At 41.4% G+C, this 117,416-nt stretch overlaps 4 protein-coding genes across 15 annotated transcripts; 3 read left to right on the top strand and 1 right to left on the bottom strand.

The window, feature by feature from the left end:
• The first annotated feature begins 2,004 nt into the window (after window positions 1–2,004).
• On the top strand, window positions 2,005–18,006 carry atf7a (activating transcription factor 7a). The gene is made up of 12 exons (XM_010748374.3): window positions 2,005–2,110; window positions 7,418–7,489; window positions 10,212–10,308; window positions 10,495–10,607; window positions 10,953–11,117; window positions 11,362–11,510; window positions 12,009–12,102; window positions 12,209–12,328; window positions 13,526–13,675; window positions 13,930–14,118; window positions 14,563–14,668; window positions 14,853–18,006. The coding sequence occupies exons 1-12, from the start codon at window positions 2,033–2,035 to the stop codon at window positions 15,083–15,085; spliced, it is 1,566 nt and encodes a 521-aa protein (XP_010746676.2). The 5' UTR covers window positions 2,005–2,032; the 3' UTR covers window positions 15,086–18,006.
• Window positions 18,007–21,260: 3,254 nt separating this feature from the next.
• On the top strand, window positions 21,261–61,894 carry dip2ba (disco-interacting protein 2 homolog Ba). Of its 2 annotated transcripts, XM_010748355.3 has the most exons (39): window positions 21,261–21,530; window positions 41,268–41,339; window positions 42,570–42,725; window positions 42,833–42,958; window positions 43,099–43,329; window positions 43,428–43,556; window positions 43,916–43,927; window positions 44,311–44,430; window positions 44,658–44,855; window positions 45,145–45,236; window positions 46,918–47,028; window positions 47,355–47,478; window positions 47,720–47,829; window positions 48,224–48,326; window positions 48,596–48,660; window positions 48,767–48,860; window positions 48,950–49,069; window positions 49,190–49,304; window positions 49,613–49,752; window positions 49,883–50,019; window positions 50,496–50,576; window positions 50,664–50,791; window positions 50,931–51,045; window positions 51,274–51,475; window positions 51,584–51,696; window positions 53,423–53,503; window positions 53,655–53,778; window positions 53,919–54,040; window positions 54,707–54,818; window positions 55,178–55,287; window positions 56,045–56,175; window positions 56,338–56,506; window positions 57,140–57,310; window positions 57,470–57,531; window positions 57,629–57,686; window positions 57,808–57,882; window positions 57,982–58,156; window positions 58,548–58,671; window positions 58,786–61,894. In XM_010748355.3, exons 1-39 carry the CDS (start codon window positions 21,446–21,448, stop codon window positions 59,036–59,038), a joined length of 4,746 nt encoding a protein of 1,581 aa, XP_010746657.2. In that variant the 5' UTR covers window positions 21,261–21,445; the 3' UTR covers window positions 59,039–61,894. The 2 variants fall into 2 exon arrangements, with proteins under 2 accessions (XP_010746657.2, XP_010746665.2); XM_010748363.3 differs by lacking the exon at window positions 43,916–43,927 and having other exon boundaries at window positions 58,786–59,038.
• A 2,176-nt stretch (window positions 61,895–64,070) lies between these two features.
• On the bottom strand, window positions 64,071–70,307 carry LOC104932980 (transmembrane protease serine 12). 2 transcript variants are annotated; one of them, XM_010748345.3, is made up of 6 exons: window positions 70,215–70,307; window positions 69,409–69,499; window positions 67,341–67,524; window positions 65,882–66,156; window positions 64,434–64,576; window positions 64,071–64,352 (listed from the first exon to the last, which is right to left on the bottom strand). In XM_010748345.3, exons 2-6 carry the CDS (start codon window positions 69,470–69,472, stop codon window positions 64,116–64,118), a joined length of 903 nt encoding a protein of 300 aa, XP_010746647.1. In that variant the 5' UTR covers window positions 69,473–69,499; window positions 70,215–70,307; the 3' UTR covers window positions 64,071–64,115. The 2 variants fall into 2 exon arrangements, with proteins under 2 accessions (XP_010746647.1, XP_010746631.1); XM_010748329.3 differs by having other exon boundaries at window positions 65,882–66,159; window positions 70,215–70,305.
• A 513-nt stretch (window positions 70,308–70,820) lies between these two features.
• On the top strand, window positions 70,821–114,602 carry scn8aa (sodium channel, voltage gated, type VIII, alpha subunit a). Of its 10 annotated transcripts, none has more exons than XM_019259268.2 (28): window positions 70,821–71,187; window positions 71,636–71,675; window positions 74,268–74,601; window positions 79,252–79,370; window positions 81,239–81,328; window positions 82,122–82,250; window positions 83,150–83,241; window positions 86,000–86,221; window positions 86,482–86,545; window positions 86,721–86,862; window positions 88,897–89,103; window positions 89,194–89,475; window positions 90,637–90,951; window positions 92,515–92,650; window positions 92,887–93,125; window positions 94,241–94,414; window positions 94,618–94,974; window positions 95,086–95,559; window positions 96,207–96,324; window positions 97,077–97,231; window positions 97,744–97,917; window positions 102,288–102,410; window positions 107,255–107,539; window positions 107,914–107,967; window positions 108,347–108,484; window positions 108,586–108,690; window positions 108,802–109,072; window positions 109,182–114,602. In XM_019259268.2, exons 3-28 carry the CDS (start codon window positions 74,323–74,325, stop codon window positions 110,339–110,341), a joined length of 5,904 nt encoding a protein of 1,967 aa, XP_019114813.1. In that variant the 5' UTR covers window positions 70,821–71,187; window positions 71,636–71,675; window positions 74,268–74,322; the 3' UTR covers window positions 110,342–114,602. The 10 variants fall into 10 exon arrangements, with proteins under 10 accessions (XP_019114813.1, XP_027144216.1, XP_010746620.1 ...); XM_027288415.1 differs by having other exon boundaries at window positions 71,636–71,732; XM_019259267.2 differs by lacking the exon at window positions 70,821–71,187 and adding an exon at window positions 71,239–71,539.
• Window positions 114,603–117,416: the final 2,814 nt, after the last annotated feature.

The following is a 117,416-nucleotide window of genomic DNA, read 5'->3' as shown; positions in this document are numbered from 1 at the left end:
TCTATTTTGACTGAGAAATGCGTATAGTTTGTAAAAACAGTCATGAACTAAATCTTCCATGGCAAACTCTGGCAAAACATTTAGATGTTCAAGAAATAGTGGATTGTATTTAATAATACAAGGTTAATGTTAGCATGTTCAGTTCTCAAATAAACCACTGGAGGTCTCTCTAGGCTCTGAATTCACATCCATTGGCTCATAAAGGAGCCTCTGAATGAAATGTTTATTTGTATATTACAGGAACATTGTGATGTTACGAAACAGTTGCTGTGGATTACATCAGCTGTCTCATTTATAATACTTTATGCAATCTCAAGTTCAGTGGTTGTAGCCTTTTTCTAATATTTTGGCCTGTTGTTTTAGGCTCGTACACCCTGCAGCCTTGTACAGCTACAGCCAGGACGTTCAGGAGAGAGAATAGGGGGATAATCTCAGGAAGGAAACTGAAGCAAGAGGGGAAAAGACCCCCCTCATTTTCAATGTTTGTATGCTCATACAGTAGTTTCAACAATTCTTTTTTTATCATGTAATGGAGTGATACAGTCACACAACAGTGATTTGAAGGGGGATTTTATACAAAAGGGATATAAGTATAATTTTAAAGTATAAAGAACCATCCTTGCACGTGTGTGACTTGGAAATAACTTAAATCAAGTGAACTGTAGGCACTCGATTTGGATAATTTTTTGAAATGGGGGAAAAAATGGAAGGGAAAGCAAATGAGGACACACAATTATAGAAGAAGAAGCAATACTTTTATTAATCCCTTGAGGGGAAATTCTTTTTTTCACATGAATTCTAACCCCCGAAATACCACACACACAAAGGGCTCATAGACATGCAAATGTGGAGAGAGATGGTGGAGTGATGAGCAGCCACCCAGAGCGGCACCCTGTGAGCAGTCTGGAGGGGCTCGGTGCCTTGCTCAAGGACACCTCGGCAGTGTCCAGGAGGTGAACTGCCACCCCTCCAGCAACCAGTCCACCTTCCATACTTTGGTCCATACTGGACTTGAACGGGCCACCCTCAAGCCAGGTCTCTATGGACTGAGCTACTGAATTATAGAAACAGATGGAGATAAAGACCTAAAGGATGAAAGGCTGTATATAACATCTTTAATGGCTTAAAATACTGTAATATAACAACAATATGTGTCAAGTGTGAAATCACTTCAGATATGGCCCTATGATAATTTTAGTGTTTAAAGTTTTAAATGACAACTTAAACTTCTAATAAGTGGGTGGGTGATGTTGTTGTACAGCAGTGCATTATATTGAGAGGTGTTTCTAATATTATGGCCCTCTTATGTATGTAAATAGGGTTGCCAAAATATTAGAAACACCTCTCTATATAATGCAGTACAGTTTAAAACTACTGCAAACTAAAACCCTTAATAATAAACATAATAGTTAAATTAATACCTCTCGGACATTATAAGCTTCATAAAAGCAGAGTTGTTGTATTGGGTCACATTGGATTGTACAAGTGTACTTGATGAAGGTGTATATAGAATGTAGGATTTGCTGTTTTGTACTTTATGGTCCTAAGTCACTTTAGTTTCACCTTAAACACTAAATTTTACTTATTTATGTATTTGGGTGCATTGATGCTTTTATTTCTTGGTACTTTCGTTCATGCATTTTTCACATGTTAACGTTTCAGATGAGGAGCTGGCTGTTTGTAAACTGATGCTACACTAGATTATTTAAGCGTGATCTGATTATGAATTTGTGTCATACTAGATGACATACTACAACTACTACTACAGTTTGATGGCTGTTACCAAATATAGTGCCACCGTAATATTTAGATAGAGTTACAGATTTTCATGGCGAAAGAGCAAGAGGTCATGAAAGAGGACACAGCTGGTGTATTTTAAGCCTAAGTTTAGTTTAATATAAGTAGCATCTGCTGTGTTTGGGTGAGTTAAACACGTTTAAAAACAAAGCAAACTAAAATCAGGAGTCTCCTCTCTACGGTCGGATTCACCTCAACGTCTGCACGCCACGAGAACTGACCGCGAAGTCTCGCGATGGTTCGACGTCAAGGGGAGTGTCAAATTCCAAGAGAGAGGAGAGGAGAGGGGAGCCAGAGAGAGAGGGGCGCAAGGGTGAGTTTGTAAACACTTTATTACCCTTTAAATTCACCATAGATATGTCGACTACGCTTAAACTATGACAAAGTAGCGCTCGCTGCGCCAGCTCCCAGTGTTCGTCGTTGTTAAAACCACGCGTCTGTTTAACTGTCCAAACTGTTGTGGCAGCTACAACGCTTCATTCGGACCCACTGTCTCGCTTTGCACTCAAGTGTCAGTCCGCTAACCCAACTAGCTTTTTTTTGTAGCTTTTTTTTGTGATTTTAACTGTCCGCAGTGGCTTTAAAACACACACGTTCACCCTGGATATAATTAAAACAGTGTTAACGCGTGTTTGTCGTCACCGTTGAAACTGTTAGTAGCGCTGTTATTACTAATTTGGAGCGTGCGTTCGGCCTGTTGTTAACGCTAGCCCACACCAGCTAGCCATTAGTTTTTTTCGTGGATACAAAAAGTTGATTTCGGGGGGTTTTAACCAATGAGATTGAGCTTCACGGTGTTATTGACAGGGTCCAAAGCGTTGCATGTATCAGATGCTGCTGATTGACGTGCTTAGAGCCAATTGCTGAGAAGAAAAGGCGGTCTTGTTACGGGAAAAGGCAGGGCTAAGTGTGTCTGAACGTCGCCAGACGGTAATGAAGGCTAAAAAAGACTAACTTTTTCAAGCCAGTCAGCGTTGTCTAGAAGAAGGAACTAAAGTTTGCACTACTGTGGGATTTTACTTTGACATTGACCTCTCTTTTACATGCCCGAAACTCCTCACGTAAAAACACTTGCTTTTTTGGCGGCAGAGTGAGCTGTAATGGTAATCTGGGTCTTGCATGAAGCGCCTCTAAAGACACCCAAAGTCTCAAGTAATAACGATATCCATAGTATTGCAATTTGAGCCGTTGAACGCCCCAGGATCCGCATCCCCATGCATGTCAACACCTTCATTAGGAATGTAGGTCATGTTTTTGGCAGGGTTGTACCTCATTCCATCACATAGAGTTACACCAGAGAAAAACTGCAGCCTGTTTTTGTCCAGTCAAACATCTTGACCCACTCTGAGTAATGATAGAAATGACAGGAAAAATATTTGTCGAGCATGTATGCATTTGTATATAAATTGCTGAGTGGTTCAAAGCCTGTCTGTTTTATTATTGGTTTGTTAAATCAGTGTTTGAACCATATTACAAAGTTATTGTCTGCGCCAGAGGCTGTGCAGACTTTTACTTTGATGAGACCAAAAACATCAAGCGACATGCTCTTTTTTTTTTTTTTCCTTCTTCTTTTGAAACCTCTTGGCAAGTGATTCTAAAAGTTGCCCACCGCGAATGAAATGGGCACAGTGTTTCTGATTTAATTTTAGAAAACCGCCCTGGGTCCATCCTGTATTGTCCTGCATTGTCTGCTAGCTCGGCATGGATTTAGCTTTTAGGCCTTGTTAGTTATGCAGACATGGATATAGGATTTCATTTGTTCCATTTACCAAATCTCGGGTTCACTTTGGTTACATAAATACATATTGGCTGTTGCACACGCCCAGCTGCAGCTCACATTAACAGGATCACTCACCTGTGATCCGGCAAATATCCTTGACCAATCACTGACCGTGTTTTTATTTTTATTTTTCTTCTTCCTTTCTTTTGCTAATTTCACCATTTCACCCCCTCTCTTCCTCCCCTCTCCGTCACCTTTTTTCTTTTTGTGGGGTCTCCCCTACCCTCTGGCAATTCAAGCCTCAGATTCCAGAGTCATGGCTGCAGCGCGAGCTATTAATACAGTTTGTTTAGTCAGTTTCCTAGCAGGCTGCATCAAACACTGGATGGCTGTGGCTGATTATAGCTGGGACTCGTTCCCCTACACCTGCTGAGTCGGAGAAATCCAAGTTAACGGTGGGACTTTGGCAGCAGCTCAATGAGAGCGACAGGAATTAGGGCACTTTGAGTGCTTCCATGTCACCTTGGATGAAAGGAGGCCAAAATAGGTGGACTTGATATCCGTGCCTGTAATGAATATCAATGATTTGTATCACGACTAATGTAGCTAACAGACTCATTTATTGTCTCTTACAGAGCTGAGAGTTACATTTTACAGCAGTAAAACGTTACACGTTACACTTACTATAATCTCAGAGAGACACATCTGACAATCATTTTTGAATCTAGTAGATGGTGCTGCAGTTTATGAAGACGTCCTTCAGTATGGATTGTCTTGCCATGAAGCCAAGCGATAGATGCTGAAGAAAAAGGCTGTAAAACATCTGTTTTAATCAGGTTAAGATATTGGTTGGGGCAGCTATGAAAACAAATGGTATTTTCCACCCCTGTCATCTGAAATTTATGGTGGAAATCCCACATTTCATGTTGGTGCCAGCCAGCCAAGTTAATGTCTAACATAGGATGTCTTTAGTAAGATGTAAACTCTGAAATCTGTTCCCACTCCTCACGCCAGATGTGTCCATTTCCCTACATAGTCCACACCCTCTGTATAACGAGTTAGACGGAGTATCTCGTTTGCAGACACATCTCTGCCCAAATAGACTCAGTGGATTGGAAGTACTCTGCGAGGGCCCTGGCACCAACCTGTTGCCTTTCTCCAAAGCATGGGAGGTCTGTCTCTTCAGCCCTTTGATCTGCACAGAGAGGGACATTGCTTTTTGCTCGCAAACCCGATGCAGACCACTTTTCTTCATAAAGACACAGAGCTGAAAGACACAACGGTTAGGCCTGTTACAGGCCCGGCGTCATGGGAGAGCGTTGTATTCCAGCGCAAGGCTTCAGTAATCATTTGTTGGCTCAGGGGCAGCTGTCCTCGGCAGAGGGAGAGATGGAGGGAGGAGGGAGGAAAATATACTGACTTCAACTTTGGGAAAACTTTCAGACATTTATGCCTCGCCAACATAATGAATAATCTGTCCCACTCGATAATGTTAGACTACATGCTCAATCCATGTAGCAGGTACGACAGAGGTTAGTGTGGTCAGTAAGTCAGTAATACTACAACACTAAAAATAATAAACTGATTGTTGTTGTGAATCGTTGTGGAATACCTGTTACATATTAAGCTGGATAGTGCATCAGATTTTTTTTAAATGAACATGATTAAACAAGTTAAAACAACACAGAAGTTCAGAGGCTGCCGTGCAGTCATCATAATCAAAGTAAAATCTCAGGAGGTTTATTAATTTCGAGGTTGGACGCCATCCCTGCGCATGACTGCGTTTTAGCAAAACCTTATTCAGTGTTACAGAAGTCACTGGCTTTTGTTTATTAAAATGTTTCTTCTTGTATACACAGCAGGATACTTGATGCATGCTGGTAGTTGCTGTCCTGTCAGTAGGACGGCGTTGCGTAATAGCTGCCAGACGTCACTTTGAGCCAGTTGAAAGTGATGAAACTTTAATGTCCCTCTTCCATCACCACCCCCTCCAATTCCCTGATTCAAATTCAATGGCCAAGTTATTTTTTTTTAAACTTCTCAGTTTGTCTTCACATGGAGCGTCGTTCAGCTGTGCGGAGCAGCGCAGGGTGTGGTGGTTTGGTGGAGTTGGGGATGGGGTTGAGGGGGGGGGTTGTACATGGTGAGTTATTCTCCTCTGTGTAGACAGCTGATAGAAGCAGTAAGCCCTGCGCGGTGTTAGTTTATGTCACTTCAGCTTCAGACAACAACAGGAGGAGAAACCAAACATAAGCATGTGCTTGTCTAACTCTTGACAGTGGCATTACTTATGAAGAAAGGGATGTCGTATTTGGTTTGTAGTCCTGTGGAAAGCTTTTTCAAATGCTCAGCAATGCTGTCCTTATGTGGCTCTATTTTTACAGCATTACCAAATATTTATAAAGTTAATCGCTCCCCAATAATACCCTTCATAATATGCTATTACAGCGTAAATCTGGGAAATGAAATTAACTTGAATTACAGACATTATGGATATCTTGTCTACCTAAATGTTCTCTTATTTAAGTTTTTATCTCACCAGAACTTCAGCAAACGTCCGGTCCACATGGTCATACTGGTCATGAAATATAAACAGTTACATACTGATGAATTTGAAAATAATTATCAGTATATTGTAGGGATGCAGCAATTATACATTATGATGATACAACAATAGTCTGATTTCACGATTGTACAGTTTTAGTTCAAATGAAAGGAGGAACTTAAGAACATCTCTTATGGTGTAATACTCCACTTTTCTTTCTTTGTTGCTGTTTGGTTGAGTTACACTGAAAGACTAACTCTTAACTTATCGCTACTTCGTTCATTGTGAGTGACAGACACACCAGATGTAGCTGAGGCTTGACCTTTACCAAACAAGTGTGACAGCGGCTACTCGTGAAATCTGTTTAACGCTTCCTCCATAATACGTTGATTAGTTTTGTTAAATATGACTATAGATTAGATCAGATTATACTGTTACTATACTGTAACAACTATAAAATATCACATTTTCATTGCAATCTTGGCAGTCAACTAGATCAGATAGATGTGTGAGATATATGAATATAATGTTTATATAACATTATAACTAAAGTGTAGTTATAATAGCTTAAAGGTTGTCTTCAGCGGCAGCAAAGTGGCACAGATGTACTAAAAGCCTCTACGTATTTATTATTTTCTCCTCAGAGACTTCATAACATTATCAGCATTCATGCACTGAGTAAAAAGGTTGTATTAGATTTCAACCAGTCAGTATTATCTGTAACTATATAATCTAGTGACTGTCTTCCATCAGTCCCTCGTAAAACAAGTAAGTTGTAGTTAATGAGGGCGACAAAATGAGGTACAGTGAAGGGACGGCGTGAACGCGCCCATTCCAAGGTATTTGTGTTGTGTGTTCATATGAGACTCAGAAAGCGTATGGTGATGACCAAAACAGAGATGGTGCTCCGAGAGAAACAGCTGAGACGAGGGAGAGGCTGGATGAGGGGTACAGGAAGGTAAAAGGTTGGGAGGTGCTTCAGAGGTGAGGAGAGGGAGTGGTAATGAGAGAAGGAGGGATTGAGAAGTGAGAGGAAAAATGAGACAGAAGGAGAGGGAGACGTCTTTGTGTATATGGTAGCCGTCGTTCTCTCTTGTAAGCGGCTCCTTATTGGCCGACCAGAATCCCCCCTGTGTGAAGGAAGTATCACCAGGGAAACTTCGTCTTGCTGCCTCTGTGCATGTTTTCCTCCTTGCCAGGGTTATTTTTAAATAGCATTCGGCTTCCTGCTCAGACTAAAGACTACAAGCCACAGCATCCCTGTTTTGTTGTTTTCAGGATTTGCCAGATTCACAAATCAAGAAGAAAAAAAAAGAAAAGCCGCAGCAATGTTCTCTTCTTCTCCTCTCCCGCAGTTACATTGCAAGCTCTTTGCAAAAATGGGGGACGACCGACCTTTTGTGTGCAATGCTCCTGGTTGTGGACAGGTAAGTCTTCTCCCGCTTTATTCTGGGTTTCAGGTGTTGGGTTGTGGGGGATTTTTGTCCTTGTGTACTTGTGTAAGCACTCTCTTGCAGTTGACTGTACCTACTTATAATTTAATGTACTTACTTCTCAAAGATAATGAACTAAAAGCAAAAGGAAGTAAAATGAAGTGAAGTAAAGTAGATTAGAAGCTTAATCTGTAGCATGAGAGAACTTAATAAACATGAAAAGACTTCTAATCTGCCGTCACGTTATTGCCACAATAAGATGACAGACTGTGATTTATGCAACACTCTTAATGATCAACACACAGATAGTGTTAAAGCTAGCATGCAGTCTTGTGAGACAATGCTGTCTCCTTTAGCAATGACTCACTGGAAGCTCCAGTGAGTAATCAGAGCACAGTTATTGTTTCAACCTGTCACTGTTGACTTGTAGTGCCTGCAGACACAGGTTCGAGCCACGGCTGTGACTCAGCTGAGTGCCAATAGTGCAGTAACATGCCAGTAACGTGGTGTATCGTCGGGGCTTGGCCTGATATCACAGCAAATTAAAATAAGTGTGTTCTAGGACTCATGACTATTCAGCGCAGGAAATGTCACGTCTGATGTTGTGCTCAATTAGCTGTCTGATACTGCGCTCAGCTGGGTGTGATACAGCCAGTGATGGATTTTCTCTCATGGGGTCTGCAGGAAGAAAGTGTTTATGTGGTTAAGAAACATTTGTGATCAATAAACCTTCCTGCTTTCTCTGATCCGAAGCGATCTGTCGTACATGGGAGTTTGTGGTTTGAACGACAGCCATGTGAATTAGTTAAACATGCGTGTGTTGTTTTCTTCTCAGAACATTATGGACACCTAGGGACTCCATCCTGGAACGTTTTCACTTCCTTTGACATGTTTCTGTGATGTAAATACTTAACTGCATGTGTCATCTGCGGACATCATTATTAATTTAGTTGGCAGTTCAAGCAACAGAATCACATGGAAGCTTTTGAAGACAAATTGACGTACATGAGCTAATGTTACTTGCTAATTTTGTGTGGATGCAGTTTGGCAGTGGGCATGTAACTCACAGTAGGTTTATTAGATTTTTAATTTTTATTTCAATGAAAAAAGCAGCTGGAATCGGGGTTGATGAGCACAGTGAGACCAAACCAAAACAGTGAAGTCGTGGGCCAGAAAACCAAAACAATGAAAGACATGAAAACTCTGTAATGCTGCAAAGTCGGGTGATAGTTCTCTGTAGATTTGTCGACACTGACACCTTTCACTATTTCCTTTTTTTAATCTTTCACACCCTACTAGTCTATTAGTAATGTAAAAATATTTTTAAGTGTAGCTTTGAACGCTAAACACAAGTAGTACAAATACATTCTTAAATAGGCAATTTAGGAGCTATATCTGATTAAATTAAAAAACAAATTACTCTATGAATCTGACTCGACATTTAATTTAAAAAACTTTTGTCAGTACTCTGCGTGTGCACAAACAAATATTGACGCAGTCTTACATATTCGCTCAGACATGCTGTGTTTGTTTGTGTATCTTTTAGACAGCGAACATCTTTATGATCTTTATGTTACAAGTGCCTTGCGTCCAAATGACGTTTTACTGCTGCCCTTTACAAGCAACAGTTGTCAACCCGGAAAGTCTGAATCATGCCCATAATAGAACGAGGATGATTGACTCCTGGCTTTGCTCAGGGTTTTCCTTTTACCATGTTAACAACAACAACAAGACCATCAACAACAATTATATGATGCCCAGTATTTACTGTGTGGGGAAGGGTAATCCTAGCTGCCAGTATCTCATACAGGGAGATTAGTTGGAGATAGTTTCCCCTGCCGTCTTGTTCGGAGGAAAGAGACAAATCCGACGTGCAGTTGTATTGGTGATGCTGCCCGGTAGAGCTAAAAATAAGCCCCCTGACACTTGACTGTGTTTCCACTTCACTCTCACGACTGAACTCGCAACTGCAACGCAGCGCCCCAAAATAGGCCGCAGCGAACGGTGAATAGGCTGGTGCCAGAGCCAAGATTATTCCTCCTCCGTCTCTGACTGATTCACCTCACCACTTCTCCAAAGAAGAAGTGCTGTGTCTGAGACAACGGCTGTCGGTGTTCACTTCTAATGGCCGGATTAACCTCCTGTAGCTTCCACTGTAGATACCTGACTGGAAATAACAGAACGTAGGCTAACGTAGAGCTTTACTGTGTCCTCATGTCGTACACAGACTGGTTCGACAACAATGTGTTTTCTTCTTTGAGAACATCTGTTTTGGTGTGTCAGCTCAGTTGTTTTTGATATTTATTTGTTACAATGTTTTTTATACTTCATCATTTTTGTATTTTCAGCTTTTGCTCATTTCCTACATTTCTGTGCTGTCAACAATCATTTCATCTCTTGTCCATAAATAACCTTTTTTCTTGTTCTAGATTATTCTGTTTGTGTTAAGACATTTGAGCCTGTGTCCTGCAGCTATAATGGGCCCATACAGGGCTTTTAAGACATTGGGAATTGTACACCACAGATATAGTATTCTTTATGGTTTGTCACATAATGTGTACAGTATAGACTGCATGTGTTGGGCCTAATCTTCAAGAGATAATCTGTCTGTGATTGTTGCAATATGATATCTGGGTTATGGTAGTATAGGTCGGCAGGACAAGTAGACATTTATCCATATATGTACTTATCTTTCCTTCTATTTCACTTGATCCAGAGGTTTACCAATGAAGACCATTTGGCTGTCCACAAACACAAGCATGAAATGACACTGAAATTTGGACCAGCCAGGACAGACTCTGTCATTATTGCAGGTACTGTACTTCACATGGAGACTGTAAAGCATACACATGCGTCATTGTGTTCCAACACTATTAGTACATCCTCAGGAAAAAATGCATCAAATACCCATTAATGACATGGGTTTCTATATTCAGTGCTAAGTGTGAACCAAGTGTGAAAGTGTTGAATACTTATCTCTGTTCATTCCCTTTTGCCAGACCAGACACCTACTCCCACCCGCTTCCTAAAGAACTGCGAGGAGGTTGGTCTGTTCAACGAGCTGGCCAGCTCCTTCGAACAAGATGATGACGACAAGAGAGCAAAGAACTCTGTAAGAGAGGCTTGGGTTTGATGATTTTGTGTGTGTAAATAACTGTATGCTTTTATGTGTTCTTACAAAACTAGAGTTTTGAGTCACAGAGTGGGAAATTACTTATTACTTCATTATTTCTTCCCTGAAGTGGTGATGCAGTCAAAAATGATTCCTTGCAGAAATTCCTGCCTTGTGCACTTTGTCAGTTGTGTATTGCGCATTAAACTAATGTTGTGGTTGTTTGGTTTGTGTGATAAATACCATGAATTACCACTTCCTTTTTTTTCCTCTTTTTTGCTTACTGTAATCTATGTTCTCTTATCTTGTGAACTCTCTCTCTCTCTCCACCGCCGTCCTTCTCAGCTTCCTGCACCCAACTCTGTAGCTTTGGACATGAGCCTGCAGACGACATCAGACGTGAAGGTGAAAAAAGAGGCACCCGTAGAGGTCGACTCTTCGCCACCAGACAGCCCTGAATCAATCTCTGGAAGGTCAGACAGCAGCAGAGAGGCTCTGGTTAAAGGGAAGGTAAGACTGACATGGGAGGAGGGGAGAGAGCATGCAAAGGATGTAGAAAAGACTATGACTCATAACGTGTCTCATTATGACTTTTACATTTTTACAAGAATGCATCTTGAGGAAGTGAATAATATAATCTTTGTTCAAGAGATGTAACACTTGACGTGTTGAAACCATCATGTCTTTATTTAGAATAACTGAAAACTGTGTTTCAACCGTTTTATGTAACCTCACTGCACCGCTGTTCTCCTAGGACACACCACCCAGGAGTTCAGCCCCCACCCCGACTATTGTGCGTCCAGGTTCCCTCCCACTACACTTGGGCTTTGATGCCCTTCAGCCCACCATGCCGTCACCCACCTCCGTCATCACACAGGCGCCACCTTCCAATCGTACTCTGGGGTAAGTTCAGCATGCTACTACTGACCTCTGCTGAACCTCTTGCCTCTTTTAAAATTCCTTTCAGTAGCTTTAAACCCCTTTTCATGTGTGATATTATTACGATGTCACGGTATGACTATATCACATCTCAATCTGCTCATTCCAACACTGTGTTGAACCTATATGATGCTTAAGAGTGAACCTCTCAAACCCAAGATACCGTCATGGTTTTTATGGCTGCACAAGCTGAAATATATTAATTGTTTATGCATCTTTTAAATATTTCCCCATCATTAAGCTGACATGTTTTATCTCTAAAAACATCACATTTTTTACTTAAATCTGCTATAAGTCTATGTGGGTTTGAGCAGTTTTTGCATGTACAGCTTGGACTAGTAATGTTGGATGTAAGTGTGGATCATTTTTCCTAGTTGCTATGTTACAGAAACTTTGGAGTTTCTACAAATATAACTATAAAACCTCCTGTTCCTGTTGTCCTTTTGTTGTCTGCCTGTCTAGTTCGCCGACCAGCCACTACCCCATGATGATGCTGCCCTCTGGTCAGGCAGTTCCTGTGCTCCCTGGTCCGGTGCAGATGCCCTCTGTCATTAATGTAAGGCAGGCCACAAGTCCAAATTCAATTTTACAGCTGAGAAGTTGGTTCACATTGTTAATATGCGTGCGTTTGCGCGTTTGTGTGTCTTTATCTGGTTTCACAGCTGGCCCGACCCATGTGCATGGTACCCAACATTCCTGGGATCCCTGGTCCTCCTCTGGGAGGTAGCAGCAGCGGCTCTAACTCCCCCTCTGGCTACAGCATCCATTCAGAGGCCAAGATGGTCAGCACTAAATTAGCTCTCTATTCTTATCTCTTTATCTGTTCTTGTTGTCTCCATCTTCACCCTGCAGCGTTCCTTTGGTCATCATATGACTTTTCTACTGCAGTTACTTGTTTATTTAACTCTTACACTACAACAACACAATTTGTACTGAACTTATGACACTGCAACGTGCACACAGAGCTCTGTGTATTGCAGATACAGGGATATTAAACTGGATTAGTGTGTTCATTGTTCATAGTAATACAACATACACAAAGTATTCCACTTCATCTGCACAAGCTGCTTGCTCCTTCAGTCACAAGTGAAAGATCATTGGTGTATATGAAGGCCAGAGGTGTTTTGTCACACACATGGACTTGAGTTCACTCATTCATTACACCCTATATATAATGAACAGTTTACTCTATAGAGAGAAGTAAATGGAGATTTCAGACAGTTGCTAATCACCGTCATTTGCGTCACTGCTGATAGGCGTGGTGTCACACATCATCATCGGAAAATTGTTCCAGGAACATGTAACTTTAGTAGACTTGCATCAGCTACAAAGCCTCTAGAGCTGAACTCTGTACCATAATGTTGAAAGAGAACAGGATGTGACATGAAAGTGCTGCCAAAAACAAGCTGGCACTGTATAACTGTCAGGTCAACATGGGTGAAGATCTCTGCAGAATTGGTGCACCTTTTTAAACTCTCAGGACGTAGAACGTTCAGGCTTTTTTATTTTGGTGAGGCATTACAAAGTCGTGCTTATTTGCTTATGTAGTGAAAACTTCGGAGATCTAGCAGAAAACAGATTTACTGCATGTTAAAGCTGCACACTGGGCAGTCTTTCTGCAGAAAAGAACAACACAAACATCTGTCACAGGAAATAAACGAGCGCTCACACAATGCTTCAGTGTCAACAATTTATTTTAGCTTGTTCAGTCGTTGCAGATACTGTTAATGAGCCGATGTGTTACCATGGTGTCTTACTACAGTCTAGATACGTAGGACTTGCTATAATGCTGCAGTGATGTTCAATAATAACACAAAATCTGCTCAGAAATGTATTTCTATTGTTATTGCTGCATCATTGTTTTCTTTGCCTTTTCATCTTTTCTGCAACGATTAAGCATTATTTTTGTTTATGCTTACATCACACTTTGTGTACTGTTGCTTTGGGCTCATGTTGGTCGTATCATTGTTCTCCTGTAGCGTCTGAAGGCTGCGCTGTCCCAGCAGAGCCCGTCAGGACATAGTATGGGGATCATGGCCATGGGCAGCAGCCCAATGGTACCTCAGAGGGCAGAGCAGAGCCAGCTGCTTGTCCAGCAGCCAGATGCTCCATCACCTGCACAACCTCAGGTACACTGTGTTGTACAAAAATCTAAGAAATAACTAAAAGTAACTGAGTCCAACCATGGTTGACATATCATCTGTTTAAGATACAGTAAATTAGAGCTGTACTTTTTGTAGTGAGATGACTATAATGTGCTCTGACTAAAATGAAACTGTGACTCAAACTTCCCTTTTTTCTCTTGCCTGTCTTCCTCTCCTCTCCTCTCCCCTCCCCTTGTCTGTCTGTTTCCTTCTCACCCTTTCCCCTGTTCTCCCTCTAGGTATCTCCAGCACAGCCTACAGGTGGGCGTCGGCGACGGACGGTAGATGATGACCCAGATGAGCGAAGGCAGCGCTTCCTCGAGAGGAATCGGGCCGCGGCATCGCGCTGCAGACAGAAACGCAAACTGTGGGTCAGCTCCCTAGAGAAGAAGGCAGAGGAGCTCTGCACCCTGAACGTCTCGCTGTCGGTGAGTGGGCTTTGCGTGGGTGTGGCGGGGATGAAGATGTGACCTGTTTTGGAGGCCTGTGTTAATGTGTGCATAGTCACACTGACTGTGCCCAGTTGAGTTTCAACTAGTTGTGGAAGTTTGTGAGACATTCTTCCAGATAAGCACAGTTTCAGGGTAGTTTTACAAACGGGTGAGGTTATAGGACTTGTAACCATGGAGCTCATTACAACTTGTTTCACATCTTTATTGTGTTATTTGGTGGTTTCAGGTTATTTTTACACCACATGACCACTTTTCCACTGCCAGCTGTACTCTAGTGGAAAACAGACTGTTTACCCCTTTAGAGCATTTCTTAGCTGAAAAAAAAAAAGGTTTGGACGCTCTCTCCCTGTTTTTGTGCGTACACAGTGTCTAACTATGATATGATCTCTCTTTGTATGTCCATATTTTCTGATCCTTCAGAATGAAGTGTCTCTGTTGCGGAATGAGGTGGCTCATTTGAAGCAGCTGCTGCTGGCCCACAAGGACTGTCCTGTAACCACCCTACAGAAGAAGACTGCCTACTTAGGTGAACCTTTTTTTTATAATTATGCCATAGATACTCACCTGCTAGCATCTTATGTCTGTTATTCAGGACAGAACTGAGATGCTGTTAAACAATAAAGATAGTGTTTGGAGCTTGGAGTGTATCGGAGTGTGCAAGTTTGGGTATAAGTCTGTATTTGTGTTGTCTTTTTTTTTCTTCTGTGTAGCTGCAGAAGAGAGCATGAAAGACACCTCAGAACCCACAGGTTCCCCTGCCCCGGTGATCCAGCACAGCTCTTTGGCGCCCAGCCCCTCTGCAGGGCAAAACGGCCTGAGCTCAAGGGCAGCAGCTGAAGCCATGGCTATGTCTGTGCTGGCAGGAATGGGTCAGCAGCAGAGGGCTGAGGGCGGACCCTCTCACATTATCATGGCTGCACAGTCTCAATCTGCTGCCAGATGATGAGCGATGCCACCACGGCCCCAGAATTGGCTCGCACTCATCAACCCAAGGGTAAAAAAGAGCAGCGGACACCTCCCCCCTGCCCCAACTTCCCCCGATCTAGAAGTCCAAATTTCTCATCTTCACCCAGCCCCCCACCCCCCCTTCGTGGTGCTCCTCTGCTCTCTCTGACCCTCCTGTAGAGCCATCATGCTGTGGCCTGGAGCTCAGCAGCAGCCTTCTGGGAATGGACTGAGACTTTTGAGAGAGCTTCCTGTTCACTTTGCCATAGACTACAGGGGCTGGACTCCAACCTCCCATCCTCGTTTCTCCTCTGTGCTTCCCCCGCTCATCTCTCCTCACCCTCAGTCAAAACAACTCTTCACTGGACTGTAGGACTGCATTACTCTGAGTGTACTGCCGTAATGAACTTCCCATGTGGACATGCACCACATGTGCACAGTCCCTAACACGCAGGTGTTGCATCATTCTTGATCAAATCAGACACAGAAACACACAGGGCTTTTACACTGTTTTCAGCAGGGAATAGTGCCTTGTGCTCCTAGACTTTTAAGCCATGCATACACCCACACATGCATCATCATCATCACAGCACACACCTGTACATCCTTGGCTCCAAAGATGCAGTAGTTGTCTAGACGTCAGTGACTCAGATCTCAAATATTCACCCAAAACCTTTTTGTAAATGGTTGCACCTCAAGATGATCTCAACACGGACCCAAAAACCTTACCTCATTTACACCCCTTTTATGATAAAATTGATTAACTGTGTGTGTGATTGGCTCTGTATGTATATATTTATGTACATCAGAACATAACAGTTTGCCTACTCCTGATCTGATACGTTAATAGCGGGATTGTTAGCATGTGATTTTTTTTTCTATTAGGGTGTTTATGTTCTCTATACAGTACGTGCAGCTATATATTTTTTTAATTAATTGGCACATCCTCCCAGATTAATCCACAGAACCAAAACATGTCGGACTGAACGTGTTACCTTTTAAAATTAGTTTGTTTGAGCAATAGCCTTTTTATAACCTGAAGGGAATTCAACTTCTCTCCTCCTCCTCCTCCTCGTCACTTTCCTCTAAAACAGGCAGTTTTGCTGTTTATTGGTTTGTAAGTGGATGCCTTTTTCCATTTTATATGAAACTATTCTAGTGACTGTGTTTCTCTGTGTGGGTTCTGGACTTACTGTAACTGTTATTTTCACACTTCTCAGGATGGTTGCACATCCTTGCTGCTCGTTGGAAGTGCGATAAACCCCTTAGTCTCTTTGCTCTTTACCAAACCTAAACAAAGCCATAATGACAAAAGAAAAAAAAAATCAGATCTCTGAATCTCCAAAGACCACCTGGTACTTGTTCCGGGACAGGAAGTAAACAGTCTGACTGTTATTTTGTGATTCAGAGGTCACAGTGACTCAATCTACAGTATATCACTGCTTGTTACTTGCACTTGCTTGTTACACACAGTTTCACACAAAATGTCTTGATAATTTTGCCTTAAGATCACGTTGGTGCCTCCGATAGCCCCTCGTAAATATACTCAGATTTGCTTGTGACAAAACTATGGAGCCTTACAAGAATAAAATTGTCTTAATTTGTTCATTTCATCAAATAAAAAAAAAACAGCCAATGAGGAACAAAAGATTTGCCGGTTCCTCAAAGCCTATAAAAATGAATAGTTATTTGAACCTTTAGTCTCTTTTCAGTCACATTAAATAATGAAACACTTGTCTGTCATCTGGTGGAGAGACACAGCAAAGACATCTTCACTGGTAAAAAAGCTGAGAGAGGAAAATGTTAAGATGTGTCTGTGACTGTTTCTGAATGGCTCCAGTTCTTTAGAAATCCAATTTACCAAGATATCAGTATATTTTTTACATAATCACCTGAACAAGCGGTCTGCTTTTCTTGTTTGTTTGTTTTTTCTTGTATATTTTCCCCTCTTTTGTCTGGTATGATCATATATTACAAGATGTGATATTTCAAAAACAAGATATCTGTCCATTAACACAAGGGCATGTCTTTATGCACTAAAATAATGCAAGTTTATTGTTGCTTTGTATTTCTGTTAAGTTTTTGCAGTTCTTTTGGTCTTTTTCAGAGAATTCAGATCCTTTTTTTTAAAATGATATTTTCTCTTATCTGTACTGTATACATAAATGGGAATTTTCTCAGCAACTTTAATACCTTTTCATCTTTGACTGAACCTCTCGTCCTACAGTCCCAATGGCGACCCCCGGCATTTTGTTGTATTTTGGAGCTGGCGCTATATTTGGCTGGCAGTCCCTTATAGACGATTGTTCATATGAAATGAAAATTCAAACTATATTTAGCTTCATGTAATTCAATGTCATTGGCACCTTTTCTGTCCTTTCTTGTTTTCTTTTTGTTGCGTGCTATTTTCAGCACTATACAACTTTTTGTCATAACGCTTCTGATTGTACTGATAAATATAGAAACTAATTTCTTTAACACACTTTTTTTTTTGTTTGTTTGTTTGTTTGTTTCCTTTACAGAAAAATGTCATTAGTCCTTTTTTCAAAAAACAGAGTATATCCCCTTTGTTATATCTTTGAAGGTGAATTTGGTAAAGTCTTTCAACTGCCCTTGTCTAACTTATTTTTCTAATTGGTCAACTCACAATCGTCATTACGGTCTTTGGCATATTAATGTTACCTAGAATTGTTGTGAAAAAGAGCAATTTAATGAAAAATGCAACAATGTGAAAGTTGCACATAGCGTATTAATGGTTTTTCACACTCCCATTGTTGGACTGATTATTTCAAAAATTGTCCTTGTACTGTACATATCTGTACTATATGAATATATTTACTTTTCCATGCATGTCCAAGTGGAATACTATGAACACTTACAGTGCTGCAGTTTTAATTAAAGAAACTACATCTTAATGAACATCTAGAAGTTTTGTTTGTTAGTTTTTCTGCTCAAATTCACAGTGACAAATATATGTTCTCTGTAAATTTGCTGAAATCTTAAACCACAACTCGACACACAGTTACTGTACTTGAATTGTTCTTTCGTGTACTTGTGTACACGTACATGATATAACTTTCTTTAAAGCAGGGCCATAGCTACTTTTGAGGACACTGAGGTCATGTTCTCTGTGTGATTCTGGGACATGAAGCAACCTGAGGATGTATTTCACAATTTGAAAACATGTCACATCAAAAGTATCTTCTCGACTGATTCCAGTTTTTTACCACCTGACCCTGACCCCCCTCTTACTGTACCAGTGTTACTGGTTTATTTTGAGTGCTAATGGAGAAATACCTTGTTGCCTGCTAATGCTATCTCGTTATTAATCTAAAGAAGCTTAGCTTATTAGCTTTATGTTGCTAATATTAGCTTATATTTGCATGCAGACCATTTTGCTAAAGTCAAGCCTCCATCACTTGTTGTCATGGAAACCACTTTTGTCATGTGAGGCCACCGTCGCTTCTCTGAAGCGAAGTGTGTTGAGCTCAATGCAATAGAAAATTACAAAATCTACCGAACGTGGAATCTTACACAGTGTACCTTTTAATATCTTTAAGTTTGACTAGTTTTGGACCAAAACATAAATAAATAATTACATATCTATAAGTTAATCACTGGTATTGTTGAGGAAAGCATTGAAACAACAATTGACCTTTGCTGAAAACGTTGCTAGATTCTTCTTTGTATTTGCTTAAGTACCTTCTGTCTGGTGTTATTTTCTGTGTGCGTTGAGAAGCAGGACTCATGACCTCAGCATTTCTAGAAACCCTTGCTACGGCCCTGCTTTTAAGTTGTTGAAGTTTTTGTACTGCATTCAAGTACTTCTGGAAAGACAAAAAAATGACAGTAGTCTACAATTATGCTGTTATGTTCAGTTTGCTTTGAAGCTTGTTTTCCTTGTGAGACAATGTCCATGTTTCTCATAAGGAAACATGATCATAACTTTTAAGCTGCCCTTAATTGCAGAGAGAGTGGTTGGAAGGATATATTTATGTTTATAATGGTTATAGTCTGGATGCCACATTGGCCTTTTGAAGGTGACCATGAGCAACATACTCAGAGTAGTGTTCTGAGCTGGTTTTCTTACATGAACTTTGGTACAGCACTTCATCACAAGTATAATCAGGGCTGTATTAACCTACTATCCTGGGGCAAGTATAAGCTTGTGCCCCCTACAAAACCCTCATTCTTCCAACACATTGCCTTTAAAGGTCCAGGGTGTCAGATTTAGGGGCACATATTGGCAAAAATCATCATGTATAATCATCTAAAAAACTGTGTTTTCATTAGCAAGATACCACTAAATCCTACACACTAGTCCTTCAAGTACCCATGACATACTGTGTATGTGAGATCTGTCTAGTCTATAGAGCTGAGTCAATAGATGTTTAACGGGAAACTATTTTGATAATGGATTAATCCATTTAGATCCTTTATGAAGCATAAATGCCAAACATTGACTGATTCCAACTCAGACCATGAGAGGATGCACATATTGAATCTTGGGCTTTTGTTGCAGTTACCTGCTTTGCCCAGTTCCTAATCCAGCTTTAAAGGACCAGTGTGTAAAGATTTAGTGGTATCCTGCAGTGAAGTTGCAGGTTGCAACCACTGACAGTATAAAGAATGAATATGCGTGACACCACTCACAGGTTTCTGAAGAGCTGTTTTGAAGCTCTGGCTGCCACCATGTTGTTAGTCCTGCCTCTTCCGCCTCCCAGGTAATCTAACATTCGGCAAAGATGTGGATCATCAGTGGACCTGAGACAGGCTGAATAAAGCCCTGATGCTCAGACAAGCCATCTGTAACTGGTACAAAAAACAGTTTTAGTCTCTATAGTTAATTTCCACATGCATGACAACTGTACTGAGTCTGCATTTTTATATAACTCACCTGTTCAAAGTATATTAGGGTTTAAAGTTATGCATAATTAACATAATTAACTGCTCAGATTGATAGGCAGGTGCCCTTAAAGACGCCTCAGGTGATCAATGTCTTTGCTGATATTTGGCTTGGCTGCAAGGAGGAAGAAGAAAGAGTGTACTCAACATAGTGGCACCCAGCGCTGCATGTTTTTAGTTTTAAAACAGCACTTTGGAAACCTGTGGGTGTAGTTTTTAGTTTTAAAACAGCACTTTGGAAACCTGTGGGTGTAATCACTTAGGCTCTGTCCATTCTTTATACCAGGGGTCATCAACCTTTTTTCAGCCCAAAGACCCCTTGGATGAGAGACAAACAGAACAAGGACCCCCACATGTAATGATTTAAAAAAAAAAGTGTCACATTTTAAGCCTGGCCTATAATATAATAATAATGATATAACAATAACTTTTATATTTACTTTATTCACCTTTTATTTAACTTTATTAACCTATTTATATACTGGGTTATTAGCCTATATGTGTATGATTGATAAAACGTTCATGCATAATGGAATAATTAAAAAGAAATATATACATAATAATAGCTTTTTGTCAAAAGTAGCTTATTATTGCATATTAATGCTTGCAGTTTACTCAATATCATTTTTTGTATATTTTTTAATTCTCCCAAATTATTTTGGTGAAAATTATTATGACATAAATTGGTGGACCCCCTGCAGTACCTCTGCGGACACCGTAGATGTCACGGACCCCTGGTTGAAGACCCATTCTTTATACTGTCAGTGATCTAGATCAGCGTTTGGTTTGTCTGTTCTGGGCTACTGTACAAAAATGGTGGTTCAACATGGCAGATTCCATGGAAGAGGACCCGCTTTCACTGTAGATATAAACAACTCATTTTCAGACAAAACAAAAAAACAAAACAATTCTTATTTTAATGAACATTTTATATATATAATTTATATATATAATATATAATATAAAACATACAAATGAACATTTTATTCATTTTAAATTCAATTCCTGCGAAGAAATACTCATAGACTAATATACAGACATGCAAGAAGTAAATAGACACCTTCATTCAAATTCAAATTAAAGGTGTCTATTTACTTCTTGCATGTCTGTGTATAGATATATATGTGTGTGTGTGCTGTTGCCAGCGGGTCGGCAGAGGGAGCAACAGTGTCGGGCTGAGGAGGAGGAGGAGGAGGAGGAGGACGCGCTGAATCAACGTACAGGCGAGGTAAAGGCGGTCACGTGACCGCTCGTCGCCGTTGGTGAGTTTTTCCCCCATTATGGCGGAGGGGCCAGCCGTGCGGATGGACTGTCTCTCCCACTCTGATGCTTGTTTTGTGTCTTAAGGGAGGGCGTTTTATTTTTTAAATTTTTATTTTTTTTTTAAAGCCTCACAACAGACTGGTTACTTCTTTCTAAGACTCCACTCGGGGGTTGTTTCTCGGAGAAAGTCATGGCAGACCGCGGCGTGGATTTGTCCGCCCTGCCAAAGGAGGTTAGAGACCAATTGGCGGAGTTGGATCTGGAGCTGTCTGAAGGTAAAGGAGGGGAGGGGGGGCTGATGGAAGAGAGAGAGACAGAGGGAAGGGGGGGATGCTACAGCAGATTTCAAAGCTAGCTATGTCTGTCTGGATTAAGCAGCATCGATTAAACCTGTAGTTTGCACCTCCTCTGTGTCCACTCTGCGTGTATAACACTCTGAATGAGCATACCGGCACTCAGCCTGTGCCACCTAGTTAGCTCATTTGTGCTAATACAGGATGTGGGCACACGAGCTAGCAGTGCATGACAAGGAGGAAGAGAAAGGCTCTCCTTTTTATCCCTGCAAAGCAAGACGTCGATTTAAAGACGTGTTTCTGTGTCAAATATCATCATTTGTTTGTGTGTTTTTGAATGTCAAAGCCACAGCTCAGTGTGTGACAGGCTGAGGGGTGGCCAGAGGCAAGGTCTGGCTATCAGGGCTTTGACCCTTCTCCTGTCATCTTTGTTATACTTCTTCTTCTTTGTGTGGTTGCACTTTATTGTATCATGGCTACATGGATTTCTTTCTGACAGCACACAGACCTTGTTCTCTGCATCTGATTTTCAGGTTTCAGCTTAAAAAAAAAAATGTTTTATTGCAGTAAAACTGAGTCACTGTGACTATTGTTGAGGTGTAATGACAAGGCCTGCAGTCATCATCTGCTCCAGTATGAAGATCCATTCTGTCTGTAATTACTAAGCATGCCGTGTGACGTTCATCGGAGTGATCAACAAGATGTGTATCAGGCCGTATACACCTGTGTAAACCTGCTATTACTCAAATTATAGATTTTCCTACCTGCCCTGCTCGTCGTGAGTTACGCCGTGAGATCTGTGTCAGGTGCATGCTTATGTTCGTGTTTGATCTGCTCCCCTGGATGTAAGGTGGATGTGTCTGTTTATTGTAGTTCACTAATATCGCAGCCGTTCATTCATCATCCAAAGCACAGTGCAAGTCATCCCCTCCCCCAGAGCAGCTGCAAGCCCCCTTCCTGTCACATCCCTGTGACACCTAGGCTACATTCTTCCAGCGGAGGTGATCGAATCCAGTCGTTCCTGCGCAGTGTCTGCTTATCCATGCTGACCGATATTTAAATATTGCAGCGGCGTGACATGGTTTTTGAAACTAATATTCAATATCTGATATTTGGCTGACATCAGTATTGATATGCAACCGTGTCTCGTTAGCTCAGTCATGCCTGTAATAAGGCCTTAAAAAGGAGCATGGTTTTGTACAAGAACTTGACAAGATGTTTTTTTGCATTTGGCAATTATATTATAATACACATGCATATTTAATTGTTAGTTATAATATTTAATTGGGGCCTTTGATACCTTTTACAGCTCAGGTGTAGATCAGCCAGTATTTAGTGCACTGGTCTGACATGTTAAAGAGTTACTGGTGGTTCGGCACGTTTTAGCCCGTTCATTTAATTGGTGTTTAAATCACACGGCAGTCATTTACTTCCGTTATATCATTGGTCATTTTATGGAGGCTGATATGACGATACATCTATAGATGGATCATACACACATAGAAGACAGACAAATAGAAAGCCAGAATTTTGCCATATTGTTCATACCGTGGTAACAATCCTTTTAGCATATCTTAGTGTATTATGAGCAGTGTTATAAATTAATAATCAGGACTGTTCTATGGCAGTCACTGTGATGATGAAGTCCTTTAATACATCAGGTATTTAATTTTCTAGATTAGCCAGAAAAAGACTCAACTCTTCCAAATCTCATTGTATCTAAAAGGAAATTGTCACACCACAATGTTTTTTTATACTGATATTTTACTTTAATCTTATTTTAAATCATCTTGTCAACACTCAAAACTTGTTTTTGGTGATAGATTACTGTGGAAAACATCATGTCATGGTTTATTTTGGGTCAGTTACATACGATAATGCAGTTTCGAACAGGAAACATCGATGTTGGTGCATTCAGCTGCTTGTAAGAAAAATGTTGTGGTTGCTGAACAGTTTCTTACAAAAGAACCAACCGTATTCACATTACGCTGGTGGACACGTTTACTCATTGTATATTAATAGTTTGAGAACATAGCTAGTGAATGCAGTTGAAAAAAGAGGCCCTGATAGCTAAATATTTAAGTGTTTGCACCGTCGTAGGTTCATGTGAGTCTGAAGCCAGCTAGCCTCTTTATGGCTGCATGGTATGTCATTTTCTTGAGTCCATAACCAAGTGGAAATGCCTGTTCCTGCGTTGCTCGGATAAGAACACAAGCCTGCCAAATGGCCTCTTAAAAAACAACCGATTTCTGCTAGCCCCCTGTGACCATGGGGACACAATGAGGACCATTCAGCTGGTCTGAGCCGCCGTGGACAGGAGCTCTGCTGCCATTTAGGCCATTCAGCTAAACCCCAGCCTTTGTGTGCACGTTGGAATGAGCTGCCTCCATAGGAAGAGAAGGGAGGGGCTGGTGACTAGTCATACTTGAGGAGATGATGTGTGGTGTGTACTACTTAGAGGAGTGGTTCACCTCTTTTACCCTGTCATATCTCAGCTGGGCCAGGGGGTAAAAGGTCATGTCAGGGTTCTTCCCTGTAACTACCCTACCTAGTTGACACCCCTCACCAATTGTCACTCCAGCTAATGTTGCTGACTCAAGCCAAATTCCACACAGACTAGTTTTTTGGCTGTGAATTAGTCGCTGGTGGTCCGTGCTGAGGGTTGAGGTGAGAGTCCAGGTTATTGCCAGTTGCTTCCTTTCTAGGCCAATCGTCCAGCCAGCATTCAGATGCAGCAGAAGAAGAAGCCTTGTCTTGTTGTTGTTGTATTAAGAGTAAGTGCCCTTAACACAGGATGACAGCACTGATATGGACCTAATCAACCATCAGTGACTAGATCAGTGTCTAGAGCAAAGCCTGGTGTATCCTTGAAGGACGACCCTTCTCTGAACCGGGTAGGAGGTCTGCGAGAACATATCTCTCCTCTCCTCTGTATTATTTATGAATGGGATAAGCAGGCAACTATTGTTTATGTAAGTAGTCCGGGCAAAGTGCTTATTTTGAGACAGATTACAGATGCATGATAGGCGCTTCCTCAAATTCAAGCTCGCAGAGATCTTGTTTTTAAGGTGAGGTCTGTGCTGGCAAACAAAAAGAGGAATAAGGGCCTGTCACATGATTGTAAAGCTGAAATCTCCTCAAATTCAAGTCGTTTCACAGCTTTTGTCTCATGCAGGCCTGATGCAGCGTGCTTTGTTCAACCTCTTGCATATATTAGTGCACTCACCTTATGGGCAATATATTCAGAATTAATATTGATATAATCATCACAGCATTGCCTCTTCAGTATGTTAACAATATTGACATTTATTTGTCTTTTTATGGATGATTGACGTATCTTTTTTTGGACAATTGACAGTCCAGAGAGACAGGAAACAAGGGAGGGTGGAGAGAGGGGCTGTTGACATGCAGCAAACGTCCCAGGAACATTGCAATTACAGACTGCTTCACATGATGCTATTTACAGTGTTCAAAATGATATGTTTTAAAAGTAAAACTCGTGTTTATCCAATTGAGTCAAATGTTTTTAAGTGTTTTTTTTTCTTGAACACAATGCTGTAAAATAAGAAATACTGTGACAGATTTTGGTCAAATCCTGGCAAAAATTTGACACAACAACAACGGCTGTGACGTGTGATAACTCATCCTGACTGATCGTAAAGATGATTATAAACACTCAAATTGATGTATTGCCCAGTTCTACCATCAAGTTCTTTTTTCCTGTCCATATATTTGTGTAGTATATACTTCTTTTAGAGCCCAATAGGTCAAAATATATATAAAGAACAAATCATCTTTCTCGTGGCTTTGGAGCCAAAGCCTTAGGTCCAAGCAGATGGTTGGATACTCTTGGCAAAGGTCTTTCTTTATGTGTGTCAGTGTGTGTCAGTGTGTGTGTGTGTGTGTGTGTGTGTGTGTGTGTGTGTATACAGCATGTTTGCACATCCGAATGTGTGTGCGCATGTGTCATAATACCGTTACACTGTGAATTGTTAATCATGGCTTCGGTCCCTTTTTCATCCTCCAGTCCTGTTGTAGGCTGAATTATTCACATGCTCTTATTAAATACAGGACACCCTCACAGAGTGCTGTGGGTGTGTTGGTGGGTGTGTGTGTGTCTTATTGAGCATGACTCCCCAGGTAGATGTTGAGGCATGCATACATACACCCTGACTTCTTTGAATTAGTTCCAGGAGATGTATTGACATCCCACTCATAAGCCCTCCAGACCTGTAACATCTCTGGTGTGGGAAACCGTAGAAGATGCTTAACTTGATGAACAAGCTCCCATGTGATATCAGGTAGGGCTGGGCAACATGACATAAATCATAATCTGACACTGATCATGTAACATGCAGCATTATATAAAATTTAGACTGTCTAGACTAGATTATTGTGTGAAGCACTTTGTTTTACGTTTTGTTTGTATGAAAAGTGCTATACAAGTAAAGTTAAATTATTACCCAGCGTCGGTGTCAGGACTCGTGTATCTGTGCTGTGAAAGTCTGAGCTGACACATGGTGGAGAATTGTGTGCAGAGTGCCACCTTGGTTGAAGCACCTGTGCTAGTAAGTATCCACTCTTCTGAGGTGCCCTTGAGCAGGAGTCAGTCACTGAAATGGTGCTGACCTTGTGCTCTGATCTTACTGAGGAGGAAGGCAACTCAATAGTCTCCGCTCTTCACTAACATTCACCCACTGGCATGATATGTAGCCTACTTATGTACCTCGCAGTTCACTGAAACACAGCGGCCTCCTGTCTGCGCCTTGTAAACCCGTGACTCACTGTAATTAGGTGTGTCCTCTTCTCCAGGGCACATCCATCCACCGCAAAGTGAAAGAACCTGTTTCAGCCTCCTGTCTCACCGGGCTGTTTACTGAGTTGACAAGGCGTGATGCCACCTGTGACTCATGAATGGGGAATATCGGACCCTTTTTTCTCCTCGTCTGCACAACGCCCACCTTCATTCACCACTTTAACCAACCTGTTATCTCGGATTGAGCTGGAGGTGACGGGTGAAGCACCTCTGTGACGTTGCATTGCGCAATCTTCCCACTCAGTGCTTTTGTGGCCTGCAGTCATTTAGTCAGGAGCCCGGGCTGTGACACACCAGACAATGTTGACTGATCTGATTTATACCTCAGAGGCAAAATAACGAACTCACTGGTGGCAGAAAGAGAAGTCAGTTTTTTTTTGTGTGTGTGTGTTGAGCTGATGCAGAGCCCCTCTAATGTATCGTTAGCCCATATCCACTGCCCGGCCGGCCATGTGACTGTGTTAATGCTGAAGAATGCTCTTGTGAATATAAATAGACCTGGCTGGCAAGACAAATTCGCTTTCATGCCTGAGGAGGAGAAAACAAGCATCTCTTTGACACAAAAGCTCTAGCATTATTGCAGTGGAGGCCACCCTCTCAAAGTCCTAAGGAGTCACTCCTAATTGCGTGTATTTCTTTCTCTCTGAGGCTAATGTTCCTGGCTAGTAAACAGCAGCCAGTAGCAAACACTTCACACCCAAACCAACCGGCTGGTTGGCCGCTACCCGTGGGTCACTGTTGCGTCCATGGGTTGTGTGTGAAATACTGCGGCCTGTTGAGAACTGCCCTCCTCAGGCCGATCAGCCTGCCGTTTGACCCATGCAGAAAGTTGCTATAGGTACACTAATTGTTAAAGTTTGTAGTGTGTTACCTGCAAACTGCACAGTCTATATTTAACATCATTGCTGAAGAAGTTTTACATCACAGTACTATGGTACTACATCAACTTTATTTGCTGACAGAACAAACCATACCTGTGGGTGTGTCACACAGATTTGAGCAGCAGCTTTGTCCCTCTCACTTCGCTCATGTTTACTTAATGACGGTCTTCCAGTTTTGATTTTTGGATATCGTGGCCTGTGGCACCTGTCAGAGCTTCCTCAGAGAAATCCCGAAGATACATATTTGTCGGTCTCTTTCTGTACATTTATCAGTAGGCTTGCCATTGGGTAGTAAATGGGTTGCATAAAGCCTGTCAAGATATTTTACATGCTGGCACCCTGACAGTAGCAGGTGAAGTGTGAATAACATAAAACATTATCATTACCTTTTCCACTAGCTTGAGAACATCTCGAGAGTTGATCTCTCTAAACTGAACAAACTCGTAAACAAGCACGCGTGACAGACAAGTCCGTCCACTTATGTCATTTTGCAGGCTAGGTTGCTAGTTGGCTGTCGGCAGCAGCAGTTCAAACAGTTCAGGAACGTATCTGTAAATGTTGTCATTGTTTGCTTTAAGATTCAGAGCAGCAAGGCCCTTTTTTTAACACAATTTGCTGAGACTTAGAGGCTAAAGAAATATATATATGAAAAATATTGACATTTGTTAACTATGTTTGACCTTGGGCTCTCGCCATAAATCTGCTGTATGTTGTAAATCATGTTAATACATCCTCTCTCTCTCTCTCTCTCTCTCTCTCTCTCTCTCTCTCTCTCTCTCTCTCTCTCTGTCTTCTTGTCAAACACTCAGACTCTTCAGCTGATCAGCCACAGCTGATCACTACAGTCTTTGAAGAGGGTGTGTAGAGAACACAGGTTGTTGTTTTTTTTTTGCTCAGCAGCTGGTCAGTTTCTATATATAAAAGCTCATGCCTGCGTCACAGGAAGGGCTGATGGGGAAACCAGAGCTCAGGGGTAAAGCAGTCCTGCTGTATAATTGTACAATGAAAGTTTCCAAAAGGTCAACAGCTTTGGGTCGTTTTTTTTTTTTTTTTTTTTTTTTTTTTTTGACTCGAGCCTTGCATTTGCTAAAGGGTTATTGAAAATACCCAGTGAGTAGAAGTCCTCAGGAAACCTCCTCAACAAGCTGATGTGTATCTCCCCTCTTGGCCCCTCAGAACACATTGTGCTGGAGCTTGGCTTGTAGTCATGGACCCCTTTAATTCAACTCCCCGGAGAAAGAGGTAAAACAAAGGCCATGAAAACACATTGAATGGGTGGGGCTTCAAACCTCTTAATCCTCAGCTGTCAATAGCACAGGCTTCTAGGCTGGCACAGGTCCACATTTTGTATTTTGTACTTAAATGGAAGTATTAGAATATTTTGACACCCGGCACAGTGCTGGACAGATTGGCCGTAGTCATTTACTGGGGATTAACTAAAGGTAGCTGTTTGCTGCTGATCTGTGTCGTTGTGACTGTTGTTATGAATATCAGCATTGAATGAGACTGTTCAGATGGTTCACAGAGCTAAATATGTGCCACATGCCACTGCGAGTAGTGACAAGACATCAACACAGTATTTCTCACACTCCTGGATCAGTAGGAGGCCCCTCATTCAGCTCTAGGTTTGTGTCGTGCCACATGCTCCCACAGACAGTGACTGATGACTGTTGTCTGGATGTTATCGCAATCAGTTGGCTGTGATTGTGGCGAAAGAGCAATTAGTGTTTTTTTTTTTTTAACATACCTGCTTTAGTGAAGATGTAGTTCCTTTGAGCTGTATTGAGATAATACAAGGTTTAATGGCTTCTTCACTTCCCGTCACTTCACTCTCATCGAATCAAGGCCTGTGACTCTAAATCTTTTCTTACTATGGTGGAAAAGCAACGTATCCCTTCGATTTCCCCTCCCCGCCTCACAGTAGTATAGCCGAGAGTGACAGTGGAAGCCAAAGGAAGAGCAAAGTTTAGCATTAGGTTGTCTATCTGGTAGTGAATGTACAGGATAGGTTATAGATTTCAGTTAATATACACGGCAGCTTCTCAACACCAAGACAAGTCTCGTCTGTTGTTTCTAAACTGCTGGTAAAGTAACAGTTGGGTAGCTGAGCAGGGGAAAAATAACTTTGCCGTCTGATGTCGGCTTCAGTCGATCGTAACCTATCAGAAACTTTTTAATCCAGCCTTGAAATGCAGCGTCTTTTTGGAGCCTTAAAATAAATCCATAATAATAAATTCTCATAATTTGTTGATTTTTTTTCGTGTTAAACGGTTACCGTTAGCATGTTCTTAGCCGTTCACTGTCAATCAATGTGACCTTGGGTTGAGTCTATCGATCTATCAGAGGCTGTGTTTGTGACACGTCGAACAATCAGAGGCAGAGCAGAGCGGGTCTTCATGAAATTCCAGTGGTGGGCAGAAAATGTGTGACTCAAACACATTGCACAACAGAAGAACATGAGACTGACCACACAAAAAATTGCATTAATGACTGTAATGAGCTCAACCACCGTGGCGTGGTAGGCGTCACATAACCACGGTTTTGCAGTCATGCGGTTATCGTCACAATCCTAATCTAATCCCCTATCTGCCTGCGAGTACCTTGTCGCCAACATCGCCTCACTACCACTCCCCGTGCACTTTCTGTTCCACATGAGGTGAAATGTTTTCGCTGACGCTAAGGTTCGTGTATTTTAGTGCCTGACAGGCATGCATAGCTATTTTTCACCATGGTGTATTTTCCTTTTACGCTTTCCTCGAGTGCTGCACCTTGTTGAACGTCCCCACAGATTCAGAGCTCTCATTTCCAGAGCAGCCGTACATTCCCATCCTGATGACGGGCTGTGTAATAACTGAGCAGTGGGTGGTGGGAGGTCGGGACCATGAGCTGTCCAGAGAGTGAAACGTAGGCAATAAGGCCTGCGCGGCTTCAATGTCAGCTGTAGACTCAACACTTAAAGGCCGCTCATTGCTTGTTATGATGTTATAATATTGATTTAATGAGTCAGCTGCCTGGTTAACATTCCTCCTTCGTCGTTAATGCCCTCTTTTAACCCATCATCCATGAGCAATTAAGCAGAGTCTAGATTAATCATTCGTGTATATGTCATCCAGAGATGTGTACTCACTGGCCCACGTTTGTGTGTTGAAAATGATGATGTACAAGACTCAGTGAACCTCGGGTCAGGCCTGTCTCACACTTCTGACCCCCGTATCTCTTAACTACAACACCGGCTCAGTGAAACATGATAGCTCTCGCTCACTCTCGCCGCTCAATACACTCTGGTTACCCAGCAATGCTGAAACACTGGTCTGTCATGCAGTTAACAGGCCAGGATGCCTCTCTGTCTGAATAAGTCTACTTTGTTTTTCCTCTTTTCTTTACAGTCTGCTGAATGAAGTCTGAGTCAACCTCCTGACCCGGCGACACTGCCTTCATAGTTAAAATAAATGAGCTAGAAGATGAAGTGACAAACAACTCACACGCTGTGTAACAGGCCTTTTTTCTCAGCAGAACATTGTCACAGTACAAAAAAAAAAAATCACAGGTGTTACTAATAACAAAATGATGGCGCTGTTCCCAGTAAGCTGTGACAGTGTGCCAACATGAACAATACCAGAGGCTGGTTTCAGACTGGTCTGTAGTGTAAGACTAATAGTTTAATGCTCGTCAAAACAAACTCATTTGCAGCCTAAAAAGTTATCTAACCTACACCGAGGCTTTGTTTGCTCGAGGAAAGCCTGACTGATGACTTACTGAGCTCCTCTCTGCTGCTAAGATTTTTGTATTGTTACACGCTTCACTGAATTTTCTTTGTAGAACGTCTTGTAACTGTCTTACAGATGGCTGCTGACATGAAAGACGCCGAGCGGTTTGACGCATGTTGCAGTTGCTTGGTTGCTTTTTTTTGTTCATTTAAAAATATATTACCCAGAATTTAAATTAGTCTATTTACGACAGAGACTGTTGAGAAAAGAGACGCCTCAGCGAAGAGTCACTTCCTGTATCTGTGTCATATGGATTTAGTCACTGCGCCTCCTCTTTTAAAGGAGGCCAGCGGCAGGTCGAGAGTCTGTAGACGTGAACAGGAGATTATGAGCGACTCCTTTGCCTCATGGTCACTGAAGTAAACATTGGGCCCATTTTTCATGAGCCACATATCTTCTGAACATTCAGACACTAAAATTACATTTTTCAGACCAATAAATCAGGAGAAAGTTTAACTTGGTCTGTCTTTGTCTCCGCAGCAGCAGCAGCAGCACACTCTCGCGAGATCTGGCAGCACAGATATCTCTTCCCTCTGTCGGTGCTAAATCATCGTCCTGGTTTCTCCAAAGATGATTTATAACAACTAAACTAAAACTTAAATAACTTTCTGTACCTTCTCTGGCACAACACAAACCGCTTTCATCCATCTACACGACAATCACAGCACTTCCAAACAAGGGTTGGAGATTGAAACAGGAAGTGTGGCTGTTCTTGTATCATTGCCGCAGCTCTGATGCGTCATCTTCTGTTCATAGAAAAAGCTTTGAGCAGGTCTCACAGCTGTTAATCTTTACGTTAAGATAAGGTAATAGCCTCCTGGCTCTGGCATCGTTTTTTCTTGTCTAATTCTTGGCAAGAAAGCGAGTAAGAGCATTTCCCAGAATGTCCTTTGGGATGTGTTTCTTCCAGTTAATGTCTGTCTGGTAGTTTGAACTGGCTTTCCGTCGACATTTGTCGGCACCCTAGAGGCTTTTATTTCACAGCAGACATTTTTCCTTGGCATAGCTAGGAAAAAACAGGTGTTACTAACAGCATTAACGATGGCTCAGTATTATTCCCAGTATGCCATCTGAAGGTGACCAGTGACATCCTGGAACTGGCTGATGTAAATTAAATGCAGCCAATAAAGCGTGCGTGATTAATCTTAATTAGTTACACCTGTGCCTTACTATGACAAGATGTCCTATAAAAAGGGTTTATTAATTAATCACCAAATCGGTGTTACAGCCTCAATTCAATGATGTTTATAAGCAATGGTGGTGCCATAGTTTTAGGTGTCAGATAATCCAGTAAGTGGCAGAGTAGCTAGCTAATGTGACCAGAAATCATTCTGGGATTTGGCCTCTCACCTCAGGTGGTCTCCCTAAACTAAGGCCGCATTCAGACAGGATCGGGCACTGCGGCAAAAACACAAGTTTATTTCCATTCATCTGAGTGGATGTAATGCATTTTGGCGGCAGCGGTGATACAGGGGGGCCAAAAAACACAGCAACCTGCAGACCGGTCAAATCCCTCTACAGTCAGTCTGAAATGTCACTGTAACTGAGGCTGTTCAGGTGGATTCATGGTGCTCTACCTGATGTGTTCTGATTTTGTTTATTTCATGTACCCAGCTTTTAAATCTGTGTCTGGCTCGCAATTTAGGTTGCAGAACAATTGTGTGTCTGTGTCAGATTGTTTGTGCGATTTGCCACAGGGCTTGATACCGCAGACACAACCTGTTTTGGTGACAGCATGCTTCAAGACCGAGCCTGACTGAAGAGTAAACCATATTAACCTTTGCTGCTTACTTAAATGCAAACCACTTGTGTCTGTGTTACGTCACTTGTCTGACTCAGCACACAAGCGTCAGCTACAGTTGTTTGAAGAAAATGTGCTCTGACTTTATCTATGTAACATCTTGTCACTGCCAAGATTGTCCAACATGCCTGTAATTGTCTTCAGAGATATACTGTGACCAAAATTAGTGAGTCAAAGTATATTTGTTAAAGCTCCTCGAGCCGAATTTAGACGTTAAACTGTTGTGTATAGGCTCTGGGCAGCGGACGACCATCCCGTGCATCATCAGCCAGTGATTTGGGTTATGGAGAAAATATTTTGGGTGGTTGGTGGAAGTACTCTCTTCTTCAGTTCGCCTTTCTCAGCGAGCCAAAAGTAGAAATGAGCTGTCAATGCTGTAACTGTCCTCATCTCAAGACTCCACTGTACCCACACAGCTGGCTCAAGAGTGCTGTCTCTACCAATAAGAAATACACAATGTAATAGAAGTAATGGAGGAAGTGTGAGAACACTGTCAAGCACTCAGACAGAATGTGAACGCCTTAAAAGCTTGGGAGGAACATTAGTTTTATTCCTTTGTAAAAATAACTTCAGGATGCTGACCGTCCAGTCTGATTTTGGTCTTAGTAGAGCCACACAATTAAGCTTACATGTTTTTTATTCCATATAGGAAGGTTTGAGTTGGGGAACTGACAATTAAATCGGCACGTTTATGTGTGTGTGGGTGTGTTTGTTCACATGTATGCACATGTTTTGTTGTGATGACGGTGTTTGTACTATGAGGCTTCGCACAAGAACTTTCCTCACATTCTGTAACACAGTGAGTCTTCTTCTTTCTAACCATCTGTAGTTTCCTGTAAGATCCACCTTTTTGTTGCCCCACCAATTCTGCAGAGTTTCACTTTCTTTTTCAGTAACGCACGTCTTTGATCGCAAGCTGTAAGACACGTAGGAACTTTTCACTTGAATTGATACATCTCAATCGGCTCCTTCCTCTTTTTAGATTCTCTGTAATGGGATTTGTCACACCAGCTTGTTGTTGAAAATGGCTGCACGGCAACAAATAAACAAAAATGTAGCGTCCCATAGTTAGTAGCCTCATTGTGATGCATCATGTTAATCATTACATATCACAAAAGACTTTCTTCTGATATCAGTATCTGTTAAGAAAGAAGAAAACAAGTTGTCTTGCTGACATGTGTGACATCCTGTACGTCTAAATAGTAACTGGGCAATCAACTAGGACTGTCACTGCCAGTTACTTTATCAAGTACATGAAAGATTTTGATAGACTACTGTGGTACAAGTACCACTGGTGGTATGCAAGCTTCCTTGAGTGGTATGTGAAGGAGTCTCTGAAATGTAATGTTTTATAGGAACATTTAATTCTCAATAATAATAAATAGTACAATAATTTGAATGAACTATGAGATCCGGTTATATTTTGTTTCATATCCTGCTCTATAGTTACGGCACGTTCATGCAGGTAGCGTGTCACGAGCATACATCCGTGATTATGTGGCTTTAAACAGGAACTATAAGGAAGAGAAGTATCAGTATCAGTATCAAGAGTACATCTTTTCCACCCATTTAACTGTTCTTGAATCAAAAAATGTTACGTCTAGGACAACTGGACTAGTTTGTAGATCCATGAAGACGTTTCGCCTCTCATCCATGAAGCTTCTTCAGTTCTGACTGACTGATAGGGAGTCTGAGTGATTATCCTCGGAAGGATCGTTGACCAGCTCGTTGTTCCTTTAATACTCTACAAACTAGTCCAGTTGCCCCAGACTTAACCTTTTTTGAAGAAAGATTACCTGGATGACCTTACAGACTTCTGGTTCTTGATCTCGCTGAGTACAGGATTAAACAACAGTCAACAATAATAATAATAATTAAAAAAACAACCTCCTGCGTGAGCTGTCTGTAGCTGAATAAGGTCAGCCTACTGTTGTTCAGTGTCTGTTCTACTGGTGGTACTTGGTGTGCTGAATATATTCTGAGGAAGTACACTGTGTAAAAAGTTTGAGAAACACTGAGATAAACCATTTTTTCAGACTGTGGAAAAATGAAACACCGTCCTTATCTGCAACACTTGGTTAAAGAACTTTTTTATGGCTGAAATCAACCTTGACTAAAAAAACTTGAACAGCATGAGTTTGTATATTGACCGTTAAATTGTCTGATTGAAGAGGTTAGATTGCAGTGATAGATAACTAACCACACTTTGGCAGAGCCCAGTCATGATTTGACAGTTCACTGTAACTGTCAGACACCCTGGTTACACCCTTAAACAACCAAATACAAACCAAATCTCTGTTTCCAGTAGAGACTCTGTCAGGAGAAATTGCACTCCCCTCAGCCTTTTTTCTCAGCTGGCCAGCAGATTTCTCCAGCGATCCAGAGATCACTTCATCCTCCCCTGTCTGTCTGACTATAAACCCCCCACATGGACTAGCTGGCTCCCAGAGGAATTGTAGGCCTGCTTTTGGAGTGGAAAACATTAGCCCTGGAGGTGGGAGGCCTTTTGTAAAAATGTTTCAATCACTTTCTAGACATGAACAAAATACTCCCTGAGTGATACTATTTAATAGCTGTGATTCAGCTGCTAATACACCCAGAACAAGTACGTGCAGACTTAGTATAAAGACTGTGGTAGAAAAAAAACGGGTCAAAATACAGTGTGTTCACAGCAGGCCTGCATTTAATATTAATTTGTATTAATTTCGATGAATTTGCTGATTATTATCTCAAATAATAAATTCATTTTCGGTCTGTAAAATGTCAGAGTAAGACTAAGATTAACTATCAGACAAAGATGAGCCGCACATTTTTCACAATTTATAAGCTGGAAAAGGGAATTGTTTGGCTTTTGTTTCAGAAATTACTTAAATGAATAACCAGTTTTCCAGAAAGTTGGCATTTATTTTTAATAAATCAGTTAATAGTCCAGAAAGTTGGCATTTATTTTTAATAAATCAGTTAATAGTCCAGTTGTTTCAGCTCTAGTTCACAGTATCAAAATGAAAAATGAAGAGTAAATCATATGTAGGAATGCAAATCCAGAGTATGAGAAAAAAATTTTTTGTTTTGTTTTATCTTACTGCTTTTGATGCATTAACTATAGAAATGGGCTTGTAACAACCAGGTGTCATTAAATGGTCTTATTGTCAGACTCATTCATCTGCATTTCCTGTCAACTTCTGTTTTCCCATGTTCACAGCACAGTCTGCTCGTTGTTTTTGTGTTTCTGCTCTGTGTCTCTATAAATAAGATCTTGTGGGTGACGTTAGTTCCTCTCCCAGCCCCTGTGTTTATGTGTATTTACATGTAAGTGTGTGTGTGTGTGTGTGTGTGTCTTTATTTGTGCTCTGTGTGTCTCCTCGCTGTCATCTGCTCACCAAGACCCTACGGCGAGAATAGCTTTCTTTTGTTAGTGTGTATTTCTCGTGAGATTGAGTTATAGGAGTGTTGTATGTTTGCATCGCATCTATCACAGACAATAAAACACTGATACACAAAGACAGCTTTGTACGGATCGAACCAGCATCGCTGGCCTAAAGCCCAACCATGACCTCACGGGGTTAGAAGACATTCCTACACTGCAGGCTCGGAGGCTAGCCTCAGTTTAGGCTTTTTTTTGTTTTTTTGTCATCTATCCTTTTAGATCAACACAAATGTCCAGACGGAGCAGTGTAATCTGTTGTAGTCTTGTTAGATGTAATCACAGCTTACAGATTAGGATAGAGGCAAAAAAATGCCAACGCTGGATGATTCTCACAACGTGAACGAGAGGTTTTATTCACTGTGTAATCTTGCTAATTATTCTATTGAAGTGTGTGTGTGTTTCATGTGCGATCATGTGACATGTAGCTACCTGACCTGCGTTCATGCACGCACAGGAACCGATACTGTGAGGCAAGAGGAAGCTGTGGGAGGTAGAAATGGACATGTCACTTCCTCCTAGAGACCAATACCACCAGGCTAATCTGCCCACAGTAATTACAGACAAAGCTGCTACACCAGTGGGGGGCTGTGTGGGTGAGTAAGGGGGTCACATAGCGAGGATGCAACCTCAACAGAAAAACAAACCATATTTATTCAGATGACATCAGTGTTGTTGCCACATCATCGACAGTGAATTGGAAAACTGACTCACGTTTAACATGAAAATGGGTAAAGCGTGCTCATACATGATGTCGGCGTAGTTGTGATGAGCGCACGCACACACACACACACACACACACACACACACACACACACACACACACACTGACTGTCAACTGCAGTCCAGACTCTCTCGTTTGTCCAATAGCATCAACTATGAGCTCATAATTCAGTCCAAGGGAGGAGACATTAGCCCAGCGGTGACCTCTGACTGTTATTTTATTACCTCTGGAAACTCTGCTGCCTTCTTGTTTATTGCTTTGCGTCACTGTAGGTTCTGCTGGAGTGTTTTTCATCAACTGGTCACACGTCCACTGCCATCTATAACCCAAGGTGCTTCCTCTATACCTTGAAAAAGTGAGCATGAAAGTCAAGTGACTTTTTAGAGTGTGCTCTCACGACAACACAGATGGAAAACTTCAGCATTATAAAAAAGTGCTTCTCAGGCAGAGAGAAGCATTTTGCCAAACTACAAACAGTTTTTCACAAGCCAACTAACATCAGTTAACAAGAAGAAGTAGAGGGAACGTCACAGTATGAAAGTTGGCAGCAGGTGTTACTCTGATTGAAAGAATAGCTGCAGAGCACGCTGGTTTTGTTGTCGGAGTTTTATATAAATGTCTGAGACTTGTACCAAAGTGCTGTTTGCTGATAACAGCAGCTGGAGTTAAAGCGCTCGTTCAGATTGTTCACACGAGCCAGGAAAAAAATCCTTTCAGGTCCTCTTTTAAGTCCAATATTCATTTCACCTGAACGCTAAATGACGAGGAGTGTATAAAGTTTTCATTGTGTACACCACCCCTACTCTTATAACCATAACCTCAGCCTTCCGACCCCAGCCTCATATGACTGTATGTTCTCATACTGCTGTTCATTACTCATCATTTGTTCACCATTAGTGTGGTTTTGGTGTTCCTCTTTAGGTTTGTTTAAGAAGCCAAATACTTAGTCCATTGTTAACAGTGACCTAAGAAACAAGTTTCAGCTGCGATCAGGTGATTCAGCTGCTTGGAAAAACCCTCAGTAATGACGATCAAAGCATTAACAGAACTAGTATTAAAACCCTCCAAGTATCTGGACAGCTCATGTTTTCCTTGGATCGATTTCATGGAAGCCATGATCTGAATGTAGTGGATTATTTGACCATTCCCCGAGAAGAAATCTACTTTATAATCACTTCCTATTTAAGTGTTGAGATTTTATTAGAGGTGTCCTAGGAGTATAGATCATCCTCTCTGTACACCAAGCAGAGTGAGCTAAAAGCATCACAGGACTTCTAGAAACATTTTTAGATGTTGGAAAGTTTGAGGAAACAAAAAAAAGAATTACTCCTTAAGGCATCTCTTGTCACTTATAAGCTCGAGTCATGACAGATAAATAGCTCTAATTGCTCAACCATAAGCAGAAAATATGAATTTGATGGCTTCAGCCATCATGGAGCGCACGTATTGATGCACAAACACAGGATCAGACCGTGCAGATTAGAAATGCCTGGATGCATGACTTGTGCTATAAAATCTCTTTATGTCAGAATACGCTTCAGTCGTGCTGTAATTACTGGTGTAACTGGGAAATGCTGTTAGTGTGTGTGTGTCTATCCCCTGTGTGACCCTGTGCTGTCAGCTGCGAGAGGATCATCCCCTCTACCCGACTTGTCCTGAGGTCAGAGGTCAACAGCAGCTCTTTAAAAGAAGAGTCACAGAGGTCACTGTCATCTTGTCTTGAATGAGCTCTAAAGCAGTCACCACAGTCGCTCTGTTTACATAAGCGGCTCGATTAAAGACAAGCTTTAAAAGCTGTGACGACCAGATGAAAGGATGGTGCTAACTTCTTCCAGAAATTAGACTTTCTATCAAACTATGTTGAGCATGTGCCTGGACAACCAAACTCACCCGATCCTGGTTTGACACACTGACACACATCTCACAGAGGAGGCCTGTAATGCCCACTCTGCTCCAGGCTCAGTCAGCATTCATTCCTCTGTGTACTGTAGCACCCGTTAACCTGCACCAGCTGTGTATACACACACACACATACACATCCACACAGATAGACATTCACTTCCTGCATCTCAGGGGACTTTTTGGCCAATGAGCTAACTCTCATGGCCAGTTGGCCCTCTGTGTTAGTGTGGTGTTCTCCAATCAGCACATTCCTCTTTCTCTAGACAGACACTGGGAGACGATTTTGGCAGCGCACGCACAGGGTGGGGTAATGCTCATATCCTGTCCCCTGACCTCAGATTACACACACATGCACACACACACACACACACGTACAGTCACTGTACTGTTTTGCTCATGCTCGCATTCAAAACACCACATTCTTGCACTCGTAGACGTACAGCTTTTCCTCTGTTTTGAAGCAGCTGTCACAGTCACTCTTTCAACCCCGAAGGCCTCAGTGTCTCTCTGCCCACTGCCAACCACAGAGCCAGTGTGGTCGTGCCAGTCCACGCCTGCTGTTATGCCCCCAATACAGACTTTGCTCTGTGTCTGTGTTAATGACCACCCTCCCTCCATCTTTCCATCCCCTCCATTCCTCCCTCCGGGCACCGCTCGGGCACCAGCACCCCGTCTCCAACAACAATGACGCTCCAGTCCAGTCCAATCAATTTGCTGCTGATTGCTGCACTTGCATGTCTGTCTGTGAGTGTTTTCTCTACATAATCAAGGCTGTGGCATGCCGAAGAGAAGGAGAAACAATAAAAAAAAAAACAACAGACTGTAACGCTCATTTGCTGCTGTTTTTCTTTTTCTTTTTTCAAGTGGATTTCAGGCCAGCGTGTGTAACCAAGCATGAAGTCAGAGGTGAATGCTAACCACCACGGTGAATGACAAAGCACTCAGCATTCAGTCACACACTCCCTCCGTCTTAAAACTGTCTTTGAATTTGTTTTGCACTGCGCTGTTTTTCTGGAAATACTGTGCACTCGCTCAGCTCCCTCCCCTCTTCCCCATATTTCTCATGAATTTACAGTGTTGTGAAACCTCAAGAGTTTTTCTGTACGGGAAGGATCCGAAAAATCAAATTTCAACCCAAACTGGCGAGCTACATACTCAGTCCTAAGGGGGACCTCCTCTCTGATTCTGTTGTTTTTCCAAGCCAACCGCACACACACCAGTGGATAGTGACCAGAGTGTGAGAAAGTTTAAAGACACAACATGCAGAATTACACATGGGACTCCCCACCCAGTGCCGGCTTATCCAGCCCACCACTCTCCAGTCTCCTGTTGAACTTTGCCCCTCCACCCCACCTCCTCATTTTCTTTCCATTCTCGTTTCATACATGCACCGTTTGTTTTCTCTCGCTCCTGCCCGTGACTCTCACCATGTGTTTATCGCCTCACCCCCTCCACAACCCTCATCTCCCTGTTATCTTTGATTTTCTCCTTTCCCTTCTCCTCTCAGTGGGTGACTTGTTGTCACCGGTTAGAGCGCGGAGGAGGTGTCGGCATTGAGGCTAAGCAGTCATTTGGCACGCTGCACTTGACATAGCATGCAGTGTTATCGCTGGACACAGAGGAAGGGGAATAACCGAGAGAGGGTTTGTAGTGGTGGGATTGTTTGTGTGCAAAAGGGATGTGTGTATGTATAAAAGTAAACTGGATTGGGTGTGTCTTGCAATGCATCAAGCAAGACTGTGTGTTTTGGGGTCCCAGTTAAGAGGACTTTGTCTCGCCTCTGTTGATCTCCAACAAACTTTGGGAGCGGTGGGAGTCCTGCCAGTCCAAGGCCGATTGAGGAAGGGAGGGGTGGGGCTGGGTGTACAGTGGGAAAGGGGGAGAAAGGAGGGAGGAGGAGATAAATTGTTGAGTCCCATGTGAAACTGGCTCACATGGTTTCCTTTTTGCTCTGCTTACTATCCCAACTGTTCCAGATAGCCTTCAATTTCACCATTGTTCTCCCGCCTGGCGGTTATCTGCTAGTTGCCGTAATCATATTTGGGTTTCGTAGCCCAGAGGAGGTTTTTGTGCACTCATCATGTTTGTTCACCGTGGCTAATGTAAGGCCAAACAATGGTGTTATCAAATCGCCTAGTTGTCACTGGACTGAGCTGTCAACATGTGGATTTCTGTAGATTCAGTTTAAAGAGGATTATTATTATTATTATTTTTATTATTATTATGACTCAACCCCTGCAGATGTATTAGTTAAAGCTAGCAGAGGCTGTGTGTGTGTATGTGTGTGTGTGTGTCAGAGGAGTGTTGTGTGCGCTTCATCTGGTTTGTGCGCTCAGTCGGCTGGTGTTTGTGTGGTAATTATGACTAACATAACGGTGTGGTGTCGCTGTCCTCTCTCTCCTAGGTGACATCACGCAGAAGGGCTATGAGAAGAAGAAAGCCAAGCTGCTGGCCTCCTACATCCAACATTTGCCAAGTAAGTCAAACTCTCCTTCTGCTCTTTGTCCTTTTTACTCATTTCACTTCAAAGCCCCACCTCTCGCTCTCGTCCTGTGTTATTTCTGCATCTCTGCAGCTATTCTTTCACTCAGAGATGCTGAAACTTTAATTTTGTGAGAAACTAATGAAGTCACGACTGGAACTTATTAACTCATGGTTCTTCCCGTTCTGTATAGAGGATTAAAACTACTACAGGAGGATGGTTTTAAACATGATTTTTGTTTATCAGATTAATTGACTCAAATTCTCTTTGTCTAAGTTGTCCCAAAGAATTTCTGGCTTTCTGTGGCACTCTAGTGGCCAAAATAAGAATCGCACATATGATAACCAAACCTACAGTCGCATCGAACAACCTCTCTTATAACTGCACCTCTGTAGCAAATCCCCAGAATAACAAAACCACAGAGTACCTCAGAGTTTGTGCCGTTGACTGTAAACTTGTGTACACAATGAGCTTAAAAACCGCTGCGGGTTTACAAGCAGTAGTAGAAGTAGGGAAGTACCAGAGTTTCACTGTATTACTACGAGTTAGTCACCTCTGTCCTCATTTGGTAAGCTGATCTGTTCAGATTTTCTCAGTCAGCTGACTCGCATGAGGGTGTGGTGTTTCCTCAGGAAAAATTGCACCACATTAGCACCGGCATGAAAAAATCCTTCTTGATGCGTCACTGTAAGCTCAAAAATGGAGTACTTACTCACTAGTTTAACCTTGGCCTGTTTCAGCTTGAATACACAGCAAATAAATCCAAATCTCATTTGAATCTTTAATATTTTAATTCAATTCCCCATGGCTGTTTTTGCCATGTTATGGTATTGGGAAGCTTTGACACTACAGAGGACACCTCCTGCTCTCCTGCGCCCTCCTTATCCATCCGAACCATCATCTCCTCAGAGGCTCTGTTGCCCAGGCCCTCTGGGAGGAGAGGACAGTTGACTAAAAATATATTTTCTCTCTAGCCTAGTTTCATGTACTGCGTTAACAGCATAAGTTGCATCAGTAAAATGCATGTCCTTATTTCACTTCACGCTCAGAGGCTCCATAGTGAGGCTAAATTTAGAGAACTTCTGGGAGTATCATATAATATTTATGCCTACATGAAGCTGTAATGGAATTATGTAAAGCAAAAGTGTGCAACTTTCCAAAAGCTCTTGTTTATTTGTCGTTTATTAATGTGTTTTTATTAACTTAACTGCTTCGGTTCTGTAGATGTGGATCTGTCTCTGCCAGATGTGCAGCTCTCCCCGGGCCACAGTGTCGACCCTAGCCCCAGTCCTGAGGCCCCGGGCCCCTCCACATCTTCTGCCGCCAGACACCACCGTGCACACCGTAGTGGAGGGGCCAGGGACGAGCGCTACAGATCAGGTACACAGTCAAATTCATTAAATAAATAGCAGTGAGTCAACTTTTTTAATATATTCTGTCTTCCTCGCTTGTTTGACTCACTCTGTTTACTCTTTCTATTTATGTAGACATCCACACAGAGGCTGTGCAGGCAGCACTGGCCAAACACAAAGAAGAGAAGATGGCACTGCCCATGCCAACCAAGAGACGCTCAGCCTTTGTTCAGTCTCCCATAGATACTTGCACACCTCCAGGTAATGTAGATTTCTTACACTCAGTATGCAGCTGGTCCGTGTAATGTTAATGTGACCTGCTTATCAATCAGAAACTTCTTAAAGGGTGGTAAATATTAAAAAAAACATGTAAATAGTGATGTTTTTTTTCTTTTCATTAGACACATCTTCTGCATCAGAGGATGAGGGCTCGCTGCGCAGAAAGGCAGCTCTCAGTGCAGTGCTCGCCCAGAGCCTGCAGAGCCCTGATTACTGGATCAACCGTTCCGTCCAAAGCTCCTCCACGTCCTCGTCTGCTTCCTCCACCCTCTCCCATGGAGAGCCAAAGACCCAGCCCCAGCTCCAACCCGCTGTTTCCCTGTTGGCGGACGTACTGTCCCACACACGCATAGGTAATACTGATAAATAGCTCCAATATAAACAGATGCATACAGTAACAGTGATGGTTGGTTGTTGTTCTCACTCATGATGCTCGCTTTCTCTTCTCCAGAAAACAGTGTGCCCCCAGATGTGACATCCTCCACTCCCCAGGAGAGAGGGTCCAGGGTTGACCTGCCTCCGGCGGTTAGGGGTATGAGCCGTGGACAGAGCCGCTCCAGCATGCTGGATACAGCTGACGGTACACACACAAACACACACACAATATAACTGGTGTTACAATCACATGTGTATGGGTGTACATTTTTCTAAAACATGGTTACTTTCATCTGGTTGCTGATCTTCTTCAAATTTGGGAGATCAAAAAATCATTTGCATGTTCTAAACACGACAGTTTTCTGTTTTGCATTGACCGTACGCAGCGATGAAGCAGATTGGAGGGAATTCAAATCAATGAACAATCTGCCCATGTTCACCAAGAATCTTCTTCAGAATTATCCTCATTTCTCTGTGTGGTGAACGATGCTAATTACAGATATTTTGTGTTCTTTCTTTTGGGTCCATTAATCCTGTCCCTGTCTTGCCTTTCATTTAAAAAAGGAAAAAGAAAAGGTAATATAAATCGAAACCGGGGAAGGGGAGGGATGCTGAAGAGGTCCAAATCGGCTTGCTTTCCAACCTGGAGTCTGTCCATCTGTTTTATGTTCGTCTTGTGTCATAGGTTTAGACTTAGAGAACCTCCTTTATTTGTCTTCCTAAAGATCCTCCAATCTGTGTCTCCTCAAGTACCAATTTCCCTTTTGAATCTTTCCTGCTGCTGGTTCTGGTCCTGACTTTGTGCTAGTGCCTAGAGGGTTCTGCCTGTGCGAGAGTATGTGATTAAGCAGTAGATTTCTGTCAGAATAGAAATGCATGTGTGGGTGTGTGCGCGCTTGTTCTTTTGGTTGTTTGTTTACATATGTTTGTGACAGTGGCTGTTCTTGGTGTTTGTCCAGGCGTGCCTGTCAACAGCAGGGTGTCCACCAAGATCCAGCAGCTGTTAAACACACTCAAACGGCCGAAGAGACCACCACTCAGCGAATTTTTTGTCGATGACTCTGAGGAGATTGTAGAAGGTGACACACACAGTGTGCATTTGTATCCATGTGTCCAAATATAAGCCTTGACCAGCCACAGAAACTATAATTAAATAAATAATGAACTAAATCTCGACTGATGATAAACTTTCTCATTGTCTTCATTTATTAAACTACCTCTATTTTTTATATATACTTATGAAAAGTGTTGCCTGTGGTGTTATTAGCTTCTTCTAATCATCTACCCCTCCCTTCCTGTCATCTAGTGCCCCAGCCGGACCCCAACACCCCAAAGCCAGAGGGTCGTCAAATCATCCCAGTGAAGGGGGAGCCCCTCGGTGTGGTCAGTAACTGGCCTCCTGCCTTGCAGGCTGCCTTGGCCCGCTGGGGGGCCACCCAGGCCAAGAGCCCTGCCCTCACTGCTCTGGATATCACTGGCAAACCCCTCTACACACTCACATATGGTGAGCAACACTTAAACTGATAGACTGTAGACTATAAAAAGCAAAGGTGTTCGTTCAACTTCTCAGTTCATGAAGTTTAAGTTATTCCACAAAATGTAAATGTGAGATATAATTCTTACATATGAGCTGGCTCAACTGAATAAATAAGTGTTGGCCTGAGCAGAATAACACCTACATAGTGTGGAGCTATAGTGGGTTGTGGAGTTCAAATATCCTGGACCAGTTATACAACGTTACAAATACGTAGACAACAAATAAGACATTCATCATTTGCTTTTCTTTTCCGCAGGCAAACTATGGAGTCGCAGTCTGAAACTGGCCTATACACTTCTGAATAAACTGGGCACCAAGACAGAACCAGTCCTTCAACCTGGAGATCGGGTAAGAGTCTCCCCAGTTTCCTCTTAGTATGTAAAGCAGGGGTGTCAAAGATGCAGCCCTGACGCACCGCTGCGCGGCTCACTAGAACGGGCGCTCATGAAGGCTTGGTTCTTTGAGAGCAGGTAGCGGACACTTGGTTCTTTGAGAGCAGGTAGCGGACACTTTTTTTCAATCTTGACACCCGCGTTGGAAAAATGTCGCTGTCAAAAAAGAGAAAGGTGGACACTGAGTGTCGGATCTTCCAGGAAAAATTTACTAATTTGTATTTTCATATTTTTTTTAGTTCAAACACAAATGATGCCTCTTTCACATCATAATAGCATATACTACGAGCTACAAGAACCAAAAACCCGTTTTGTAAAAGAACAAGCCGTCCTCTGAGCTGGACGCATAACATTGGTCCCTACGAGCAGCCAGCGGCCCGACGGGTGCGCAGGGAGTGTCTGCAAATTTCAGTTCCAAGAGAGACGCTGCAAACAAAAATCAATAACTCCACTGTTATACAGTATTATGACTCCAAAATCACTCCACACATCAACAGTCTCCTCCTTTTTATTGTGAATAATAATCAATAACCTCACTGTTAGCTATACGTTATTATGACTCCGCACATCAACAGTCTCCTCGTGGTGATACTACAACAGCGGTTTTGGAAAAATAGTCTTTTTCATAATTTAATACAATATAACAGTAGAGTTATTGATTAATATATTCAATAAAAAAATCATCAAAATTAAGCAAAACCCGTTTTCTCCAAAACAGCTGTTGTAGTATGACCATGAGGAGACTGTTGATGTGTGGAGTGATTCTGGAGTCTCCATATTGTATTACAGTGGAGTTATTGATTAATATTTGTAATAAAAATTCAGCAAAATTATGAAAACGGGTTTTTGGTTCTTGTAGCTCGTAGTATCTGCTATTACGATGTGAAAGAGGCATCATTTGTGTTTGAACAAAGTTTCGCCTCTTACTTATTGATCCCAGAAGTCCACATCTGTGAATATATTTCCAACTTTTCGAACTGCTAAAGTTATACAATCTTAAACGCCACTACGAGAGTCTGCATAGCGACAAATATGGCAACAAAAGCTAGGAAGAATAATTGTACACATCACATGTGTATGTTTTTTGTTATTATTTTTCAATTTAATTTCACATTATGATCACAAGTTTACACAAGAGTTGAATTTATTAAGGTGTTGACTTTATTCAGCAAGTTGCCATGGGAGTGGCCGTGTTTTCCTGGTTAAACTGGAGGTCTAATTTGGCTTTGATTTCTTACATATTTTGTTTTATTGTTCAAAGCTATATTGCTAAAATAATCCAAGCTCATGCATTCCATGTCATCTGCTTGCTCTGCTATGAGCTCTGCTATAAAATATGCTAAACATTGTTTGAGCTTTTTTGCACATGTTTTGTGAACTATTGTGATGTGTTACTGCACAACTTGAAATTGCACTTACTTTTAAAGCCTCTGGTTGTTACCATTATTTTATTGAAGAAAAATCTTGCATTTTTATCTATATATTTTTTTATATTTTCAAATTTATGCAGTGCTCTGGCCCTCTTGAGCTCATATATAGTAGTATGTGGCCCCTGGACCAAAATGAGTTTGACACCCCTGATGTAAAGCATAAAAGCAACACAACACAGAAAATAACTTTTTTTTAATGTTTCGTAGGTGGCGCTGGTGTATCCTAACAGTGACCCCGGCATGTTCTGGGTGGCTTTCTATGGCTGCCTCTTAGCTGAGGTCATCCCTGTACCCATTGAGGTACCACTGTCACGACAGGTAACGACCATTGTCGAGTGATTTCTTCTGTGGCAGTCGCTGAAAAATACAAAATCAGATGTAAATCATGCATGGACTGAAGCAAACATTTGGTAGTTCAGTCAGGTTGTAGCTGGATCTGCAACTAGATCAATTGTAATTGTTAATCACTAGCTAAGACATTTAATCCACTGTGTACTGTGTGTGGTATAAACTATATATAATGCCTCATATGGTCATATAAAAAATATGGATTTATTGTGACCAACATATTGACAGCTGGTGTGAAGGTGTGGTTGTTGGTCGTTGTGTGTCAGAAGTCTCTTGACCTTTGTCTCTCTCCATAGGATGCAGGCAGCCAGCAGATTGGCTTCCTATTGGGCAGCTGTGGTGTTAGTCTGGCGCTCACCAGCGAGGTGTGTCTCAAAGGGCTGCCCAAGACACCAAACGGAGAGATCATCCAGTTCAAAGGTCAGTTATCCCAAATGCTGCTTGCTCAGCAGTCATCTCTGTCCCAGTCTCTTTGGGAGCGATTAGATGGACTCATTAAATTAGGGCTACACTGTGGTCACTTTGTATTGGCTTGGAACCTGGAGGTCACAAGGTGACCCTTGTGGCTCCAAATTACTATACCTAAACATGTTTCTTTTTGTTTTGTGTCAGCTAAAATATTTCTGTATGTTTCTTTGTGGTGTGTGATTTTGTTTACCAGGGTGGCCAAGAATGAAATGGGTGGTGACAGACACAAAGTACCTGACCAAACCATCCAAAGACTGGCAGCCTCACATCCCCACCGCCAACACAGACACAGCCTACATCGAGGTACGCTTCTTAACATAAACATAAATTCACACAAATTTTAATTAGTTTCATTGATGCTAAATTAATCACAGAACGGTGTAGCTCTTTGGAAAGTCAATTAAAAGTAATTTTTTTAGTGACTTTATAAACCATAAAACATATATGTTTATAATTTGACATGTGTCACGCTTATTCTCTAAATTACTCTACATGTTTAAAATCTCCATAGTATGAGTTATTGTAAATATTTTATGCATTGTAAAGAGACTTTTACTTTTTAAATCTAACTCTCCTATAAGTATCATACATGCACTTTACATACAGAATGTATTTATGATAATTATTATTGTTTATTTCCAAGTAGCTTGTGCTTTCATTTAACTTTGTCGATTTTTATGTGTCTCTTTCCCCAAAGTACAAAGCCAGTAAGGAGGGGACGGTGATGGGAGTTGCTGTGTCCAAGATCTCCATGCTGACACACTGTCAAGCCCTGACACAGGCTTGTAACTACTGTGAAGGTGCCTTATGTAACTTATACCTATCGTATGCCATGTATAATATGTATAATATATTTTAGCTTTACTAACTAAGCACCGAGAATAATTTTCAACAGTGCACAGCTCTTGAGCTCATTTATTTTCATTCCCTCCTGCTCAAAGATCTTTAGAGACAATTTACACTCCAATAGAGCACAAAATAACATTTTGGTGGTACCTAAATTATCTTTTGCACAGTTTGCTGTTGACAGCACACATCTTCACTTGTGTTTTTGTGTTTTCTGTTTTAGGGGAGACGCTTGTAAATGTGTTGGACTGCAAGAAGGATATGGGCTTGTGGCATGGCGTCTTAACGGTGAGATTGAATGCAATAATTTGTACTGTACATTCAGACTAGTGTGCTTTTGAAACTTTGGTTTGTAACACAGTTTGACGTTGATAATATGTGTATTTTCTTCCAGAGTGTCATGAACAGAATCCACACCATCACAGTGCCATACGCTGTCATGAAAGCATGTCCCATGTCCTGGGTGCAGAGGGTGCACATTCACAAAGGTATGACCAACATTACTTTCATATTCCATATTTGTAGTAAATATATATTGCATCATACACTGTGTAACATTCCTGTTACCCTCTGATAGCACGCGTGGCCTTGGTGAAGTGCCGTGACCTCCACTGGGCCATGATGGCCCACAAGGACCAGAGAGACACCAATCTGTCCTCCATACGTATGCTTATTGTGGCTGATGGCGCAAACCCATGTGAGTCACTTCTCCCGCACAAGCACGTTCTCTTTGCAATGAGGAACTACTATACAAAGACATGTTTTTGACTGTTCCTACATCGTTTTGGTAACATTTTTAATCTGCGTTTGTTCTCAGGGTCTGTGTCGTCATGTGATGCCTTCCTGAATGTGTTCCAGTCTCATGGTCTGAAGCCTGAGGTGATCTGTCCATGTGCCACCTCTCCTGAGGCTCTGACCGTGGCAATACGCAGGTATCACATCTGCATTCTCACATGCAAGTGCAGTTTTGTCTGCAAACAACAAGAGTAGTGACCTTGTCACTTGTCATAACTATTCATAACATCACACTTTACATAGTTCAAGTTAAAAATGATGACAGGGTTCTACTTTATGAGTCAACACAAAAATAAACCAAACTTGTGATACTTTTTTTTCTTCTTCTGTTGAAACAACTGCATGTTGAAACTGAGAAACTTGCATCAGCAGACCACAACAATGTGTTACCTCTCTGCTGCCTTCCTGTCTAACACATTCACTTCTCTTTCTGCCTTCTCCGCAGGCCTGGTGCAAGAGGAGCTCCACTACCCGCCAGGGCCATCCTGTCCATGGGTGGGCTGAGCCACGGGGTGATTAGGGTGAACACAGAGGACAAAAACTCTGCTCTCACTGTTCAGGATGTGGGCCACATCATGCCGGGAGGTTAGCAGTTGGCTTTAATTGGCCCTTTTAGACTTTTACTGTAAAATATTACTTTCAATTAGGGCATCAGCATTCAGGCATGTAAACATACATGATGTTAACTGTTTTTTTGTGTGTGTGTGTGTTTCAGCTTTGATGTGCATTGTTAAACCTGATGGGTCTCCTCAGCTGTGCAAGACAGATGAAATAGGAGAGATTGTGATCAACTCTCGGGCTGGAGGTACCATGTACTACGGCCTGCCTGGTGTCACCAAGAACACATTTGAGGTCTGTCAAAGCTTAAAAGACATGTATGACAACTATATGAATCATTTTGATTTGCTCATTCTGTTCGTGATACTGGTTCCCATCATGGGGGTGGTCTATACCCTATACATTTTATTAACTTCATTTGGTCGCAACTCTACCTAAAAAGACACGTTAAGTCTTGAGAATGAACTTTCTTGTAACATGCCCAGTTCTTTCTTGTTGAGAACATATGCTGTGATCAGGTCCAGTCGCCCTCAGCCCTGCACATGATAAGCAGGTTTAGAAAATGGATGGGTTGGACAGAAGCACAGATTCAAATGATCCACTAGATGGAGCCACAGTCATCGTATCAATTGATAACAGGCCTCATTAGAACCTGTTCCCTGTTTGTCCCTATTCAAATACACCATCTCTAAACTAAACTTTCAACTGCAGTATCAAAACTGTTCTATATGTGTTCGAGTCCAGTCTTTGATTTCTCTGACAATCTGTAGGTGATCCCCGTCAACCAAGCCGGAGCACCCATAGGAGAAATTCCCTTCAGTCGGACCGGTCTGCTTGGATTTGTAGGACCGGTAAGGCACTTTCTGAAATTTGACTAAAGAAATGAAGGTGGAGAGACTTTTTTTTCCCCTTGCTGAGTGAAACTATCTGCTCCACAGGGAAGTCTGGTGTTTGTTGTGGGGAAGATCGAGGGCCTGCTGATGGTGAGTGGGCGACGCCACAACGCCGACGACCTGGTGGCCACCGCGCTAGCAGTAGAGCCTGTCAAAACAGTTTACAGGGGGAGGTAAGACACTGACTGCTTGTAACAGGATGTATAGATGCACAGGTGACACAAAAGAAGATCATTTCAGCAGTACGTGTACCCTTTGACACCTTGCAGTCTCTTCCTGTGAGTGCTCATTTCTCTGATGTCATTCATGCAGGATCGCCGTGTTCTCTGTGACGGTGTTTTATGACGAGAGGATAGTGATTGTGGCAGAGCAGAGGCCTGACGCCAGTGAGGAGGACAGCTTCCAGTGGATGAGTCGAGTGCTGCAGGTAATTCACATACATAGTGTGAATATTCAATATCTATTCTTATTTTTTATGATGGTATTTACTCTTGACAGATTCTTCCATTTATGTCTTTAGCATGTGCCTTTCAAAATAAGAGTTTCAATGACTCAACTACGCTCAACAGCCTTTACTCGTGACGACATTTTATGATCTACTGTGTTCATTCTACATTGATTAAACGCCGTCACGTGATGCCCGTTTTCTTCTCAGGCCATAGACAGTATCCACCAGGTCGGTCTGTACTGTCTCGCACTCGTCCCAGCCAACACCCTCCCAAAGACGCCCCTTGGAGGCATACACATCTGTGAAACCAAGCAGAACTTTCTGGAGGGAAACCTGCACCCCTGTAACATCCTCATGTGCCCACACACCTGTGTTACCAACCTACCCAAGCCACGCCAGAAACAGCCAGGTACACCACCTCTCCACAGCAGAGGAGGAAATTGTTGAAATATTATATGTTATCATTTGATTTGTGCCGCTGGTGTCATCGCTCTGATTTGTCTTTTGAATTGTTCAGTGGATGTCGGTCCAGCTTCTATGCTGGTCGGCAACTTGGTGGCAGGGAAACGCATCGCCCAGGCTACAGGCAGAGAGCTGGGTGTGGTGGAGGACCAGGATCTGATCCGAAAGGTACCGTTTGCCACACAGACCCTGAACCACACACTGACCAGACTCACCCTACTGTGAATTTACTGTGAATTGTTACTGTATATCTAAAGTTGATAAAACAATCTATACATAACTCTGACATAAACACATTAAAGCTAGTCGATTAATAATCTTTGTTTTTTAGACTGTTAATCTGATAAAACAGTACATTTGACATTAACTCAGGATCTAGAAAATTGTAATATCTTATTTTTATAATTGGCTAATGAATAGATTATGAAATTAATCTTTAGTTTCCACCTTACTGTATATTTAAGTTAAACTGGAAATGCTCTGAATATGTTTACCAAGTTGCAGATGATCCTGTAACAGTCAGTGCCAAACTGATGTCTTATCCTGAATCTCTTGTCGTTGTTCTGCCTTTACTTTGGGTTGGGCTTTAGCTCTGTATGTGGCCCACCATGATGGTAAGGCTCTAGCCGGGCCCCCCCACCCACCCCGTCTTTGCTTCTGCTGCTTCTGTCGGTCAGGTGTGCTTTTGCAGCCGTGATACCCTGATGGCCACCAGCAACAGCTTTGGCCCGACACACAGAGATTAGATTGGCTCCTTGGCCAGCAGGGGTCCACACACTTAAACTAATATACAGTAATACATTTAAACTGAAGTTAAGTGCCGTTCTCCATTTGTCAGCGTCCTGTAACAGACTCTCTCTGCCAAGTTGGCCAGCAGCTTACTAGTGTCGCCAAATCAAAAGCTCAGCAATCAGTTAAATTAAGTCTTCTACTCTAAGTAAATTTAAGTTTCTTGTCTTTTTTACTTTTAAATAGATGAAGATTTTTCTCATGTGAACATAACAGACAATGATGTAATAAACTCCAAAATTAAAAGCATTACTTAGGTCCATTTTCGTGTGCACCTCTGCTCGCTGTGTTCACTGTGATGCTCCCATGTGTAGCATGGCTTGATGAGTGGTCAGGGCAGCCGGTCTGCATGATGTGACTCCTGATTCGTTGTTGAGAGCACGACCTGTTGTCTGACTGAGAGAGAGAGAGAGAGAGAGAGAGAGAGTGGCACAAAGGTTAACTCCGGCCAGTGATTTTTTTATTTTTATTTTTTTTTAAATATGGTCAGCAATGTGACGCTGCTGTATATTATATTTGTTTGTCCAGAGATTGTCATGGTATTAACTTTATTTTGTTGTTACTTTATGTGTGGCCTAATGTTCACCTGGTTTCTGCCTTTTTAAAGGATATCTTTGTTTCTCCGTCTTGTCTTTTTCAGTCCTGTGTACTGGTCCGTTTCTCCACTCATTGACACTACTAATCAAGAGGATAATAATGCATTTTTAAAAATCTTTTTAAAATTATCATGACCCTTAGTTTGAAAGGTCCATAGCTTAGTGTTGACAGTGACTCCAATTTGCCTCCCACCAGGTGCAGATGGTCCCAGCATGACCCTGCACAAAACAAAATCTCTGGACCTTCCTATACTTCTGTTGTGTGTATGCAGTCTGTTTGATGAACAAATATATATGTTATCGTTGAGAGGAACATTAATTTATGGTTGTTGGTTGGATGATAAACGAAGTGCGACTATGTTTGACTGTTCTTAGGCTAGCTTTTATGTGTTGATCATCTTAAATGGATTATTGTTTGTCACACAGCTTAGTGTTTTCTTTTTATTCTGCGATATACGCACTCAGTCAGTCCACCATTAACGTTTGTGATGACACGCTCTCTTTACCAGCACCAGTTCTTGTCTGAAGCTCTGCAGTGGAGAGCTCAAACCGACCCAGACCATGTCCTATATGTGCTGCTCAATGCCAAGGTAGGTTTAACACACACACACGCTTGCCCAATAAATGTGAGGTATCAGCTCATATTAAGAACTATCTTTCGTCTCCCTTTGGTTACGGTACGAATGGTGATCCATTTTGTTGGGTGTGAGTTCAGCTGTACTTCCTCTTGTCTTGCTGTAGGGGGTGGCAGTGTGCACAGCTACTTGTGCTCAGCTGCACAAGAGAGCAGAGAAAATCACAGCTACCCTCATGGAGAGAGGAGGCCTCAACACAGGAGACAATGTGGTGCTACTTTATCCCCCAGGTAAACACACACACACACACACACACACACACACACACACATCCTCTTCATTGTAGACATCTATCTATTCTGTGTTTTTTTTTTTACATACAGTAGAAAAAATGTTTAATGAGGTCCCTGTCTGTCTGTTATTTCTACAGGTATTGACCTGATAGCTGCCTTCTATGGCTGCCTCTATGCGGGGGTCATCCCTGTGACAGTGAGGCCGCCACACCCACAAAACCTGGCTGCTACTCTCCCCACTGTCCGCATGATCATCGACGTGAGTGCACACCACTGAGACTGCGTTGTGACAATCAAAACTGTTTTCTTCTGATTAATGGTGGCTCTGTTACATACATCTGAGTTTTTTTAATCGAGCATTACCAAAACATAATTTATCATGTTCTTATTATTGTACAGTTATTCAAGTATAACAAGTAGTACAGAGGCTATCTTTGCATTTAGACCACATGTTTACCAATGCAGACAGAACATTTTTACTTTCACTTCACACCTCTAAGCATATTTTAGTTTTTACTGAAGCCGGAGAAGTTTGTTACCAAACATGATAACATAGCTTCAATTTGTCAATATTTGATCATGTCCAAGCGTAAAATATGTCTCATACTCATCAAAAGGAATTTGAGCCTTATTGTTGCTTTTTACGCACAACCTGTTATAATTACTGCCATGCCCTAAAGCAAGGTGCTAAATCCCACCCAGATTCAGTGAAGTAGTTCTTCTGTTGACCCCTATAACTGATTTCACTGGAGGGCAGCAAATACATTTGAATTTCCCCCTTGGGGATCAATAAAGTATAGAAGTAATTAAATGCATTTTTTTTTAGTAACACCTAAAATGGAGAATTTTTACCTTATGTTGCTGTTAAAGCATGGCAGTTTGTGTCCTTTAATGAACTTGTTTGTATGTTTGTTGGGTGTTGCAGGTGAGCAAAGCAGCCTGCATCCTCACCACTCAGCCTCTCATGAGGATCCTCAGGTCCAGGGAGGCTGCTGCCAGTGTCAACATCAAGACGTGGCCCACCATCATCGATACAGGTTAGCAGCATTACCACTGTCTTCTGGCATTGGGTTGCTTTACTGCCTTGAAATTTGAGACTGGCAAAAATGTGTTCCCCTTCTGGCCACAAGGTGTCCTGTTTGTCTTAGTCTAACATTGAACACGAGCTGCTCTCTGGAGACCATTTCTTAAAGTAATAGTACACAGTGGTTCTGCTTTTTATGTAGGAGTTGAAAATAAATGTATAGCAGTGAAATGACACATTTACATCTTCCCACTCAACAAAAACACCAAACTATTAGCTGGTTGCATTCCTAATAGCAAACAACAGTAAGACAGTGAAAGTGTGTGATTTATTTTGTTCAGTAAAAAAATAACCACTTCCATCTTCTCCCAGATGATCTTCCCAGAAAGCGGCCACCGCACATTTATAAGCCCCCTACGGCTGAGATGCTGGCCTACCTGGACTTCAGTGTGTCCACCACAGGCATGTTGACTGGAGTCAAGGTAAATAATTAGATACTTTATCCAAAGGGACATATTGTCCCCCCTGCTGAAAAACGTATTATGTTACTGTGCAGGAGGATACACATGCACGTAAATTTTTGTTTAAGATGTGCGTACATATGAGCATGATTTTACTGAAATCATGTGGGAGGGCAGGACTTTACTTTTTCTGAGAAAAGGAGACAAGAGACTATGACGTCACCCCATCAATCAATACAATTTGCAACAAAGGATTTATCTGAAATTAGTTGGGTTTAATACATTAGTTTGGACGTCATGAGATGCTGCTTTACGTGGACACAGTTAGGAAGTCATCTAGGAGACCTTCTTGTTTACTGGCTTTGCTCTTATTAACATCTGGGATGTTGGGGGACAATTTGCAGTTTACAGAAGTGTGATGTGAAAACTTGAATAGTCTTTTCAGGGATTTACAGAAGTGTGATGTGAAAACTTGAATAGTCTTTTCAGGGAAGACGATGATTTTTCAATGAGGGCTAAGGAGTAAATGGAACTTTAAATATTTTAATTTATCTTTATTTTTTTTGAAAAAAACAAACAAACAAAAAAAACCCACATCATTATTTTATTATAAGTAGTAGTCCAAAGCAGAGTACATTTATCTTCAAAACGTGTTTGCAGGGTGAGGGTCAAGGTAAATGCTCAAAACAAGTTATGTTTATTGTTTAATTAAAGGTGGGGAAAGTAGGTTTGATGACAGTTTACAGCATTTTTTAAGAGTTTGTCTGTTTCTCGTCAGATGTCTCATGCTGCAGTCAGTACTCTGTGCCGCTCCATTAAGCTGCAGTGTGAGCTCTACTCCTCACGCCAAATAGCCATCTGCCTGGACCCGTACTGTGGCCTGGGCTTTGTCCTGTGGTGCCTCTCCAGGTAACCCCCTCTCCTCCCCCTCCCCCTCCCCACTCCCCCCCCCCCCCCCCCACCCCCCCCCCCCCCCACACACACACACACACACAGAGTGAATATAATATTTCATACAACATCCTGTAAATGTAGTATTGTTGCTGTAACAAGTGTGTTTTTTGGGTCCAGTGTTTACTCAGGTCACCAGTCCATCCTTATCCCTCCTCTGGAGCTGGAAGGCTCGCTGCCTGTGTGGCTGAGCACGCTCAGTCAGTACAAAATCAGAGACACATTCTGCTCCTACTCTGTCATGGAGCTCTGCACCAAAGGCCTGGGCACCCAGACGGAGATGCTGAAGGTCAGAATCACACCCAAACACACCCAAAATAAGTCTGCCACATGTGAAATGATCAGTTTCAGTAACGGTATCACAGTGAAAAAATGGTTGCAAAGGAATCTTATCTGCTGTGAAGTAAACTAATAAACATTCAGCATTTAAGTGATTGCTTTTATTAATTTTGGGGCACTTCATTAGTAAGGTGATAGTAGAGAGATGACAGGATAAGGGGAGAGACTGATAGAGAACCAAAGCAACCAAAGTCTGTAGGCTGATTAGATTCCCCCTAACCCCTTTGACCACCAGGGTGCTCCAATTATTGTCAGCAAATACAGTAAATAACCAAGAATCCATGTTAAATGTAGTCACTCAACAGAATGAAACATGTTTTTACACACCTGTATGTAATGGAAATCAAAAAAAGGTCACCTGACACATAGATTACACACAGAGAAAATGCCTTGTAAGTGTTAACAGCATGAGGAAGTTCATCTAAAGTCATAAATCTGGTTCTTGAGATTATTTTGTATTTCAAAGCACTTTGGATAAAATGCAGAAGTTCATGTCTGTGTCAAGCTTAGTCTACACTGAAATGTTAAACGTGTGAATAACCTTTACGTGTGTATGTGTGTGTTTGTGTCCGTGTCCGTCTAGGCGCGAGGTCTGAATCTGTCGTGCGTGCGGAGCTGTGTGGTGATAGCAGAGGAGCGTCCTCGCCTCGCCCTCACGCAGTCCTTCTCCAAGCTCTTCAAAGATCTCGGCCTGTCACCGCGTGCCGTCAGCACCGCCTTTGGCTCCAGGGTCAACCTGGCCATCTGCCTGCAGGTTTGTTTCACACGTGGCTCACTCTGCACTTTACTGCACACACCGACCACGTGCATTTTTCTTTATTCTACTCTACAGAAATGTGTTTTCATCTCAAGCTTACATATTACTAAATGATAATAACCTCTTGATGGTCTTTCTTTTCTTCTCTGTCCTCAGGGCACTTCTGGACCAGACCCCTCCACCGTCTATGTTGACATGAAGTCTCTGCGCCACGACAGGTAAGACCGGAAACTCATTATCTGAATAGAGAACAAATAATTCTGCATCGGTCAGCTTGAACCGAATGATTGACGTCTTTTTGTGTGTTTCTCTCAGGGTGAGGCTGGTTGAACGAGGAGCGCCACAGAGTCTTCCCCTCATGGAGTCAGGCACTGTAAGTATTGATTATTGACTAAAAAGACTTGTGGGTCTGATGCACATGCAGACCCAGAGAGGCAATAGAAGTGGTTGTACTATCCATAAAGCTAAACTCTCTTTGTATGTTCTCCTTTAAGATCCTTCCAGGAGTGAGGGTCATCATAGTTAACCCGGAGACCAGAGGCCCACTGGGAGATTCACATCTTGGGGAGGTGGGTTTTGAGTATTTGGTGGTTTCACGTACACGGATGCAAAAAAAAAAGCAAAGGGGAGCACTAAGTGATGATGCTTTTTCTTTTGTCTTTGTGAAGATCTGGGTGAGCAGCTCTCACAGCGCCAGTGGCTACTACACCATCTATGGGGAGGAGAGCCTGCAGGCTGATCATTTCAACACCAGACTCAGCTTTGGGGAGCCCCACACTCTGTGGGCCAGGACAGGTTACCTGGGCTTCATCAAGAGGACTGAGCTACTGGATGCAAGCGGAGGTGAGAGGCCGTTTGAAAAAAAAAGTCTAGTTCATGCAGTTCATGCCTGCCTTTTGGCACTTCCAACCACTCATGGCACTTTTACACTACATATCTCATTTACCCATTCACACATATGTTCATACAGCACCTTACTCTGTTTCATAGAGGGAGAAGTGATTTGTGAAAAAATCTATTGGAAAATTATACATGAATAAAATAATCTGACACCAAATGTCTGTTTTGGATAAAGTGAATGAAATATTTAACAAAATTCACTGTTGTTACAAAGTAGTTCTGTTATGATATTAAAGGAATACGTAGCACAGCATATTGCCCAAACCTAGTTAAGTCAGTAGCTATAAATTATAAAACTATATAGTAGTAATTGTTTTGCTCTTTCCGGCTACAGATCGTCACGATGCCTTGTTTGTGGTGGGTTCCCTTGATGAAACGTTGGAACTGAGGGGATTACGCTATCACCCCATTGACATCGAGACGTCTGTGTCCCGTGCCCATCGCAGCATCGCAGAGAGGTGAGCTTCTTCAGTTAGTGCTGGTTATTTTCTTGACTGAGAATGACGTGCAGTCACATGGTAACACAGAAAACACGCGACTGAACTCTGCCCATGCCTCTATTTGCTCCTCAGTGCCGTGTTTACATGGACCAACCTGCTGGTGGTGGTGGCGGAGCTGAGCGGCTCGGAGCAGGAGGCCTTGGACCTGGTGCCCCTCGTCACCAACGTGGTCCTGGAGGAGCACCACCTCATCGTCGGGGTGGTGGTCATCGTGGACCCCGGGGTGATTCCCATCAACTCCAGGGGAGAGAAGCAGAGGATGCACCTGCGAGACTCCTTCCTGGCCGACCAACTGGACCCCATCTACGTGGCCTACAACATGTGATCGCTCTTTGCCAACTGATGAAAATGCAGAAAACTGAGCCAGGCTCTGAGACGAACGAGAGGGACTTGGGGTGCGTTCAGTAGCGACCCCAATGTTAATCCTCAGACACACATTGAAAACACCAAACAGTGTGGGAATGCAAGTACAGTACCAGTACTGTAATGAAGAACGTGCTTCCCTCTCAGAAACTGATCCTTCTTTGGCTTCCACCTACTCAATCGCTGCAGTCCAGGTTCACTTAGATTTCTTCTGAGGGGGAAGGATATCTTCTCTTCTCATGAAAGTAGATCCATCTGTCAACTGAAGGAAATCTGATCTTCATCCTCTCTGTGCATCCCTCTTCTCCCTCATAAGTCATGTTTTTCTAAAGACATTTTTCAATTACATACTGTAATCAAAGAAAGAAATCCTCCCCTCCTTCCATTCCTTGGTTTTTATCATGAACCATTCATCTTTGTGTGCTTTTATTTTTTTTATTATTATTATTTTTTTAACCCTCCTCCATCCGTGAAGGCAGGATGGTGCACTGGAACTGCTGAGAGGAGCTGGAACTTTCCCCTCTTGCACTTTAAGTCCTCGCACCTCTGAGTCCGCTTCTTGTCTCACCTGCCTCAAGGGGACACACCACACAACATCCACACAACACAACACAAACAAACGTGTTTGCTGCTTTTGCAAGAGCAAATCCACATCAGTATTAAAAATGCCACCAGCTAGTGCAGCCCACAGGGGTGGTCCTGACGTATTACCTTCCTACCAGGTGCACAGTGGCTTTCACCTCTAATGCCAGCAGACGTGCTGTCGGCGTTCACACAATTCAAAATGTCACTTGAATTATTTGTTGGTGTGGGAAAAGAAAGACGCGATTCATAAACATACAAACCTGGATAATTAAAGATGATCTCTGATGGGCAGAAACACAGATTCAGATTTCGGTGTGAGTAGGAGTTGGTCTGTTAGATAGTTCTTATGATTGTGAAGTACTAATACATTTTTTTTTATATAAAAGCACCAATTTTCAGAAGAAGAGTTGAAGCTATACCTGGTGTTTAGGTGTGCATGCTAATTTGGAGTGCTGTCAATGTCAAATGCAACAAAAAGAACGGTAAAAAAAAGCAAGCCAAGGAGTCACATAGCAGTGAATTGGTTGGTTCAGCAGTGCGTACGCTGAATATTTAGGCAGAACTCATCCCCAGTTTGTGCCTCTCATCGTGTATGATACATGATGCATTAGGATTACATTCAAGCCACAGCGCTAAGCATCCATCATTTCCTCTGAAAAAATAAACACCCGAGGTCCCCTTAAAATCTTTCAACAACATACATACTCGTTCTACTGCACCATAAAAAATGTTTTTAACCTGCAGCTCAAGTTCTGATTGTATTTTCTATCCCAGTGAGCCTGAAATGACTCGTTTCCTAAGCAAAATATTGCATGAAAATATTAAAAAGTAAGAATCTTTTTTTTTTTTTATTGTGCAGCAGAAAAAATATTTTTTTCAAACCGGTGGTTAGAAAAGTCGTCTGGTGTTGTTAAACGATTTTTGGGGGATTTCCAAAGATCGCTGAGTCATTATGTTTCAGAAAATCGGATGGTCAGCGCTGTGAAAGAATGTAGCTGCACAATCTGGGTTAGATCTGACAAAAAAAAATGTAATTAACTGAAGGTGCAGAGCTTCATTAGCTGATGAAGTTTGACTTCTCAAAGTCACAAAACTGCCCTGAATAGTGGAAAGTTTGAACTTGTGCAACCGAGGGAACTCGTCGGCTGATGAGGACTGTGCAATTCAATTGAAAGCTCCCGAGAAGTGAGTAAGTGGACCTTGAGTTGAGATTTTTCCTGGTTTGAACTGAAGTGAGCTGCTAGCTTTCTGTCTGTGTGTAATTTCTCTTGTTAGAGCTTCATTTAATGTTAGCGGCACAGTGGATTAGATAAATGTAGATCATCAGAAGGCAGGTCAGTGCCTTTTTACTGCACCATCACGGACTGCTTCAAAAAAAAACAAGATATCAAGAATGAGGACAGAACTTTGCCTTACTAAACCTGTGGAACGTCAGTACTTTATGCTTAACCCCTCATTTCTAGCTGTGCTGTTAGTGTGTTTAAATAACAATCTGAGTTTTCACACGTGGAATCAGGCTTAAACTCAAAACACACACATCGTATCACATTATTTTTTTTAGAGGAAGGAGGGGGGTGTCTTGTTCTTTTGTGAAGATGTTTGCAGTCATGCCTTTCTCATTTCATCATTTCCATTTAAGCCAATTCTCTCTGAATGTCTGCAACACTGAAAAAAATTAGAATTAGATTAGGAATGAACAGCAATCAGTAACCAACCCGTGATTTTAAAAATGGAGGTAATAAATGAGGGTGAGGATGTTGTCTGTATACTGTATTCTAGAGGTCAAATACTGTATTACTGGTGTTAATGTGTACATGGATACTTTGTCGATAAAAACTTGACTGATCTTTCATACTTGACAGCATTTTTCTGCATTGTTAATTTATCACATTGCAAAAGAGAAAAAAACAAAAAGGTTTCAGATTATTTTGGCAGGAACGATGTGCACTTTCCCAATATCATTTTATGTCAGTGTGTGTGTCTATGAGCGAGTGAGTGTGTGTGTGAGAGTGTGTCCAGTTTAACAGTGATATTTGGCTTTTCTGGTGCAACAAGGTTTGTCTTTTGTAAGAAATGAATCCCGAAATATTGAACCTTTTTTTTTTTTCTTGTTTTAATTTTTAATGTCGCCTCCACTGTATTTTACTTCTTTCCATTCAAAATTGGAAATATATTTTATAGGGGTTTCATCAATATTTTCCTGATGTAATCTTGTTTCTTTAAAACAAAAAAAAACTGCACAACTTCTGCAAACAGCTGGTTTGATTTCGAAGCAGCTTGACATACTGTACAGTACAAACACATCAGTAAACCACTTTTCATTCAGTGACGGACACTGAGGATGTCTATGCGAGCCAGTATCTGGGGCAAATTAAGAGTTACTCATAAACAAAGCGAAGCTTCTTGAGCTACTGTGTGATAATTGCTTTGTTGCTACTGTTTCACAAGTTTTAATAAAGTTTTATAATTTCATGTTGGCCTTCAAGCCTTTTTCAATAGACATTGGTGCTATTCAATAAGGGAAAGTTGACAGACTTTAGTCCTCCAATGTCATTACAATGAAAGTTTCTTCCTGGATGCCCTTTTTGTGTGAAAATAAGTCATTCTTTTTCCATGCCAACGTTTTTCCAACTGCTCGGTTCTTAAAATTGTGCGCCATCACCAGTTTTCATCAGCTGATGAAAACAGGCAACTCAACACAGACAATGCAACATGACATATCCGTCATCTCCATTCTTGATATTTATTTCAGCCTTTTTTCAAGTTGTCGTGTTGTGAGGAATGGCGTGCATTTCAAACCTCCAAAGTTATTCTAAGCACAAAATGTAAATGTACATGTGAGGTAATGAAATTTGGATCTTTCACACACAAAAACAATAAAACTCAAGGGCCCACAATGTATACCTCAACGACTGTCTGTTCACTATGCATTGTCGAGCTGCAGCAAAGACATTCTGAACTAGTCAATGGTGCGATAACTTCTAACAACATGTCTTACTTGACAAAAACACTGTCACACTGTCATTGGATGTGTTTCATGTCAAATAAAAAAAAATCCTTTGTCAGAATTTCTTGTGCCGTTTCTTCTTTTTTCTGGAAGCTTCAGGAAATCAGCTGCTGCATTAAAGCAAAAATAAACTCTTCCCTCCACCAGGTGTCAGTCTAACTACTTCATTAGAAATCATGAAGGTTCTCTCCCTCTGTGATGTCGTCACGGCCCAGTTTATGTAAATTCTGACCACAGCGACCTGATACTCAGAAGTTCCTACGATTATTCACATCTTGTTTTCAAATATTTTTTACTGAGCCACAGAGAATCATTCACACAGTAAATAATTATATTAAATCAATTAAATGGTCACTGTCATCCATATAGAAAAATCAATTCATGCATATCAAACAGATAGGATTGTATATAAGGATCAAACAATATTAATCACAAAGAATAAAGAAATAAGGAAAATATATAAATAGAAGACATAAAATAAAGAAGTAGATTGAGTGTAAAACTTAATAGGTGCATCAAATAAGGTGTACCATGAGTATTTATTCCACCTTTATCTTCTCTGTTGGTCCTACATTCACTCAGTTATTGAATAAAATCCAAAGAATGAAAGTATAAGCTACAACTTTGTGTACGGTGTGATATGAGATGTTCACACATCATATTATATTGTGAGAGTTTGTCTTTGTATTAGGACACATCATATTATATTGTGAGAGTTTGTCTTTGTATTAGGATATATTTTGTGTGTTTTCACCTTGGAATAATGAAGTTTATAATGGTTTATTGTTTATATTTTTTATACTTAGCTCTTGTTAACTTTCTTATACTTTTACTTAATGTTTGTTATGCATCAATAACAAGTCAAATTCCTGGTATAAGAGGAACATGCTGATAGTAGGATGATGTTGTGTTCATACGGTGACGTTGCAAGTGTCTTTGATTGACAAATCTTGTTAAATACTTTTTTAATCTCTAATTTGTAGACACCTAAAAAAGTTGTTGTTTGGCAGATTGAATGAACATGTTGTTATTTTTCTTTATTTTATACTTTATACTATACTTTATTCACAAACAGATTATTTTTTTATCTCATCATCATTTCAGTTTTCTGAATTAATCTGAGCTCACGTTTTAATGATCTCACTCTTACAAATAACTTTTACTAGTTTATTAATATATTTACTTTTAGTAACTCATTTTGTAATATTTAAATGTCTTTCATCTCACCAATCTAATGTTATATTCTCTTTTATACATACTTTATATTGTTCTGTTGCTGACATGAACAGTCCTGCATCATTGTATTATGTACTTACGTACCTGTTAAAACTAAAAATGAATCATCATGAGTTAGCAGAACATTTCATCCAGATGGCTTCATGTGTAGGAAAAATTCAAACAGTCTGTATAGCAGTGATATTTATTGCTGACAGATTGTCTGGATGTTTCAGAGCAGCATCAGAGCAGCACCGAGCAGAGCTGAGATCAGTTTTATGTTCAGTCTGTGTGCTGGAGACACTGATGGCGTCTGACTTGTCTGCAGCCAGTCTGCAAACCAGCTGGCTCTGGCATACACCCCCGGACTCTGAGGACGTCCACACTCAGAGCCGAAGCTTGTCACTCCGACCAGATAAAACCTCTCCTCTTCCTCGCTGTAACACTGCAGTGGGCCGCCACTGTCACCCTAAGACACACACAAACAAACTTAGTCACGTCATATTAAAATCTGCAGCCTGCTGTGAGTTTAAAAACCTCAAAGAGTCACCTGACAGGTATCTGCCGCCCCACTGTCCAGTCCTGCACAGATCATGTTCTCAGTGATGATGCCGTCGTACCAGTCGACCAGGTTACATGTTCTCCTGTCGATGAGCTCAACCTCAGCTTCCTGCAATCTGTTCATCAGACTGCCTACAATACATATGCAAACTTATAGTCACTAATACCTTTATGAATGGTCAATAACACATGCATTAAGACTTTGCAGAGTTATAAGCTACATGAGTGCAAAAACACAGGCAGCACTAATTTAACCACCCATATTTAGTATTTATAATCAGTTTATAAACATTTAATAAATGATAGTGATGATGTAGTTGTAAGCAGACAGAAGTGCTTATTAATGTATCTGTCAACATTTAAAATTCCTCCTGTGAGCCATAAATGACCCAGAAGTATAGACTGGTGCGGCTCGTGTTCATAGATTTTAGAGTTGACAGATAATGTACATTAATAACACTCAAACACATTGTATATCTGCTTATAACTACATTATAGTGTGTTAATCAATAAATGTTTGTATACTGCTTCTATGTGTTAAATAGGGAGACTTAGTAAATTCTTACCTTAGAGAATAACACTGATTAAAATGAAATAAAATAGAAATGGTCAAATAAAAAGAGACACAGAGCTTTAGCTAACTGTATATATTGCCGTGTGACTGACGTTACAGAGATCCCACACCAGGAAGATTCACTTGTCATAGCAGCTCATAAACACAAGGTGGATAAGAAATTAGTCCTAAATAAGAAATATATAAAGAAAGTCATGAAGTCATGCTGGTGTTAAAGAGTCTGACAGCTGTTTGAATGAAGGACTTGTGGTAGATCTCCTTCTTACATGGTGGGAGTATCAGTCTGTCGCTGAAGGAGCTGTTTAAGGCCCCCACAGTCTCATGCAGGAGGTGAGAGGAGTTGTTCATGATGGATGTCAGCTTTGCTAACATCCTCCTCTCCCCCACTTGGAGTCAGTCCAGGACAGAGCTGAACCTCTTGACCAGTTTGTTGAGTCTTTTTCTGTCCCCCTCGCCCAGCAGACAACTGAATAGTATATAGCAGATGCCACCACAGTGTCATAGAAAGATGAGCACTTTTTATATATCTATATATCTATAACTATCAAATATATTTGTAATTGCAAACTTGCAACAAGTAGAAACTCTGTAAATGCTGGCAGGTTGTTAATAAAGCGTTAGAGAAAATAAGCCGTCAAGCTCACAGCTTTTAAATGTTACTGAATCATTAATAAATGGTGTTTGGAGCAGAAAGTGCAACATTAAATCTCTTTTAAAAGAAGATTCATTTCAGTGTAATGGTTATTATGTCTTGTTGTAAAATGGCACAATCTCTCTCCCCAGTGAGTCAGTCTGAGAAGCTGGCAGAGATTCGGTGTCTTACTCAAGTGCACTTCAACATGAAAGTTAGTGTTTATACCAACCTTTGTAATACTTGCTCCCCCATCCAGTGATGAAACAATGATTGAAGTTGAGGTTTGACTCATGAGTCACATTGTGAGGAGCGCAGACAGGCTGGATGTGGTCATTGAATTTGAAGGGAGAGCTGAGGAGCAAGAGTGTCACATCGTTTTCAGACGTGACGTCATCGTAGTCCTTGTGCATTATGATGTTATGGATGGAGCGGAACTGGGCCTGATTTCCTGGAGCAGATAACACGCGAAGTCCTGCCGCCACACGAAAATAGCTTCTGTTGACCCTGCTGGACACGAAACAGAATAATTGACACTGACTGCTTTTGTCCACTGTCTCCCAGTGACGCACCTTTTTCCATTTGCTTCCCAGTTATTTTCCATGTTGCCATCTTAAATAGCACATAAAGTTGATTTCATTATTTCCTGTGTCTGTTTTGTACATGTAAAGTATGATGGACATCTCGTAAAATGTTTATGTATTGTTCTTTTGGACCAAGTGCTCCAAAATTAAAGTAAACGTTTCATTTTTTTTAGTGTATATATAAGTACTGTATATGTCTGTTCATGGAAATGTGTGATGTGAATATCAAAACAACTGATTAAAAACTTTAATGATAAAAAAAAGAATCAGATCTAATTTGGTGTAAAAGAGGTACTCCTAATTCACACTTTTCTACCTAATATTTCCTGTAAATGTAATGAACTTATTTTAAAATAGCGATTTCATAGTTTCTTTTCACTCAAATATTGTAGTAATCTGTCGGTATAATATGTTTTTAAATCATTCTAAATATATATTTAAGTGTTTTCTTCAAGTATTCTAGTACAGTTTGAGAACCAGTTCTCTCATTTATGAGAGAAGCATAAACACTTCTGGATAAAATAAATAAATAAATACATCACCAAAGCTACAACACCAGGTCAAACTAGGCTGGATCACAGCAGCACTTCTCAGTCTAAATTCATGGTTGTATAATCTCCAAGGTAACCAAAGCTGCAACTGTGCAATTTGTTACAGGTGATGTGTGTTTTACAACCCAGTTTATATCTATGATTACACTGAACACAAGTTTTATTCATCTTCACAACCTAGAAAACAACAAATAGCCCTTTTAGATACCTGATACCTTGTATCGATCACATAACCAATCACAGCTTTTGCTTGATTGTGTTGGTCTTCTGTTTAACAGGATTCAAATTAGTGTTTTCTTTACACGTGATGACCCAGACTTACAGACATGAGGGACCCAGCGTGTCGCTGATGGTAAATCCCTGTTGCTTTACGTTGCAAGCGCTGCTCATTGTATATTTGTCTAGCTGTCATGACCTTCAAGACTATTTCTCTTCAGATTCTTCAGATGTGCACGTTCTCCATAATGTGTTTACATTATTTTGTCTTGTGAGTTATACACCTACTGTGACTGGATGCAGGTCAGTTACATCAGTAAGGTGTGTAAGTTAAACTCACATGTATTTGTAGAAACAGTGTGCGGCAGTGAGCACCCAGCGGCTGCTGATGATTGTCCCGCCGCAGTGATGCCTGGACAAGATCTGGATGCTGACCTGCCATGGCCACGCCCCCTCAGGAGCCTCCTGGCCCCCCACTATACGAGACACACCTGGAGGGGCGACGAGGGGCCGCTGTCCACAACCTCACAGACAGACACAAATGAAATGTCATCCTGTTAAGATTATTCTTAACTGGTCAATTAATCAATGAGTAAATCAAAAGAAAATTTGTCCACAATTACTTGACTAACTGATTAAGAGTTTAAATCTGTTATACAACATTTCTCCAGCTTCAGTTTCTTAAATGTGAGGATTTTCTGCTTGTATCATTGTAATTTTTTTAATCTTTGTTTCTACACTGTTGGTGAGACAAAACAAGGAATATGAATATTTCAGTTTAAGATGAATAAGTGGGTGGATGTAGCAGAAACTATGGAAGCCCTAAGTGGTCATACATCCATACATTTTATTTTCTCCATGTTCTTGTGATAACAAGTTCATTTAATTAGTTTTCTCAAGATCTCAAGTTGCTTATGTCATTATGTCGAAATAACAAATGTGATATGCCATAATTATTTTGAGATGCCGAGAAAACAAAAGGATAGTCTAATACAGGAGTCTTCAACCAATCCCTAGGGGGTCCGCAGAGGTACTGCAGGGGATCCGCCGTCATAATAATTTTCACCAAAATAATTTGCGAGAATTAAAAAATATAATAAAAATGATAATGAGCAAACTGCAAGCATTTAATTGCAATAATAAGCTACTTTTGGCAAAAGCTATTACTATGTATATATTATTTATAAATTATTCCATTATGCGTGAACGTTTTATCAATCAGATACATATATAGCTAATAACCCAGCATATAAATAGATTAACAAGGTGAAATAAAAGGTGAATTAAGTAAATATAAAAGTTATTATAGGCCAGGCTTAAAATGTCTCTCGTCTGAGGGGACCTTGGGCTGAAAAAGGTTGAAGACCCAGGTTTAATATATTAATCATTGCAGGAAACATCATTCAGTGTAGCAAAGTCAGAGGAGCAGGAGAACGTTGCAACTGCAATGATAAAATATCATTTTGTATGACAACGTTTGTTATTTCAACAAAATGACAAAATGAATGAAAAACTTAAATGAACTCATTATCAAGAGAAAACTGAGAAAATCAAATGTATGAATGTTTCACCATTGAGGCTTCCATAGAAACCAAATAAGAGTACAGACACGCTTCACATAATATATAAAATGTTTTGAGTCTCCCACAGCCTGACAGCCAATAACAAAGTAAAGCACTTCCACAGTGTTAATGATACAAATTAATTAGGATAAATTATGTTTCAGGTGTCTTCAATCAGAGATAGCATTGCGGGAGGCTAACGGCAGCTAGCCAAGAGGTGAGCATGTCAGGAGCATGTTTGGGTAGTTTGTTGACTTTTGTCCTAAAAAATATTAAAATATTTGTTAATTAGCATTACATAATAAAAAATAAAACGTGACAGTAACACAAGTGGAGCTACAAAGTCAGCTCACTTAGCTCTGTAGGCTATAGCTAACGTGCTAACATTAGCCACCATGAGCTAACGTCACCAGGCCAAGTAAAGGTGTAAAAACAAAACTACTGAGTTTATTAAACTGAGTAAAGGCGTGTTTAGTGGCTAATAAACTCATTTATTTCATTATCAGCATTATTTACAAATCACAGTATTACTCCAGTAAAAGGAAGAGCAAGTATATTAGCTTTTACTGCTCAACTACTCAAGGACAAATTGAAGATATGTTGAAGGTTTCTGTGAGTAAAAGTGTAAAAGTTAGTAACTTTAGTCAGTTTGACATCATGACTCTCCTGACGAGCTCTGCTTTATGAGAAATGTTTCTCACAGACCTGGAAATGATCATCTTAGTCTAACTCTGTAGTCTGCTGCCCTCTCACAAGCAGCTGAATATTTCAGTCAAACACAATTTTAAATTTACTAAACACATATTTTATACAAACAGGTTTGTTTATCTCACTGGTTTTACTCACTGTGCTGAGATGAAGTCAATGCAGTCAAACACAAAGCAGTCACAAGAAACACCTTGAACTCCATTTAAACTCCTCCAGACATTTTTTAAACCTCAAACAAAAACAAACAAAAACAACTTCAGTTCCTAGATGACATGACAGAACACCAAAGTAATAATAATAATAATAACTTTATTGTAGCTGAAATAAGGAAAAGAAACAACATATACCGACAGTAAATGGTTTGTTAGAGTACAGATTACATTACAACAAAAGACAGGGAGTAGGTTACCAGATGCTTATTTATTTATTTGTGTTTATTTATTTGTGTATGCAGCAGTCTGATGCAGAGGAAATAAATAATAACAGTTTGATGCTCCATGTTTGATAATTAGGTGACTTAAACTGCCAGAATAATTCTTACACACCAACCAGCCACTTTATTATGTATTCAAATCCAACAGCTCTGCCATAAATTCTGCTTTTACGAAGTGTGTAACGTTTCAGTTTTTGCTGACACTGTCAGGGAGGTATTATTTAAACATACACTGACCAGCCATTACATTAGATACACTTGTACAGTTCAGTCTCAACAAGGAGGAGTTCTTGTTGAGATTCTCCATCATACATTGTCATCATGACTTGATAACACTGAGGAGTGAACTAGTGTAAATATACACTAAAAGAACAACAAGAACAATACAGAAACATTTCACAAGATGTCCAACAGATACCAGCTCACAGGAAATAATGAAATCAACTTTATGTGCTATTTAAGATGACAAAATGGAAAAATAAGCAAGAGGTGCGTCACTTTCCTTACCTACCTGTGGTCCCTGTTACAGCAACGAGAGCAGGTGATGTGTCACGTCAGTGGCATCAGTAATGGCATCAGTAAGGGTCTGGTGTGCTCAAGTGTCAATAGGTCTCCCTTCTACTGCTGTAATTCCTGGAGAAGGAACCAAAATCTGTTTTATTTTGGTTTGATATCCTGTTTTGTTGTTTTGTTTTGGGCTAGTGGAACTGAAAAATGCATTTAGGTAGATATATTAGATAGTACTGATTAATTCAGTTAGACCCACATTAGTGATGTCTTTGTGCTTTTTGGACAATTTGAGTTGCCAGCTTTGGAAAAAAAAGACTTTTGGCCACCCCATTTAAATACATGAGAGGGCCATGATATTAGGAACACATCTCAGTATAATATTCCAATTTAACACTACTACAGTCTCAATAGTAAACATATAGTTAAATTAAAGTGTCAACAAACATAGGCTTCATAAAAGTTGATTGATTTATGGTAGAGTTGTTGTAATGGATTGTATAAGTGTACCTAATATAAATTAATCTTTTCTTCCCTCTGTGTCTAGGTGGTCTTCTGGAAGCTGTCTCTCTCTCTGACTGAATGCCCACAGCCTGACAGCCAATAAATTCCTGCACTACAAACTGCACGCACAGTGAGTCGATGCATTTTGTCAGAAAAACCTTGCGCCTGTTTTCTGTGCACAATCTCACCCAGGCTCATCTCTGAGTCCAGGAACTTGTTGTAATTTTGTGTGAACCACACACACTGAGTTTTTGTTGTTGTTGTTAAAAGGATGCAGGCCTAAATGACCTTTAGGATTTCACTTGCCGACACTCCCTTACATTCTGCTGAGAGTCATCAATTATGCAGGGAAACTGCTCGCACTGAGGGGGAAGATAGCAGCAACAATATGGCGACAACCGCAGTTTCTCCCCAGTCTTTTCCACATCTGCAGTCCTGCAAAGGCGTCCTGGATTCATTGTAACGCTTTCAAAGTGAGTACCCTTCATTTATAATCGTTTGGGTAAACGGTGCATGTGTTTTTGGCGGAAGGCTGATTTTCTCTCTGTCGGTATCCTTGCGTAAATGTCGCAGAGCTGCACACTGCCCCGCATCTTCTCTCTCTTTTTTTTTTTGGAGCGGGATGGAAGAGGTGGTGTCTGCGTTAAGCTGAGCATCTCATCGGCTGGACCTAGAGCAGGGAAATGGGACAGAATAAAAAGAAATCATTAATCAAATTGATGTCGATCGTGAGGATTTTATTGGATTAACTATTTTTCGTCGAGCATCCGAGGCATTGGTTAGAGAGCTTTAGCGAGAGAAAATGCCTCGTTGGGGAGGCTTCAGGTAGGGCGCCGTCTGACTGCTCCAGCCTAAAGAAATCCTAAAAAAACAACAACGATTCTTCACTATTTTTTATTTTGTTTACCCTCCGGACTACAGGATGAGACACCACACGCTTCAAAAAAGGGGATGATGCTATGTGAGTAGCCTGATCCTGCTTCCATCATCTATAGCCAAGAACTGCTCATTCCTCCAGGTGATTTTTTTTGGCTTGCCAACATCACATTGGTTCTCTAATCGTCTTATTTCTTATGTTTCATGTCATGTTGCCGACTCTGTGTGTGTTTTATACCGCTGTCTAGCTTCATACTCTGGGATATCTTGTGCACAGATAGAGCCCTTATTGATTTGGCAGTCGATATGGCTTCACGGGTGTGGTGCAGAGCCTTCAAGGCAACGCGCAAAAACGCACGGAATATCCCTCGAAAAAAAACCCATTCATCGTGTTTTGGCTTTTATCCTGAATACCAAGAGGGATATTCAGCTTTGATTTATTGTGATACATCGACATCACACTTGTGACTTTGACAAATCCACGGTTGCGTTTACCACAGCGTGACATTTTCAACATACAAACCACCCACTGCAGCAATAGTGCTTTGGCCAATTTGGTTGTAGCGGGGGCCACTTCTCTGCGCAATATAACCTCCTGCTTGTCTCCGTGTGTCCGAGCTGGACTTTTTTTTCTATTCAATGAAACATAAAATAAGAGAGCACTAATAAATAAATGGCGTTTTCTCGGGCCCTTCTTTTTTTTTAATTAACAGGTTTAGTAAACAAGTCTCTCTCCATCGCACCGCGTCTAAAAATGAGAAAATGACTGAGAAGATGCTGAAAATGTGCCTGTTTTCTGTGTGAATGTGAGCCGGCGAGCCTGAGACACAACAAGGCGAGTGTTGTCATCATGACTTGATAACATTGGGGAGATATTGAAGGATAAATTGCAGGCCTACATGCGCGTCGAGGAGAGGAGAGGCCTGGTGTCCAAGCAAAACGTTTTTATGATTTTTTTCTTCCCTCTGTATCAACCCTGCATGTATGCATTCGTGCACATGTGTGCGTGTGCATGTGTGTGTGCGTGCGTGTGTGCGTGTGCATGTACGTGCGTGCGCGCTCGTGTGGTGCTGGAGCGGACAGCGCCAGCAGAGCAGCAGAAGGCTCAGTGACTGCGAGGTTCCGGGGTCCATTTTAAAACAGACGTCTTGGCTTACATGCTGCATGTTTTCATGTGTCCTAACCCTCCTCCAGCACCTCCACCACCACCTCCACCCCTCTCTCCATCTCATACCAGATAGAGTGGACTCCTTTTAATTAGACTGTGTTATGCAAGAGGGAAGTGACAGGCCTTGTGATACAGATATGGTCGGTGTACTGTTCTACTTATTTTAGGCTGCATTCACCTTCCCCTCCCCTTCCCCACATTCACCACCTTAGACTAAAAAACAAGAAGGTTTGTGTGTAATGACAGTGTGATTATATCCTATAACATATATAAATCGTTTTAGTTAGTGTTCAGGTGTGGCTGTGTTTCCTCTCTCCTCAGCTCCCTTTGTATATTGACCCTGAAATGTCCTGCAGCTTGAACAGTTGTCATGTAACCATCATACCCTTTCTACATCTTAGTGTGTTCCCCACTGAGTCATGCAGGCATTAAGTGCGCTGTTTCAGCTATTCAAAAAGACATGAGGAGTAAAAATCCTTTAATGGGTCTGTTGTCTTGGTTGTCAGACGCTCAGTGCAGGACCTAGAATTTTCTTCCCAGCATCGGCCTCACATACCTTCATACCGTTGACGCCTGAACATAATATTATTATTTTGCGATCTTGAGATTCATGACAACAAAAAATGCATCGGCTAATATGCCCTTAACATTACAATCCTTATATAATCAGCTATAAGAGCTAAACAAGATGGTTACTGTTTACATCTAATTTAACTCCAACCATCGATGTCAACCAGTTTTAAGGTACAAGATTCACAATATATGACTTTATTTCTGTGTTGGTTTTGCCCTGGTAATGTGGAGGGGTGTGAACTTTTGTCAGCTTCTAAAGGGGGTCGTGACAGAAAAAATTTGCATTTAAGGATCACTGAGCACAAGTCAGTTTCTGTCTCTGTTCATCGTATCTCCTTAACTGAGATCAAAGCAAATGGAGGGAGAGACTGTAGCGTAAAAGAGCGTAATGTCCTTAAAAGGAAATTTCACATTACTATAATAAAGCTAAATAGCTGTTAGCTTTTGCAGCCATCTGTCTTTGTAAGTATGTTAATACTAAAATGTAGTTTTTCTTGACAATGTGTACGCAACGGAAAAAGTGCCGTACAGGATAAACAATATTTTTAAATCTGTTATTGATAAAGTGTGAGTCTTTGTCAGAAACTTGGTCAATAACCATTTTTGTGTTACAGTTTTCTTGCTGGATGTTAACAGTATCATTAAATGGATATTTGTCTTGCACCACTAAATTAGCTATAATATTGCCCAAATAGATGGTAGAGAAAAAGCAGTCAACTCCATCACCATCTTTATTGTTTGTATTACCTCATGTCAGTACAACCGGATTGCCAGGCAGCTCCAAAGTACGTGGAAATGATTTGCCCGCTGTGGTCCACATTTCATTCTTTCGTTGATTGTTTCTTAATGGTCTACTTCTTGTGTATAGTACTTCTATATAGTATATTTAGGTTATGTTTTATACCTAAAAAATAAATGTATTTTCTACTCCCGCAGAGCTACTACTGTGGATGGTACAAACCTGAAGACCAAGTAGCTGCAGGATGAAAACATGGCTGCACCCCTTATTGCACCGCCAGGACCTGATAGCTTCAAGAAGTTTACTTTGGAATCTTTGGCAACCCTTGAGCTGCGCATCAATGAGGAGAAGAACAAGAAGCCACCCAAGCAGGACAGCAGCTACCGCGACGATGATGACGAGAACAAGCCCAAGCCCAACAGTGACCTGGAGGCTGGGAAGAGTCTGCCCTACATCTATGGGGACATCCCAAAAGGAATGGTGGCGGTACCACTGGAGGATTTGGACCCATACTACCTGAATTCTCAGAAAGTGAGTTTACAAAAATACACACACGCAAAATGACACACAACTCATGTTTGTTACCATTTGTTTAAATCAAAGGATGTTTCTGACTAGGGCTGGGTATTAAACCTCAATCTGTTTTGGTAACATCCAAAGGAAGTATCAGAAGCCGGCATCAAACCTCTGGTTACTGGTGACCAATTCTTGTACAACAGCTTCAGTCTAGACCAACATTTAACTGAAAAAAAATGTCAATAATTCTACTAATTCTACCAGTATTCAAAAATATCCAGCCCTATTTATGAATGGTGTTTGTCCCTCTACCTCAGATGTCCAGAATCTAAAACAGCGACTGCAAATTGCACCAAAGCAGCTCCAAGCTAACTTCAAAAATGGTTGCCAAGCTGAGAACCAGACATCCGCTTTTGGATGCTGAAACTAAAATTGGCAAATGACAATCGCCCTGATTAAACAGCTCTAATATTGCCTTTATTTGGCATAGATTACATTGCACATCACAACTCTGACAATTTTTACATTTGTAACCTTGTTTTAAGTTTTATTTTGATAGCAAACTTAGCTGCACTGTGATCTTTGATATAAGGACACTTTAATCATACTTATTCCTTCAAACCAACAGACTGTGTGCCATCTTGTAGGTAACAAGAACATTAGTTGATTGTGAGCTAACGTGGATTATTTTCTTTCATTTTCTCGTGCTGCTTTTGAAACAGTGGTAGTAGTTCTGGACTCGCTTAGACAGATGTGTGTTCTGGTATGTTAAGTAGATGAGTAGTGTCATGATGTCAAGATGAGTCACACATTATGGCTGCCGTTTACGCAGACAAAGTAGCAGGGACGTTGTGTGGTTTGTGATGACTGGCATCCAGGTGTGCTGTGTTTACAGTTATTTTAATTTCATGATTAGGTTGCAGAACCTAATTATGTTTTCCTCCATGAAGACCTTTGGGAAGTGCAAGGCTCAGGCTCTCGAGTTTGTTGAGTGCGCCGTTGCTCTATCTGCGATGTGCTCACAGGGCTTTGGGGAAAAGGTCAGAAGCAGTAACTGCTAAAAGACTGTTGTTCCACATGACAGACTTTCCTAATTGTTCAAAAATTAATCTGTGGCAGGAGAGAAAAGCAGCAGCAGGCTGGAGAGGACTCTGGTTGTCTTTAGAGGAGACATGTGTCTCTCTGGGGTTACTGTCATTTCTGATGCTCCGTGTGAGGACGTTGTGGTGACCTTGAGAGTCTCTGTATATCGACGTCATGTGTACCTGTCAACCAAAACTGTTAAAGGAGGCTTTATTTGTTTCACTGTGTGTGGCACTTGTTCGATCAATCAACCTGTGACAAAAATGATAAAACATAAGACTAACCACGTATTGATAGACGGTGAAATGAAGGCTCAGGAAAGGTAAACTTGTGGAAAATCTGAGCCATCTATGCACTGAAAACAACGTGTTTGTTACTTAGAATAGTTTATCATAAAATGGCCGTCTTTACTCAAGCATTAATCAACAGGGAAATTGTGCTGAGGTCAGTTATAAACATTATAAGCAGTGAGGTTAAACTCTCCCACTATGGTGTTTGTTGAAAGAATTAAGTAACAAAATTGGCATTTTTATTCAAAATGGTCTCCTACTATCACATATTCTTTGAAACACTGCTGCCCTTTGGACAACAGTGTTGTATAACTGCCCGTCGACACAGTATACCATCAAATATAGCAAGTCCTACCTGAAAAAAACAAGCGTGTGATAATTTGTTTAGTCATCATCATTAGCTGAACAGATTTGTTCAGATATTCTGTCTCAGATATCTGTCTCTGTCTCATACCTCCCTGTCTTTACACAGTGCACGCTGACTGTTATGTAACGCACCAGTCTAATGCACAAGGAGAAGACACGATTCAAATGACACGTGGCAAACATGACCGGCAATACGTGGGACTGTTGATGAATTCACTCACAGCTTCACTTTATGTCCACACACGGCCATGCTTTACTGTCACGGGTGTATGCAAATGGTGCAAGCTTCATTGTGCTTCTTGTGTTTTGCTTCTCATCGCTTTGCGCCTGCCTCTACCAGCAGTCCTGTCAGCTCTCAGCTTCAGGCAAATCTAATTATGGCCCTCGATCTAGTCTCATTCTAATGCCAAAGGGAGACGACGCTGCTTTGGATCTGGCAGCTTGAGCAGCCGTGACGTCAGATCAGGTGGTGACCTTGATGGTAGAGCTCTCCTCTGTATGTCTTTGTCACAGAGAGGCAGCAGGCCAGCTCTTGATACATTCCTCACAGGGAGGAGGTGACATGGGGGGAGGGGGTGGTCGCGCAGAAATAACCATAAAGGAGAGCAGTCCATCTTCTTCATCGCACATTTTTAGTTGTAGGTCTTATAGATGGTGTCATAGCTGAGACAGAGAGGACTGGTAGGCTGGCGGCTGGGCGATGACGCAGCAGCCAGCCCTCCCCGCATAGCTGGCGGCTGGAGCAGGGCTGTGCCACGCTGAGCCAAGCCAGGCCACGTCAAACTCGGTGTCAACGTACGAGGCCAGTGAAACAGATCATTTTCAAGGAGAGGGGAAAGAGGGAGGGTGGGAGAGAGGAAGTGAGGACAGAGATGAAATGGACGACATGTGCAGGGATGCATGAGCACACTTGCTCTCCTTCTAGCTGCAGCCGGGCTCACTGAAATGTGTTTGGCAGCAGATGCAATACATGTTTTGCAAGAAAATTAGATGTTTTTCATAGAAATACCACAGAGCATCTTTAGATATTCTAGTCACATCTAAATAAAATAAATGCGATCTGAAAATAAATCCTATTTTAGAAATCTGATCAGAAAATAGGCAACATCTGTTTTTCTTTCCTCCATATGGATTAAAGATGAATATTTACTGTGCTATTATCTAAAAAGACACATATGTGACAGACCATGATGTAAGGGACATCGCAGCATGTCTCCAGATTGTTTTAACGTTCATAAAAAATCTTTTCCACAAAGATTTACCTTTAAGGACGTAAACATAAAGAATACGTGAGCAGGTTAGTTCCTAGCATGGCAGCTGGGCCCAACATTATTACTTTATCAGTGTGTGTGTGTGCATGTGTGTGATTGTGAGGCTCTAAAGGGCCCATAAATCGCAGTCCATTTACCATTTACCACAAGGGTTGAAAGAAGGGGGCTCTTTGAATGGCTGCTGTGGCCCCCATGGATGCAGATGCTGCAGCCCTGCCTGATGGCTCGAGCTGCTGTGTTGAAGCCGCTCTCTCGCTGTCACCGGCCCATCCCCCCTCCCCTCCCATCCTCTCCTCTTCTCCGTCTTCTGCCCAGCTCCCTCGCTCTGACTCCCTCCGCCCTGCTTCAACTCAGCCTGCTGCTGCCACAGTTGCTGCCTGCCTGCTTCACTCGCTCTCCATCTCTCCCGTTTTCTGCCTTTCCTCTCTCCTGCTCTCCTCTTCACTCAGCTCTGGATTATGAAATTTTCAGTAGCTTTGCAGCAGTTTAGTCATGCGTTACAAAAAAAAAAAAAAAAGACTCCCTACATATATAGCAGTCATACGTGCGTGTGTGGCTGGATGGCAACATTGCAATTGTCAGTTCATGTGTGTGCATTAGTTTCTCGGTCATATGCACACAACATACGTGTGTGTGACGGCTGTATTTAACAGAAATGTCATGCCACCGGCAGCTGGGACATGTGTGTCATTATGGCTGACCATGCTGCTGCCTGGGAATGTTTACAGTGTAAAATGAGAGTATTAAAACTCAGGGGAGATGCTGCTGACCCATAATAGGAGCTAGAGAGGAAGATTAATTAATAAAATTATTATCTGTGGGGTCATGTGACAGAACTGTGTCTCGTCCTCTGGGCAGAAACGCTCTTTCATGAGATGTTTCTGTTTCTTGTTTACAGCATTTTACACATGCAGCTCATTTCTGTTGGAAATGCACAGATTACATGCAGTCATGTGACACCACCATGAGGTCTCTTACTGTATGCCTTCCCTTCCCGTTCTTCCTCCTCCTCTTCCTCCCTTCTGACTCCACTGTCTTCAGCCTTCAGCGCTGGCTCTGCAGGGCTTAATGTATCGAGGGATGCCTTGTTAAAAGCATGCGGGCCCATATCACTTGTGCAAATGCACACAGTCTCATTAAAGTTTCATGCAAATCGACATGTTTTATTTAAACAATTATGAGGTTATCCACAGGAAGAGGCTTGCCTGCCCCTCTTGGTTATGCTCGTTTCCTCCTCTTGAAACCACCAAAGCCATGATGTGCAGGACGGCACTGAGTGACTGGGACAACACACTAACATTAGAAACATCCTGGCGGCCATTTTCACTCTGTTCCAAATGTGTTTCAGTTCATTTTATGTGACAGAAAATGGAAAACTTACTAGTATCTGAGCAAATGCAGACATTATCTTTTATATATTATCTACATATGTTCATAATTCATGTGTACTGAGATGTATGTATGCAGAGAACATGCTTACAATACATTAAATACGATCACATGTTATTCTTTTAATGCAAAAGCTGCTTTTGGTTGCTTCTGGTGAATGTCAGTGATCTATACTAAAGTGCATTTGCTGAAATAATGTATATTTTTGTCTGATTGTTCATTGATTAATCTCTCTCTCTCTTTCTCTCTTTTCCTTCTCTCCACAGACATTTATAGTGATAAATAAAGGGAAGACAATCTTCCGTTTTAGTGCCACACCTGCCTTGTACTTCATAAGTCCTTTTAATCTGGCTAGGCGAATAGCTATTAAAATTTTGATACATTCATATCCTTTGAAATGGTGTCTTAACAGCAAAGACAAAAGGGTTTCCTGTTCATGTGTATTATTCATGTTGACATGTTCTGTCTCTGCTCGTACTGCTATTGATGATCCTGTCACTGTTACTACAGGAGGGGATGCAGATAATTGATATGTTACAGTCACAGTTTGAAGATGGAAACTGATAGCATGTCAGATTTGAGAAAATGATGAATTCAGACATAGAGGAAGATGCGGTAGCCATTTTGTCATTGTAAGGGAAGGCTAGCACAAATGATGAGTCATCCTAAATAGTAAACCAGGCCAGATAAGTAAAGCCTAATGTGATTTAATGCTGTGTCATCCATCTCAGTACCCAGACTGAAGGTTTGAAGGTTATACCCCATTTTGTAGAGAGAGGTGACCGAGAGATGGAAAGACGTTGGTTTTAGACAACAAGCTGCAGCTGATCAAAGCACTTAGCACCATACAGAAGTTAAAATCTGCTCATTGATTTACCACAGAGTGAAAATAAAACAAACTGATCCCTTATGGATACTAAAAATTGTCTACAGTACATAGACACAACATCTAAAGGAGCAGCAGAACCATTTTAGCTCATCCATTCTGCTTCCTTAAAAGGTTATGCCTACATTACCCACAATGCAATTGGAATGCCAACAGATGAGTCAGAGATTTAGATGTGTTATGCTAGTAGCAGCTAATGTAGCCACTACCTTCAAACAGAGATGACTAACTCCACACCCACAGATTAAACTTGTAGTTTTCAGCTCCAACCATTTATCAGATTTTTAAACAATTATTGGCTCCCACTCACACAAATTAAGAAATCTGACCTCAGCCACAATCTTTGGAAGTGTATGTTTTCCAACTGAAACACACACACACCTATTACTTAAGTTAGTGGGATTGTGTATCATGTGTAGGGTTATCTCTTGAGAAAGAAGGAAAACAGAAAAACATTTTGAAATATTTTTTCACATACATTATATTTGCCATAGACCAAGAGAAAACAAAAAGTTCACCGTCTTTGAATAGTTAATAATAATTTGTTTTTAGAAATTATAGAAGATTTATAGAATTTTGTTGTTGAAGATTTGAGTTAGTGAGTTTAACTTATTTTAACTTCAGTAAATCACATTGTAATTCAACATATTGTATGTTTTATATGCAACACCATTATCTATAAGATTATGTTATTAAAAATTTTAATTACACAAAAATCTCTAAAGAATCTTTAAGCACATGTTAATTATGACTGAAATAACATCTCTCAAAGCTACTTTTGTGGTGCATTAACACTATTTTGCTTTCTCCACTATGATAAATGTACATTGGTTTGTATCTGTTGTCAGCTATAGCTTTACTGGTAAGAACAACTGAAACAAAACCTTTTTTTATTCTGACACTGAACACATAAATATTGATTCTTGTGCCGTCTCTCTACATTTACCTACTGTCCTCCCATTCTTAGTCAGAAGCCACAGCTATTGCTGACCTTTGGCTGCCTTTAAAGCTAATTTTGAGGTTTTCCTCATTTCCTTTAAGTGCAGACCTCTCTGCATTGAAACCATTGCAGCTTTAAAACCAATTGCATTTCCACTAAATATATACAATTTAAATATTTCATGAGTAAAAGAATGGCCTTTGTGGTAGTGAGCACACATAACTACCTCCTGTTGAATTTTAGAGTAGATTTTATGATTATGATATTTTATTAACTTTATATGTTGAGGACTGACTGGACCACAGAAGTCACATTAGATGTATACTGTAGATACAGTACATTTATATGGCTGTGTTTATGTTCAGTGGGGTCTGATGATGTTCGTGATTGTCTCTATTATCCATATTTTCCTTAACCTGCCCCTTACTCTTTTCAGCATGATCATTATGTGTACTATTTTGACCAACTGTATATTCATGACCTTTAGTGATCCTCCCGAGTGGTCAAAACAAGTAGAGTAAGTACATATTTAATTTAATTAGTAGTAAATGCATGACAACTGGTCCCAGTTTGTACCTCTGTATTGGAGCACTGAGCTAAGCATCTGATTTCCAAAAAAACAAATACCTGGCGATCTTTGAAAAGAAAAAGAAAACTTACAGCTAAAATTATTTCCTGAATCCTTCAAGACTCCTTTGGCCACCAGCATGAGAAAATATAAAAATGTATTGTCCACTGCATGATTAAACTTGTTTATAAACTTACAACTGTATTTATTATTTAAATACCAAAACTAATGACATTCCTACAATCCTCAGCTGTACTTGTACTGTGTTCAGTGCTAAATATTAGCAACACACTCATCAAAGATGGTGAACATGGTGAACATTATACACCATAAACATAATCGTGTGCTATAAACTGAAATATAAAAATATAAAATATAAACATGACAGCATAAAACAAAAACATCACCGTGATCATGTTACTGCAGCATGCTGACATTATCATTTCGCTCAAAGCACCATTGTGCTTAAGTACAGAGGTGATCCACTTCAGATGCTTAGCTAGCTCTGTTACTTGAATGTAACATTAATGAACAAGAAGCACAAATTCATAGTTTCTATAAAAAAACAAAAAACAAACAAGATATATAAAAGTTAACCTGACTTCATGATTCTAATTTTATCCTGTGCCCTACACTCAACTTTGTAATCTGCTTGTTTCAACAGCTAACAGATATTTAGATACGAGCGAGCTTTGATCAAGCCTGGTGAACTGATTCTGTCAACACTTTTTTTTTCTTTCAGGTACACATTCACAGGAATTTATACATTTGAGTCTCTTGTAAAAATCTGCGCGCGAGGATTCTGTATAGACGGGTTTACATTCCTTAGAGATCCATGGAACTGGCTGGATTTCATGGTCATTTCGATGGCGTAAGTATTTCTCCTGTAACTCAGACTGTGTCAGTGAATGATGAAATGAAATGCACAGATATTGCCATATTGATTTTTGTTTAATTAGAAATAGGGTGGGTTTAGAAAGTGAGCTTTCGGCGCTACAGATGATTGTTCATCTTTCTGTCTTTCTTCTTTTCTTTTTTCTTTCTGTCTGATAATCCATCTTCTGCGTTTCCTCCATTGATCTGAGACTTCTCTGATCTTTCTCTTTGGGAATTGAAGGTTTCCATCCGACCCTCTGCGGCCTCCCTGACAACACCCACACCTCAGTACCATTCATCCGATTTATCTTCTTCGTCATCTTAACTCTGCCTCTCATTCACCTTTTCTCTCTCAATCTGCCGGAATCTGCAACATTCAGTTTAAGGCCCAGCATCTCTCCATCGACTACTCACCCAGTAGATCACACTACAGATTTACCTGCAAATGCATATCCCAAAATGATCATACACACAGTACTAAACCCATCCTCATTGTTTGTAGAGCTGTCACATAGCCCATCTGTGTGTGAATTTAACTTTCCACCCCATATCTGCATGTAAATAACCAGCTGTTGTAACTGTGGTTTGATCCTGCAGGTATATAACAGAGTTTGTAAACCTAGGCAATGTCTCAGCTCTGCGCACGTTCAGGGTGTTGAGGGCATTGAAAACTATTTCTGTAATTCCAGGTAAGACAGGATGGGGTGGGGGACGGTGGGTCGGGGTCGGTGTTAGGTGTGTGTGTCTTTCTTTCCTTTTACCTTCCACCCTTCTCCTCAGTGGACAGGCTCTGTGAGTGGCGTCGTTTCCTCCTGGTTCGGTGGTGTTGTGCTCTTGGCGTGTGTGGTTTTTGTCATTGTGTTTGTTCTGTGTGTGATCCTTCCCCTATTTCAGATATATAACAGAGTTTGTGGACCTGGGCAATGTATCTGCGCTGAGAACATTCAGAGTTCTCCGAGCATTGAAAACTATCTCTGTCATTCCAGGTGAGACTCAGTTTAAACACTAAGGCTGATCCTCTCACCCTTTCTTTTCTACTCACTATTATTATGATTACGATTATGATTTAAGCAACAACAAAAGAATTGGAGACAACCATTTTTTGATTTATTTTTCCTCCAAAATTATCAAAAATGGTACTAATACATTTTTGATAGGCTTTGCAGTCTCCTGTAGGGCCCTCCATAGTGTCTGCACTCTCTTCTGCCCCAGTAGCGCTCTCATTATGAGGCCCGATTCCAAGGCAGCTGTGTTGCTCTACAAAAATAGCTAACCCACTCCTTTCTCATCAGCTTTTGGAATAAGTAAATGCCCTGTTACTTATGACAAGATACATTATTAATAGAATACATTCATTATAGGGGAAAAAAACCTGATCATTTAGCAAGGTTTTTATCAGCTAAGAATAGATCATAGCTTCTCAAATTTACCACAAATCTATTACAAAAACAAAATTGCAAGTGAAATTAAGAGATCAGTAATTTTGTTCCACTAGTAAACTAGTGATTGAATTGGAAAGAGAGGATTGCCATGTTTTTGGGATCAAAAACAAACCTTGAATATGTTGAAGTTCATATGCGAAATGGCATAGCTCTTAGAGAGATCCCACAGAATACACCTATTATTTATGCATGAAGACTGCCAAGCCTAGTTTGTGAACATATCTCTTATGCTGCATGATGCTTTTCAGTCACTTGCTTTTACAATATTAGCCTATCAAGAGCTTGGCTGACAAATGGCATTCAAAGTTTGATTTGCCCTCTTTTGTTTTGTTTTTTTAGTTTGATTATTGATTTTTTCTTTTTCTTTTTTTACAACCTACTTGAATGATATACCGCACAGAAAAACAAGAAATGGTGTGTTCACTATTAGTAGAGGCTGGGGATGCAGATGGGATGGTTGAATGACCTCTTGACCTTTTTGAGTGACACTGACCACACATCTGTCTATCTGTCTATTGATAGAGGATGTAGAACAGATGTCGTGCTTACTCAAAAGGACCACTGTGGACGGCACATTCATTTGGAAATATGAAAAAAGGAAATCCCTTAAGTGCAATAGGAAGGGATCATATTTTGGTATAGTTTGACCTTTTTTCTTGAAGTACACTTATTCGGTTTCAGAGATCAATACCACTGTTGAGTAGCAGGCGATTAGCTTAGCTTAGCACAATGACGGAAAACAGCTATCCTGGCTCTGTCCAAATAAATCCACCTACTAGCACTTTTAAAGTTACAAATTTAAAAAGTTGCAATGTGTTGTTTCATACATTAGTTTCAGGTTAAACAAACAACATGTTGCGAGCTTTAGAGGTGCTGGTATGCTGTTACCCATGGACGGAGCTAGGCTAACTGTCTTCATGCTAAGCGATAATTAACAGACAATCATGGGAGTGGTCTTGATCTCCTTATCTAACTCTCTGCCAGACAGTGAATGAGCGTATTTCCCAAAATGTCGAACTATCCTTAAATTATAATTCCTCAAGGCTTGAGGCACTGGAGTGGAGAAAATTTAGCTTTAATATTGTAGTTGTAGTTCAGCTAACAAAATTTCATGTGCAGTGGAGGGAATGATTGCAGATTTAAACAGGTTATGGGGATAATTGAATTATACCCTACTACAATCAATATTTTAACATGTATTCTTTGTTAATGTAATTTGCTCCATGTGATCTTGCTCTGTACTTTTAGTTAAGTTGATTTAAATGAAAGTTGCTTTTCTTAATTGACCTTGCCAAGCTAATGGAGCTTTTACTAAGATTGTCTAAACGTGTAAGACTAAATTTAGACCATATTTTACAAGAAGATAAAGTACGTACAGCTGGTAAAACCCACTGTACTTGTAGAGACCAAACAGAAAAGGGGGTGCGGGCCATCCTGCTTCCATGTTTGAGTTCCTCGTGGACCCATGTGAACGCTGCCAGAGGATGTCCGGAAGGTAAACCGATTCTGTCTTTAGCAAAGCTGTGGACGAGACAGACTGCAGGGTCACGGTATGGAGAGTCAGTGCTTTCCTAATGACACCTTATACAGACAGTTCAAGAAAGTGCCCACGCTGGCGCTGGCATTGAATTGCTCCTGTTCAGCCTTGGAGTTTAAATGACCTGCATGTGGTTACCAGTCCCCCTTGCCTGTGCCTCTGTCCTTCTCATGGCCCCTCGTTGTGCTGCTGTGCTCTATTCCTTATGGATTTCCTCTCACTTTTCTACAGTCTTCCCCCTCTTTTTCATTTTATCAATAATTGGCAATCCAAATTAGGTCTATTAAAATTACATTTTCATTAATTACAATATTTTGTGTCTGGATAAAAGAGTGGGAAGGCTTCTAAATATTTCCTGTTTGTTTTGTTTCTAGAAATGTTATCTGTCAGTTTTGTCCAAAATGTATTACTACCTATATCTAATTATTTAAAAATCTGCTCCAGTTAAAATTGTATTCATGTAAATCCCCCCTTTATTGGTCTGTTTAGCACAAGAAGTCATTACAATATCACATATTACATTTATAACTCACAAATTTAATGAAAATATTTATAATATTTTCTCAGATAATTCATTTTAATACAAAAGCAGTACAGTGTAACCACTCACAGCTTTTTACCTAAATATAGACAAGTATTATAATATAAGCATATTAGCAGTAGTCGAAGTTATAAAAGCTAATTTCTAGTATTCATACCTGGGGCATCAGCATCTCCTGTATCACCTGCGTGGTTTGTGTACGTGTGTGCGTGGCTGCCCTCCAGGCCTGAAGACCATTGTGGGCGCCCTGATCCAATCTGTGAAGAAGCTTTCGGATGTGATGATCCTGACCGTCTTCTGCCTGAGTGTCTTTGCCCTTATCGGTCTCCAGCTCTTCATGGGCAACCTGCGCCACAAGTGTGTGATCTGGCCAATCAACATTACCGAGAGCCACCTGGCCAATGGCAGCAAGGGCTTTGACTGGGATGAGTACATCATGAACGATAGTAAGTAGAGACATGCCTTCACCAATGGTGAGCTGGCAGTGACCTAGGTGTATGAGTCAGCCCATATGCTCGTACGAAAAAACAACATGTAATTTTGGCGCTGGATAGACAAAAAGAACTGCGCTGAGCATAAAATGCATGTGCAAACTGATGTCTGAAATTGGTCCGAATGGATTTATAGCTTGTTGCAGAATAAACAACTATAGCTGCAACAGAATGTGGATGAAGTGACTCAGTATGGCTGTTTGTTTTTTCTTTAGCCAATTTCTACTTCCTGCCTGGCCAGCTGGATGCTCTTCTCTGTGGGAACAGCTCCGACTCTGGGTGAGTTGCCTTCTCTGCCCTCCTCCAAATGCTGCTGATCCCAAGACCTGCTGTAGCTCATCTATCTGCCTCAAGTCGGATTACATTATAAGTAAATACTGCTGAGTCATTTTCGGGCCGGGTGCTCTGCTCTGCTCCCTTTCTCTCTCTTTTTCTTTCTTCCTCCACCCCTCAGCCGCTGCCCGGAGGGCTACACATGCATGAAAGCTGGGAGGAATCCAAACTACGGCTACACCAGCTTTGACAGCTTCGGCTGGGCCTTCCTGGCTCTCTTCCGACTCATGACGCAGGACTTCTGGGAAAACCTTTACATGCTGGTAAAGCTGATGTGTCAACAAGTTTAGCTTGTTTTATAGGCAGCATATACGACACATACAAGTTCTCAAATCCTATAAACACATGAATGTACAGTGAAAAGATTTATTGATTAACTGGTTCATCAGGAGAAAAAATACCAGTATTTGCTGGTATTTTCTGCTTATGTTATTGTAGATTAATTTTCTTTGGACAAAACAGGTGAATTCAACTTTATTTACTCAGCCTTAAATCATCACAATCTCTACAGCAAACATCTAGTAGTGTTAGACCTTCGACTGAAGCTACTTGAAAACACCACATTGGGATTTCTGATGAGCTCTGATGGGCATTTTTCATTGTTTTGTGACATTTTAGAAACTAAATGTTTAATTGATTAATCAAAAACATACTTAATCGATCAATCAGTAATAAAAATTCTTCCTCAGTTGTCATTGCAGCCCTGTAGTATGTATGTAAAATTGTGAAATTATAGATAGGTCATCAAATACTTTATCTTGATCTGTCAAGATTTCATGCACACTGTAATTTAAAGCACAAATCAAAAAGGACATTAAAGAGAGTCTCACAGGATATCTGCAATATCCTGTGAGACCCTGCAGAAAAGACTGATCCGATAGCTCAGCTCATCCACTGACTTACTAGTGCGTGTCGTCCTGCACACAGTTTGCTGTAACTCCACCTCTCACAGAAAATGGTGGCTCCTTCTGCCTGTAGTTTTTCTCTTGTTCCCACTTTGACTCACATCATCTGCATACTGTAGCTGGGCCACGTCTGTCCTGTCTATCAGCCCATTCCACACAAAACCTGTGGAGACACTCCTGCCTCCACACACGGAGGCTGACTGGAAGAAAGCATGTATGAAATATTAACAGCACAGGATTACAGTATGGCCGATGAGGGAGATGAGACCTGATGGGAGCATTCTAGCTCATGCGTCTATTTTTGTTCCTTTCTTTGAAATTCAGCTCCCAACTCCAGGCTCTCTCTGCTATTGTGTGTTGTATCTATCTAGAATAATAATTATGCAGCCATGTTTAGGTCTGATGTTGTGTTTGTTTGTTAGATATTCAGAAATTCAATGATATCTCCAGGACACTCCACTAAGCTTGTTTTTACCTGCTCACATGAGATTTAGTGACATGTGGATGTAGAAGACAGCAATTTGGCCTCCCAAGCAGTTTGTGTTTATTTTGTTGGAAATGTGTTACATACACTTACCAGCACTACATGTCAACTACATTCATAATTGATGTGTGAGGGAATTTCGTTCTTTATCCTGGGAAGCCCTGTCTTCTTTGCTCTTCTCCCTGAAGACAATAGTTTGTCTTTAAAAGAGGGAACTAAAGGAGGCTGATGAGTGAGAACATTTTAATTCCAATTTGGGAGCACTCAGAACCTCTCAAAAACCACAGTGATTAAAAACAAAATGCCTCCACACACAATTTTTTCAAGACTTCTCCAGAATGTTCTCATTTGTTCTGCTGTGCCTCCGCTCAGCTCAGGCTCATCTCTACTGGGGATAGCATCCCAATCCCAATCCGCAGAAATTGTTTGGTTGTGCATCGGCTAGTAAAGTAAAAGTAGGTCAAAATGCATATCTCATGGCACTCCCTGATGAACAACACAACCTTGGGCTCATGCTGAGAAACTTAACAAGCTCAGGGTATTCAGATTATTCCTGCACAGACCAAGAACAGATGGTTGTGTATGAATTCATCACTGTATGAGATGATAGTAGAACTAATTTCAGCATATCAATGCTCATAACAGAAAAACATATTTAAATGTTGGTGCAAAAGCTGTGTTTGCATTGCGTCTTTGAATCTACTGTCCGGAGGAAGTCGATTTGATGTCCGTCTGCAGATTTTTCTCTGTCCTCCACCAACAGCTTACTTCGTTTATTTCTGATGAGTCATTGTGAAGGACAAGCAGTGAGGGCGACCCTGAGCTTTACTTTAGGGGCTGAGGTTATGTATCAGATGTCATGAGTGTCTCTGTTGTTTCCTCACCCCATCCTCTCTTCCCCCCAACAGACTTTGAGGGCTGCAGGGAAGACCTACATGATCTTCTTTGTGTTGGTGATCTTTGTGGGTTCGTTCTACTTGGTGAATCTGATCCTGGCTGTGGTGGCCATGGCCTACGAGGAGCAGAATCAGGCGACCATGGAAGAGGCCCTGCAGAAAGAGGAGGAATTCAAGGCCATGCTGGAGCAGCTCAAGAAACAGCAAGAAGATGCACAGGTCAGCCCTCTGCAGGATGGAGCACAAAATTATCCTTGAGTCATGTTTTATCATTGTTCTCACTTCATTCATGTATTTGATTCTTTGCAGGCTGCTGCCATGGCAACCTCTGCAGGCACAGTGTCAGAGGATGCGGTGGAGGACGATGGAGGGGGGCGCCTGTCATGCAGTTCCTCTGAGATGTCGAAGCTCAGCTCCAAGAGCGCCAAAGAGCGGCGCAATCGTAAGAAGAAGTGGCGGCAGAAAGAGCAGGAGAAGGAGAAAGGCGACAGTGAGAAGTTTGTCAAGTCAGAGTCGGACGACGGCAGCAAGAGGAGCCGCTTCCGTTTCCCTGATAATCGCCTGGGTCGAAAGTCTTCCATTATGAACCAGGTGAGGAAAACGAGGACAATGTCTGGATATGTTTAGACATTTCTAAGCCTAATTTAAAGTGTCAGTTCATCTAGATCTACAAAAAACAGCTTTATGTGCAGAACTAGGTGGTTTACAGATGATCCTGACTCACCAACACATTGTCTATAGGGATCAATATTGCTTCTGAGTTTTTCACTGGGAGTTTTGAATGCTTCAAGCACCACACATAATATTCTACTCTACTCCATTGTACCGGTTTGGTGGTAGAGATCTCACAGACCTCAAAAAAAGCATATACAAGTAAAAATCTGCATATCTAGATACCACTAGAGGTGGTAAGTGAAATATGTATATATAAATATATATTTATTTATAATTTAGGCTGATTCTTTAAGCTCTTTGGTAGCTTCCTGAAGACCATAATATCAGAGCCACAGAGTTTGAATTGAGATGCATTTTATGTCTATGAACGGGATATAATGAATAAAGGAGCTGCAGGAAAAATATTTTTTTGTGAAAAAATATTTCTTATTGAGAGTGCTGCTATTCTACAGTGTGGTGTTGCATGAACTTACATACAGAGCAGTATATAGTGGCCGGATATATAGAAACACATGTCCAGATGCTGAATTATTCACACCAATTACATGAATGTTTCAAAGGGAGCAATCCTGCATCTTTGTTTAGGCCTCACTTGGCTCTTACTCGCTGTGTTTCTTTCACTTAACATTCAGCATCCACACAGGCTGATATTTGTTGTCAAAAATGTTTGGTCTGTTGTATGTGTGCAGCTATAATAATATTCTGATCAATACTTGCAGCAGATTGATGTTATCACGACTCATGTGCCTCCATGTTGTTTCAGCTGCCTGTATCTCTGTTCTGTGTGTGTGTGTCTGTGTGTGTGTGTTGTGACCTTGAGAGTGTCAGACATCACTGAGCTAATTATGTATTTCCCTTTTGTTTATTAAGTCACATGATTATTCCAGCAGAAAATCAGGGAAAAGTGTCTTGGTTGCGTTTAATTTTCCACATCCCACAGATGTTGCCTGCTATCATGACCTCTAGAATTGTTGACAAACAGCGTAAAAATTATGGTGCAAGCGATTATAATTCAGAGACACTTTGGACTGCATCAATCACACAAATCACCTCTCCTCATGCTTCTTCCACCTCCAGTCCCTCCTCAGTATACCCGGCTCGCCCTTCCTGTCCCGTCACAACAGCAAGAGCAGCATCTTCAGCTTCAAGGGCCGCGGCAAGGACGTGGGTTCAGAGAACGAATTTGCCGATGACGAGCACAGCACGGTGGAGGAGTGCGAGGAGCGTCGAGGTTCCCTGTTTAGCCCTTATCGGCGGAACAGCTACAGTGGCTTCCATGGCAAGAGGAACAGCACGGTGGATTGCAACGGCGTGGTGTCGCTCATCGGCCCTGGGCCTGGTGGACGCCTTCTGCCTGAGGTGAAAATAGATAAGGCAGCTACTGACGACAGTGTAAGGAAGTCAATGAGTAGACCTATCTAGGCATGGCCCCCCTCTCGTCCGTTCCTTTTCTTTCTTGCTCTCTATCCTCTACTCTGTCATCTTTGCAAGTCCGTATGTATCTCTTGGCTAAGCGCTCGCGCCTCCCCTCCCCCAGCCCTGCAGTGTATGCTGCCCTCCGACAGTAGGCAAGGGATGGAGAAATAGATACATTTTATAGTTAATATACTATAGCCAACCCTGTATTTGATAGGGTATTGAAACTGGGTCTATCAGTGACTTCCAGGCAATTTTGTTGTTTGATTTGAACTATGAATGTCAATGTTTTGAATGTTCATATCAAATTATTTACTCACACATGCACCATACTCTCAACAATCAAACAGACATGACTCTGCTATTCTTCTGTGTTCCCTATTGGGCCGTAAGATTTTGGCACATATATCAAAGCCTGATTAATATTTAATTCACAACTTTGTTCCTGTTTAACACACTCTAGTAATATAACACCATGTTTGTTAACAAACAGCATATAATGATGAGTTAACATGCTCCAGTGTGTTGATGTGTTCCTCCTCCAGGCATCCAGGTCCTCTGCTAGCCTGTGTGGGTAGATCTACAGTAGGAGGCGGAGGAAACAGAGGGAACCAGCACTATAAAGCCACAGACATTTTTATCTGCTTCCCTAATACACTGTTAATAAGCCCATAGCAGATACACAAGTAACACACACACCATCGTATCAGGCCTTAATAATATAATTTAAGGATAAAAGGAGGGCTGCTGTCCTTGTCTGTCTTTACCTTTCTCTGTTTTCCAAACTCTCCCTGGTCAACATTAGTGAATTAGTTGTGTCTCATTATACAGTAGTTAGCATGGTAGATTTAAACCCTAAATTATAACAAGCATGATGTAGAATAGTAGAACAATGGCTATGGTGTCTGTAATTTCCTCTCCTTCTCTTTGACTTGGAGCATGCTCATGCATGACAACTGGATGGATCTGAATACCTGCCTCCATATGATCTCTTTACAATGCTCTTGATTTGATGGTTGCAATATAAGTTGTATGGTTTCAAAGTAGGAAGATACAATCGCATCAATTTGCAAGTAACTTTTTCTTTAAAAAAAAAAAAAAGGCCAGATTTGGGAGACATTTTGTAAAATAACCTAATGATTATATTGCAATGGCAGCAAAGCCTCCATTATTGCATGACAGGATTGAAAATGCATTCATGCAGAAGCAGTTCTCCCTGCACAATATCTCACAATCCATTTATTATTTAATTGGGATGAGCTAATTACATTCAAACACAATTAGGTCAAGTAGCCCAGTAGACCACTGCTCCCACTTTGGCTGAGACCTGCATGCATTTACAGCATACACACATCTTTCTTGAAACCAGCATTGAGATAGAAAAGAATGAAAAATGACCCTGCCACCAAAAATCTGATCCTCCACTATTTTTTCCTGCCAATGCTGTTGTGCACTTCCCTCCGCCGGCCACCGGTGGTGACATGGGATGGTGTTCATGTCCTCTCCATGGGTGCTTGATTCTTCCTCTCCTCCTGACAGCCAACTACTGAGGTTGAGGTGAAGAAGAAGCTGTCGGGCTCCCTGATGGTGTCTGTGGACCAGCTCAATACCTCCTTTGGGCGGAAAGAGCGGGCCAACAGTGTCATGAGCGTCATTACCAACACACTAGTGGAGGGTACTGCCACTTTAACCCAGCTATTTAACCTGCTCTCTCATTATTCTTTAACTAGGGCTGCTCTCATTGGTTGATTAGTTTGACATGAATTTCCTGCTTATCTGCTTTGCATATCCAACAGTACCAGATACATACAATGCATACAATTTTGTTTATAATTTGATACCATTGCATGCGGTATCCTCAAGCACGCAATTATGTTTGGTTTTGACGTGTGATCCGCGCTATGTCTTCAGAACTGGAGGAGTCTCAGCGCAAGTGTCCGCCATGCTGGTATAAGTTTTCTAACACATTCCTGATCTGGGAGTGCTCACCCACGTGGATTAAGATCAAGGAGATTGTGAACCTGATTGTCATGGATCCCTTCGTGGACTTAGCCATCACCATCTGTATCGTCCTCAACACCCTCTTCATGGCCATGGAGCACTACCCCATGACCCCGGACTTTGAACATATGCTGTCTGTAGGCAATCTGGTGAGTGGCAATCTTTTTGTTTTTATTGGATTCGCTGGTTAAAAATGTCCTCTGCTTCTTCTTTGCAGCTCACAGAGAGGTGTTATTTTTGGGACCATAATTGGCAGCCCTTTCATTGCTGATTCAGAGTTGAAAGGAAAAAAAACACATTCACCCCCTCCTGCTGCTTTCTTGTATCCATGCATTTCTCGTTTCTTCACATACACGAACACACACATGTTCCCTGTCTTCTCCTTCTATCTCTCTCTCCTCTGGTTAAGTGGAGCTGCTGTTTGTTTCAGTGGGACCAGCCTGCATCTCTGCTGGTCGGCTGACTGGTGGGAGGCCTGCATTAATATTTCATGGAACCTGATCGATGAGCTGCTCTAAAATGGTGCCTGAATCATAGCTTGGATAACTCAACCTGGCCATTTTCACTATAAGCGTTTTTCTTTTAAGGAAACTGAGTAGATTCTGTGCCGTGATTGTTGTTTTACTCTTCAGTATCACATTTGTAAACGTGCTGCATCAACCATGATGAGTTAGAAATGATACGGGCACAAGTCACTGTGCGTGTTTGTGTGTGAAAATGTGGAGAGTTATTAATTTACAATTGAAATAGCACAGAGATGTGTTATTTACCACTTCTGCTCCACAATAATTTACCAGGAAAGGCCTTTGGGTGGTACAGGTGGATATTTCTAGGTCACCTTGATTCAGTATGAGTCATCGTCTTACACACAGGCACACACACACACACCTCGCACGTACCTACACTATGCATTTATTTATTATGTGGGCTCTATGATTGAGGATAACCCTCAGTAATTTATTATAGCTGTTATGCGACCACCTCATCCTTACTGACCACATAACGGCTGGCACACACGCACACACACACACACACACACACACACACACACACACACTGACATAAACTAGATGCGGTGCCTCTTTAAATAATTGGATTTATCCTGCTGTTCATTAATATGCAGTTACCATAGGGGTAATATATTATTGTGCATTTAAGTAAGATACAAATCTAACCACTCATCATGCTTCACATTCTCATGTGCCCTGTGAAACATGGTGTGGAGCCAAATCCATTTGAAATCTGTTCTCTTCCTACCTGCCAGGTGTTCACAGGGATCTTTGCAGGGGAGATGCTTTTCAAGCTCGTGGCCATGGATCCCTACTATTACTTCCAAGAGGCCTGGAACTGTTTTGACGGTTTCATTGTGACACTGAGTTTAGTTGAGCTGGCTCTAGCTGACGTCGAGGGCCTCTCTGTCCTGCGGTCATTCCGATTGGTAAATTCCTTATTTTGAGATAGCATCTTAGCATTTGGAATATGCATATTTTGTAACTGAAAGCTGCACTGTATGTGCTAGCATACATCATACATGCATGTTTATTCAGTTCTTACTTAACTAATGTGAAGCAGCAAGTTAGTAAAGCTAAAATGTTATGACTGAATCATATCTCTCCTACTCTTTCCACCCACCCCACTCAGCTGAGAGTGTTTAAGCTGGCTAAGTCATGGCCTACCCTTAACATGCTGATCAAGATCATCGGTAATTCGGTGGGAGCCTTGGGGAACTTGACTCTGGTGCTGGCCATCATCGTCTTCATCTTTGCTGTGGTGGGCATGCAGCTGTTTGGCAAAAGCTACAAAGACTGTGTGTGTAAAATTGCTCTTGACTGTGAACTGCCCCGCTGGCACATGAACGACTTCTTCCACTCCTTCCTGATCGTTTTCCGGGTGCTTTGCGGTGAGTGGATTGAGACCATGTGGGACTGCATGGAGGTGGCGGGCCAGGGCATGTGCCTCATCGTCTTCATGATGGTCATGGTCATCGGTAACTTGGTGGTGAGTATCCAGACTGGGAGGGCGTGCAGGATTTTTTAGAGAAACAGCAGACGTGATGGCTCTAATTAGCATTAGCATCCAGTTACTGATCACTTGTTATGTGTCCAAAAGGTGTTGAACCTGTTCCTTGCCTTGCTGCTGAGCTCATTCAGTGCTGACAACTTAGCTGCGACAGATGACGACGGCGAACCCAACAATCTGCAGATTTCCGTCAAGCGCATCAAGAAAGGTGTAGCATGGACAAAAGTGAAGGTAAGAATACTGATGGCCAGTCTTCTGAAGAAACCACAGATGGAGGACGAGCAGAAACCTTTGGACGACATGTATGACAAGAAGCTGAACTGCATTGCTAACCACACCGGGGTGGACATCAACCGTGACCTAGACTATGTCAAGAATGGTAACGGCACCACCAGCGGTATTGGAAGCAGCGTGGGCAAGTATATGATCGATGAGGACCACATGTCATTCATCCACAACCCAAACCTGACAGTCTGCGTGCCCATAGCTGTGGGAGAGTCTGACTTTGAGAACCTTAACACGGAGGACTTCAGCAGCGAGTCGGACAATGAGAACAGCAAAGAGGTCAGTATTATCCACCTCTAATAGCTTATTACACAAGTAAGCAGGAAACATCAAAAACAAACTGGGATCTGCAGCATACATCCAAGCACTTATTGATTACTGATTTGACTTTCCTATACATTTAAATACCGTGATGCTCCATGTGTTGTTTTTGCTGTAGTCGATCCTCAAGTGGTCTACGTGCAATTTCCTCTCTCTGGACAGTAAAAGCATGGGTGTGGCCAGCCACTCTGCACTGATCGTACACTAATATAGCTCCATTATTTAATATAGTCATCTAGAATGGCTGGATCTGGCAGGCAGTGTGGATGAAATGGATATCTGCTGATGTATATCTTTTGATGAAATGCACTTAGAAGACTTTCACAGCAGAGAATCTGCCATTTGATATTCCATTTCAGTGTTCATGTGGATGATACATGATGTTCCAGATTGTTATTATGTCGATCACAATAAGGGAAAAACATCTCAAATAGTACTTAATGCCTAACCCTAACCCTTTTTTTTGTTGTACATTTTGTACAAGTTCCAGAAGTTCAGCTTTTGCCATGATTAGTGCTTCTTTACCTAAACAATAAAAACTGAAATGTATCTGAATCTCTGAAACTTTGTTCCTGACTTGTGTGTCTGTGTCTGCGTCTCTGCAGCTGGATGAAACAAGTTCATCAGAGGGCAGCACCATTGATATCAAGCCAGATGTGGAGGAGGTGGTGGTTGTGGAGACAGTCGAGGAATACATGGAACCAGAGGCTTGTTGGACAGATGGTGAGACCCCTGCCCCCATTGCATCCATTACCTCCACTCCACAGCACACAGACTCCCCTGGGGCTGAGTGGAAATGATAGGGCGAGTGGGGTGAAGGACAGTTTCATTATGAAGGATCACTAGCCTATGGAGACCCTTATCGATTTATCAGTCTGTCTGCTATTCTGTCCATCTAAAGAGATGATGTTTACACTAATGCACCCATACATAACTACATATAACTTTACAGATAATTAATAATTACATATGAAGCCTGTTTTATTTTAAATTCAGTAATAGAAATTGTGAATACTTGTTTTTTTTTACTTTCCCAATAGCAGACGAAAATGCAGATAGTTATATGTCTATATGCAAGTGCAGTATGAGCAGTAAAATCTATGAGCCCATTTCAGGTCCGGTTTGTCAATGGGATATAGTAGAAGCCAAAAAAAATAGGACAATGCACCTTTAAACATCTCCAAAAGCCTGATAACTAGTTACAAAAATTGGTGTATTTTGGAAAATGTAGTTCCAAGTAAGTAATTTAAGTAACAAAGTTTCTTTAAACATTTGTCAACAAAAGAAATTGAAGCTAGTATTAAAGCCACAGAATTGGAGAAGGTGGACTGTGGTTCTTCGCTACAGAGATGTATTTGATCCCAGAAACATCCATGATTTGAGCTTTGTTAACCAAACTATTAATTCCGAGATATAAAAGTGAATCTATTCCAAAATCCAAAACAAATACTGTCTCTTCTCCTGTGTGTCCTCAGCTTGTGTGGCAAAGTATAAGTGCTGCGACGTCAACATCACAATGGGCTGGGGGAAGAGCTGGTGGTTCCTGAGAAAGACCTGCTACCTGATTGTGGAGCACAACTGGTTTGAGACCCTGATCATCTTCATGATCCTCCTCAGCAGCGGTGCCCTTGTAAGGAGACCTGCCGTCACATATTCAACCTCTGCAAACACAGAAACAAAGATTAAAAATCACTGAAAATCATTTTACTGACCAGAGAAAATCCAAAATAATTGACAGGGACAAGTGTGTGTCGACAGTATGGGAGTGAAGAGGTCGTTCAGCTGCTCAGTCTCAGAGCTGCCGGGTTGGGGGAGGGGTCAGGGGCACCTAAGATTAATGGACTGTACCATTTATCAAACAGGGGATCTATTTTTGGGGGTGGAGTGGGCCCTTGTTCTCAAGCATGTCAAATGCTACAAGAGCAAACCCTGCTGCAAATTTACATTAGCAGTGGAGTTTGAATTTGAAATATTTCATGCAGAACAGATTTTTTTTGTAACGCAGTAAATCCCTGTTTGTGATCAACAATGCACAAGCTGTAGTGCTGTACACAATTCCATTAGCCGAATCATAAATTATGAGGTGTAATACTTTCCTTTGCTGTCGTTGCCGTGGCTCACGTGTTTTCTGTTTCCCAACAGGCCTTTGAGGATGTGTACATCGAGCAGAGGAAGACCATTCGGATCATTTTGGAGTACGCTGACAGGGTTTTCACCTACATCTTCATCCTGGAGATGTTGCTGAAATGGGTCGCCTACGGTTTCGTAAAGTACTTCACCAATGCCTGGTGTTGGCTGGACTTCTTCATTGTGGATGTAAGTCCAGCTCTTGTTTCCTCTGTCGTGTGTTGTAGATTAGAAGAGCAGTTACTTGATCCTCAACCACACCCTGATCCAACAGCAAGACGTACAGTCTATTAAACAGCAGAACTAATGTGAATTGCTGCTGTTTTGTAAAGCAAAACGTCTTTTGCTTTATCAGATTGTTATGAATCACATCATATGCACCCCATATACTATAAATACATGATATGATGTTTTTATAACCCAATTTAAGTGTTGCCCAGATTGTTGTCTCTTGGGTGTGGTTAGGTTTAAAAGGTCAGGTTATTAATTTAATATCTGCTTCATGGCATGCATTAGGTGAGAGGGCATGTTGCTTACAATGCCTCTATTACTTTATTCACACTATAAGGACAGTGTTTTACAAGACTGTACAGCAGTCTGTCCGTTTCAAGTGCACACATGCCAGAATCACCTTTTACAAATCCATCAAGCAACAATCCCTATTTTTTTTACTTGGTTATCACTCTGAGATACTTGAATATGTACCAGTTATCTTTTCCCGGTGTGCTGGCACCAAGAAGCAGTTTTATCTGTTCCCCTGAGTTATAAGAAATGTTTTCAATCAGGACACACGGCTATTTGAATGCAATCTAAAATCTGCCAATCAAAACTCATCCAACAAGCATATTCAAGTTATGCTCAGAGAAATGGGACTTGTCAAAGATGTGTCTCTGTAAAGTTGTCTTTGCCTGCGTCTCTGACCTGTAAGATGTTTGATATGTGCCTTTGTCCTCTCTTTCTCTGTGTACTTCTCTGCTCCTTGTGTCAGTCAAGACTGAAAGACCAGAACAGGGAAAATTCTTCACTCTATTCTTTGGTAGTTACACGTATTACCATGAGTTAATCTTATTCTGTCTAGTTTTAAGACAACGTAACCTTAGATTGTGAGGTAACAGAGATGTCTGTGAGACAATGAGGGGACATTTTTAATGGATAATCTTGAAGCATTTTAATTTTACATAATCAAGGAATAGTCTGCACTCAGCGGCAGAATTGGATAGAAGAAGAATTTCCCTGACTTCTGACTTTCTCCTTGAACTAACCACCTCTCCGCAGTGTCCAACACCTCAGCCAATACCCGTGAATGGACTCCTATCAATGGCCAGAGGTTGGCATGTTGATTCATATGAACTCCTGTATCCCAGACCCCATGCAGCCAACAAACATGTAGTATATAGCATAGATAATGTACACATATCTTTTTTATCTTGCATTTATACTTTTTAGAGTTGTAGGACACAAACCACATACGGTTTATTAAAACTTATTTAAGATTCAGTATGCAGCTGTTTTTAAAACATCCTTTCAAGATTGACACATATAGCTTGCAGCAATAATAATCATGCCACACTGTACTGATTCTGGTCACTGCCATTGTAGACTCCCTCCCTGTAGGTGTGTTGTCAAGGCCAACACTTGGGACAGTGCAGGGCGCCATGTTTTACAAGTTGTGAACATGTTACAGAAAGTGACGTCCCACCTCCTCCCCTCTTTCCCGTCCTCCTTCCGCTCCCTCTTGAAAGTGTAACCTCAGGAATGTGGTGATATTGTGCTGAGATGTAATGATGGTGGGTGACAGGCGGCTGGCGGTAAGTTTGGTCTTCACTAGCGCTCCCCCTCAAAAAAAAAAAAAAAAAAAAAGAGACCTGTGCTTGATGAGTCTGGGTTGTGTTGTGGCCTGACTGTGCCTCCGCTGTCCTGTGTTGTGGGGTGAAACCATTGCCATGGACTCAGAAAAGGGGGGGCACCATCATTAGACCAGCCTATATTAATGCCTGACTCTTTGTCTGAGTGTGTTCCTCCTCATTTCCCTTGTGTTACTGTATCTTTCTGTTACCCATTTGATTTGTGTCTTCCTGATTTTCATTATAAGAATGTTTTTTTTTTTTTTTTTTTTGCATTTTATCATGTATTAGCTAAGAAATAGGGCAAGAAATGTGAGCCAGTTGTTTCATTTAAACATTGCAGCATCATTACTGGAGTACTCAACAAAATATTTCCATGTAACGTAGCATTTATTTTTTTATTTTAAGGATCCATATGTATTTTAAATTAGCTGTTTAAAGTGACAAAATAGCTAGCATAGACAATTCTTGTTTAATAGTCACAGGAGTGTGAGTGTGAGGATGATAGGTGTCATACTCCATTCATTTTTCTTTTTCACTCAGGTTATTATCATTGTTTTTGTTGTGTTTTTCCCTTTTTTTTTCCTTTTTTTTTTCTGTTTGGTCTGTGCTGTCGTCATCATGGGATCACAGCCCCAGATGTCATTGGCCTTGCCTTGCAGAGATCTGTGAGAAGGACGTTGATGCGCTGAGGTCACTACCACACAGCTGGCCCAGCAGGGGGGCCAGAGGCCAGGCACCCCAAAGGGGGGCGCTCCAAGGGGTCAGGCTGAAGGTGACGATTACCCCAAACACTGTAGTGTAGACCAAGGCAAAATCTTTATTTTACTGTCTCGCCATCAGAACAGCTGCTAACTTATTCAAGTGGCAGGGTTATTGATTCAAAGGGGGCTTTGTGCCAAAGACTATGTATAGTATCTCAGAAAAGGCTAACCTGGACTCAATGTTTGAACATTGTCCAACATTCACACGTACAGTAAGAAGCCTGAATCCATACTGCCATCTTCTTCTGCTGTTCTTTTCATAGTTTTTATGCATTACATCTTTAAATGTTTGAAAAGTTTGTCTCCTTTAATCTCTCTTGATAATTAACGGCATCAGTCAAAATGAAGATTTTGCCTGTTACAAACCTCCCTCCGTGACTTTGGTAAGCTTTGGATGTTGTGTACTTCTTGCGGTGAGTTTGACCGGTTGGTGTCGGTGGCTGGTTGGAGGTGCTTTCACATGTGTTCACTGTTGATATTTTTCCTTATTTGTAAGGAACTGGTACACCTCCTGTTTCAGTCCTTCCAGCATCCAGACCGGGGAAAATTGCAAAATAAAAAGACTTCTTAGGATGCAATCCCTCTGATCATGTACTAAATCTCTCTCTGTTTCACTGAATTTATAAGACTTGTAGCTTAATTCTAGTAGAGCTGCCCACTCATTAATTTTGCATCTAGAATAATCTACATTCAGCCAAAGAATCCTTCTTTACGTAGCTTCCCTGTGCAGCAGACAGTGTGTCCGTCTTAGTGCACTTGCAGTGGCTTCATCAAGGCTAAGTCATTCCTGCACTTCTCACCACCCCTCAAAGAACATTAGTGCAGCTTATTGACCACACTCCCCATCGTCTATTTAGTCCTTTGTTAACATTACAGCACTCTCTATGTGTTCATCTTAAATCAGATATTTGGCCCAGCGCTATAGTGGATTAAAACCATAACTCAGGCAACGCTTACCCTAAATTTCTGTACATTTACGTTGTTGCTGTGAATGACTGTGTGTACAGTTTTAATAATACACTATGAAGCGTTCTTTGGCTGCAGCAATGCCTTGGTGGCTGCTGTCGGATGTGGAGAGGGGCTGCACCAGTTTCTTTGAGGTTGTGTGCTGTTATTGTTAACCGTTGTTAACTGTGTGTAACTCGACAGTACTCTGTGTATTTTTGTCCTTTCAGTGCCATCCAGTGCTAATAACTATATCCGATTTGCCCTTAACCTCCATCCCTGTTTCTTGTGCGTGGTTCATGTGACTGTGGCTCTCCTATTTGACTCTAAATGCTGTGTGATTTGATGTCTGAGATAGACAAAAATGGCAAAATGACACACTTGTACATGTTTACTTGTATTCTTTCTCTTAGGTTCCGTTAGTTTGTCTGTCTTAAATTATATGGGATTTTATGCCTCAGCCCAAGAGCGACATGGAGAGACAATGTTAGAGGGGCAAGGGTAAGGCTCTCAAGTCTGTTGGGTTTTTATCAGCTTCTACAGGTTAGCCTCTCTCCTTCCCTCCCTCCCCAACTCCTCTTCCTCTGCTCTGCCCAGTCCCTTTGCTTGTATCTTTACTAAATCATGTAGCACTCTTTTCTGCCTAATTTACCCTCTATATGAGTCTTATGTCTCTATCTCCTCTCTTTCTCTCTCAACCACAAATTTCTTTGCAGGTACAAAGGACTTTTCACATCTCGTCAACTGCCCCCAAATAACAGACAAACAATCCCTATGGCCTACTGCTACTAAAAATACTACGCACATAAAGCCTATACTAAACATTGACCTTCTCTCTCAGTGTATATGCATGTATAAATGCAATATTATACATGCATATACATGCATAGATTTATGTGTGTATGTCAAGCAACTCTCCGTCTATGCCAGGGCCGTCTCTCTTCCCTAGTGAATATTCTCACTTCTAACAGTTTGGAACCTCTTTTGCTTCTCTGTTTTTGTGTAGGTGTCTATAGTCAGCCTTGTAGCTAATGCGCTGGGCTACTCCGATCTAGGGCCCATTAAATCACTCAGGACACTAAGGGCCTTGAGACCCCTCAGAGCCTTGTCACGTTTTGAAGGGATGAGGGTAAGATCCAAAGCTAAGCAGCTGATCCTTCCGCATGCCCATTCAACAGTTTAAAGCATGCTAGAACTGATCTAAAAACAAACTAAGAGGGCAAAAAAAACTCCAAAATATTTGGGGGATTGTTTTTAAAACCAGGAAATGAAAGCCAAGAAGTCACCTTTCCATGCGCAATCCTGTACCATGCCTTTGTTAGAGCGAAAGAACAAGTCATGATGCAGCTGGGAGACTGAGTAAAGTAACAGTAAAGTTATATTGCAGCAGAACAAAATGCATTACAATTGAATTTTTTTAAACAAACAAACAAAAATCTACATACAAATTGATTGGTTTCATACAAAAAAAAATTTGCAAAGAGCAACAGAACTATTTTTCACAAAGCTGCCTCATCACATAAGTGACAAACTAGAAATTCTGATTACTTCATCATACTTTGTTTCTTCTTGATTGGCCAAAGTGAATGTGAAATTGGTCAAAGCTAACCAAACTTACATGCCATCTCATAGAGCATTCAGATCAACTATTAGCTCTTCATTTGGCCTGATTCTCAACCACTGCTTTTAATTGAGAACCCCCCTCCCCTCCACATGCCCTGCCCTGCTCCCATAAACCCCCTTCCCCCCACCCCCCTTCCCCAGCTCACACCATCCCTCAATGCATCTGGCATCGAGAACAACCAGCAGGAACCAGGTAGCTGCAGGACACCAAAACCACTGCCCAACCAGTCACACCAAAACTCTGCATGCAGGACGGCTGCCAAACAACCACACAGAGGAATCTGTCACATTTGTAAACCACTTTCCACGACAGTACCTCTGGTTGTTTCAGCCGTCTCTTCCTAAAACACACGGATCTAATTGGTCGTCCCTGTGACTGGTGGTAGCAATAGGTTGCACCTGGTTGTTGTCACCCGTAGTCCCTCCTGTCTCTTCCTCTTTCTTTCTCTCTAACTCTCTTTTTTTTTACTACTCACTACTCTTGGACTGGTTGCATTGTCTTCTAGTTTGAGCTTCTCTTCACCTCAGTCCCTTCCCACCACCTTCTCCTCCTCCTCCTCCTCAGCCCCACATGTGCAGCACTGTGCAACCCCCCCTCTTCTTCTGCAACCCCTTTATCCCCCATTAGTCCACTACTCACTCCACCTCGTCCCGGTTCGGCTGGGCCGGACCGCTGGAGGGTCACCACACTCTCTCCTGCTTGTCCAGGATCTTTCTGCATCAGGGACTGAGACAGAAACCACACACTCACAGTGTTGTGGCTTTGGGAGGACAATATTTGTTAAGCTTCTGCCAGTGTCAGCACTTTAAGTCGTACCATCTGACCGACTGACCTGCTAACAGTCCATTCTGGTGGCAGGTTTTTACTGTAAATTTTAAATATTATAAACATTGCCCATACCAAATAGTTTAAAATCCTTTTTAGTGCCTTCCTTTGGGAATGCAGGCAGAAGCTTAGCAAATATGCTAGGCTGCCATTTCACACAAGGCATTACTGCTGTCATATCATAGCACCACATACTGTAGTGCATACAGCAGGCCCTGGCTTCCTGTTGCCTTCCACTCCCACAGGAAGTGAACTGGGAGGCAACAACAGGCCCAGTTAAACTCTGAATTTTGAGTTCTGGGTCTGGGTGGGTGGTGGCCCATAGGTTGACTAGCACTACAGCGTTCGGACAACACTCTCAACCCTAGACAGACAATGTGTCGCTCCTCTTTAGCACGTCCCAAAAATGACAGACCCGCACAAGAAGAAGGCCTGTGCAATTATCTAGTGGGTGGATTGATAAATTAATCGTGAAGCCTCATTCATACTAGATATCCAGCGACTAAAATGTGATGCCGTTGCACATGAGCTGACATCAATGTTTTTAGGCCCTGGATAGGCTTTATGGATGTTATCATGAATGTTTCACTGAAATTTTATAGGCATAATTGTTACTTTTGGGATGGGAAATAGACCTGTCAATACGATTATGTCATTTTTGGGGTTGGAAATCATGGCACATTTGCTTTAATAGAGTGTATTAATGCCAATACCAGTGCCCCTTTGAATGAGCTCATTCACTGGGTGTATGTGGTAAGGGAGGTGAGGGTGGCCCAGTAATGCAAAGGGAAACAAACAGAGGAATATGATCCTGCTGTATCAATTTCTTTTACAATAATGTCTTTGTTCATCAATTGAATTACCATTTTGTTTGAACTGAAAACAGAAAATTTGAGGTCAAAGCAATAAATAAATGAATAGGGAAGTACATGAATGGAGAGATGACACCGTATGAAAGAGATTCTGGAGAGTTGGAACGTTGAGAACTTTTATATCCCGGCTGGTTGAGTGTTACAGCACGACGCATCGCAGAGGCCGACACAAATCAACAGCGCCAAGTGAGCAGTGCAGCTTCAATTGGACACATTGCACTGCTTAACATGCAATGATTACGGGCTGTTCTGAACATGTACTTTGCTCTCTCTTTCTCTAAATGCTGCTTTGTAATCTCAATCTACTTTTTTGAGCAATGCATTGTACAGGAATGACAACATCTTTACCCCAGTTTCAGTCAATCCCCTTTTTTCACCCCTTCTCCTGACGAACCTACTGAAGTTTAAGTTACATTGACAATGCTTTTGCCAGCTATTAAAGGTATTCATCACCATGGGGCCTTTGGATATAACCTCTGAACCCCCAATCACTTTAATTGCCTGTCTTTCACCAGGCCAAGACATATTCCAGTTGGTGTCTCAGCTCAGCCATATTGTGCTGTAGACATCCATACAAACCATGTAAATATCAGAATGGCTCGTCAGACGCACAAGCAAGCAAAGCTTCAGCCATTATCTCTTAAGCCGCTATCTCTCTATCCACATTTCTCTATTTATTTATTTATTTATTTGAGCGGTTCTTGAGATTGCACAATGCCATGTAACACGCATGTACTATAACTGCCGATGCACATTCTGCATTTTTGAAAGCCATTTTCCCTCTTTCTGAGAATGCTTTCCACACAGCATGGCCTAATTCTTTTTTTAAACACTGAGTTTTTTGAAAGCGGTTTAATTGTTTCTCAGACCGAGCGACCAAGAGTCATTCTCTCAGCGAGTGCTATGGCAACACTGACGGGAAAAGACCAAAAACTATTATATGCATTTGTATTTTAAAAAACATCATCCTAAATGCCATTTCCTTTTAGGATTCTACTTTTGATGACACAATATTTTAACAGTGTGTCCTCTGTACATGTGAAATTTATGATTGTACGCTCAAGGTCGTGTACACGCTGAGAGAATCCTGCTCTAGAGCTCTTCCCTGTCTGTTTGTAATGAGGAGGGAATATGGCTCCACAAAACGAGTCTGCCAAAGACATGCATGCTCAGCTGTCTGCCTGAGAGCTGCTGGTCGGCCTGCCTAACACTGGTAGTGAGCGGTTCACTATGTGCTGAGCTTATGACTGGCTATGATAAATCTCAGGGAAATCAGATTAGACTGGTAGACAGGCCTAGATTTTGGGGTGGTGGGAATTATTATAGATTTCTTGTTGCTGCTATCATACTTTATTGTTTGAATTATTTATGGAAAAGGGCAAGAAAGATTAAGAATATTGACTGTCTAAGGTTGGGGTGGTAAGAGTGGACACTTCATAGTGGTATGGCAAACACAATTTTTTTACTGAAGTTATACTCGCGTTATGAAGTAAATATGTAGAAACTATACATAGAAACTATTATAAACTGTATTTCTCAGGACACTGTTAAATGCTCCCATTAATATTTTATTTATTTAATGAATACACTGTTGCCCATAAAGTTTGAATGATTTTGTTTTCAGACACATTCCTCCTCTTTTTATTCATATTTATACACATATCAGGTCAATTGTGGTTTAATTTTAAGTTTTCAGATCAAAAATAAATCACATTTCATGAGAAGAGCTAAAATATTCCAACTTTATGGGCAACAGTGAATATGTAAAGATGAAATAATAACAGGAGCATTTACACGTTTACATTTAAGTGATAACGCTTTAGAAAGCAACCACTGGGAAGATGTGTGTGAGTTTAATTGATAAATATGTGTGTGCCTGTAACCTTATTAGAAATATTAGGATCAATTATGTTAGATTAAGGGTACAGTTGCTACAATAATTTACAATACACAAGCTCACAATATCATTTTTTTTCTTATATGATATATAGAAACATCATTTTATATTTTCTACAACACTATATTAGTTTAGTACCACATTATGTGTCAACCTTCATGATGCGCACAATAATATTACTCATACTCACATATTACTCTATCATGTATAAAACATAAATTAGCCTATGTTGTACAAGTGGCTGCAAACACAAAGTCATAAAATGTCCTCAGATTAATTCATGTTTTATATAAAAAGTTTATAAATTGTACACTTTACATCATAAACATGTGATTCCTATAGATTTTTTATATTGGTACGTGTGTGTGTGTGCGTGTGTGTGTGTGTGTGTCTGTGTATGTGTATCCCTTAAGCAGTCCTAGCCACATGCTTCAACAGATCAAAGAGCATCTCAGAGTCACATTAGTGCTGCTCTAATTAGAACGGGACTGATACAGATCTCCTTCCCATTAATTCCTCACACTTATGTACATCACAGTGGTGCGCAGTGCTTATTTTTCAGCTCCATTAAATCTTAATAGGACTGAACTGCTGCTCTTAACACCACCTGTAACAACATGTCGAATAGCTTTTTTAAGTCGTTAGTGTAACGCCATAACAGTATGTAGTGTCTTGTTGGAGGGGTTGAATGACTTCGCTATGTTTGTTTCCTGGTTCTCACTCTGTCATATCCTGTCTTCCTTGGTCTGGTCTAGGTGGTAGTCAACGCCTTGGTGGGTGCCATCCCTTCCATTATGAATGTGTTGCTGGTTTGCCTCATCTTTTGGCTGATTTTCAGTATTATGGGGGTCAACTTGTTTGCGGGCAAGTACTACTACTGTTTCAATGAGACATCAGAGGAATACTTTCCTGTCGACGTGGTCAACAACAAGACCCAGTGTGTGGCCCTCATGCATCAAAACTTTACTGAGGTCAGGTGGAAGAACGTCAAGATCAACTTTGACAATGTGGGCGCCGGCTACCTGGCCCTGCTGCAAGTGGTGAGAGTGTCACTCCTCCTCTTCCTCCTCTTCTTTCTTTCTGACTCAATTTCTTGTTCCTTGTTTCTTTTCTCATTTTCTTATGCATTTTTTCTTTTTTTCTTTCTGTGCATCACCTGAGGCTTTGTTGTTCCTTCAAACTCCATTTGCTTTCACAGTACTCTGAGGCTGTACTAGGAATATTCATTTGTATATTGTGTGTTTTTCCATGTCCTTTTTTTCATCTACTTGTTTCTTTCTATGAACAAGCTGTACCACAGGACATGCATCACTTTCGGTTTGAGTTTCTAGTTTTAAATTTAGTTCTCTGTTCTCTGTATATTATTTGTTTGTGGTTTCTACACATATATTTAATCATGTCTATCTTTTGAAAGGCCACATTCAAAGGCTGGATGGACATTATGTATGCAGCTGTGGATTCCAGAGAGGTATATTAATTGCTTCTTCAGTGAATATTGTAATATTTATCTATCACACTGTATGCCAGATTGTGAACAAGCAGGCTTTAAATAAAAAGCTTGACATCTTCCTGCAATATCTTTGCAAGTTTCATTGAACGCTAAGTGTAAAGCTACTGTAAGCAGCAACTTTTTTGTACAGACTGAAAACGCAGGTGTAATTAATGAACTAGAAGTCCTTGTAGATACAAGTCCTTGTGTCTTTGTGCTTATCCAAGTAAGCCAACAATTAGTGGTTAGCATCATATTTACCATATAGATATGAGCGTGGTGGAGTGTATTTCCCAAAATGTATTTCTTTAAGTTGTCTTAATAAAACACTACCATCAACATTGTGCCTCCCTCCAAGGTGGAAGACCAGCCCGACTATGAAGTCAACATCTACATGTACATCTACTTTGTCGTTTTCATCATATTTGGCTCCTTCTTCACCCTCAACCTCTTCATTGGTGTGATCATTGACAACTTCAACCAGCAGAAGAAAAAGATAAGACTGTTCTTTTTCCTTATCCGCTGTTTTGCCTCAAGAATTTAAATTTTTAAAGTGTTGGGATTGGATTATGACCAAATCTGTGTTTATCCCTTTACTTTGGAGGTCAGGATATCTTCATGACAGAGGAACAAAAAAAGTACTACAATGCCATGAAAAAACTGGGGTCTAAAAAGCCACAAAAACCTATTCCTCGACCGCAGGTATGCATTTTCTTGGTGGTTACTCCTTCTACTCCTTCCAAGTGTTAAGATTATTCAATATATGAGTTCCCAATAAAACTCAGTTTCATTTCCCTCTGTGTGTCCTTGTAGAACAAGATCCAGGGCATGGTGTTTGACTTTGTAACGCAGCAAGTCTTTGACATCTCCATCATGATACTCATCTGCCTAAACATGGTCACCATGATGGTGGAAACAGATGACCAGTCCGATGAAACGGAGAACGTCCTCTACTGGGTTAACTTCATCTTTATTGTAGTCTTCACCACAGAGTTCCTGTTGAAGCTCTTTGCCCTTCGCCACTATTACTTCACCAATGGCTGGAATATCTTTGACGTGGTGGTAGTCATCTTGTCTATTGTCGGTAAGTAAGGTGGAAGACATGGAGCAATAAGGGAGCAACTTGATAATGTCATCTCTAGAAGTCTCTAATGATATTCTCTTCCATTCTTCTCCCCTTTACTTTCTCTCAGGCATGTTTCTGGCTGACCTTATTGAGAAGTACTTTGTGTCACCAACCCTGTTTAGGGTGATCAGGTTAGCTCGTATTGGCCGTATTCTCCGTTTGATCAAAGGAGCAAAGGGTATCCGGACTTTACTCTTTGCTCTGATGATGTCACTGCCAGCCCTGTTCAACATTGGCCTACTCCTCTTCCTGGTGATGTTCATCTTCTCCATCTTTGGCATGTCTAACTTTGGCTACGTAAAACACGGAGCAGGCATTGACGACTTGTACAACTTTGAGACCTTTGGCAACAGCATGATCATTCTGTTCATGATCACCACGTCGGCTGGATGGGATGGCTTACTGCTTCCGATCCTCAACTATCCACCAGACTGCGACCCGAGTTTGGAAAACCCTGGTACATCTGTGAAGGGCGACTGTGGTAACCCCTCAGTGGGAATCTTCTTTTTTGTCATGTACATCATCATTTCTTTCCTCATTGTGGTCAACATGTACATTGCCATCATCCTGGAGAACTTCAGTGTGGCCACAGAGGAAAGTGCTGATCCACTCAGTGAGGACGACTTTGAGACCTTCTACGAGATCTGGGAGAAGTTTGACCCCACCGCCTCTCAGTTCATTACGTTTGCCAAGCTGTCCGACTTTGCTGACGCACTAGAGCACCCACTTCGTGTGCCAAAGCCCAACACTATAGAACTAATTGCCATGGACATGCCCATGGTGAGCGGCGATCGCATTCACTGCCTGGACATCCTGTTTGCCTTCACAAAGCGAGTGCTGGGTGACAGTGGTGAGTTAGACATGCTGAGGCAACAGATGGAGGAGCGTTTTGTGGCAGCCAACCCCTCCAAAGTGTCGTATGAACCCATCACCACCACTCTTCGTCGCAAACAGGAGGACGTCTCTGCCAGAATTATCCAGAATGCCTACCGCGCCCACCTCATCAAGCGCGGCATCATCTTCAAGCGGCACACTTTTACTAACAATAAGCTTGAGAATGGTGGGACCAACCAAGAGAAGAAGGAGAGCACACCATCCACGGCCTCTCTCCCCTCTTACGACAGCGTGACCAAACCTGACAAGGAGAAGCAGGATGACAACAAGGAGGAATGGGCCAGGAAAGAGAAGGACAAAAACCAAAAAGACGAGTGGGAATCCAAGTGTTAGGGCTCAGTGACTCTTGAAAATCCAATAAAACACAGTGAGATGAGACTCTGAGCCCAAACCCAACAAATGTAGAAAAAGTGATCATTTGCAAGTAAGAAAAAAAACAAAAACAAAAACATACAAAAAAAATGTTTACAGACTCAAATACTACTGAGGCAATGTGGTTTCTTATGTCGTAAAAGACAGCTGAACCAAACACAATCAGTTTACCACGGAACTTTGCTGCATAGTGACCAAGTTCATAAAAATGAGGAACAAATGCAAAATGAAAAACAGTGACTCACAGTGTGCTGGCCAATGACACACATTTCTTTGGGGACCAAATGCCAAGGCACAGAAATCTCTGCTAGATGATCGGAGAATTGCAAAATCCCTGCCACCACCGAGTGTGGACCCCCCGCAGCAAAGCTCCAATGCTACGGGACTGCATCATAGAGATCCCACTAGAACTGTTTTAGCAGTCTTAAGGAGGGTCCATAATGCCGCGTTTACCATCTTTATGAAGAAGAAAACAATAATCAACCAAGCAAGTTTAGCTAGGAAGGAAACACTAGCAAGGGAGGGGGAAACCCAGAACCGTAGACAAAGATTTTTTTTGTTTGTTTGTGCTGAGTGTACTTGCATCTTTACATTATTTGAGCAGCAAAAAAAGATAACATTTAGCCCATGTCACTAGTCTATTCATTTCCTCTTTGTTATACTGACATTGAAAAAGACATTTTCTACATGGGCTTTCACACTGACCAGTAGGAGTCATTAGTCATTGTTTTGACTTGGGCTGAAGGAGACTTGCTCAGACCGAGTTCCAGATAAATAATTATTGTGCTCGTTCAATGCATAGAAATGACTTGCATGAAGGCATGTTTTGATCAGGAATCATGCATGAGTAATCATAGTCCACAAGACACTAATTCTCAGACCACTGCAGTGGCTTGACTATAGTTTGAGGCTGTCCACTGGGGAAATTAACTATACCTGGAAAAAGAAGATTTTGGATAATGATATATAGAATATTGGGGGAATGATAGTCGTATGATCCTGCCCTTCACTAGTTTTTCTTTTTTTCAACTGACAGATCTTTTAATTAAAGCCCTCCATTAAAATTTCAGGTGAATGAAGGATGTAAGCACTCAGAGGCAAAGTCTCGGGTCAGCCAACAACGCAAACTAGAAAATGTTTTTTTGCTGCTCTGAATGTTAGTAATATAGAAAGAGTACGGAGTGTGTGATTATTAGGAAGGAGGATATCCTCACGTTGAGGATGCACAGATTTGGAGGTGCCATGGCAATTGTCCTGAGCCAAATCTGGGGCTTACATTTCTTTGTTTACTTACATCCATCATACAGTCACTTTCCTTACTTACCTGTGGTCCCTGTTACAGCAACAAAAGCAGGTGATGTTTCCTGCCAAGGAATCCATATCTGGCATCAGTAAGGGTCTGGTGTGCTCAAATGTCAATAGGTCTCCATTCTACTGCTGTAATTCCTGGAGAAGGGACCAAAATATGTTTTATTTTGGTTTGATACTCTGTTTTGTTGTTTTGTTTTGGGCTAGTGGAACTGAAAAATGCATTTAGGTAGATATATTAAACAGTACCCTTACTGATTAATTCATTTCAAATTCCTCTTTTGTACTCTGTTAGACCCACTTCAGAATTGTCCCCGTGAGTGATGTCTTAGTTAGTGCTTTTTGGACAATTTAAGTTGCCAGCTTTAGAAAAAAAAAAGGAAGCCTTGAAGTCCTTCTCTGGTGTCCTTGTGATGCAATCATTCTCAGAAAAGGCTTTGATCAGTGAGCGTGACACTGACCATCTGAACCAGCAGAGTTAGCAGAGAATTATCACAAGGACATGCCTTGTCGTGCCTAGCATGTATGAAAGGTGGATGGCCATGAAGAGCTTTTGGTTTTGGACTGTAGAATCAAATGGATTTTGTCTGGTGTTTCAGGGAGGTGGATGGGTGATAAAATATCTCGGGAATAACGTGGACCAATAAAAAGGTAGAGCTCCTCCCTCCCTTCAGGGTTTTAGACTGACTGCCATGAGAACAAGAGAGAAATAGAAGAACAGAAAGAGAGTAGTGCTTTGGTCTGAGTCAGAGTGCTGAAAGTCCCATGTTTGTCAGTGTATCATTGTGCTTTTGTGGGACCTCTTAAAACACTGTGTGGTTTTGGACCCAGGCTCGCACCATCTTTTCACATACAGTACTTGCAGGCGTTGAAATACTGTCACTCGCTTCAAAAATAATTAGCCAGAGATGGAGGTAAAAAACGCAAACACTTGACGAGATAAAACATCAGCAGGCCTCACATTGACGCAGCTATGTTGTATAATAAGCTTTGTGGGTGTTTTTCATATAAAAAAAAAAAACCTGAGGCTTTGTCAAGTGGTAGACAAGACACAACTGCCTACTTAGGTGTTCCTGCCAATTTTTTTTCTACACAGGAGTGATGGTCCTATTTATAAACAGATGACTGGACATAAATCTGGCATCTATCGTCGCACCACTAATGCCATTTGGTGTGTTTAACACTGCCTGTACCAGAACCCCCTGTCTGTAACAATAACTGAGGTCTGTTTACAATATGAGGTCTCCGAATCAGTTTGGCTGCTGCACACTGAAACCAAATACATTCCCAATGAGAACCACAGGAGGAGGAGGAGGAGTGAGTAATGTCATCCAATTTACCCATGTTCATCTTGGATGTAATGTTTTAGAATGATACATTCACACTTGAAAAAAAGGAGAAAAAAAAACAAACAAAAAAACAAGCAAAAAAAAACAAAAAAAAAAGATAAAAAGAAAACACAAAAACATATATATGTACAGTGCAGGCTATGATGTAAATGGCACAATCGCTGAAAAAGAACGAACTTTTTGAGAGAAACTATAAATATTGTATTATATTATTTTATTTTATCGGCATGCTTTGTTGTGTTTTTTGTAAATATGAAATTTTAAAAATGTTACTACTAATAATCAAAAAATGAATAATAACAATAATATAGAATGGCTTCCAGCTATGCCCTTTGTCACATTTGTTACCTTTTGGATTTTTTGAGACACTTTTCACTTTGTTGACGGAAATTGAATGAAATATAGATATTATATAATACAAAAGATAAATACATGTATACATATATGTCTATATGTATATACATAAAACAGAAGAACACTGTTTGTCACATTTGATTTATGTGCAACACGTTCAGTGGATGTCTAAAAACTGGTTGTTTCCAGCACCCTTCTATGTTGGGGAATAGCTCATGTGCGATGTTACTGGAGCTGCTTGCCATGGATTGTAGCCTGATCATGATGAAAGGATAATGTTACCAGCACATTTTTCACTTACTGTCATATCTCTCACCTTCACTGAGTATACAGGACACACCCACAGTCACGGATACACAAAAACACACAGGTGACTCTCCTCACTGCCCACCAACTTTACCAGTGATCACTTCCCTGAGGACATCAGCTGGTGTGACTGACTGCCTCTTATACCCTGAGACGATACCCAGCCCGGGGTCTTTCTTTTTGTTACCATACCCACACATCAGTGCCATTACAGCTCAACATGCATACAATCATGTACTTGCTTCTCACCCTCACATTTCTTTTGTTGAAATGGTTTGATTCTCATGTTCCACTCAATGGCATGTGCCTTTTTTCTGCTTTTTCTGCGAATTTGGATGTCGATGCCACACTGAAAAAAAACAAAACAAATCAAAACAGAAAATATGTTTCCAAACTGTGGAGGGTGGGGATTAAGGGGTGAGCACAACATTAATCAGGGATGTTGAGTCAGAAATACTGCCAGAGGATCATCCAGACACCCCACTTCATCTTAATATTCAACAGTGTGTGATGTTAACAGAAAAACAGCTAACTCAAAAATGTCCTGTTCTTAGTGCTATGTGTGTCACCCACTTGGCTTGTGAAAAAGCAGCTTGCCTTCTATATTTCTGTTTTATTTCTTCAATATTTCTGTTTCCATCTGAAATTTATTTTTGTATCAATATTTGATTATAGGAGTCATTCTTTTTTTAGCATGGTTTATTATGGGCGTTTTTTTCTTTTTTGCTGAAAAAAAAAGTGCTTTTCAAACTGTTGTTATCATTTGACACCGTGATAAAAGAGGATATACAGTACAATATGATGGTGTGTTGCACAACCACTTGGACTCTTGGTAAGAATATATGAAAGATTGTCTTCATTTGAGCACGAACCTTTTTATTACCAATAAAGCAGCCTTCCAGTTACAAGGTGTGTGTTGTTGTTTTTTTTTATAAAAACTAACTAAAGATATTTGTTTGAAAGATAACTCGTGTGGACTGACATCGCAGAGCCTCCTTCTTATTTCAGCTTCATTGTGTCCACTTATTCACCATTTTCTGCAGATTATTTTACTTTTATGTGTGCTCTATGTGTATGCAAGTGGACTACAAAGCATCCTGTGAAATGGAGCTGTGGTAACAGGGTCGTGAAAGGAGGCCTTTCAAATGTAATGGACTTATTGAATTTGTTAAGAGCCCCATGTTAACATCCCCCCTCACAGGCAGACGATGGACTATAGCACCATTATTATGCAGTCCATCTGTACTGTGATCCTCTTGTTTGTGGTCTACCATAAAGTAAATAACCTAAAGGTATGACACAGTCATCAGCCCCATAACCTCCACAACCTCAGGAGAAAGGCTGAAGTAGCCATATGTTGGAGAATATTGATTTGTTTGTGCTCCTCTCGTTGGGGGATGAGGAGGAGGAGGTAAGAAAGCCTTTTTGGAGAGTGGGTGGAATTGTATGTAAATGATGCATGGAGTTGTCCTCAGACAGTGTAGGCACTGAATGGATGGCAAATTCTCCATGGAGCACCATCCCCTCATTTCTCCTCTTTCCAAAAATTCAGTTCTCTCCCCTCCCTCAAGTCACATGGACTCTTTCTGACTCCCTGCCCTTCCTTCATCTCCCTGAAATCTTGTATGATATTTTCAAATCTGTGTCTCCCTGCTATCTATCATCTACTGATGTAGGCACTGGGAATCTGCTCTTCACTGACCCACTCCTCCCTCTCTACCTACCCCTCTCTTTCTCCAGTTCATTTCAGTGCCTTGCTTCGGGATGGATGTGTGAGAGCGCATTGAGGTGGAGAGAGAGAGAGAGAGAGAGAGAGAGAGAGAGAGAGAGAGTGAGAGACAGAGAGAGAGACAGAGAGAGAGAGAGAGAGAGAGAGAGGAGGGGTGAGGGGGACCAGGAGGGATGAGGAGTAGGAGGAGGAGGAGGGGAGGTAAGGAAAATAGAAGGGGAAGGGAGGTGGTGGAGCACTGCAGTGCAGATAAATTAATGCAGCAGCCGAGGCTGAGTCAGCAGCACACTCCCAGTTTGGCCCAGTGCCTCCATCAGCTTGCCTGCTGCTCAGGCACGGCTGCCTAGGAGACCGGTACCCACGCTCAGAGAAGAAAAATAAAGAAATAAAAGGAAAGAATCAAAACAAAAAAAAAAAGAGAAGGAAATTTCATCCCCAAAAATAGGCTCGTTAATGACATCTGAGAGCGGTGAAAGTGCCGACGGCAGCCGGTGATGCTGCGCGCTCTGCAGCGGAGCTGTCCTTGGTGCTGGAGGGGGTGGCGGTACCGCGAGGACGAAAATTCTTCCCCCCGGTTTGAGCCTCCTTGGGTGGGGTTGGATGGGAAGAGGATAGCGCTGGTTGTCGTTGGGGGCTTAACTGAGCCATAAAAATGTGTTTAGTGCGCGGAGGAGTTCGACCTAATTCATAGACAGCCACACCTACACCCCCCCTCTATTCCTCCACCACCACCACCTCCTCCTTCTCTTCTGCTCGTTTCCCTCTCATTCCACCTCCCTTCCTCTGAAGTATGTCGCCACATAGCATGGTTTCTCTGTGGGTGGACCTGGACATGGCTAAATATAACGATTAAACGTGTCAGTATTTTCTTTGCCATGTTCAGCTTTTTTAAGGAGAGGCTTTTTCATGCATGCAGTGACACTGAATGTTGTCCTTTAATTACTAATTAGAGCTGTGCATCATTCCCAAGGACTCTCCATCCATTGCAATACAATGCTTGGATTATACTGTTTGTATCCTCCTTCCCTTCCTCTGTCTTATTTTGCTGCAGTCCTGCTGCTAACTGTCAGACAGGCAGTAAGTGTGAGCAGTAAAAGGGGGTTTTCCTAACTATCTGATCCCATTTCAACCCTTGACTGAGATCACAGAGTTCTGCTGGTGTTCCCTCCCTTCCTCCTCCCACCCTACCGTGGTCTCCCTTTTTCCCCAGAGAGTCAGACAGAGGAAGGGAGGACCAAGCCCAAAGAGGGAGCTCTCCATCATGGCTATGGCCAGAGGCCAAGAGCCCCCACCACAGCTGCACCCTCATACAACTCACATTTCTCAATGAGGAACGAGGCAGACACAGACCCTCCTTCCCCCAATCAATTCCTAACACCTCAATATATAAAAAAAAACCCTCCACCACCACCATCACCAGTTATAGCCTACATTTTCTCTCCACCTACCTAAAATCCACCAGCCCCTCCTCTCTCTCTCTCTCTCTCTCTCTCTCTCTCTCTCTCTCTCTCTCTCTCTGTCTCTCTCTCTAAATGTGAACTCCTTTACTTATTGTATCTCTGCCTGCCTCATTGCATAACCTTATTGTGCAACAATGTAAATGTGTGTAAACAAAGTGCATGCTATATACAGTCTGCACCACAAAGGGAAACAAAACAGATGCCTTCACACCCACACAAAAAAAGATTTTCCAAATCGCCCTCTGCTGTTTCTGATTTGCTGAACAACAGCACCCACCTCTGGTCATTATACAGACCACTAAATGTTTTCCATCAACAGTACCACCCTCATCAGTTTCCAACATGAATACAAAAACATTGCCGCTTTGTAAGATTTTATTCTAAAATCTTAAATAATTTGAAAATACATTTGTGTGCATCACACCGTCAAAGGCATACAGGTCAGGTCACAATGCATTTGGGGAAAAAAAGGCCCTACATTGATTAATTGATTCGATTGATTGATCTTGCATCTTAGTTTATTCATACTG

The sequence above is a fragment of the Larimichthys crocea genome, chromosome XV, assembly GCF_000972845.2.
Source record: "Larimichthys crocea isolate SSNF chromosome XV, L_crocea_2.0, whole genome shotgun sequence".
NCBI classification, from domain to species: Eukaryota; Metazoa; Chordata; class Actinopteri; family Sciaenidae; genus Larimichthys; species Larimichthys crocea.
Note: the sequence above shows the minus strand (reverse complement) of the source record. Positions and strands in the feature narration are given on the sequence as shown.

Coding starts and splice junctions, on each gene's coding strand:
- atf7a (XM_010748374.3), top strand. CDS start 2,033: ATGGTTCGACGTCAAGGGGAGTGTCAAATTCCAAGAGAGAGGAGAGGA. Junction 7,490..10,211: donor ATGCTCCTGGTTGTGGACAG/GTAAGTCTTCTC, acceptor CACTTGATCCAG/AGGTTTACCAATGAAGACCA. Junction 10,608..10,952: donor ACAAGAGAGCAAAGAACTCT/GTAAGAGAGGCT, acceptor CGTCCTTCTCAG/CTTCCTGCACCCAACTCTGT.
- dip2ba (XM_010748355.3), top strand. CDS start 21,446: ATGGCAGACCGCGGCGTGGATTTGTCCGCCCTGCCAAAGGAGGTTAGA. Junction 47,029..47,354: donor AGGTACCACTGTCACGACAG/GTAACGACCATT, acceptor CTCTCTCCATAG/GATGCAGGCAGCCAGCAGAT. Junction 53,504..53,654: donor ATGTGCTGCTCAATGCCAAG/GTAGGTTTAACA, acceptor GTCTTGCTGTAG/GGGGTGGCAGTGTGCACAGC.
- LOC104932980 (XM_010748329.3), bottom strand. CDS start 69,472: ATGGAGTTCAAGGTGTTTCTTGTGACTGCTTTGTGTTTGACTGCATTG. Junction 67,525..69,408: donor ATTGACTTCATCTCAGCACA/GTGAGTAAAACC, acceptor TCTGTCTGTGAG/GTTGTGGACAGCGGCCCCTC. Junction 66,160..67,340: donor CACTGTTTCTACAAATACAT/GTGAGTTTAACT, acceptor TTTCGTGTCCAG/CAGGGTCAACAGAAGCTATT.
- scn8aa (XM_010748318.3), top strand. CDS start 74,323: ATGGCTGCACCCCTTATTGCACCGCCAGGACCTGATAGCTTCAAGAAG. Junction 86,863..88,896: donor GGGAAAACCTTTACATGCTG/GTAAAGCTGATG, acceptor TCCCCCCAACAG/ACTTTGAGGGCTGCAGGGAA. Junction 92,651..92,886: donor TACCAACACACTAGTGGAGG/GTACTGCCACTT, acceptor CTATGTCTTCAG/AACTGGAGGAGTCTCAGCGC.